The sequence below is a fragment of the Patella vulgata genome, chromosome 1 (genome assembly GCF_932274485.2).
Source record: "Patella vulgata chromosome 1, xgPatVulg1.2, whole genome shotgun sequence".
Taxonomy (NCBI): Eukaryota; Metazoa; Mollusca; class Gastropoda; family Patellidae; genus Patella; species Patella vulgata.
Genome location: NC_065879.2, coordinates 139706 through 261601, shown reverse-complemented (window position 1 = coordinate 261601; position 121896 = coordinate 139706). Strand labels below are relative to the sequence as shown.

General features: G+C 36.5%; 3 protein-coding genes across 13 annotated transcripts; 2 read left to right on the top strand and 1 right to left on the bottom strand.

The window, feature by feature from the left end:
• Positions 1 to 23355: 23355 nt before the first annotated feature.
• LOC126818539 (X-ray radiation resistance-associated protein 1) lies at positions 23356 to 43130 on the bottom strand. Its single transcript, XM_050546381.1, has 15 exons — positions 42972 to 43130; positions 41413 to 41621; positions 39092 to 39236; positions 37916 to 38013; positions 35291 to 35436; positions 34428 to 34658; positions 32748 to 32965; positions 31149 to 31333; positions 29875 to 30026; positions 27780 to 27840; positions 27033 to 27299; positions 26236 to 26383; positions 25802 to 25917; positions 25045 to 25215; positions 23356 to 24357 (listed from the first exon to the last, which is right to left on the bottom strand). The coding sequence occupies exons 1-15, from the start codon at positions 43066 to 43068 to the stop codon at positions 24226 to 24228; spliced, it is 2376 nt and encodes a 791-aa protein (XP_050402338.1). The 5' UTR covers positions 43069 to 43130; the 3' UTR covers positions 23356 to 24225.
• A 244-nt stretch (positions 43131 to 43374) lies between these two features.
• On the top strand, positions 43375 to 54825 carry LOC126819228 (NF-kappa-B-activating protein). 3 transcript variants are annotated; one of them, XM_050548777.2, is made up of 10 exons: positions 43375 to 43512; positions 46975 to 47436; positions 47850 to 47942; positions 48964 to 49047; positions 49503 to 49576; positions 50146 to 50224; positions 51196 to 51317; positions 52797 to 52875; positions 53344 to 53493; positions 54185 to 54825. In XM_050548777.2, exons 2-10 carry the CDS (start codon positions 47048 to 47050, stop codon positions 54351 to 54353), a joined length of 1239 nt encoding a protein of 412 aa, XP_050404734.1. In that variant the 5' UTR covers positions 43375 to 43512; positions 46975 to 47047; the 3' UTR covers positions 54354 to 54825. The 3 variants fall into 3 exon arrangements, with proteins under 3 accessions (XP_050404734.1, XP_050403499.1, XP_050404021.1); XM_050547542.2 differs by having other exon boundaries at positions 50143 to 50224; XM_050548064.2 differs by having other exon boundaries at positions 43401 to 43419; positions 50143 to 50224.
• A 2744-nt stretch (positions 54826 to 57569) lies between these two features.
• LOC126818000 (serine/threonine-protein kinase 25) lies at positions 57570 to 87780 on the top strand. 9 transcript variants are annotated; one of them, XM_050545287.1, is made up of 15 exons: positions 57570 to 57866; positions 63313 to 63546; positions 65907 to 66072; positions 66477 to 66634; positions 67935 to 68120; positions 69272 to 69411; positions 70187 to 70295; positions 70864 to 70998; positions 74428 to 74517; positions 77436 to 77543; positions 78552 to 78620; positions 79464 to 79568; positions 82227 to 82331; positions 82885 to 83105; positions 83721 to 87780. In XM_050545287.1, the coding sequence occupies exons 1-14, from the start codon at positions 57846 to 57848 to the stop codon at positions 83098 to 83100; spliced, it is 1842 nt and encodes a 613-aa protein (XP_050401244.1). In that variant the 5' UTR covers positions 57570 to 57845; the 3' UTR covers positions 83101 to 83105; positions 83721 to 87780. The 9 variants fall into 9 exon arrangements, with proteins under 9 accessions (XP_050401244.1, XP_050401164.1, XP_050401494.1 ...); XM_050545207.1 differs by having other exon boundaries at positions 82885 to 83138; XM_050545537.1 differs by lacking the exon at positions 70864 to 70998 and having other exon boundaries at positions 82885 to 83138.
• The last annotated feature ends 34116 nt before the right edge of the window (positions 87781 to 121896 follow it).

Below are 121896 nucleotides of genomic sequence, written 5' to 3'. Positions count from 1 at the left end.
AAAATAAACAAATATCGAATCAAGTGAATGGATCCGGGGCGCCAGCTGTGAGCGTCAACTGCGCAGTACAGTCCCAGATGCGTTACGGTACAGGCTTCACAGAAATAATGCTGAGATCAGTACTTTAAAAACGAAAGTGATGGATGGCCAGGAGCCCAGGAAACTTGTGAAAGTACAAGCCAAGGAATAAAGTTCTCTCATAGGTGTTTATATATTGCCCAGATCATCTCCTGTCAATTGAGGCGAATTGATCCCCTTCTCTACATTACAAATTGAGCCCCTTTTCCGTTGACTGTATCACTACATTACAATGTGAGGACATGTATGTTTTTCTGAATGTTTTCTTCTCCATTCTGACACAAATTTTTCATGTCCTGCGAGCAAAAAACTTATACTATAATTGTGTGAAACTGATTTGAGGCTTGGCATATATATAAATATTGTGGCATAATTGTCGAGATATATGGAGATATTTATTTATGGTGGGTCACCCTACCATAATTGTCACATTCTATCCATTGTATAAGTTTTTTTTTCGGCCTCAATGGCTTGATGTTTAGTGCATGTACCCCAAGTTGAACCCAGTGTATCATCGGCTATATATCGTTTCATATGTACACAAAGTCTTGTGCATACAGTTCGTGGCAGGCTACACCCGGATGATCAGTGTACATTGTCTTTAACCAGGTCCTCCAAGAGCATTGCCAGAAATTTTTCGATCCAAATGTTCCTGTTGCTATTCGTTCCTGTCCTCACCTTATCTTGTTCCCTTCTTCAAATTTTTTATTAAGGTTTCCGATAGGATCCCTGCATTGGTTCTGTCAACTTCATTACAACTTTGTGACCAAGGCTGGTCTCGATTGAGCCATCGTTGTTCCTCTCGTATAGACTTCGAAAGTAAAAGAGTATCCTGTAGATGGGCATGCCTTCACTCAACGCTTTATTGGTTTCATAGGCATATACTGAATGAAGCCTAGCCTGCCCTTAAATTTCACCATAGCCTCATCCACACTCACTGCCTTACCAGGTACAAAATTATTCAAAACTGTTTTTTCTAAATGGTCCAATAATGGGCGAATCTTGTACAGTTTGTCATAATTTTCATGCCCTCTTTCCAGCTGGGATGAACTGTCATTGACATGAAGATACCTGAGAATGGATTGATATCTGTTTCTGGACATCGTTTTTTTAATAAATTCATTTCCCAGGCTCTCATCTGTACTCCAATAATGGACAATATCTGGCAAGTTGTTCATCCCCATCAAAATACTAACTCCTAAATACGTTTCAATATCTTCCACCTCTACCGGCTTCCATGACGGGTCGGGATTAGTTTGTTGGCAAGACAGGCATATTTGTTCGTTTCATCTTTGATTATATTAAAAAAATTTAGTTCTAAAATAAGTCGAAAAAATAAAAGAGGGTCGGCATCAACATTTAAATTATTTGTAGGCAAAGAATCACCTAAAAATTCGTATGGAACAACTGGGTCAAAATTATCCTCTTTCCAAATCAAGTCTTCGGTCGTATCATAAAATTCTTCATCAGAATATCCATCACTTTCGGAACAAATGTCAACATCGGATTCCGTGTTTCCACGTGGTCCAGTGTTTTCGATGTCTGCCGCAGTAAAGCCATCAAATACTTCATCAGAATTAATGAAATTATCGCTAAAATCCTCATCGGTAATACAGGCAGCCATTACTAGTAAAATATTTTTCGAAGATTGCTGATTTTAAAATCAAAATATCTTGATAAAAGTGAATATAAAGCTTGTTTATGTGACATGCCAATTTATCGCTAATAAACAAAGGAAGTTGATGAAGTCTCGTCTCACCGACTACAAGACCGTGATTTCCAATAAAAGCACTAAATACGAATGTGGTTGGTACTGGGCGATTTAGAGTCGAGGCAGCCAAAATGGTGGGCCGTTTCGGGCGCTCCGGTAATGAGAGGGTTAATATAGGGCATATAACCCCTATCAATGTTGTTACACTACCTGCTCATTCATATCGAATTCCAACTGCCAAGATATCTTTTTTAGGTACTCGGCAATGTGGAAACGGGACATCAGATTCCCGTCTGAACACAATCATTACAAACCTCACCTTCACTAAGTATAGGCAGTAGCCTTCAATTGTACAGTTCATGCATTAACTAAGGTTGTAATAGGTTTATACCAAACGTTGCTTTAACCCGAAAACTTACCCTGCATTACTAAAACAGAAAATGATTTACTACAAAAGATTAACTTACAACTAGACGAGTGAAGGCGGTCGTAGCAAAAAATAGGTTGATAAAAGCAAATTCCGCTGGGGTCATCTTTTCTCTTTTATCCAAGTTGGTGGTGTAATATTTCTTGACCTTCTGGGCAACCTTGGTCTGTAGATCGTCTTAATGTTTGCGGAATTGAAAAAGTTTTCTTTGCCATTTTCGGGCTTGGGCTGGCATCCATTGTTGGTAAAAGGCTGGAGGTCTTGGCCTCGGCAAAAGACATCAGGTCCTCAATACATGGTAAACCATCACAATCTTATCTCCTGATTTCCCTTCATAAGAAGTGAAGATAGTCCTTGAAGAAATGGTTTTGAAAGGCAAATTATGTTGGCATCATTTTTTCTTTTTGTCCAGGTCTCAAGATCTTGGGAGGTTTTGGGGCATAGCCTGCGAATTAGTGAAATAAAAAAATTAAGTGTTAATTTACCTTAACCCTTTGAACCCTGACATCCTGATGCTAACAGTTTCATTCCCCTGGCCCCCTGGCACCAAAACATTTTTTTTTTAGGTACTTCCAGATATTAGCTCATAAATCTGTGACTACTGCCCATAACTGAATGAAATTTGGACTGGAGTTTGGGGATAGGATAAGGTATGCAACTATGATGTTTTTATCAAACTGCAGTAGTTATTGCCAGGTAATTACAGGTGTGTTCGGGGGATTATTCTGATTTTGGATGTAAAGAGATTATAATGGACTAACACATAACTTTTTGATTGAATTTATGTTTTCATTATCCAATGACACACTTTACAACTCTTGTCTGCATAATTTACATGTAATTTGCATTTCAAGGTAAGTACAGGTAAGTGCTCAAAACAACACATTTACTCCCACCCCACCAATTATCAGTTCATAATGAAAAATAAACACTTTTTACACCACAATATTATTTAATCACTTTCATAATGCATGTAAGTGCTCAAAATAACACATTTACTCCCACCCCACCAATTATCAGTTCATAATGAAAAATAAACACTTTTTACACCACAATATTATTTAATCACTTTCATAATGCATGTAATTTGCATTTCAAGGTAAGTACAGGTAATTACAGGTAAGTGCTCAAAACAACATATTTACCCCAATTATGAGTAATTAATGACAAATTACTTTCATAACGTCACTCTAAGGCCAAAATTCTTGCTTCGTGTGGTAATCCTGCCAGCATGTTGACCCTCGTTTGATGCACAGGTAGGCTTTGCATAATCCACAGCAAATGCAGCTTTTGGACCGGTGCACTGAGATGTTTTTGTACGCCACATCAGGGTTTGCCTTTTTGTAGCGGTCATGCTTCTGGTTACAGACAACACAATTATGGCCTGTTGTTGTGTCAGCTGGAAATACTGGGTGATGAAGGCTGACGTTCTGGAGTCGTTGTTGGACATCAACATGTCGTGCTTTCCGTACATGAGAAGAACGAAAAGTTCCTATAAGTGACGAGCAAAGTTCTTCAATGTACTGCCTGAAGCTTTGCTTCCTTTGTCTGTTTGTGACTTGCAGGAACAGTATATATGAGTAAAAAAATGCCCACATAAGGAATTTTATAAACAACCGGTGAGGCCATCTATAATTTGGTCATTTGATAGTTCAGATCACAGCCTCCCATGTACTTGTTATAGTCTTTTGTTAGTTTTGTTAGAAGTGGTATCGATATTTCCTGTTCTGTGCCATCCTTATTTCTCCTCGATGTTCTGTCAATATCCAGAGGATTGTGATAAGTGGAAAGAAAATGTATGGGTTTTCTATCCATCCACACCATAGCCGTTAGGTTACCTCGGCACTGATAATCACTGTCTCCGTGCTGTTTCATTTTCTTTTTCTTTAGATCGTTGGGAAAATGCTTGCGGTTTTTCATAACTGTACCCACTGCATTCGTCTTTTGAACTGTATGCAGGTGGTGAAACAGTGTCACAGAATTATAAAATCTGTCCATCACGAGTGTGTGCCCTTTTCCTTGTGCATCGGCACCGAGTAGGAGGCGTGTCACAACGTTTCCGACAGCTCCAAGCTCTGGGTACTGTATTTCCTCTCTCCTGGTATATATCTCTGCATTACAAATATACCCCAATTCCCCGTCACACAACATAAATGACTTTATCGGCCCCACTTCACTGGCTTATCTTTGATATATTGCTTGATTGAAAGCCTGTTTTTAGAGGGTATCATCCCCTCATCAAGGCTCAGGAATTTATGGGGTTTATAATACAGCCGCGACTTTTGCATAAAATCATTTATAAATCTTGTCCTGTTTATTTATTGTGGCATCATGTTCATCGATGACAGAAGAAAAGTCCATATTGCCAAAAATCGATCTCGACTGATGATGTCAACAAAGCTGGGAGTTTCAATTACAAATTGTTTTCCGTCACTCCTCCAGTAGGACGCATATGACGGCTTTATAACGGAATATTCCATGTAAATTCTCAAACCAATAAAGGCTTTGAATTCGTCTACACTTGTATCGTAATAGTTTTTAGCATAATATCCTTGTTGATTTCTTGGCTAGCACGAAGGTTTGTCTTTTGACACAGGTTGTTCCAAAAGTTATTATCTAAAAATAGATCCAAGAAATCAATGGGTGCTGAGTCAGGGCTGCTATTGTCGGGCATGTTCTGTGGACCTGAATCATGATCATATTGGATGTCCAAATCATTCAAAACAAAAGTTTTAGACCAACCATTAGCCAAATTATCAGCATCACCCCCTGCAGTTGGTCTATTATTACGTCTAATCAGTCTTAAGACCAACTAGAAATCAGCCAGATTTCTTCAAGTTTGAGAATGTGACCTCAAAGATTTGTTGAAGAGAATCCTGTCATCAACCTCTCGAAGACAATAAATTGTAGCCCAATTATTATCTATTCAGATGGTGTATTGTATAAGTGTCATATTACACTGCTTTATATTTAGAATGTAACACTAAAGCTAGATGGGTTTGGAATCAGATTCTATGAAATTTGAATAAAAGAATAAGAAAAACTAATCAAATTAAACACAGAAATAAACAAATTTAATAACAATTTAATAAAATTAAAAAAATTGATTCAAATATTATATAATGTAATAATAAGCTTATTAATTTGATGTAATATCTACAGCAGCTTGTCTAAGCCAGGGTATAAAATATCTTACATTATTTTACTCATTTACTTTGATATTGACCAATTTGATGTTAACCAATTAAATGATTTTGGAACTTTTTCTTGGGGAGATAAATATTCATAAGTAAAACAAGGGTTGTTGAGCACATTACGATTGTATAACTCTTGCCAATTATATATTGATTTCTATAGAAAGGGGCCAATATCGAAATATTAATGGCCTATTGATCCATCGTACAATACTATTTACGAACTTATCAATTATCAGTAAAAGAAAATTTGATCCAAAATTATCTATTTTGGTGCAAAAATATGAACATTTACTGATTATTTACATACAGGGAAAAGGTCACCCCAAAACAATTTACATGTATTTGTTATTTAAAAGAGCTAAATCGCTAATATTTAGGACCTAGAAATTGACACAAATGGTTCGCAACACAAATAATAATGTAATATGAATGTACATAAACTGATTTAGTATTTATTGCGCAGGCTCTCCAGATAGGAATATGACGTAACCGTTTGAGTTACTTGTGGAATATATCTAGCCCAGTCCTTCTAGTCCCTTATTATAAATGGCACTTAAAGGCATTCGTGAACCAATGGTAAAATGTTTATTTTGTCTTACAATCTTATGGAAGCCTATAACTACCATTTATAATTTCTACTTTTCGCCCCTTCAAAACACGAAAGTCGAAAAGTGACCTTGAAAGTAGAGACTACATCAACTTCTGAGGCGAAAAGACAACAGTAGGACAGCAAGCCAAAATCAAAGGTCGCTAATATCGCCATCAATACTAGACTTTATAAACTATTTTGTTAACGCGAATTTATTGTCAATGTCAACAAAACAGTACACCTTTATTAATGTATTATAACAATATTACTTATATTCTCTGTCACCACAGGGGGATCACGTGGCTAAGTGGGTAAGACGCTAGCTCGCTAGCCTGAAGGTCGGGTGTTCGATCCCTGCATTGGCCGAGAAAGTTCATCCAGATTTTCCGGCGTGGTTCTCCCTTGTCAGTGATGCAGGACGGAGGGGCTGACAAGGAAAGCTGTCTAGTCGTTCGGATGGGACGAAAACCCGAGGTCCCGTGTACACATTGGCGTGCACGTAAAAGATCCCTTGGCAGTTGGAATTCGATATAAGAGTAGGCCGTAGTGCCGCTGTCCGAGCAAAATTTCCCTCATAGCACACTGTATGGCGTATGCCCGTCTTCATTAGCCCAGGTTAGGAGCAGAACAGTAGGACGTTAAAACTCCATATATATATAAGCAGGATCTAATTTAGATAAGAAAGATATGATATCATATCCCTAGCCATAAATAAATATTTCTTTCTTATCTATATTATATATATATAACCAGGATATAATTTAGATAAGAAAGATATGATATCATATCCCTAGCCATAAATAAATATTTCCGTGTAAATTTCCACATCAAGAACTCGTAGTATTATTCTTACAATTTCTCGTACAATAGGGGCCACAAGGCAAGAAGTTAGGCCCGATATACGCGAACATCAAACCGAGATCTTTGATACATAAACATATAATATTCAGTTTTTTTCAAAACCGGATACAAATCGTTAAAGGGACCACAGCCTTCGATCCGATTATCACAAAATTCAAACCCAGGGTGTAACGGTGTATATTTAAACGGTTTTTAAAATCAGGTATAAACTGTAATTTTTGGTACACCCGGGGTCCATAATCTAGGAGGTTACGGACCGATATGTGCGAATATGGAAAGAAACAAAAATCCGTGGAATATAGACATATATTTTAAGTAAGGATGTAACGAGTCAAAAAAATTTGAACCGGTTAACTGATGGGCAAAAAACCGACCGTGACCGGTCAACCGATTCAATTTGTGTATAGTTAATTAATTGTCGGTAAGAGTTATTAATTGTCGGTACCGTACAAAACAACATTAAAGTTTACTTTTCACACTGTTTAACTTCATTTTAAATATAAATTATAAGGTCCTAAGTTATAAGAAGAGTTTATTTATTGCAGCTTATTTTCGATTTCATTCAAATTTCACCGAAAGAAACATTGACATGATGTACCGGTAATACAACGGTATGCTACCACGTGGTTGTCACTCGCCCCGATATCACATGATGCCGAACGTTGTGTGACTGGTATGGTGGTCTTCTATAGCACGGGTAGCAAGCAAAGTATTACACATTTTCCACGAGTTTTCACAAATAAAATGTGCGGTTAAACTGATGTAACTAATGTTAGTCAAACTGGTCCATATGTCGGACGTAAGTGAAACATCGACATCTTTAATTTTATTTACAACATCTTTCTTTGTTTCTTCATATATAGATTCGATATGTTTACTTATTGTAGCCCTACATGGCATTTGAAAATCTGGATTCAGGGCAGCCGAATACTCTCGGAACCCCACCCCTTCTACAATACTAACGGGACGTATATCCCTAGCGCACATGAGCGCAAGCTTTTTATTTATATAATTAGTTCTTACTGGTAAGAGTTTTTTACTTGTGAAACAAGATATGCTAGGTTGTGTCGTCGAACTATTTATCTTACCGGCATCCGTAATATTTGTAGTACCGGTACCGATATTTATTGATTTATGATGGATATTTTTCAAATGATTCCGCATGGTTGACGTACCGCTAGAATAGGCCAATAGCGTTCCACATAATGTGCATTTTGTCTTCTTCTTGTTATCGGCTAATTCAAAATATTTCCACACTGGTGAACGGTTTTCGTCTTTTGTAGTAGCCATTATTCCCTTAAATTTATATTTATAAATATTGCTGTATTAAAAGCCTGTTTTGTTTTTATTAAAATACTACGAACGCTACTACAAAATTAATTCTTGTGTTTACCACACGTGACTGAACACGTGACCCCATCGAGCCAATGAAACGACAAAAAGATTATAGCATTTGGCCACGTGCAAGAGAGACGAAAGATACTTTGTTCACGGCATGATTTTTCTACTACGTTTTCGAGCAGTGAATACGGTCGTTTTATAACCGGGAAAGTTTTGTATCAACGTGCAATATGAACAAGCGAGTGTTGGTTAATGCTAGTGTACTACTAGTGGATATACCTGACATTTTATATAGAGCGAGTAACGGTCAAGGGAATATCGAACCGGTCACCTTGTCGAACCGAACCGTAACCGGTCAACCGAGTAACCGTTTACATCCTTAATTTTAAGTTTGATCAAAATCGGTAAAAAAAAATTGTGACTTCTACAGTGTCCACAACCTTGGTATTATATACTTTTATACTATTTGCGAACGAGGAGCGGGCAGTTTCAATCCGATTTTCATGAAATTCAAACTGAACCATCATATGGGTGGAATGGTGATATGTTAGAACAGCTTTTAATATTGGATAAAATGCCAATATCAAAAGGAACCGCGTGTCCACAAATAAATTGTGGGCTGACACGGGCGACTCAATACACGTCCACTTGAAAATATGGGCGTACAAAAATAGCTCAGCATGATAAAACTTGGTTTTTGGAAGACTAAACAACTGATATCAAAGACTTTATATGAAATGAGATTTTTATTTTAGAAATTAAAATGTTAAGTTATTTGATACTCCCACTGGCCAGTTAATAGTTGTCAACGCTTATGTAATTTATATTAGGGCAATGCTACTCAAGACGGACATGTTGTTTAGATCAGCATACCAAGCAATTAAAATCAGTGAACCGGACCAAACCCAAACATCCAAAATTTAGCACTTTTTCCTAGATAGTTCTAGCACTGTAATAGTGTGTTGTCTGCCAGTGTTTGTTTCTATTTCCGTAGACTGATCTTCCCTTTCATCTTCACTGTCACTAGTATTATTATTATTACTATATTCACTTTCTTAGTCACTTTCGGTGTAGTTTTGACCCAGATCTAGCTCATCTTCGTGCGATGAGTGATACACTTCAGCTAACACCTGATCAGCTGTAAACAAACGCTGTCGTTTACTATTTTCACATGACGTCGAAGGTTGCGGTTCATTGCGTTTCATTGTCAAGCTTCGGAAAAAGTGTTTATCAAGTCATGGAGGCCGCCATTGTTAAATTAACATATAAATCACGTGGTAGTAGAATAATACAACCTCACTCGGCAAACCTCGGCAGATTTCGGTACCCTACGTCAAGCTGCCGAGGTTTTCCGTTAACACTGACCTGTATTATCAATAAACAAAATATTCACATTCTCAGTAATCATATATTTACAAAGCTTACCCTAACCCTGATTTCCGACGTGGTTTCCCCTTGTCAGTGATGCAGGACGGAGGGCCCGACAAGGACAGCTGTCTAGTCCTTCGGATGAGACGATAAACCGAGGTCCCGTGTAAACATTGGAATGCACGTAAAAGATCCCTTGGCAGTTGGAATTCGATATAAGAATAGGCGATAGTGCCGCTGCCCGGGCAAAATTTCTTTCCCTCATAGCACACTGTATGGCGTATGCCCGTCTTCATTAGCCCAGGTTGGGAGCAGAACAGTAGGACGTTAAACCCCATTTCATTTCATTTCCCTCACCCTGATGCTGCCCCTGCATGTCCTCCTGCAGTAAAGTGTTGACGTCGGCTAGTAGGCTCTCTTTCTCTCTCCTCCTCATGTTTATTGTGTGCTTTCACCTTTTCACTTAAGTAACTTTCCAATCCCGTTGAATGCCCACTGGCTGCCAGCTGACATACCATATTCGAGGCTGAGATCCGCGATCATGTTATCCTTTTCTCTTATAACGTTCTAGTCCTCTTTTGACTCCGACTGGCTGCCAGCCGGCATACCATATCCCCTCATGGATCGCGTCTGCACATAGATCGAGGACGTCGGATGTCTTTCCTGAAACAAAAACAGAAGAGTTTCGGGAGTAAAACACTTGAACCAAAAGGAAGGCTGAAATGAGAGGGGGGGTTTTACATCCTACTGCTTTGGCTGGGCTAATGTAGTCTATTATGGGGGGGGGGGGACATTGGACATTTTGCCACAACCAACTCTTACGGCTAATTGCAGCTGTCAAATCCAACTCATGCCCAGTTTCAATACAGTTACTGTATGGTGGTTGTCCCTGGGTGTGGCATTTTATAAATCCAGCATGGACATCTGGGTCAAAAGATCCAAACGTCGCTGCCTGCAATAAAGCAGGCAGCCAAGTCCAATATAGGCGACCAGATCGCCATGGGCCTCTTTGTGTGGCCATTCCTGTTTGATGGGCAACACCGTTAGCAAATCCGTGATCTCCAGGTTAATGAGCGAACATCTTACTCACTTAGCCACTGTGAATTAAAATGGGGGTTTAACATCCTACTGTTCTGCTGGGACTGGGCTATTGAAGACGGACATCCGCGAATGATACAGTCCTCTATGGTGGACATTTTTTCCCGGCCACTGTCTACACTTACAGGGAATAATTCAAGTAAACAGGGCACAGTTTTATTGTAAATAAACTGAGCTTTTTAGCTGTAAGGACTCTCGCACTAACCCAATAAATTGTTGTTCCACAAGGGATCACTGACATTTTCATTTCTAATTCAAACATTCCTACAGCCACTTTTTCATACTTTTTGCCATGTTTTATCATAAGATGTCTAATATATTTCTATTCAATCATAATATATTTCTATTCAATCATAATATATTTCTATTCAATCTCATCAAATGCATACTTTTCCTTCTCTGTTCTCTCAGTTTACATACCAATCAAATGGATGTATGTCCAATTTCCTTTAAATCCCTTTATTTTAAAGGATTTTGGTACCGTGGCCCAAGCATCGCTAAGCCACTGTAGGTGGTGAAACGCACCCTTCCTGTATTTCCCAAGTTTTACGGAGCTCGGCCTTGAAACACCAGTTCACACTAATGGTTGTAGAGAGTTTCCTACAGAAATATCGCAAGAAATGTTTTTGTTGTTTTGATATTACTCATGTATCATCGTTAAGATGACTAACATGCTTGTTTGGGTATGATAAAAGCCAGAGGCATGTCGATGTTGTTTTTCTAACCACCTCCACCATAATCTCATTTTCCATCCACCCACGCGATTTACTTCAATCAGCAACTTGGGAAGAAGCTTTAAATCTTCGTTTTTAACCACTATAATTTCTTTAAAATCAGGAAACAAAGCACATTTTGCTTTCTCCTTAAATTCCAGGTAATTGATACAGGTTCTGTGTCTTTCTCCTTATATTCCAGGTAATTCATACAGGTTCTGTGTCTTTCTCCTTATATTCCAAGTAATTCATCAATAAAAAATGTGTTAAAAAGCTTTATTGGGCTTGGGTCCTTTACGACTGAATCAATCAATACATGGATAACCATCACAATCTTATCTCCCTGGTGTTGGCCACCAATCGATACATGGTAAACCATCACAATCTTATCTCCCCTGATCAAAAGATGGAGGCCATGACAAGGCTTTGGTCATATTTCTCGGACCCGCATATTGAATGAAAGTTCGGATCAACTTTTCACTTCCTTCTCTACCGGTCAGAAGCATTGAAGATTCGGCTTCAGGGCTTCACTGTTCGTTGGGAGAATAGAAATTGGTGAGATGAAAAGGGTAGTTTTCTTTTTCTTGTATCGTCTGTAGAGTATGAACGCTCCACACCAGTATCCGGCTGTGCGACTGGTAATGGCTTCAAAGTTGTCTTCGGTTTGAACTCCTTTTTCTCACCCAAGCAGGCCGTGTCCGGGTGGTCCACGGACCACAGTTGAGGCATTTGTGATTATTGTCAATGGGACTGTTGACTTGTAACACTTTCTTTGAGCAGTTTCTTTTCTTTTTTGTTGTTCTTCGCTTTTTGGGCCTCAGTTCATTTTCCACAATCAGGTGGCCAGTCTGTCCAGAGGAAGCAACTCCTGTAGGACCCATAAGCTGTTCTGCCTTGCCTTGTCTTGGCTATGGTTTTCGCTGATTTTCTTGGCTGTCTGTCATTGTTACAGAAAAAAGAGGGTTATTTTAATTTTCCCGTACCTTGCAGTCGATCAATATAGGTAAGTTGTTACATTCTCGAGCAACATCTGGTTATCAATATCTATTTTAAAAATCTTTGTGCAAGGTTGCTTGCTTTTCCTTAGGCTGAGAATATTTCACCAGCCAATGGTAACGCTCCATGCACTCGAGCTGGATGCAATCAATTTCAAACAAATTTTTTTTGTAGTCATTGTATCATTTTCGTCACGTTCCTTTTTACCCAGGCTGTACAATATATAGGAGTTAACTATTGTGGACTCCAAAATATTAAATAGCAATTTCCTCCACCATTTGTAAGATGACCTTTTAAAATTGTAGTAAAGAGATAGTTGATCTCCCATGTACCGATTGTAATCAGTTACACACTTGGGTTTCACCTTGTCAGGCTCACCTGCCCTCTTCGCTGCCACATTCACTTTCTCTGACAAGTTGTGGGCATTAGTTATTATGGTAACTGGTCTTTTGTCTTTCCATTGTAAGACCAGTATGTCGTTCTTTCAAAATGACCGGATGTCCCCTTTTTTCATGGTCTTTGTTTCACCAGACTATGGAAACCAGTGCGGTTGGTGTTCAAAGTTCCAAGCTCAAGCAGTTTCTCAGCTAGGGGTAAACTCCAGTATTAGCGATCAGCAAAGAACCAGTGTCCTTTGTATGCTACCTGGTTCATAAGGTCTTTTACATGCTCTGCTGACTCTGATAGTTCATTATTTCTGTCGGCATGGTCGTCTGGTTTACCAACATATAGGTTGGTCTGGTATTTGTAACTGGTTTCACTATCAGACATTACAGTTTCATCCCCCACTTTGTTGGCTTCATTGGATTGTATTGACGAAAGCCTATGCGTCCTTTGAATAGAACCATTAATTCATCAACACTTATCTTCTCGCCAAGTTCATATAGATCATGAGATCGCTGGTTAAAATGATCCAACCATTGGATTTTATAGCCCTTTGATGGTAAATCAATTCCAGGAGCAAGATAATCTGCCACATGAATATTCCAAAACAGAAGCACAAATTTATCACGAGCCATAACTTGATGAAAAAATGGGATATTTACAGCATATTCTTTAGAGAAATAGTCCCAAATTGATGGCAGTCGTACAATACCCATGCCGATAATAATTCCAAACAGTCGTAGAATATCATCTTTGGTTGGGCAATCCATTTATGCAATCTTGAGTTGGGCTTAAGTTTCCCAGCAGCTTAAAGTCGTGTTATCAGGTGTTGTGTGCATTCATCTGTGTTATGACAAATTCTTTCCAGGGTAGTATCGGCCCAAAATAACTTGAAATAATCAACCGGTTCCCTGTTCAACATTCTTTGTAACTGGAAATATATATAAAAAAAATAACTATTTTACAAAAATAGTGGACACAAAAATAATACTGATGTTATTTTCAAATTATTGTTAATCTATTTTGAAGTATTTTTTGGCTTGAACAAAATTATAGGATAAATATGTGTTTTTGGTATGTGTGTAACAAGCACAAATTGGGGATCATAATAATCTTTATATTTCACAGTATATTTCACAGTTTCTTAGCAGTTAACAGTTCTTATTTATACACATTGTCAAACAATGTACTATTTATAATAAAAATACACCAGCGGCTGCCAGGTAGGATACGCCCACATTTTTGAGAGATGGATAGAGAACAAGCTAAAAAGAAAATGATTTTTCCTGCAATCAAGGGCCATAATTCGCGTAGTTACAATTTGATATGTGCAAATATCGAAAGGAACCAAGATCTTGGGTTACAAACATGCATTTCAAGTTTCATCAAAATCGGATTAAATTTGTGACCTCTACAGGGTCCACAACCTTTAAAAACATTATTTTTACTCTATTCGCTTACAAGCGGCCTTTTTTTCAAACAGTTTGGGTCCAATTTTCACGAAATTTGAACTCAACCTTGATTACGGTGTTCAAACTTTTTTTTAAATCAAATAAAAATTGTGACGCCTGGAGAGAGCACAAGTCTAAAACGCGATTTTTGGTACAATCAAGGGCCATAATTGAGGAAGTTACGATCTGATATGCGCTAATATCGAAAGGAACCAAGATCTTTGGGTTATAAACATTTCAAGTTTCATCAAAATCAGATCAAAATTGTTACCTCTAGCTAAAAACGCGATTTTTCGTACAATCAGGGGCCATAATCCATGAAATTACGGTCCGATACATGCCAATATCGAAAGGATTTTTAGGGCTTTTTACTCACTATGAATTTTAGTTCCGAGCCCTCTTCGAAACTGGCAAATGTTCCTCGATTTCTGTGTCAGAATTTGGTGTAGCTTGAGGATTCTTTGGTTGATCAGGCAGTGGTGTGACAACATCTTGGAATTCTTCGTTCACAAATTGTCTTATTTCATCATACAAATACCACTGCCTTTTAGTATCAAGTCCTTTTGGGATTATCCTATAGCGTCAGGTTGTGGCAAGTCAGTCTTCCTTAAATTTATACAGACACTTTCGGAATTGCAGTACTCTTTCATATTAACACTTGTACCTAATTTTTTGCTGAATTCAAAGTGATGATATTTCTTAATTCCTTTAATTTTTTTGAAATATTGGCCTAAAAATGTTGTCCAATTGTACATTGGCACTATCACGGAACCGTCTTCACGTCCACACAATTGGTCAATGTTGACTCTCTCTGAAGACTGCTCCACAACCTGTACAATGTCATTCAAACAATTCACTTCTGTCTTCCTGTACATTCTTTTAACCAGACCAAAACACCAATCGGGGCTAAATTTGGTGTGGCCAGTTAACAGAAATGACATCTTGATCGACACGTTACGAAAAGTCAAAATACGCCACATTAGATATGCCATCATACAAGAGTTTTTGTTCTGACCAGCACAATTATCCGCATGTAAATGAAAATGTGTTTCCCCTAAGCCAAAATTTATCCAATGTATCTAATCTCGCCTCTAAATCTCTCACTCTTTTGTGGTGATCATCGACAGTGACCATCACGCCCTTTATGCTGGCCATAAAAAAATTCCCGCAGCCCCTCATTGATAGATTATTTCACCAATATCATATTTATGTTGGCGACACCTGAACACTAGTAAATGTAATTACCGGTCAGTGATAGGTCAGCGTATTGTCTAACGTGACCTCTCTCACCCTAATAATGTAATATTCCTCCCATTGCTAACAGTTTGTGAAACAAAAAACAAAAAATATAACCATTACCAAATAGAAATTCATACAATAATTTAAGAAAAAGATAGCAAATATTTTATAAAATAGAAAATATTTTATAAAATAGAAAATGTACATATATAGAAAAAAAAATTAACATAGGATTTTGTCATTTTGTTTTTTAAATGAGATAAATGATAATGAATGATTTGAACACATTTTACCAATCTTAAATAAGATTTTTCAAAAAACCTATAAAATTAACAACGGTTTATCTCTCTATTTCTTAAACAAAACACAAAACAAAACACCACATACGCTTCTAACCTAAGCGCAACCCTTCTTCCTTGAAGGTATACTGATTCTTCTTAATAAGAATACAAAACTCTCGAATTTACGAGGCAAAACTTTCCCGTTACATCGGGGTATAAATACAAAACACACACACAAAAAAAATAACATAGTAGATAAAACCGTGAATACTATGTGAATGTTTGTGAGTTAATATCTTCACCGCAAATACAGCGATGGACGATGAAAAATCTAATCAACTGTCTATTCAAGAATTTCCTAATTAGGAACTTAACTCAATTCCAGCCAAACAATCACAAAATATTTTACTTCTAAATATAAATAGGCAGATAGAGATGGGGGATTTCCCTTTTAGCAGTTACTAGTTTTGTTCAGAATTGAACTCTACAGACTGATTTCTCACTTGGTGAGGTTCTATATATACTGTGGGGAAATCCCGGTGAGATTTCACCGGGGTTTGTTAGTTTTACCGGGGTTTCCAATACCAGGGTTTGGTATTTTACCGGGGTTTCGGAATTTACTAGGTTTTTTAAAATTATTTTTGGCAGGGTTTACCGGAATTTCCCCGCAGTTAAAAATACCGGAGTTTGGTATTGTACCGGGGTTGATAATTTATACCGGGGTTGGAAGGAAAAAATACCAGGATTGGTGTAAGACCTGGGTCTACAAGAATAAACGGGGGGTGGGGGGGGGGGCCTGTCCTGTGGTAGGGAATGGCGGTATGCCCAGAAAAACTGGGTAGAGTAGAGGGCAAGAAGAAACCGCATGCAAAAATAAAAAGGGTGTGTGTATGGGGAGAGACCACAAATGGGGGGTTGGGGGTGGGACTAGGAAAGACAACAAGAAAGTAAGGGTTTATAAAAAGTTTAAATAAAGCCCAAGCCAGATATAAATTGAGAATTAAACAAATCACTGGCGGAAAGTCTGGGGGAGTGGAAGGGGTCCTCTAGAAAGGCGTCCTCTAGGCTTTGTTGGATCGGGATCCGGAAGCGGGAATCTAGGTGCTGGTTGCGATTGTTCCAGATGTCGCTCCTGCTTGTGGTTAAGGTGGTTTGGGGGTGTGAGGAAATCCCAGTGGTTGAAGACTGGGAACGGAGCGCCGTTGATGTCTGTTGAGCTGTTGCTTCGGCTAGGAGTATAAGAAACTCTTTCTGGTGAGAATCCTGTGGCGACGACTGTGGCAGTTGAAAAAGAAGTACTCGGAGGCCCTTGGGCATGCTCCCCGGTGGTTTCTTAAATGGCTGTCTGTAGGGTATCTGTCTTGGTGGGCTGGTTTCCCTCATCATCAAGAAGGTTGCCTTTGCATTTGTGTTTGGTTCGGTATTCCTTCCTACGTAAATCCTTCCCGCAATTGACGCATTGGAAGAAAGTCGGATGATGTCGCTCCCTGGCTTGTCGCAGGACATGGCATCGTTTAGAAAAAACTTTTCCATATTCTTCACAAGCTTCCATTATGGTTGTAAGGAAGCGGTTATTATGACGTGAAGTGGGTCATTGTGACGTAATGTGGGGCAACATATATGTTAAAGAGTATATAAGGAAAAACGGCAGCGGTTGAACTCGGGTGGGTCCATACGCCTGTCTGTGCGTCTCTCTCTGCTCTGTCCCTGTTCGTCTTTGCTCTCCGTCTTCTCCAATCAGAGAGACCCTTCTCGGGTGAGCTCTCAAGCTCCACTGATTTGTCTCAACAACCTCAGCCAATTTATACTAAACTTATATTTGGTATAAGTTAATTAAAGTATGCGTATACATATATTATTGATATTAATATATTAAAATGAAGAACTTCACAATGAATCAGCTGTCATTGATAGATTATTTCCCCAATATCATATTGATGTTGGCGACACCTGAACACTAGTAAATGTAATTACCGGTCAGTGATAGGTCAGCGTATTGTCTAATGTGACCACTCTCACCCTAATAATGTAATATTGGTCAACATGATTGATAAGTCTGTGGTTTTTACAAATAAAACTTTATGGAAATCAGGCATTTGAGTGTGGAACAAACTTAATTCAGAAATTACCTTCCCCCCATGGATCCTTGTTATCCATGATAATGAACTCCTCCTTTCTCATAGCTGCTTTTTGTCCATTGGACACCAGAAATTAGAAACTCCAGGTTCCTGACCAACAAGTCCCTGATTGAAATGGACATTTTTGGGCATAAATATAACCTTTCACGGTCCTTGTTGCTTGTTGTCCAAAAGATATTTTTACGGTGACTTCTTCCTTTTGGCATGGACACATTCCATAACAATAACCTTTTTTTCTCCCATGGAGGCCTGTTGTCTATTACCAGTAGACACCAGAAGATATCTCCCATGACAAGGACATCTTCCTTTCTCCCATGGCTGCTTGTTGTCCATTACCAGTGAATACCAAAGTATATCTTCCCTGACATGCCTCTTCCTTTTGAGAAATCTCCTTCTCTCCCTTATTTGGTGGGATCTATTTTTTTCCCTGCTTGATGTTAGATTTGGTTGAAAGCGAACTGGTTGATTTTTGTTTCTCCATGTTTATTTCGCTATGTTAATAAAAGTTTCATTTTGCCGTATGGAATTGGGCACAATAATGTAAGTTCTTGTAATGATTCTTTTCACTAGGCCGTTGACCGATTGTCAGGTACTTCAGGAAATATTCCTGCGCCAACTGGCACAACAGCTTGGATTGGAAATATTCTGCGTATACCTGGTGGAGGAAGACAAATCAACTGTTCCTCGAGGGTGAGATTTCCAAATTAGAAAAAATAATCAGAAAAATAGCAGTGTTGAATAGATTTAGACTTCAATTTTCTTTGTGGAATGAGACTGCTTCTGAAATGTTACCATTTTAAAAGGTCACTATGATTCATCCATTTCGTCAGGCTGCTGATGGTTAAAACTAAAATCTGACCGTCCTGCTCTCAAGTTGGTTATAATGAAAGTCTGGTCGTCCTGCTCTAAAGTTGGTTATAATGAAAGTCTGGTCGTCCTGTTCTAAAGTTGGTTAAAATAAGTCTGGCCATGCTGCTCTAAAGTTCAGTTTGACCATCTTGATTCCATATTAAAACTTTTTATAAATATCTTCATGACCTTTCCTTTCATCCTCGGGTACAGTAAAAGTTTTGTTGGAGGAGATTTGTGACGTATAATAAACCCATGTTTAGTTATATATATTATTCTGGATAAGATACAGTTGAACTACGTTAATCCTGTGTTTAGAGTTAGGGTTACCATCCCCAGTAGGGTTACAGTTGAACTACGTAAATCCTGTGTTCAGGGATACTATTGCCATCCCCTGTAGGGTTACGGTTAAAGTACATTAAACCTTGTTAAGGGTTAGGTATAAGGTTGATCAGTAGAATCTGCTGTCAAGTTAACATTTGAAATGAAATTGGAGTAAACATTCTGTTTTTCTACCCAATCAGTGCTATGAGGGAAAATTTTGCCTGGACGCCAACACTACTCTTATTTAGAATTAACAGTCAAGTTTTCTTTAACGTCCAGACTAATGTGTACAAAGTCCAATCTGAATGATTAAGCACTTTTTTTGGTCAGGTCCTTCGTCTTGTATCACTGGTCCTTGTCTTAAAATCCAGAGTAACTTTCCACGACTTTCACTATAATTAAAAATATTATTTTTCGTGTCAGCTTCTAAATGTCTATCAAATAGACTATTATGACATTTATGTCAAGGCTTGATGTGTTATTTTTTTTTTTTTTCTAAAATATCAAATTTCTCATGGCTTGATAGAAGTTAGATATACGGCTTGATAGACGTTAGATATACTCATTTAAACATGAAAACAAAAACAAAATATCAATGTTAGAGAATCATTCGGCTTGGATTCAATTGGATGTAAACTAGTTATTTTGTAGTTTACCGTCAAGTCTTGAATGTTATTGTAACTTGTGGATTTATCGAGAGATATTACTATATGTGTGTACTAATCTTTAAGCGATATTTAACAATCACTGGTTTCAAAAAATATCCTCTTATTGTTTATCGTGCTTGATAACGATAAAAGGATATTTGTTGAAACGTTATGTTTTAGAATAAAACCAGTGATTGTTTCCCATAAAACTGTACCTTGTGTTAATGTTCAATTACTAAATACCTATCAAAGACGTAATTTAATGCGACCAGTGAGGGAATTCTGAATTATTTTCATATTTTGTTGTACAATATATGTCATGTGTTTTGATTGCTGCATGGTATGTATATGAATGTAATTAATGAAATGGGCTTTAACGTCCCAACTGGGCTAATGAAGAAGCCAGCCCTTACCTAGAGTATATGCTTTTATGTTATTCAGTAAATTTATAAAAAATATTTTAATGTAATTTCTAATATTTTATTACAAATTGAGTAAATTTATTTACTTTTAAAGAAGTTGATACAATGTGTGAAATGTCAATGATATATTTTAAGTATGAGATGTTTTGAATTATTCCGCTTTAAATAGTGTACTGGTTTTATCTGGGTCAACTTGCTGTTGTATTTTTATATGCCAACATGGAATTGTAGTTGTATATTGTCGTGGCCTCAGTCCATCCATCCGTCCTCCACTATTTCTTGTGAACACTTTACAGACTACATTTGATATCAGATTTTTTTACATTGTATGTATTTGTTTAAATTAGTGAGACGAAAAAACCTATTACATTTCAACAATTTTTGTTAATCATAGCCTGTGTTTCAATTTGTTGCCAAATAAATCTAACGTTATATACTGACCTACAGATATATCTATGATGTACAAATTGTATTGATACGAGTGTGAGAGCCAATGACGAGAATATACCCCCAGCGACATTTTCAACCTGGCTCCCATATTGCAGGCTTAATTCAGACCTGTACAAATATATGGCTGGCGATTATTGGAGATAAAATAAAAAGTTGGCAGTTCTCACTATAATAGTTAAAAGCTAGATAATGTAAATGAAATATGATGAAAATTTCAGTCCAGTTGCTCCACTCTAAACCAAGATATTAGCATTTGAATTTTAGGCCCAACCTTGATCAGTATGATAAAAAAAACCCATAGTCTCGATTATCCATTTTTGGATAAAATCTTCAATGGGCGTAGAGCAGCAATTTGGATTAAATCCATTGAAAATCCAACTCATAAGATGGCATCGAGAGTTGATTATGGTCTGGATAAGTAAATTTATATAACATTTCAAGCCTAAAGAAATACCTTCAATAAGCAGATGTAGCTCTTGTATAATGTATGCTTAAGTATATCTTGTAATGTTTCAATTTTAAATTGGAACTTTTATTGTTTAATGATGTGTCTGGTTTTATTTATGATTAACTGAATTTTTTGTTGATTAAATAATTTATGTTTTATAAAGATTGTGTATGATTAAATAATTTATGAATAAATGTTAATTTAATAAACATATCTGCTTTCAATTTTTATACGCCCACATATTCATGTGGACGTATATTGTCGTTGCCCCTGTCCGTCCACAATTGTTTGTGGACACTCGACAGGTCACACTTCTTATCCGATTTTGACGAAACTTGAAATGGACACTCTACAGGTCACAATTCTTATCCGATTTTGACGAAACTTGAAATATAGGTTTATCTCCAAAAGATCTCAACTGCTTTCGGATTGAAACTTCATGGATTATGGCCCCTGTTTGTACGAAAAATCACATTTTTAGCTTGTGGACCCTATGGAGGTCCGATTTTGTTGAAACTTGAAATGTAAGTTTATAACCCAAAGATCTTGGTTCCTTTCGATATTCGCACATATCGGACCATAACTTACTGAATTATGGCCCCTGATTGTACGGAAAATCACTTTCTTTTTAGCTTGTTCTCTATCCATCTCTCGAATGTGGGCGTATCCTGCCTGGCAGCCGCTGGTTTTTCATGCACATTGTAATTGTCCGCATGTCGTTTAATTGAGCCACGTTGGTTCGCTAACCTTGAGGTTCTCGTGTTCGATCCCTGCACTGGTCGTGAAAATTAATAAAGATTTTCAGGTGTAGTTCCCCTTTGTAAAATGAAGGGCCTGGCAAGGAACGACATATAGTCGTTAGGATGGGACGGAAAGCCAAGGTCCTGTGTACACTGTGACATGCACATAGAAAAAAAACTTTGTCCGTGCACAATTCCCCTTATAGCAAACTGTATGGCATATGTGCCAGTTTTCATGAATCCAGCTGAAGCAGAACAGTAGGACGTTAAACCTTGGTGCAGAGAAATGGGGTTTGACATCCACTCAACACTAAGTAGGCCATTTTTAGACTAACATAGTTCAATTTTTTGCAATAATTCGCTTGCGCGTAGGGGGTCTTTAGCAATGGGAAGAAACCAGAGGACCCAGAGAAAACCCACTAGGTTGGACAGGCAATCCAACTCCTTGTCGCGTACAACGGAAAAATACATGTGCACGTGCTAACCATTCGGCCATCCTAGCCCAGTCAATCAAAAATATGTAGGATGTTAAATTCCCATTCTGCACACGGACAATAGACCTCGACCCTGAACAGCCACCATATTAAATTATTATGTTTTGTAATGTGGTTCTTATCCATTGTACATTTTTCACACACACCAAGTCCAAATAAACATTTGCGATTTTATTAAAGCAGAATAAAAACTTCTCGAAGTATTCTTGAAGTATACTTAGTGTTTCAACTGGAATCGTTGATTAATGTCAGTGAATTAGCTTTGTGTTTGTTCTCAAGCGGAAATAGTTGTAGACAGACAGCCTTACCTAAGTTTATACGGTTAAAACCCATTTCTTATTGTCTGTCAGTTGCCCACAATATGTGTGGGCGCTCTAGAGACTGTTTCATTGTCATTTTTCCAACCTCCTTCATTTTCTCCCACTGCTAAAGACCTCGACGTACAAGCGAATTATTGAAATAAAATGAAACCATGTTAGTCCCGAAATGACTAGGTTGTGTTGAGTGGATATTTATTTGCTCTGTGTACTGGAGGACTGCACTACATACAAACTAAACCCACAACACAAACCAGTCAGATTTATTGCCCTTGTTCATTTGTGATCTTTGGAAGTTGTAATTTTATGACTTATAATGTAATTTACAGTAAGTTCTTCAATCTGTCCATTTTTACCATCAGTCAGTCAAACAGGTAAATAAGGGCTGGAACAACAGGTCTGGTTTATCACAGGTGTTCATACTTCGCACGTATGGCCTGGTAAGGGAAGACCTACGTGTGGTGTGTTTAGTCGTTAATAGAGAAAACAGAGGTTTCGTGTACATATTGGCATGCACATAAAGAAACTCTTGTCTGTTCAAAATTTCAGTTAAACTCCAGATGGTGCAGAACAGAAGTATGTTAACCCTGCCATTTCATTTCACATAGTAATAACACTTCTGTGTATACTGTCACGGATGGGCGTTTAATGCCCTTGGGCCACTCGTATTAACTGACAGGCGTTTAATGCCCTTGGGCCACTCGTATTAACTGAGATGATTTAAAAATAAAACGCAGTTCGGTCTGATTATTTCTGCCATGTTTTAAGGCAAAAAAAAAATATGTTTTGAAATTAGTTGAAATAAATATTTTATGTACAATAAACAAACACATTTATACTTTAAATTAATAATTACAGATAAAATACTCTTATCATAGGGCCTTAAAATACTGAATCAGCAGGCCTTTAAATACTGAGTCAACAGGCCTTAAAATACTGAGTCAACAGTTAATGTTTCAATCGGGGTCATAAAATAATATTTAATCAACAGAACTTCAGACCTTATAGAATGAGTAGTTAATAATTTTCAACATACAAAATCAGCAGTTGAAGGCGTTAACGCACAGAATCCACAGTTGAAGGCATTAACATACAGAATCGGCAGTTGAAGGCGTTAACGCACAGAATCCACAGTTGAAGGCATTAACATACAGAATCGGCAGTTGAAGGTGTTAAATGTAGTAATCATACTCCTGTAACACTCTACAATTGGTGTTTTTACTTGTATTATTAAATTCTTAACATCACCATGGCTTATAAACATCGCCATGGCTTACAAACATCACCATGGCTTATAAACATCAACACCATGGCTTATAAACATCAACACCATGGCTTATAAACACACCTGCATGGCTTATAAACATTGTAAAGATTACAAATAGAAAACATGACAATTTTTACTTTGATTTTTTTACATTATTATGACAGTGTTGAACACAAAATGGGTCATACACTTATGAAAAGTAAAATACATGGGATCTTACAGTGGTAATCAAGTTGAAGACGACTTGCTGGTCTAAGAAATCATCACTGAAGCTTGGTTTATATTTTATAGAGATTTATAAAATAAATCCATCTGATTATAGTAGTTTATGATTTTATACAATAGATTCGTTAACATATCACAGTAAGTAATAATATTTTGGCTCCGGAATACATTTAATGTTGAACTTTAACCCCAGACATTTTACTGCTAGCTCGACTCCTGTTGATTGCATCCTGGACTTCTTTCTTTGCGTCTTTGGCTTCTTTCATGGATGTGACACGAACAGCATTGTAACGATGTTGGATCTGAAGCAGAGTTTGAAAAATAAACCCCAAATTATTAATTAATTCTTAAAGATGCATAATGTAAGATTTAGATAAAGAGCCAACAGGTCTCGCTATAATAAACAAAAAATAAGGAATTTGTAGAAAATTTCAGTAAATTTACTTCATTCTGAGTGAAGTTATTGAGTGAACACCTTGATTACAATACTTGCATGTACTGCTTGAAACCACCTGTTGGTAGATCTCCTTAGAATAAGTCACAAAAAGGGCAGAGGTGACCCTGGCTACGGTCCTACAACATGGAGAGATGAGGTGACCCAAGGAACAGAGAGAGCGGATGTGACCAAAGGAACAGGGAGAGCGGAGGTGACCCATGGAACAGGGAGAACTGAGGTGATGCAAGGAACAGGGAGAGCTATTCTCATATCATCTGTGGTCTAAAGAATAGTAGGTTTTAGCATCAACATAGTAAGTAAATTACCATACCATCAATAATGGAAGTCAAGGAATTAAATAAAATCCACAGAAAAAAGGAAAAAACAAGGCATTGAACTAATAAACACCTATACCAAGTTTGAACATTCTAGCTCAATTAGAAGGAGAGTTATTGGGTACCAAAAAGTGTGACGGACGGACCGACAGACGAACGAACCCATTTTAATAGTCCCCTGCTTTCTTCGAAAGGCGGGGGACAAAAATACAACTAACCTGTGCCAATAATGTCTGAGCTTCAGGAAATTGTTTTCTCAATTTAGTCTTATTTTTCAGGACATATTTCAGACTGGCCTCGTCAACAGTTGATCGATCCCGTAAATTATCTAAAACTTCATCGACTTTCTCTTGGTGTGTTTTACGAGGTCCAGATGGAGGAAGAGGAACCTGAAAATTAATGAAACTCTTTTCATTACAAATTCCTTTTCATTACAAATTGCATACAGGGTTCTGTTACAAGAAAGGGGAAGATCCACTCCAAAACTGTACAACTTCCATAAAAGACAACATTCATGGTAGTGTCCTTTGAGACTTTTTTCACAGGGGGGTGAAACTTTCCCCTAATTACGGGCCCGAGAGAGAGAAAGAGAGGGTTTAAGCATCTCCACACGAACTTAGTCATTTCACGAATAAAATGGTTCAATTCTACTTCAATAATTGGCTTATGCCTTTGAGTCTTTAGCAGCGTGGTGAAACCGAAGACAAAGGACTTGAAAAACCCCACAAGGTTTGACAGACGACCCTACTCCGGGTCTCGTACATGCTGGGAATCAAAATCACCCCACTGGACACATAGACAGACTTTATGATTTCATGAGTTAAACCCCCCAACCACAACAATTATAAGAACTTATCTATCTATATGAATCTCTTGTCTACAAGAGTAACCTGCCAACATGAGTAACCCCTCTCTAAGCATTGCCCGCTGATAAGACGTACTTGTCTATTAGCCTCACCTGACTATAAGACTTACCCTTCTATAAGCTTTAACAGGTTTTTTAACAGCATCAAGTTGTAGTTTACTTGTATCTCTGTATACCAGTTGATGATTCAGTGCATAACGTAAAGCTCGTACATTACTCTGAATATCTGAATAATAAAAATACAGAGTGACCATGTGTTGGAATTTAAACTTAGAGTAGGCTGTATCGTGGCTGTCCGGGAATAATTCCCCTCATAGCACACTACTCTCATCTTCATTACCCCAGTAGGTACAGAAAAGTAGGACGTTTAAATCCATTTAATTTAATTTTATTATGTGGGGCCTGCCCGGGCCTGTCTGGGCCTGTCAACACACAATACCATGTCCTATATTGTTACATGTAGAATAAAAATGGGCACAGGACGCTTGTTACCATAGTGACCAGTACAGTAATGACGTGACGTATAACGCCTCAAGTTACAAACCTTGTGAACTTTCCTCTCCAGCCAATGGGAAATCATCTTCACTCAGCAGATCTTCAAATCCACGATATTTTTCATCTAATTCTTTCTCCGTCTTTTTCATTTCCTCTGGTTTTCTTCTTCCTGATTTATTTTCATCTTGATCATCAACCTAAAAATAAAAATAAAAATAATTAAAGCTACAGAGAGAGAGAGGGTTTTACGTCCACCCGATACAAACTAGGGCATTTCAGGACTAAAATATGCTTCAATTTTATTTCAATAATTCGCTTGCTTGTAAGGGTCTTCTAGCAGTGGGAGGAAACCAGAGAAAATCAACAGAGTTGGACAGGCAACCCTACTCCTTATAACGTACAACCGGGGAATCGAAATCAAACCATTTGACTCAATGACAGACCTTATGATACAATGGCCATCTCCCCGCCCCCTATAATTAAAGCTGTGTAATCTGAGATATAGAATTCCTTGCTAAATATTAGTCTAAAATTGGTTTAATTCCATTCAATTTTGTGTTATTGCAATTAACCTGTGTTATTATTGTAATTTACCTGTAATTTACCTGTGTTACTGTAATTTACATGTGTTATTGTAATGTACATGTGTTATTGTAATTTACATATTATTGTAATTTACATATTATTGTAATTTACCTGTGTTATTGTAATTTACCTGTGTTATTGTAATTTACATGTTATTATTGTAATTTACCTGTGTTATTATTGTAATTTACCTGTGTTATTATTGTAATTTACCTGTGTTATTTGAATTAACTTGAATTTACTTGTGTTATTTGAATTTACCTGTGTCATAAAGAATGTTTCTCCTTCTAATTCATCTTCATCTGCCCATGCCTCACTTCTGGGAGTTATCTCTTCTGTTTGTTGTCTTGGTAACCCACCAGCAGACGCAGCCCGACAACGTCTAGTGTCTATCGGTGGTAGAGGTGATTTAACACCACTGGTTGCAGGACGGTCATCGCTGTTAATGGGAGGCGTTAGTTTGGGAGCTTCCAACATCAATCTCTGTTCTACCGTTGGTCGGGGTATTTTAGGGACTCGTGTTGTTACCTGTAGCCCACATATATGGAAATTATTATTATGACAGGAGTTATATTACAACCATTCTTCTTTAAACCCATCTCTTTACTACAAGGGGACCACAGTGGATTATTGAGTGGTGCTCTTTACTACAAGGGGACCACAGTGGATCAGTGAGTGATGCTCTTTACTACAAGGGGGCCACAGTGGATCAGTGAGTGATGCTCGACTGCTCTTTACTACAAGGGGACCACAGTGGATTATTGAGTGATGCTCGACTGCTCTTTACTACAAGGGGACCACAGTGGATCAGTGAGTGATACTTGACTGCTCTTTACTACAAGGGGACCACAGTGGATTAGTGAGTGATGCTCGACTATGTAGGTCATGGTGTTGACCTAGAAAGTTCCTCAGGTCAAACTTAGTGCCATTGGATAATATAAATACATTTACCGATCCTACATTTTATATTAATATTACCATGGAAACAGAATGATATAAAATACTCACCTTACGTTTTGGTCTATCAGGTATTTCTATATGTTTTTTAATGACAGGTGCCACCCGTTTTCTGTAAAAATCAAAATATCTTGTTTATTTCCTGCAAATCTCAGGTTGTAATTATAGAATTTATTAAACTGATGATGGAAAATTTAAAAACATTTCTTTACTAAATCTTTAAGCTACCAGTTTAATTTCTTTTTGACATGATGGCCACAGTGCCTCAGTGGGTAGAGAGCTGGCCCTCTAACCTGGGCCCCATTCCTAGAAAATTCTTAAGCACGTTCTTGTGCTTAGATTTAAGTAGACTTTGCATTTAAGTAAACTTACCTTATTTTGTGTTCCCAGAAAATTCTTAAGAACGTTCTTGTGCTTAGATTTTAAGTAGACTTCATTGTAAGCACAAGAACGTTATTATGCGTTCCAAGAAAAAACTTAAGCACAACTTCGTTCTTAAACATAGTCAATCTAAGCACAAGTCCCAAGCAAGGTATACGGCTTGCTTACCAACCTTAAGTCTGTTTCCACTTCAAAAAGATGGCTGACTGTGTAGAGTTATTCGACGGCATTTCCGACACGTTTTTATACCAAAGAGACAATTACAAGACAGAGAAAATCCTTCTCCAGAAGAAATTATGAATACTATAGAAAATTTCGCTTCTACCCTGAAACCATTTTATTTATTTGCCAATTAGTAAACAATAGGCTACAAACACACGGGCTACTTAAGATCATGCGCTCTCACAATTATTCAGTTAGTTTGTATGTGTCTGCGTTTTTTTTATCTTGTGGCACATTTTATATGTGTATAGGGAACATGTCAAATGCATCTAAATCAACCATATATGACGTCAATGAAGCAGACGACAAATTTATGACGTAATTCGCATACCAAAGTTGTTTTTGTGACGTTAAAGAGCATCGTAGTCTCAGTTTATGGTAAACTTTACCAGTCACAATGTGCTTAGACTTATACTCGACTTGTGGTTACGTAAGAATGGTCTTGAGAATTTTCTAGGGACGGTATTTTTACAAGTTTCTTACGTAAGAAAAAGTGAAGCATGACTTTGTGCTTACTTTAAGAATTTTCTAGGAACCGGGCCCAGGAGGAGCCGTTGTTGGCCGAGAAGTTTGGATTATCCAGTGCGGTGTACCTCTTGTCATTGATGCATAATGCTAGGCCTGGCATGTTCAGTGCCTAGCAGTTAGTCAGATTGGAAGAAAAACCTGAGGTCCTATATGTTGACTACCAGCTAAAGACTCCTTGATGGTTGGAATTCAATACAAGAGAGAAAAAGAGATTCTAACTCTACTGGACACAAACGTGTTTTCCTGTCACAGATTAACGTCCGTTTTCCTAGACTGTGATTCTCGGAAATCCACGCAGCCTGCAGGCTTGAGTCCAACACTGAAACTATTCAATTGTTTTTCAGATAACTAGTATCATTATGTATAACAATCTTTGTGAAAATAAATCGGAGAGATTTCGATTTGACAGTTTTTAAATATTTTTGAAACAGGTTTCAAAGTTATGCAAGATCATTTTCGACGTTCCAAAGTTCCAAAGTAAAAGTTTGGTGCTAAGACCCCCTTAAGATAAATTTTAAATGTTCCTATTATTAATTAGAACAGGTTTCGCTTTAATTTTTATATTTTACGTTGACATTTTATTGCTTTAAATCTTCCTAGTGCAAAAATGGTAAATTTCACCTTTTGACCTCCAGGGTCACTAAGACTAAAGGTTAATTTAGCAAGTTTACATTTTAATTGAAAGTGTGATTACTTTCGATCATTTTCAGCTTCTTTTCATGATACAAGAATGACTGCACATTCACTTTCAGTGCAAATGAACTTATTTGACCCCGAACATCTCGAAAACGCCCCACTCGGCATCATATTCTATGCAAAATTTTACTCTAGAAAAGTTGGGTCTGCTTTTGTGACCATTTGATGGACCCCCAGACCCTGCGCTGAGCCTCCGATCTATAACAGTAGGTCGTAGCGCCAATCTACGGGCAAAATTTCACTCATAGCACACTATATGGTGAATGCCTGTCTTCATAAGCCCAGTCGTTGCAGAATGTTATTAAAGATATACAATTACCTGACTAGTTTAATACCAAGACGATCGTGTAGAAATCGTTTTATTAATGGAGGATCACCAACATTATCTGTTGTTAGTGGATTATCATGTATAACAAGTTCTGATAACATCGGCCATGCTGCTACAGCTAATAATCCTTCTTCTGTTGCAATCTACATCAATATAATAATACAATAATACTTCACTTCCATTACAGGGGGCTTTTAGCTGTGGTTGGAAACCTGCAGGACCCTATTCTTTATCAAGTACATGCCTGGAACTGAAACCCAGCCACTCGACTGAATGATGTAAGGCCACTCAGTCACCTAACCCCTCTGAAGCCATCCTGGGTATCCCCAGTCACCTAACCCCTCCGAAGCCATCCTCGGTATCCCCAATCACCTAACCCCTCAGAAGCCATCCTCTGTATCCCCAGTTACCTAACCCCTCCAAAGCCATTCGTGTGATCCCCAGTCACCTACCCCCTTCCGAAGCCATCCTCGTTATCCAAAGTCACCTACCCCTGCCGAAGCCATCAGCGATATCCCCGGTTACCTAACCCCTCCGAAGCCTTCCTCGGTATCCCTAGTTACCTAACCCCTTCGAAGCCATCCTCGGTATCCCCAGTCACCGAAGCCATCCGCGGTATCCCCGGTCGCCTACCCCCGCCGAAGCCATCCGCAGTATCCCCAGTCACCTACCCCCTCCGAAGCCATCTGCGGTATCCCCAGTCGTATGATTATGAGACGGTTTAGAAGAAATTTAATGTCAAAGACACATACACACAAAATTATGTCCTAAAATATTTAAACAAAGTTTAAAACAATGCTACAATGATATTAGTTGCAATAAAATGTGAATTACTTTCCTTTGCTTGCTATTTATTGAATTATCTGATTGATCAATAAAAATAGGGCAATTACCAAGGGAGGATAATTTGACTATGTGTCTCCCCATGCATGGATTGGGAATACTGAGGATGCTCCGAAGCTGAAAGTGTGCTATGATGGAAGCATGGTAGTATTACCCAGGCAGTGTGCTATGATTGAAGCATGGAAGCATTGCCCAGACACTGGCATCCTCACCTACTCATCTTTAAATTATTTTTTTAACATGTACGCCACAGACAAGGGGAAATCAGGCTGGCAAATCTCGAAGAACTTTCTCAAACAGACCAAGTAATTCCTGGTTAGTGAATCAGCCCTATAATCAGTGGGCCAGCTCTGTAATCAGTGAGTCAGGTCTGTAATCAGTGGGCAAGTCCTGTAATCAGTGAGCCAGCATATCGAACTCACCTGGTTGTAGGCTAAACTAAGATAACGTAATTCTGGAAAAGGTGTTCTTGAGATGGTGGCATCTGATTGGGGTTTATGGGCCGTAGATCGCGGTGTAGGGCTACCCTTTATATCGGACTCTACATCATGAATTCGTGCAGATAAATCACCCAGTGATGAATTAAAGTCTTCATCCAATAAATCACCTTTAAAATAAATCAATCACAGGCCATATAAAATATTCTGGTTCTCATATTTCATGAATTCAAGCAGATAAATCTCTCTTTATACCCTTAAGTTCATCAGATAAATCTCTCTTTATACCCCGAAGTTTATCAGATAAATCTCCCTTTCTACCCTGAAGTTCATCAGATAAATCTCCCTTTCTACCCTGAAGTTCATCAGATAATTCTCTCTTTATACCCTGAAGTTTATCAGATAAATCTCTCTTTATACCCTGAAGTTCATCAGATAAATCTCCCTTTCTACCCTGAAGTTCATCAGATAAATCTCCCTTTCTACCCTGAAGTTTATCAGATAAATCTCTCTTTCTACCCTGAATGTTTATCTAGAATCTCTTATATAAATAGCTTACTACAAAAAAAAACAATTGTCAAATAAACATACATTATGCAAGAGCTAAATCTGCCAATTGCAGGTCTTTCATTAGGCCTGAAATGTTATCTAAATTATTAGTTAGACATTAATTAACTTATTCAGACCATAATCAACTCTCAATGCCATCGCTAGCCAGAGATATTTTTATAAAAATAATTGATTGTAAAAACAGATGATCAAGACTTTGTTTTTTTATTGTATCGACTTTAGTAATGATGATCGAGGTTAGGCCTAAAATTCAATCTCTAATATCTCAGTTCTGAGTGGAGCAATTTGACCGAAAGTTTTAGCATATACTTTTTATGTTATCTATTTTTTAACTATTATAGTGAGAACTGTCAGTTCCTTATCTAATCTCACATAATGCCCTTTTAATGGGCATAAGAATTTTCATAGCCTTGATTGATCCAGCCCAGATTGTCTTGACAATGTATAATGGTCTGGATAAATGGTTTATGTGATACACTTTGGATCTTAAACCAGGAATGATGGACGTTTAATGCAGTAGCTAAAAGGACAAGTATGTGTGATGATATTGTGTGATGAACATGTAAAGATCTGTACCGGAATCGGTCACAATGATCAATGGCCCAGTGTACTGAAAACTGGAGTGCTGACAGTTATGACTCAATGACTAAGCCTACAATGGGGACTGATAGTCTGGACAACAAAGCATACAAGATGATCATTATTAAAATACAGATGTGACATCATCCTTTCATGTTGCCGTATCATTATTTCAAATAATGGTATGGGCAATGTGCCAAGCGTATATTATTTATACTAGTTAAAATTTTGGACCTGTGTGACGTATTTCATTTCAAAGCACATGCGAGTGTCTGTACTTTAAGTCGTTTAATGGTCTCGAGGTTAAGACATTGCGTAATATATTGAAACAACAACTAACACCACTCATGCTGTTCAATTTATTACACAATGTCTCACTCTCGACCATAAAACCACACTTAATTAAAATTAACGTTCAATATTTAAAGCCCTTACTAGCTTCTTTATTAGTTTCCTTCACTGCCTTGGTTACTTCCTCTAACTGATCTGTTCTATTTTCTATTTTTATTTGTTGATCTGTAGACTCGCCAATCACCTCCCCATCAGATTGTTCCCCGGAGTTGGCTTCCTCGGAATTTATCACATCATTCGTCAGTTCTTCTAATTTGGCTTCTAACGCGGACTGTCGAGATTTCGAACGTCGACTTGAACAACTAAAAGGCATAAACACAGGGCTTCATTTTTTAAAAAGTGTGAGCGTTAAAAAAGACACTCATTGTAAACTTTACGAGAGTGCTTTCAAACACACTGACTGAAATTTTGTGAGAGCTATCTATTCATTTTGCAGCACCTGATACAGATAAAATTTTCTGTTCCAAAGGGTGAGACAAACCAAGGGTTCCATGTCGGCCATATATGCCGGTCGGGACCGAGAGCGTTGGAAAATGACTGAAACTGGATCAGATCCGTAGACTCGCACGCTGGAAAAATAGCATATTTTGTGTTTAATCATAAAATCCCTGGATATGAGGAAACTCTGTACGTGTAGTGATGTAAACTATCGGGTACAATAAAATTAACAATGTTCAGTAGTCCAAAAATGGAAACCACTGCCAATAAAATTATCCTGGTGTATATTGCTCTAATCACATCAAACAGATTAAAAACTTAATATTTCATCAACTTAATTAGCTGTGACGAAATATTGGACAGGCGACCCTACTCCATGTGACCGTCAGTTGACTCAATGACAGACCTTATGATACAGCGCACACGTGCTAACCATTCGGCCATCCAATCCCCTGCCCCCGGCTAGGGAACAAAAACAAATAGCTTGAACAGAAACAGGGGATAAAATTAAATAGCCACTGACAGTGAACCATAATGAAACATCTTTTCTGGACAGAAGTAGTTTTAACTCTTCTCGACTTTTCAGTGAAATGACGTAGAAATGGTCACCACCGTGTGTGGAGAATTTCGTTACTGACATCCTATCGTCACATGATGTAAATAATATTTCAGTGTATTTTATAAATGTATTCATACGCCAAGGTATATTACACTATATTTTTATCAATAATTTTATAAAAACTGTCTCATAGTCAGTCTACTTTTATTATAGATTTACAATTAAATTTGATCAAATGCCAACATTTACACAAGTTAAATTCCTATATCCTGACTGAATGACATGTCTACACCACCCGGGTTAATGTCCTGACTGAATGACATGTCTATTACCCAGGCTAATGTAATGTGTAATGAGAGAGATTTTAACACGACCAGTAATTGATTCCAACTGTCAACAAAACTTTGACATGTCAACATGGCAAGAGAGAGAGAGAGAAATGGGGTTGTACTTCCACTCGACACAAGCTCAGTCATTTCGGGACTAATATATGGTTCTATTAATTCGATAATTCACTTCCGCGTAGGGTCTTTAGCAGTGGGAGGAAACCGGAGGACCCGGCGAAACCCCACGAGGTTGGACAGGCGACCCTACTCCTTGTCACGTACAAACAGGGAATGGAATCACACCAGCTGACCCAATGATAGACCTTATATGATACAGCACACACGTTATCCAATATTTTACACAGGACTTCAGTTTCTATGTGTTAGGACCCTTTGACTGAAATAACAAAATCAATATTTTCTTAATAATGGAGAACTTACCCACTACGCAGTGTTTTATTTTTCCTACTGCTCGATTTCTCGCCATCCTGTGTTTTCATCTGACCTTCAACTGACTTTAATTGGGGTACAAAGAAAATCGCATTCTTCTCCAGGTTTAGATGTTTGAGTTTCTGTAAACCAGCGATGGCAGCAAATATTGTTATATCCGATAATTTATTATCGTCCAGCATTAAAACTTCCAGGTAGGCAAATCGTGGATACTGATTTTTACTAAAGAAAAAGAGAATATTTTTTTTTATTGATAAGATTAACACTATTTCATGTTAAAAATGAAAACAATCCAAAAGATTCAACTTGTTGTACTAATGGGAAACAAGACGAGGGAAAATCTGGTCGATTTGTAAATTCATGTGCAAAGATTGCACGTCTATTAAAAATGCCTCAATTCAGAGACGTCTTATGTAGTAATCACTGTACACAGTGATGTTTTGTGATCACTTTAGAATAATCACTGCAAACTACTGTTTAGTTATGACTGCACACTGTATAGTTAAGACTGTACGCTTTTTAGTTATCACTCAGACTCAAGTGACATTTTTATATACAAGAGTTTTTCTATTTTTTACCTGTTTCTTTACTACTCCTTCATGTGTAAATAATCTTAATTCTAAATCCACCTGTCCATAATACCAGGTAATAAACAACAATAACAACTAATTTTAATACAATATACTTACTGTTTTACAGGTATAAAAGGTAAACACGTAATACAAGATACTTACTGTCCTACAGCTATGAAAGGTAAAACAAGATACTCACCTGTCCTACAGGTATAAAAGGTAAACAGGTAATACAATATACTTACTGTCCTACAGGTATAAAAGGTAATACAAGATACTCACTGTCCTTCAGGTATAAAAGGTAAACAGAAATCGTGTGGTAATCGATTAAAATCGTTCCCAGTTAAATGTAGAACTTTGAGTCTGGGCAGGGTGCCAACTGTTAGAATGTCATCTTGTGATAAATTATTATATGATAAATCTAAAAGCTGAAATACGAACAAAAACACAAATTATACTTCATTTGTCAATTATTTATTTGTTTGTGTTCTTACAAAGGGATTTGTTATGAATTTTGATCTTGTGTGTGACTGGGCTTTGGTTTTAGTTGTATTGTTGATTGACTGGCTGGAAAATTGATGATTTGACAGATTGGTCGGGAATATTGATGAGATGATTGACTGGCTGGGAAATTGATGAGTTGATTGACTGCCCGAAATTGATGAGTTGATTGATTGGTAGGGAAATTGATAAGTCCTGGTTTGTATATTGTTGTATGTCTATTTATATCAGGATATGTCTTGGTGAATATCCTGATGGGTTGAATCCTAGCGGAGCAGGAAGGAGGGTCTAGCTGGGAAGAGGGGCCAGTAGTTCGGATTCCCTGGCAGTGTGAAGTTGAATCATTTTTCATTATTCACCAATAACGAATAACCAGGTTGCTAGCCTTGTTATTTGCGAATAACTAGGTAGTGTATCCCTCGTTATTCACCAATAGCAAATAACCAGGTTGCTTGCCTCATTATTGGCGAATAACGAGGGATACGCTACATGGTTATTCATTATTCAACTTGTTATTCAGGATTCAATTGTGAAGCTAGCTAGTCATGATGGATGCCAAGTTACCCTCAGTAGCACACAGTAAAACGACTTCTAGCTGAAAAACAATCCAAACTGTTATTCAAGCAGTGAATAACAAGGTATTTGTTATTCGTTTTTCTCCACGTTATTCGGAATTCACAATTCTAACTTTTATTCATTCAAGCAGGAAATAATGAGCTGTTTGTTATTAGTTTTTCACCTCGTTATTCAAGATTCACATATGAAGATGTTCAGGGTTCAGGTAACTTTAATTGAGATATTTCAGGATTCAGGTATCTTTAATTTGGATCTTTCAGGATTCAGGTATCTTTAATTGGGATATTTCAGGATTTAATTAAAAAGATAATTAGACAACAATAGAAAGTTTTTCGTCTAGAAGTTGTTTTGCTGTGTTTTATACTACCAAGGGGATACTTGGTATCCATCATTCTAGTGATTGCTAGCTTCATACTTGTATCTTGACTAACAAGTTCAATAACAAATAACAAGGTAGCGTAATGGCCGTTATTCACCAATGAGGAGTCGAGTTATTCGTGAATAACAAAAAACAATTCAACTTTACAGTGCCCCAGTACATATCATTGGTGGTATGTTAAACATCATTTCACAGAATTTGGAATAAGAAGGGCTGGTTGCAGCGCTGCTGTACAGACAAACTTTGTCTTATAGTACACTGCTTGGTGTATGCTCAGCTTTATTAAACATACATTGTCCCAAAAGTATTTATCATGTGGTTATTTCCAATAAAATTTGGTGTATATGGAAAGTACAGACACTCAATCTTACTAGAAAAATACTGGATTACCCGAAAAACACCGATGGGGCAAACACTGGGCAAAAATGTCAAGGTATCACTAACTGGCAACCCGACTGTTGTCTGCCAGCTTATTGTGTGCTAGCTTGACTCAGGAAGCGGTTGTTTTTTGATCAAATGGTTAGGCTGTTTTGGAAACATTGAGAGTGTCAATGTACAAAAGACTCAGCAATTAAACGGCAGAAAAAGTAGTTGACAGAAACTAATTAAGAATTTACTTAGGCCTCAATACGTATGAAAAATGGACAATAAGTAATGAAAAATACATACTGAAAAAGGGACCCTCCCCCAATGAATTGAGCTGACAGACATGGCGTCTAACAACATTTTAATTATAGCTTGCGGTATCTCCCGACGAATACAAAGTTTTGAGAAGGATCTGAAGCAAATGTTTGATAGATTAATTAGTTTAAATATGTTTTTAGTCCAAATATGTCACCAAATCACACAGTTTGTACGCGGGACAGTATCTGCCTATTGTAGATATTTTTTGGGCCTCAAATGTTCTCTAATTCATTTATTCACATGACAAGACAATAATCAACTCTCTATGTCATCATATGTTCACGATTTACAATGGATTGAAATATGATCACGATTTAATAATTTAAATTCAAACTGGATAATCAAGACTTTGTTTATTATCATAATAATCAAGACTATATCGTGAACACATCAAAAATTGATAACTTTGCTCAGAAAAGTTATTCGAATGAAATTTTCAATATATTCATTTTTCATTATCTATTTTTAAAATATTACAGTGAGAACAGCCAGCTCTTTATCTAAATCTTAATAATGTATCTTTAATGGTGTATACTTGTCTTTGTTAACCCGATGGTGCAGACATTAAAACATATTTCTTTTATAGACACGAATACCACTTTAATAATAACTTGTTTCAATGCCTGAAATATACAGGTGAAAATTCTATAGAATATAATTACTGCTTATTACTGATTGATGTTTCAACTACGCTTCTCAGTAATAAACAGTAATTATATTCCACAGTATTGTGACCTTTATATCTAATAATAATTCTAGATACTAACCTCTAGATTAGGGTAGTCATTGTGACCTATTTTTAGGCTTCTCAATCCACATAAAGGTATTTCTAATTCTCGTAGTGAAGGAAAACCACGATAAGCCTCTGGAACAATTTGTAAGAAAAAAAATAAAGATATAAAATTAGACATTTGAAAACATTAGACATTCGTGGATTATTATTAATAATATTTAATAATGATATTCGTATGGTTCAACTACTCAATCCACCGGGGAATACTCGAGGCGCTAGAAAATTTTCGCACTTTGGATTGATTATGATAGGGTTAAATAACCAAGTTTTCACTTGGGATTTAAAAACTGACACAGAATCAATCATATTATCATATATTTTTTGGAAGTGTATTCCACACAACTGATGTACTGTATTGAAAAGTTCTGGATCCAAATGATTTTAAATTATAGGTAGGTACATTAAATAACAAGAAATGAAATGAAATGGAGTTTAACTTCCCACTGTTCTGCTCCTAACCTGGGCTAATGAAGACAGGCACATGTCATACAGTGTGCTATGAGGGAAATTTTGCCCGGTAGCAGCTCTATGGCCTACTCTTATACCGAATTCTAACTGTCCTCAGTTTTTTATCCCATCAGAATGACTAGCCAGCTGCCCTTGTCAGGCCCTCTTTTCTGCACCAGGAGAAACCACGCTGGAAATTCCCGATGAACTTTCTGGGACAATCAGGGATCAAACACGCGATCTCCAGGCTAGCGAGCCAGTATCTTACCCACTTAGCCAACCTCATAACAATTTGCCTTCTGATCAAAAGTTAAACATGATTTTCCGACGTGGTTCCTCTCTTATCAGTGTTGCAGGATGGAGAGCCTTGCAAGGTACAATATAGTTGTTCGGATGGGATGAAAAACTGAGGTCCCGTGTACAAATTGACGTGCATGCAAAAGAACCAGAACAGTTGGACGTTAAATTTTGCCTGGCCTCTTCTTTCAAATTCCAACTGTCATTAGCTCTCTTAAGTGTATGCTAATGTGTACACAGCACCTCAGTTTTTCATCCCATTCGAACGACTATACAGCTGTCCCTCGCCAGGCCCTCCACCTTAGACTACTGACACGGGGGAACCACACACCTGAAAATCCTGATGAAGGTCATATTAGTACTGATGTACTGCTGTTCTGATAAAATAAATCTATATAACACATACCAAAGGGGAGGTAATTTTCAGCTGCGTTAACGTAAGCAACATTATCGAAAGCTGTGAGATCGTCTTCCTCTACTTCAACGAACTCTTTACCAGAAATATTGATAGAACATAAATCACTTGGATCATCCACACAACAATGTTTCATCTAAAAATAAATTTATATTAAAATTAGGGTGCGTTCAGGAGAACCGCAGTACACATAAAACACACAAAACATATAAACATATAAAACACACAAAACACTATAAACATATAAAACACTATAAACATATAAAACACACAAAACACTATAAACATATAAAACACTATAAACATATAAAACACACAAAACACTATAAACATAGAAAACACACAAAACACTATAAACATAAAACACTATAAACACTATAAACATATAAAACACTATAAACATAGAAAACACACAAAACACTATAAACATATAAAACACACAAAACACTATAAACACATAAAACACACAAAACACTATAAACATATAAAACACACAAAACACTATAAACACATAAAACACACAAAACACTATAAACATATAAAACACACAAAACACTATAAACATATAAAACACTATAAACATATAAAACACACAAAACACTATAAACATATAAAACACTATAAACATATAAAACACTATAAACACTATAAACATAGAAAACACACAAAACACTATAAACATAAAACACTATAAACATATAAAACACTATAAACACTATAAACATAGAAAACACACAAAACACTATAAACATATAAAACACACAAAACACTATAAACACATAAAACACACAAAACACACAAAACACTATAAACATATAAAACACACAAAACACTATAAACACACAAAACACTATAAACATATAAAACACACAAAACACTATAAACATATAAAACACACAAAACACTATAAACATAGAAAACAAAGGCCGACAAAACAAGAGAGAGAGAGAGATGTATTAAAATTGCTAGAATTTTTGCTCTTGAAATTAATGGTGGCAGTATATTTCATTAATTAATATCTTTGGCAAGTTATTAGATTCACATATATGTAGAATTGTACTTAAATGAACTTAGTGAATAAGTGACAGGTTGACACATAAAAAAGAGTTACAGAACCAAAACATAGCTGGTTGTATGTGTCAATAAAATACCACAAGATTACACGTGCTTGGAAATTTTCTAATTTCATTATTTGGCTAAAGTAACCAATCATATCAGAATTGCACAGGTTCAAGGCCATGAACAGGCTTTTCTGTGCATGATGTCCATATGTCCTATAAAAGAAATCACGGCAAACTTTTAAGGCAGACTTTCATTAGATTCCGGAGAGTTCACAATCTGAGTTCCAAGAGGGCAGCTTGATTCCAGAAGGGAAAAGATGTAGCAGTTTCTATCCGCAGACTCACCCAATGAGTCTGGCTGAATGAGGTTTGAGAGAATGACTTTATTCTATATATTATACATTGTACCATATGTAATCAGCTACGATGTATAAAATGTAAAAACGAACTGTTGCATTATTCCTGGTAACAGTAAGAAGTAAATACACAATTCACTTGTCTGTAGGGGTCTTTAGTAGTGGGAGGAAGCCAGAGGACCTGGAGAAAACCCACGAGGTTGGACTGGCAACCCTACTCCTTTTCGCGTACAACCGGGGAATCGAAACCACTCAACCCCCCTACAGACAAAACAAAACTAGGGACTAGACAAACTATTGCAAGAAATAAACAAATATATCAAGTGTGTTGATCATCATGTGGTGTTTTTTTAATTCCTTGTATGAAAAGTGAAACTTTAGTCTAAAAGGAATATCTGTCAAAGATTAAAGCATTCGCCATTCTCTGTAGAAATACAAACAGAGATAAAATAGGGTTTAACGTCCTACAGCTCAACTCTTACTGTGCTAATGAAGACAGGCATTCGCCATGAAATGAAATAGGGTTTAACGTCCTATGGTTCAGCTCTGACTGTTCTTAAGAAGACAGGCATTCACCATGCAATGTGCCATAAAATGAAATGAAATGGGGTTTAACGTCCTACGGCTTGGCTCTTACACAATATACACAAACCAGAATAATCTATTTTGGGTAAAATCCTTTTAACCTGATTGATTCCAAGCCAAGAAATTATCAATCGTTGATTTATTTTCTTATTTAAAATGTTGTTAGGCTACGTATTAATATTTAAATGTTGTCAGGCGAGATGTACATAAGTAATTTGAGTAAATTTGGGCTTGGACTGAATATTGTACGAAAAAAAAAAAAGTTTGGGATCTGTGATTTGAATACAAATAGATCAAAAGATCAATTTACCAAGAAAAATCCATTTAAATTTGGCACTTCCTCTTCTTCCCCTTCTTCTACTTCTTCCTCAAATTTACAATCAGTCAAACTTGTTCCTTCCTTTTCACATTTCTTTCTTTCCTCTTTAATCCGAGAATAGGTTCGTGGTTTCGTACATAACACGGCCTTAAATCTACGTCTCTGTTCAGCACGATGTGAAACAGCCCAGGCTCCTCCACCTAAAAGCAGAGAATAACTTACATTGATGTGGCAATAAATCAGTGACAGAGAATGAGAGAGACATGGTTTTTAACATCATCTCAACACAAACTAGGTCATTCTATGACTAACAGTAACATATGGTTTAATTTTATTAAAATAAGTTACATACATGTAGGGGGCTCCTCCAGCAATGTAAAATAAGTTACATACATGTAGGGGGCTCCTCCAGCAATGCGAAGAAACCAGAAGACCCTTAGAAAACCCATTATGAGGTTGGACAGGCGACATTACTCCTTTACATGTAACTAAAAGTTAAAAGCAAGAAATGAAGCCATTTGTCATATGATTTGACACACTGACAGACCTTTAAATCAAATAGACAAGGTTTTATAGTATTCATACCCCACAGTTTATGCACATATTTGGGCCAAGAGAGCAGCGATGGTCTAATTCAAAAGATATAATATAGAGCGGTGCTTGAGCAATGCTCTTTTACGGTAACGCAGGAGCGTAACTAAAACTGTCATCCACAGATCGTTGATTAAAAATAAATTCAGATCGGAACCGGATACACTGGGCAAAAATGGCAATGCGCATGCCAACTTACCAAATGTAGCTCAAACGAGATAATGGTCTCATAGAAATATTTTTATGACACGTTTAATCAATGACCTCACATATTTCTGACGTCAATGAAAATAATTCTCACACGTTTAATACAATTTAGATTTACAAATGTAAATTAAAATCAATTCGGAAAAACAAGATTAATTAAAATAACTTGTATCACTTTAGAAACTTAATTATGAAGGTTTTATATTTAACACCAATCACATCAGCTTCGCTCTACTCAGGAAATGACTGTTACATATTAATATTAAGAAGAAAATATAAATTGTAGGTGTACTTGTTGTAATCCTAATTTAGTAATGGGGGGTCGGATGGCCGAATGGTTAGCACATGCGCGCTGTATCATAAGGCCTATCATTGAGTCAACTGGCGTGGTTTCGAATCCCCGGTTGTACGTGACAAGGAGGAGTAGCCAGTAGGGTGGCCTGTCCTTGGGGTTTATCCACGGTCCTCCGGTTTCCTCCCACTACTAAAGACCCCTACGCTACGCACAAGCGAATTATTGAAATAAAATTAAACCATGTTAGTCCCAAGATGACCTAGTTTGTGGCAAGTGGACGTTAAACCCATTTCTCTCTCTCTTATTAGTAATTATCTTCTACTTTGAAAGCCTTTGTTGGCGTTATTTTTATTATTCGATTTTTTGTCTTTTGGCTTGGAAGTTCTAGATCTAAATCTACTATTTTTACTCTCAACAGTGACATTTGTTTGAAAGATTATTTATTCCATAATATTACCGTCATCATCCCGATGCTGTACACTTCTTACAGGGAAACAATTTGTTGCAAAAATCGAACTTCCTTCAGCATCTAACTTGATGCCAGCAAGCGCCATGTTTAAACATTTCCATAACAACCAGAGCAGGTGCTTTCATATATCAAACGGGAAAGCCTTCCCGGAATGCAATACTGTAAAAGTAAAATCATTATTAATCTTGTTATCAAAATTTGCTATCTTTATGGTTAATGTATTATTACTAGTTATTCATTATTGGTGAGATTATAAAAAACGTTCAATTATTTTGAATTATCTTAAAGTTCGTTTCGGAAAGTTTTCTCTAGTTAATCTTAAATTTTAACGTTTTATATACTTGATCGTCCAGACATTTTTAATAACATTCAAAAATATCTTATTTGACAACCAAGTCTTTAGTCTCGCGGGCGGAAATGCAAAACGAAAGAAAACGTACATATTTTGATATTTTGCTAAACGTGTGGTACGCTGAAGTGTATGATTCGCTTTAGGACCGACTTAGTTAAATCTTTAGCAACCAAGCAGGTATATTTGTTGAATTTTATAAATGTAGAATCAGGACTGTAGGTAGTAATTTAGTCGGAAATAGATGACCTAAATCAAAAAGTACAAATGAAATATAATATAATACTACTATACCTATACTATACATAACATAAACATACATGACATGGTTCTACAGATTTCCCGAATAATAATATCTACCTGGAAGAAGCCCACCAAATATTTTCCAATTGACTTTAATGTTTATTTTTGTTTTTTGGATTTTTTTTTTTTTCTGCAACTGTAGCCACCTGGATCTCTGGATAGAGTGGATTACTATGGTAGAGTGCGCCCGACGCTATCCGTTAGTTCCGTGGAGGGTTCACTAGTAGAGGTGTGGGAGTAGCCAACCAAGCAGCTGGCTCAGAAAGACTAACACCATGTTAATCAGCAACTCTTAATTGTTTTTCCAATACAACAATAAATCTTTTAAGTCCAACACTCATCAGCTCTCGCTCCTAACAGAGTTCTCTATAATCTTCCTAATCGTGCTCTCTAATAACGCTCCTTGTCGGGCTCTCTAAAACACTCCTTATCGGGCTCTCTAAAGCGCTACTTGTCGGGCTCTCGGTATCGCTCCTAGAAGGGCTGTCTGAATCGCTCCCCTTAAGTTGGGGTCAAACTGGAGAAATGGTCTCTCTCTCTTACCTCTACTGTTCACGACTCTATTCCACTCGATTCTGGGCAAAACAAGGTACTATATACCTAAAATTACGTGACGTAACCATGTGGTCTAGGACACACCTACTGGTCCTGCCAATCATAAACACGTGCAACCAATAGACAGCGGGCCAACGACAACGCATGTAAGGACAGAGTTACGAACATACATTTACAATATAAATAAGAATTAAAATATTGGCTACATAATAACAAAATTAAAGTTCTTAAGAGTTACAGTTAAGTTAAGTAATTACTAAATAAGAAAACTAGGTCATCTAAACTGAGGACGCGGATCGGGCTATGAACATGCACTTCAGATCACCACACAACTTTCGTTCAAAATTAAAGTACTGTAGCTAAGTCTCTAACTCAATATCATCCAAAGTCTTAAATGTTGAAAACACAAATTATTTGTCAATTCAAATCAACATTGACGTTATTATCTTACCGGGAAAAGGCAGGCTTCTGATATCCAATATTTAAGACAAAATAAACATTTTACCATTGGTACACGAATCGTGTACCATAGTGCGTTTCATCGTCATTTGTAACAAGTGACCAGAAAGAGCAAGGCTAGACATATTCCGCAACTCATGTTATACGGCGACGCCATAACTTATCTGGAGAGCATGCGCAATAGACTGGAATAACCAGACACTAGAAATTTCTGTTCGTTTGAGACTCATGCCATATTTCGCTGGACCTAACTTATTTGAAGTTAGAGTCAAAACGGAAACAATTGAATGTAAATCAGTTCATATACAATCAGATTACATTATTATATGCATTGCAACCCATTTGCGTCAATTTCTAGGTCCCAAATATTAGCAATTTAGCTCCTTTAATTGGGCTCAATGCTGTCCTCAGAAACGTAACAAGTACAGCGGAAGCTAGTTATCTTGTCCACATTTATGTCGACAATCGTCCACATGCATAATACCAGATTAAACATTACGGTAGGCAAAAAAATATGTAAAAAGATTTGATAATTATCAGGTGATGACAATGCTTCCCTTTATTTTTATGTAAACAAATGGCATCCCTTTTCATCTATGCGTTTGTCCTTGGAGGCTTTTCATACTCTGTATTGTACACAAGAGTTGTCTTGTCATCGTTTCCTCCCAAATTGATTAAAACACAAATCCTATTTCGTTTTGTTTTTTATAGTTCAAAATTTCGTTTTACTTGCATTCACCACACTCTGGAACATACTGCACGCAGCGACCCATCTACGTCATACTTCCCAGAATGTGACACTGCACTGATTATCCGCCATTTAAAACGATCATGTGATCATTTTGGGGCGGGACTTATCGATTTGACACCGCTTTGTTTAGACAACAAAGTAAAAATAACCCACGCACGTGTGTTTTATGTAAACACGGCATGTCGCTGACACTCGCGTAAAAGCGATATATAATATGTGCTATGGGTAATATTGCAATAAACTCTTTACCATTGTAAACTGTCTTTAGAGTTTCAATCTGTTTATCTTTCAAAACAAGGTTAGATACTCCTAAATTTGTTTTCGCAAACAAAACCGCCTCTGTGAAATTATGTTTCATGGGCGCCGCCATATTGAATAATTAGAGGACTATTTTGTGATTCGGCTTTGATTAGTTTGACATCTTTCATACACACAGCGGCTAAATAAACATATTTAATTTCATTCAATATGACAATAGAAGAGAAATAAATACTTTTAAAATTTTCTAAAAGCATACTCAGTGTTTTCGACTAAAATCGTCGATGTAGGAATTTAAATGTCGGTTAATTAGCTAAGGGCCTATTCTCTGCCGGAGCTAGCTGTATATAACCTGCATTCTGGTTGATGTGAGGAATTAGTCAATGAAATTGTTTGTTGTGGAGAGTTCTTGGCATGCTGTGCACAGAACTGTGGGCAGATTTTTGCAGCGAAGACAGAGCAAAAGTTGTATTTCTAAATACCCAATTGAAACATAAACACTGATAGTGATTGGTGAATCAAATATCTGATGACATAGGATCAAAAGTCACTCCCTTAACGTGACCCCCCACTACAGCTGGTCAAATCTTCATGTAGTAAAGGATATCGAAAATATGAAAAAAAACGAAACGAAATATAGATCTGTATTTTAATCAGATTGTGTTTACTCATAAGTGATGCGGGGATCACGTGGCTAACTGGGTAAGACACTGACTCGCTAGCCTGGAGGTCAGGTGTTCGATACCTGCATTGGCCAAGAAAGTCCATCTAGATTTTCCGGCGTGGTTTCCCCTTGTCAGTGATGCAGGACGGAGGGCCTGACCAGGACAGCTGTCTAGTCGTTCGGATGGTACAAAAAACCGAGGTCCCGTGTACAAATTGATGTGCAAGTAAAAGATCCCTTGGCAGTTGGAATTTGATATAAGAGTAGGCCGTAGGGGTGCTGCCCGGGCAAAATTTCCCTCATAGCACACTGTATGGTGTATGCTCGTCTACATTAGCCCAGTTTAGGAGCAAAACAGTAGGACGTTGAACCCCATTTCATTTCATAAGTGAGGCCTGGTACCCCTCCCTCCATGGTGAGACCCGGTAACCCTCCCTCCTTGGTGAGGCCCAGTAACCCTCGTTCCTTGGTAACCCTGGTACCCCTCCCTCCCTCCCAACCAGTTGGAATTCAATTAAAAGCAGATAGATTGGCGTTTCTGCATCACCTCAATTTGCAGAGAAAAAGTGGGATGTTAAACCCCATTTCATTTACCAGTCCTTTGTTTGTAAAATGAAATAAAAACTCTGAATCTGTTTTTATCTTATTGTAGATTTGTTTTAGAAAGATGTGATTTACAGTTGATAAAGAGATGAAGTGAAAAACAATATTTATTAAAGATAGCAATGGGTAGACGTCGCTCTTCTTACAGTTCTTCTAGTGACAGTTCATCTGATGACAGCAGGAAACGTAGTCGATCTTTGTCGCCTAGTAATAAACGTCACAGAAAATATTCACAAAGTCGTTCTAGATCCCCGCCAAGCCATTCTAGATCCCCTCCACGGCAAGCAAAAAACTATAAAAGATCTCGATCACGAACACCGGAATATAAATACTCAAAATCTTCTAAACAATACAGATCAAGATCTCCCAATTACAGAAGATCTAGGTCACCACAGGTCAGAAGATCATGGTCACCAGCATACAGGTCAAGGTCTCCAGCATACAGGCCAAGGTCACCACAATCTAGGTCAAGACCTCCCAATGATAGAGGTCCCCCAAATCAAGTTGGCAGGTATTAAAACCCTTATATTACCTAAACTGAATGTTTATAAAACCTGTGCTTTCGATTACCCATCAACCCGATATTTGTTTTATAAAAAGGCTGAGAATGTTCATTTGGATTTTGTGGCATTGTTCTCCCTTGTTAGTGATGTAGGATGAAGTGTCTGACAAAAGATAACTTTATAATCATTCAGATTGGACAAAAGGCTGAGGTCTTTGATATAAGAATAGGCCATGGAGCAGTTGTCCGGACAAATTGCCCTCATATCACACTGCATAGCGTATGCCCATCTTCATTAGCCCAGTAGGACGGTAAACAACAGTTTATTTCATTTTAATAAAAATATCATCAATAGTAGACAGAGACACTGTTCCATTCAGATATCCTTTATCAATGTATGGTTTCTTCTATTGTATTTACAGAAATCACCATAGTAACAGCTTTCATAGAGAAAATGGCCATCACCATGGTCACCATCATAATCACCATAGAGACAGTCCTGATGTCATGGAAATGTAAGTTGTTTTATTTGAGAATCAATCCATATCATAAATTTCAATTTTCAGACATTTTAACAACACCTGATCTTTAGTGATCCAATATTATTTGTGGTTTAACTACCACAAACATTAGTCGGGACCAAATAACAGCCATTTTGTATAAGGGTATTTGTAATGCAAGGGCTTATGGGAAATGTTTGGCGAAATATAGCCTAGTTGGAACTGACATGCTATAAAACTCCATTTTATTCATTCATTGATTCAGGGGATCACAGTGGCTAAGTGGGTAAGACACTGGCTCGCTAGCCTGGAGGTCGGGTGTTCGATCCCTGCATTGCCCGAGAAAGTTCACCCAGATTTTCCGGCGTGGTTCCCCCATGTCAGTGATGCAGGACTGAGGGCCTGACAAAGACAGCTGTCTAGTCATTTGGATGAGACAAAAACCGAGGTCCTGTGTACACATTGGTGTGCACGTAAAAGATCCCTTGACAGATGGAATTTGATATAAGAGTAGGCCGTAGTGCCGCTGTCCAGGCAAAATTTCCCTCATAGCACACTGTATGGCGTATGCCCGCCTTCATTAGCCCAGGTTAGGAGCAGAACAGTAGGATGTTAAACCCCATTTCATTTCATTTCATTCATTCATCCAAAATGATTTCAAATGTCAGGTGAATGCCATTTTTGATCTAAACCAATCGAAAGACATGCAAGATTCTTTGCATGACCTTTGACACTATATACATATGAGGAACTATTTTGTTCAGACTACAACTCAGAGAAAACTGGGACTGTGATTGATTAAAGGGACTGTGACAGATTAAAGAGACTGTGACAGATTAAAGATTAAAGGGACTGTGACATTAAAGGGCGTTATGGTAGTATGAGATCCAAATAACATCAGTATATTTTAATCACTTCAATCCCTATATTTTAAATGATAATTTTTGAAAATAATGTAATTTATTTGAAGAAGGGAATCTATAAATGAGAAAATATACTGTAACAAAATGGCTATTTTTTTTGTTTTTATTTTCAGGAGAAGAATAGAAAGAGAACGATTAGGTGCTATGGGTGTTTGTGAAGTTTGGGGAGCATCTCCGCCCCATCCCCTCACCGACAGGTTAGTTTTAAATTATAGTTTGATGAGCTATCCCACCCCGCTCACTGACAGGATGGTTTTAAATTACATGTATAGTTTGGGGAGCATCTCCTACCCCATCCCCTTCACTGACCCCCTCACCCCCCAGCCTTTTATTGACAGGTTAGAGTTAAATTATTGTTAAACTGGTGAAAATACCCTAACCCTAACCCTTGCCACATCTGTTCATTCCGAGAGCTTTCTTGTATGATGTATCAGCCTCCTCTAGAATTAAGACTTTCAAAATCCAAGCAAACCTTCAAATCTCGGCTCAAAACATTTCATATCAGAAATCCTTTGTTAAAGAAATAATTAGTGATAATTCAGGATGCAGCAGCAGCACATTAGAGACTTTAGAATTATTGTATTATAAATGTTGATATATAATTATTATTAATTGATATGAACCGTATCTAAATGATGTTTTGACTTTATAGTTCTGAATCAGAAGCTGAAAAGAAACTGGATAACAGTGACTCTGATACAGATTCTGATGACAGTAGTTCAGAAGGTATGTTGTATGATAACCAAGTCTACAGTTCAAAAGTCACCCAAAATATTGAATTATGAAAATAGAAAATAACCTTCAAAGAGCTCAGACGGCAGGAACTAAAAAATGCTAATCCGATATATTGGGCTGAATTTGATTAAAATTCACAAAACGTTGTCGAAACGTTATATAAAACTGCTGAATAACAGAGCTTGTGTTGAAACGTTATATAAAACTGAATGCAAGAATTTTAAAATAAGTGTATGCCCTATCTATAAACACTCAACTTACAGATAATATCCCTAGCAATGGAAGTTCTATTCATACATGCGTCTCTCACAGATAGTATCCCTAGCAACGGAAGTTCTATTGGTACATGCATCTCTGGATAAAACTGTAACAGATGTTAATTATTGAATGTCAACATTACATCCCACTTTATCGTCTTTATATTGTCAGTGTAGAATAGTAGGACGTTATGTTAAACCCCATTTCATTTATTTAGAGGAATATTTACTAGACCTTTCTCATTAAACACCATGAATTTATAGCCATCATATTTTTATATTCTTTTTAAATTTGAACAGAAGAGAAGAAGAAGAAGAAAAAAACTAAGTCTAGTAAATCAAGTAAAAAGAGGAAAAAAGAGAAAAAAAAGAAGAAGAAAAGGTACAAGTCAAATTAACATTGTTGTCGCTTCTGTACGTCCGAATATCTGTGTGTCCGAATGTTCGTTCACATTTTCTTTGTGGACTGGACACTCTACAGGTCACAATTTTTAGCCCATTTTGACGAAACTTAAAATATCGATTTAAATTCCAAAAGACCTTGGTTCCTATTGACGCATGTCTGAATGCAACTTCCATTATGGCCTTCAATGGTACTTCTATTTTTTAGGTTGTTCTCTGTTCATCTCTTGTAAAATATGGGCGTATCTTGTTGCATGGCAACTGCTTCAGCTTGCTAAAGAACATTTTAGTACAAAGTTTATTCAAATCGATCAACTTTAACTTTAAGTTATGGCCGTTTAAAGTTTACATTGATGTCTGTTGCTTTCACACGTTGTCCATCTTTATCTGTCCTAGACAGTTATTAGTTTTGATGTTTAGTGGGTGAGCAGTGGAGGCTCAGTGATTAATGAGATAGACGGTTCAGTTCCAGTGATTAATGAGATAGACGGTTCAGTTCCAGTGATTAATGAGATAGACGGTTCAGTTCCAGTGATTAATGAGATAGACGGTTCAGTTCCAGTGATTAATGAGATAGACGGTTCAGTTCCAGTTTGAGCAGAGAATGTACCTCAGGATTTTCTGGCATCATTCCCCTAGTCAGTGCCGGGTCGTACAAGTTCCCTAGTCAGTCATGCAGCAAGGAACAGTGCCGGGTCGTACAAGTTCCCTAGTCAGTCATGCAGCAAGCGGGCTTGGCAAGGAACAGTGCCGGGTCGTACAAGTTCCCTTGACAGTTGGAAATTGTCCAGGCAAAATTACTTCAAACTTGGTCAATTCCCGTCTTTGTTAGCCCCCTATTTGACGTGATATTTATTAGTGTAACTATCTAGTTTTGATATATATTTATTAGTGTAACTATTTAGTATTGATATATATTTAATTTATCTAGTTTTGATATATTTATTGTAGTAAGAAATTAAAGAAGGAAAAAAAAGCGAAAAAGAAAAAAAAGAAGAAAGACAGTGAATCATCGGATGAAGAATTGGACGAAGAAGAAGAAGAGGAGATGGAAATATGGACAGAAAAAAAAGGTAAGAATTTAGAAAAATATATCTGTGGTCTGTTCATTTTATAAATCTAAGTACAGTGGCATCAGTTGCCCCTAGTATAGTAAAACACCAGGATCAGTTGCCTCTGGTCAGGGTTCTTAATCCATTTTGAAACAAACCCATAAATATAACCAGACTTGAACAAAAATAATTTGTTATGAGGAATATCGATCGTATTCTATTGAATGTAATTAGCACAAATATAACGACAAATAGGTAGTAGTACACCGTTTGGAAAATTTTCCGTTTTTAATTCACGTACCAGCTTGAAATTCATGTCAGTAATATTCCTCAATAAATTACTGTATTCGTTTTTTGGTTTATTTCAATGGATATATGTTATTTCTTCATAACACAATTTGTAGGGTTTTTTTTCTATCACGTAACATGCAAATGTTTTTATTCATTCGTCCATGATAGACACATACGGCACAGTGATCACGTGACAACCATAATTGAAATGGCTTTAAAGTTAAATTCCATACGGCGTATGATAATAAGGGCAATATTTTTTTAAAAAAATAAGCCTCTGTCAGCATGTGTATAAAATAAAAAATCATAACGGTAAACACTATGTAAAACTTAAACTAGCATCGCTGGTTTACTGACCTAATTTCACCTGATATCACCTGTCATCCCGAATTTGGCATTGGAGAATCATAATATTATTAATGACTGTTTCTCGGTGTATTCGGTGTTCTATCCGAGGATTATATAACTAACAACTGGTCAGTGAAACCATTAAATTATGATCTAATTATTAATTTAATATCGACCGGTACACCTGTAATTCATATGGAGTGTTTAAGGCGGACGATAGATGCACAATCCATGCCGAGATCGCCTTCCTTCGTTTGCTGCATGGCTGTTAGTGTTATGAATAATCAGCAAGCTTGTTTTGTTTTTTTACCGGTCGATTATCAAAATTACGGTTACTTCACTTGTGCTAATTACTCGGATTATGAACTACGTACGGCCGATTTTCACTAGGGTATGACTGTTGTTGTAGCCGACAAGCAAGTTGATTAACTTATTAATTAACAAGTAATAATTAACCAGTTGTAATTTAGCGGAGAGTAGATTGATTTATGATACCATAGTGGCTGATTCATTGTTTTACCAATCGGATTGATTGAACTTTAAGCGGCTAAAGCCGACAAAAAACAGCCGATTAAGATCCTTGCCTCAGGTATAACACTACGCCAACACCAGTTTCCCCTCGTATAACAGGACACCAGCATCAGTTTCCCCTGGTATAACAGGACACCAGCATCAGTTTCCCCTGGTATAACAGGACACCAGCATCAGTTGCCTCTGGTATAACAGGACACCAGCATCAGTTGCCTCTGATATAAAAAAGAAGTTTCTGGTTCACTCCCAATGTTTCCAAGAAATTTCCTCTGAATTGTCTGGAGTCGCTTCCCCTTGTCAGTTGTGCATTTCATTTTCTCTATTCTTCAGTAAATGTTGGTGTAGAGGATGATGGTGATGTTGTTGGACCTCAACCTTACACACAATCAGCTCAAGCCAGTAAATTAGAGTAAGTAAATTAATTTATTATTATACCTGTTTAGATTACAACTCAAACTAACTGGTTAGGATACAACTCAACCTGATTAGATTACAACTCAACTTGGTTAGATACAACTCAACTTGGTTAGATTACAACTCAAACTAATAAATTCAGGCTTCCACAAGTTCAGAAGTAGGGGACTCCACAAAACATAACAAACATCATTGTTCCAATACAAGTCTCGTGGGCACCTCAATACATACATCGGTCTCCCCAATACATGTCTTGTGAGGTCCACAATACATACATCGGTCTCCCCAATACAATTCTCGTGGGCTCCACAAAACATAACATCAGTCTCCCCAATACATGTCTTGTGGGCTCTGACAGAATATTGCAAAATTTACCAACAAAATGGCTGATTTTAACCAGTTGGTAAGTTTTTCAATTTTAAAAAATCTAAAAATAATGAAAGTAAAATGTTATCTGTTGTAGTTATGGACATGCGTTGTTACCAGGTGAAGGTGCTGCTATGGCTGCCTATATAGCAGAAGGTAAGAGAATTCCCAGAAGAGGAGAGATTGGTCTAGAGAGTGAGGAAATAGAAAGTTTTGAATCCATGGGTTTCGTGATGAGTGGAAGCAGGTTGGTTTGTAATATTAATATTCTTTGTTTTTGTGTTTCTTATTCACGGGTGTATTAAAAAAATAATCTTGTTCATTTCATTGATATAGTTAGTTGGATATTCTCGAATTGAATTCTCTCAATTGAGTAAAAAGGGAATTATCTCAACAGACTGACATCTGAAGCATATTCATCACGATTGTGACAGGACTGAATTCTGTGTCACATGATTGTAACACTGTCAGTTCAGAACGTTCTGGACCGAGCCTCCCACTTTATTTTAATAAACCTCAATATTCCCCCAGACTATGGCTAAACCAGTTTAATGTTTAGTTCTATGTGGTCAAGTTCAAAAATTAAATATTTGGAACTTAAACCTTTTAACAAGAGCAACTAAGTTATTTTGAAATGACCTCATTTCTGTTGAGTGGACGTTTAACCCTGTTTCTCTCGGGGGCCACGGTGGCTAAGTGGGTACACGTAAAAGATCACTTTGCAGTTGGAATTTGATATAAGAGTAGGCCGTTGTGCTGCCCAGGCAAAATTTCCCTCATAGCACATTGTATGGCGTATGCCCATCTTCATTAACCCAGTATAGAGCAGAACAGTAGGACGTTAAACTCCATTTCATTGCATTGCCTATTTCTCTCGCTTAGGGTCACTTTGATTGAAGAATGATAGTTATTTTAATCCTTTTTTTTATTTTCTACAGACATCGACGAATGGAGGCTGTACGTCTGCGGAAAGAAAACCAGATTTATTCTGCCGATGAGAAACGAGCCTTAGCGAACTTTAATCACGAAGAACGGACAAAACGTGAAACAAAAATCTTATCACAGTTTCGTGAAATGGTGTCGCGGAAAACACAGGGCAAAGAGTAGATATGAACTATTAAATTGGACAAGGCAGCACCAAGTGTTGAAAGTGTTATGTAGTTATGATTAAGCGTTCATAGGAAACTTGAGATATTGACACTAACTGATGATCTCTTAGTATTAATCGATTCTTGACAATAATAAATTGATCAGATTAACCTGTTTAAATAATTCCAGGTGATTCATAGTGAAGAGATATAATTCCTTGTTATCAATGTTAATATACTAACTCCATTGATAATCACTGTGTTAATAGAAATCATTGTGTATGATATTCATAAGAAACACCAGTTGTATTAATTTTTATCAAATTGTAAAATAAACCTTCATTATGTATGGTATGATATACTGATATATGGTATGATATACTGGTATATGGTCTGATATATGGTATGGTATACTGATATATGGTATGATATACTGATATATGGTATGATATACTGATATGTAATAAACTACACTATATCGAATTTCAAAATATCTGGAGTAATAATCTCTCAGGTGACATTTTTCTCACCTGTGGTTTCCCCTTGTCAGTGATGCAGGATGGAGGGCCAACACTGGGATCTCCATCTTAGTGAGCTAGCACCTAACTCCTGTGTCAATACAACTCCCTGAGCTACCACAACTCCCTAACAGGGGTCTTGATAACCGGGTTCGCATCGCAGTTAGCGAATCAATTCTTGCCCGTTGCTAATCAATTTGCCACAAAATAGCTAACTTGATTCGCACAAATGCTTATCATAAATATTGCTTCTTTTATTTCTCACATGGACAATTTTATGTCCCCTTTTTAATTGTAAATAGTTTTGGACAGTTTTTATAAAGTTTTTTTGACATTTCTTCGTCAGTTTAGTCACGATCATCTAGAATCTATTACTGGTAAAAGCAAAGTTTTAGCGCCCCCTATATGCACGGAGTTACATCCCCCTGATTGTTTTTTTTTTTAATTAAAACAGGCGGGTTTTTTTTTGATAAAGTAAATATAATCCATTGATTTTCTTCACAAAATGGGATAGATATTATGGAATATATAACAAAGATAGGCACCAGTATTGATGCGGATACTAAATGACGAATTTATAACGGATATTTGCAGCAGTGAATTTTCAATCGACAACAGCGATCTTCGTAGTTGTAGGCTAAAGTCTGTCAATTTTTTCGATGTATGACCGATGCATCGCAAGTATCGATGTTAGATCCTGATGCATCGACACGTAAAATATTATTTGATTGATATCAGCACTGACGAGTGAATGGCTGTTACGTCAACAAATGACATGGTTGTGAATATTGAATGTTCAAAAAGACGAATCAACCGAGAAATGTCATCAAAATTATTCCGATAGGCCTACTACGTGTCATGAGAGAGGATACACAGCAATGAGCAGACATTAAAATATTTTTAAACAATATTTTTGAAATAGTGGGACTGGATAAACCTTTGCATAATATTGCAAAATTCAACAGATAGATTTTACTTCACAGTTTTCCGAAATTGTAGTCAATGGATATTCACACACTGCTAATCAAAATTGGACATTGCTAATCAATTTGCCTGAATTTATCTAACTTGATTAGCAGTTCTGCTAATCAAGTTCGAAAAGTTATCGAGACCCCTGCTCCCTAACCCACTGTGCCACCGTGACTCCCTAACTCACTGTGCCACTGTGACTCCCTAACCCACTATGTCACTGCGACTCACTGAGCCACCACGACTGCCTGTGCCACTACGAACCCTGACACCAAACAAAAATATGGTATACAATTGCATTCAGGAAAAGTTAAAAAAATAAAATACTTCTAGAATACAGCCTTTTCATTGACTATGAGCCACAAATTTTGTTTGCTGCGAACCAATAAACAGTTAGCATTGTTAAAATATGTTTTTGTAGGCTCCTGACCAATTCAAATCTCAACTTGTTTGTGATATCATAGACAAGTCGTCTTATTTTCATTTGTATTATGCTTAGTGTACGCGCAAGGGTCTTTCCTGTTGGAACGCACCCCCTAGGTTGAGAAGGCACCCCTATCTTTAAGCCACATCTGATCACTCAAGGGATGGAAACCACGACCAGTCAGCAAGAGCTTGACCACTAGAACATCCTAACCTCCTCCACTTGTAAATTTAGTCTTAGCAATGGATCGTCAGGTTTATCTCAAAGTTTACACACAATCTGATTGGTCAAATCAAGTCAAACAAAAAAAACCACCTTATTTATTATGATCAGTTAGAAACCCTAAAGTGAAAGTGCCCCTGTAAAATTTGAACTGAAGTAAATACACAAGTGCTGCTGTGCATATACATAGGGGTTCAATCTTAGTTGGGTAAGGGGGGAGGGGCTGAAGCTATTTGCCCCATAATTCTCTTTGTCACCTGAATTTTCAGAATGAATCAATCAATAATCAAAAAGAGTTTTCCACAAAGATTTCATTGGTTTTTTTATATTTAGTTAATTACACAATTCCACACATAAATTTACGATATGTTGAGCTGCAAAAAACAACTTCATGTTCCCCTCCCCCCCGCTCACGGCTCCTACGCCTTTTCTGCTGTGTCAGTAAGACTCCATTTGCCGTTCATCACCACCTAGCCCTTCAGAAAACACTATCCTAAATGTCATCTATATATATTTCTTAAAAGCACAAATCTGGAGGTACGATCGACGGCCGCGGGTTATTATTATATTTTTTTTATTTACTCTATAATCCATTCATAGAAAAAGGATTTTTCTAAAAATAAAATTGGGTGTCATCGCAATCTTGGGTGGCGACATTTTTCGTTTCACAGCAGGATAAATTCACGTCCTATCATTTCAATCAGCTAAAGGCCTACATTAGTTAGATTTATCACCAGACTTTTAAATTTAAAAATGAAATGCGGAGCATAACCGTCACATATATATTAATAATCTGTCTTAACACCTTATCTATCCATGTCTACCTCATACCTATGCCAATACGTCACCTGGCGGTAAACATCAAAGGAGGGTCACTTAGCCTCCACCTTATAGGGTTCAAAGGTGACATGTCATCATACCATATCTTTGCGCGGGCAAGAAATAAAAGAAATGTATTCCTACAGTTGCTGTTGCAAGTGTACAAAGATGAAATGATACGAAATATGTCAGTTGTGCTTTAAACATTTTACAATGTTTTTGTTCTGCACAAAAAATAAATTTATTATTGGCACTATATTCTTGGCGGAGTGATAAAGCGAGACACACCCTTGATACAACATGGCGGTTCAATATGTAGCGAAACAGTTGGTCTGTCCAAATGGAATTATCAAACTATTTATTTGATTTTATACCAATTGGCAAAATTAATTCTGTAACTTAGGTAGTAACAATTTAATTAACACGTAGGAACCAGCTGTGGAACGGAAATTAAGGGAGAAAACCGGATTTAAAGTAACTTTTGTAACAAGTGTCAAACTGCAGAGTTGTCTCCGAATCCGTGTCGTCTTTTCTAAGTTTTTGGTGTCTACCATAAGAAATGAAAATGGCGGACAGACAGGTATTTATTCTAATATTAATTTAAAACTGCTATCAGGGTATTTAAATGATGGGTTGGTGAGTTCTTTGAAGTCTTTATAGTGGTAGAATTTTCTTCCTGAACGATAGCCAGTCATTATTGTTGTTGATTAGAACATTGAGTCGGTCAGGTGTCACCCAGTTCTAAAAATAGAATTAATACCCAATGTAGGCTTATATTTACTGTGATTTGTTATTTATCAATATATTTGATGTCAATGACAGGGGTTGAAAGGATCATAATAAATTTGGCAATATAGGATTTTAGGTCTTGATTCTTAGAACTAGAAGTAGAATTTTAAAATGACAAGACCTTTCACTTTTTGTCTAGCTCTGAGATCATCATACAACCTATAACTACATGTAGCTGTAGTAAAAAATAAAAATGTTGATTTGACTAAATTGGATTTGTTTAGTGAAGTTGGTCTCTGTATATGTTCCAACCTCGTGGGTTTCTCTCTGTATACGTTTATAATTGCATTTATAATTGCAGGTAAAATCTATGCAATGTGACTGATTCAATTAAAATTCAGTACTCTACATTTTATACTGTGTTTTCAGAAAGCAAACTCGGCCACACGAAAAATCTAGTTAACTGTGGACAAGTTGGCATGTGGACGAGTTAATTGGCACCCTGTTTCCATCTTCAGCCTGGGCACCTGTTATAAATATTGTCTGGCACAAATTAAAGTTATAAACGTCTCTTCCACAACATGACCCCAGGCCTGGATATAGGCCTAACCAGGCATCTGTTTCACACATGTACCGTATACAAAATGTAATCTTGCAAATTATTCAGAATAAAATTTTTCAAAAGTAAACTTGGATTGAATAGACATCCTGTTTCACTTTTCTTATACTGTTGATGGCCTTCACATCATGCTTGGAAGGTGTTGTCAGTGCCAGAGATAAACTTGGGAGGTGTTGTCAGGGCCAGAGGTGAACATGGGAGGTGTTGTCAGAGCCAGAGGTGAACTTGGACGGAATGAGGAAAAGTACATGTATTTTAGTATTGATGTGTAATTTGTCCACCACTGTTTTATAATTTGTCTGTCACTGTATTTGACATGTGACTCACAATATTACATGCACTATTATCATAAATCTTGACAAAACCGACAATTTCACTGGCTAATTCCATGCACTGTTATGTGAAATCTTGACTAAACATACCGAACACAGTTTGTTTTTTTTTTGTCGGATTCCACTGTAGTTAAGACAGATGAAATGATATTTGAACTATAAAAAACTGAAATGAAATAGGATCTGATTAAATCTCTCGTTGTTTGTGATTGTTTTTTTAATGAATATACATGTATACACGTATTTAGAGAGAGTAAAAATCGGGGTTAATGTCCACTTGACACAAACTAGGTCATTTCGAGACTAACCCGTTTCAATTTTATTTCAATAATTTTCCTGGGCGACAGGATCTTTAGTTGTGGGGGAAAACAGGTGGACCTGGTGAAAACCCACCACGGGGTACTCCTTGTCATGTACAAGCGGGGAATCGAAACCATGGATGTCACTTGACTCATTCATTATCAGACCTTATGATCTAATGCGTGGGTGTTAACCATTGAGCCACCCCCCCCCCCCCCCCATATCAATGGTCAAGTCAGTTATCTCCATAATATCTTCCTGCTTGATTCATATTGACTTCAGGATCTGATATAACTTCATATCTAATTTATCATTATATTAACAGTGAATAAATATTTGATATATTTTATTTAATTTCCTCATTCTTGTTGCCTCTTTCAACTCTGTGGTAAATTTTAGATTTAATTCAATAACACAATAATTTCAATTTATATCCTGATCTTTTAGAGTTTGGATCATAAAGTATGAAATAGTAAGTGCAGGTTGACCGCCCTATACATGAAAGAAAGGCGACAAGACAGACCTACGGACAAGACATACTAGTACTACACGGACATGGCAAGATAAATATCAAATCAAGTTAATGGATCCGGGGGCCCAGTCGTAAACGCCCACTGCTTCCCTAAAACTTATCCCAGTGCATTTTATCCCAGTAGGAGCCTTAGTGAATGTTTTGATTGAAATGACTGATTAGTTGGGTGTGTTTCAGATCATAAGGTCTGTTATTGCGATAATAGCATGGTTTTAATTCCACACGGAGTAGGATCGACTGCCTAACCCTAGGTGTTTTATTAAATTAAAACTGTACCATATGTTAGTCCCAAAATGATATGCTATTGTTGAAACATTGCAGTAAAATAAACTCTAGTAATTGTTATCCATAAATAGTGTTACATGTATATTTGATTATTTTCCAATTCCAATTACGCTTTGACTAGTATTCTCTTATTGTTATCAATTTATATACATTTAGGAGGAAGTTTCAACAAATATAGCACAACGTTTCGACAAGTATTCCCTTATTCTTATCAAGCACAAATATCTATTGTGTCTAAAAATCATAAAATGGTCCCAAAATTGATAATTTCATTTGAATGAACTATTTGAATAGAAAAAGTGACATTTAATGTGACTATACATGTACTTGAAATGCCCAAAACTAGATCAATAGATTATATAAATAATATAAATTCCAAGCACTTGTTGTTAGTCCCAGATTGACCTAATTGTGTTGAGTGAACATAAAAACTCAATTTCCTCTTCCTACAGCTCTTGATTAGATGTGATGTTGACATGACTAGCTGTAAATATAGGAAATATAAACTGACGAGATTAACTAAACATATCAGTAATGAGGTTTACATTTGATCATTTTAAATAAAATAAAATAAAGTGCATTATCAGGTCTGATTATTTACACAGTACTTTATGTATGTAAGAAGTTATTCAGTGCGTATACAGTGTATACAGCGTCTAGATAATATGAGGGACAGTCTGTAAGGCGTAGGGTTTTATTGATACAGGGACAATCTGTCTACCTACTGTAAGGCGTAGTGTTTTATTGATACATGTGAGTTAATGTACAATGTAGGGTCCTGTTGATAATGTGTGGGTCTATCTTGATAAGGTGACTCTAACTAATATACGTGTAGGGCCCCTATTAATGTACAGTATCTGTAGGGTTCTATTAATAACTAATGTACAGAACATGTACCTGTGAGTTACAGTCTGTAGGTTGGTATTAATACGACACCACACCTATCTATTTGATAGTAGTTATTGTTTAAACAGCAGGTACGAGTCGTGATTGTATGTAGGAATAAATTCACAGTATAATCAGTAAACCAAACATCCAGGTTAATTTAAACTCTGTTCATGTATATAGTCATAATATTTACATTATCATCTGAATTTTTATACAAGTGTATGACGTCAATGTCCAGTCTTTGTGGATCGTGAATATAGAAGATTTTTTATTATTGAATTGAGGTACATATAAATAAATCAATCGCATTACGTACGTACACAGATTAAACATACATTATACAAGAGCTGAATCTGCCTATTGCAGGTCTTTCTTTAGGCCTGAAATGTTATCTAAATTATTAATTAGACATTAATTAACCTATCCAGACCATAATCAACTCTTAATGCCATCGCTAGCCTTTGATATTTTTTTAAAAATAATTGAACGTAAAAATGGATGATCGAGACTTTGTTTTTTATTGAATCGACTTTAGTAATGATGATCGAGGCTAGGCCAAAAATTCAATCGCTAAAATCTTGGTTCAGAGTGGATCAATTTGACTGGAATTTTCAGCAAATACCCTTTACAATATCTAGTTTTTAACTATTCTAGTGAGAACTGCCAACTATTTATCTTATCTCCCATAATATATCTTTAATATTAGGGTATTATCTTTTATCTGTTACAGTTAAAGCTAGTATTATTTGTTATTACATGTACCGACTGTGGTACATTGTATTTTTAGAATTATTTCAAGATGATGTACGATATAACAACAACTGTAAAAGCTAGGATTAAATTAAAGATGACACGATTTTATTTGTTTCTCAATCTTGGGTTAATCTTGACGACTGGCCAGTTAGTTTGTTCTGTTCCAAGTCCAATATTGACATACAGCCATCTCATCCAACCTCTGGCTACAGTTTAGTAGTTCTGATATATGGACTTAGACGACGGTCATAGTGTCCTCTGATACATAATGACGTCTCATTTTATAGTGTTGATGATCTCAAGTTACGAACAAATTGTGAATTTAATAAGTTTAAAAGTCATTTTTCATTTAAATTTCTCTTAAAATATCTAATTTTTCACGCTTAATTCATGTTAATATCTACTCAAATGAATTAAAATTTAACATTTAATTTATTAAACATACATTATGCAAGCGCTAAATCTGTCTAGTGCAGTTCTTTCTTTAGGCCTGAAATATTATTTAAATTATTAATTAGACATTAATTAACCTATCCAGACCATAATCAACTCTAGATGGCATCGCTAGCCTGCGATCTTAAGTGGATTATGAGCCGATTTACTGCATAACTTTCCTTCTCGATTAAACGATTAAATGGATAATCGAGACTATGCTGTTTATCGTACTGACTTTAGTAATGATGATTTAGGCTAGGCGGAAATTTCAATCGCTTAGTTCTCGGTTCATAGTGGATCAATTTGAATGAAATTTTCAGCAAATTGCCTTTACATTATGTAGTTTATAACTATTATAGTGAGAACTGCCAACTCGTTATCGAATCTCCCATAATGTATCTTTAATAAATGAAAAATAATAACAGTAGATATTCTCCCTGCTTGCTTTCTGATATCACAGGTAGATATTATACAAATGTAGTTCTGCTCTGATTGGGTTAATGAAGACTTTCATACACCATAGTGTAATACCAGGACCGTGGCGCTACTGTTTTGTTTTAATAGTTCAAAATTTTGTTTTACATGTCTTAACTACACTAGGATCTGGAAAAGTTGTTATATTACCCGCATTTTGGTTGAAGAGAGAGATTAGCCAAAGAAACAGTCTGTTACGGCGAGTTCTTGGCCTTTTGATGCATGGAACTGTGGGTAAACCACTAGAAATGTCAATGCTGATTGATTAATCAATGTCTGACGTCATAGGGTCAAAAGCCGCTCATTTGACCCCTGAGGTGACTGCCCACTATAACTTGTCAGATCTTCATGTAGTGTAGGCCATTGAAAGTATAAAAAACCAAAATGAAATATAGATCTGTATTTTAATCACATGGAGATTGCAAGAGATATTTAATATTCATGTTCGTTAAAGTGAATCAAAACATTTTTCTGTAGAAAAGAATGATTGAGTTTCATATCCTATTGTTCTACTCCGACTGATGAAGACAGGAATCCCTTCACTACGTGACACATGTGTTATGTTTTTGGACAGAGCTTTGAACATGCATGGATATTACTGAACATAAATAGACTTTTTGAGACAGAATAACTCTACTCAATGGAGTTAGGATATTCATTATGTTATTTTCAATTTCAGTCGAAAGGTTTGATTGATCCGGAAGAGCGTTTTACGAAGCTCGAGAAGATTGGTAAAGGATCGTTTGGTGAAGTTTATAAAGGAATAGACAATGAATCAAAGGCTGTGGTAGCCATTAAAATAATCGATTTAGAGGAAGCAGAGGATGAGATAGAAGACATACAACAAGAAATCATGGTTCTTTCTCAGTGTGATTCACCTTATGTTACAAAATATTTCGGTTCATATCTCAAGGTATGTCATAAACTATGTTACAATCTCAAAATATTACTGTTCATATCTCAAGCTAGGTTACAAATTATTACATTTCGTATCTCAAGACAAAATATTCCTGTTCAAATCTCAAAGTACATTACAAAGTATTGCAGTTCATATCTCAAAGCATAATTACCAAATATTTGTTAAATCTAGCTATCTACCACTGTCTTCGTATCATTCTCCTCCCCACAGACATAGCATTTTGTAAAATACCACTGTCTAGGCAGCACTCTCCTCTCGCTGTCTAGGCAACACTCTCCTCTCGCTGTCTAGGCAACACCCTCCTCTCGCTGTCTAGGCAACACTCTCCTCTCGCTGTCTAGGTAACACTCTCTTCTCACTGTCTAGGCAACACTCTCCTTTCGCTGTCTAGGTAACACTCTCCTCTCACTGTCTAGGCAACACTCTCCTCTCACTGTCTAGGTATTACACTCCAGTGACCGCCCTAGACTATTAAAACCTTTAGCCAAATTTTTAGCCAAATCAAAATTTTATTAGCCAATTCAGAAAGTTTTAGCCAAATATTTTATATCATTTTTATTCATATGTTTGTTAATTAAAAATGAAAATAAATGTGTGTGTGTTAGTTGTATTTTACGTCCGCTTCCACCGAGGTGATATCGCAGACAAAATAAATGTTTAATATGTACTTATATAGTACACAAGAATATTATTTTATCTCCTTGTCCATGCAAAAGTTCACATTATTGAGAGAATGAATGCAGATAACAAAAAAATGTTTATAGGACGTTGTACACAGTCACATGATTTAATTTACTTCATCGTCATAACAGAAAAGACACAACGATTCTTTTTAAGACACCACTGATCAAATGCTCTGACAAATTTGAAATTTATGCTTTCCGGTCCATCCATTTTTATAAGCACGAGGTCATTGAGGGTTAGCTCGACGGTCTCTGTTAAAGGTCTAATTTTTGTCCACATGTTGATGAAGCCAACGATTACGAAGGACTCGCGTCCGAGATGACACGCTCACTCACGGAAGTAGATTCTGGACTAACAGTTATCGTAGGAAGGAAAAAGGAATCTATCCTTATTTTGGGTTTACTAGTATTAGTTGTCATTAATGTGCGTTTTATTTATTTGCTGCGTAAGTAAAGAAAACTTGTAGTGAAGCGAATGTAAACAACGCAGTGCCACACAAAAGGGGCATAACTGTGTTTTATAGTCTTGAGACTCGATCTTTCTGTCGTTTTAATGCGTAACATTGTAACATTGACTGATTTGCGACTTGTAAGATTGAGACTAGAGTAGTTAATGTACTAAAAATAGACACTCCATCGAGTCGATCGAAAGAAGCGTTTAACACGACGATTTCAAGTTTAAAATTAGCAGATTTGCGAAATAACACTCTCTAAAATTCATTCGCCAAATTTTTCGCCAGTATCATCACTTTATTCGCCAATAGAAATAATTGTCGCCATTGGCGAATGTCTAGGGCGGTCACTGACACTCTCCTCTCGCTGTCTAGGCAACACAATGAAAATTATCAAATAATAATGTACAGATGCATGCTCATAGCGCATACAGTTAATTTAATTTGATCAATCCTGATCAGTTTTTAGTAGCTTTATTCTGTTGACAATAATACCAGTAGGTAGGTACTGCATATCTTTACTGTATATATCTCATACCCAATTTCTCTTTCTCTCTCTAATCAATTAGCATACATGTCTGTAAACCAATAAAATTAAATGTTTTAGAATAATTTTATATTCATGGATTATTTTTCTAAATTGAACCCTTTGATGAATTGTACATGTTTGTATATTAGAATCTTGAGAAGAACTGATTGGTAGAATAGTACATGTACAAGGGTTAGGGTTAGTACAAGAACACGAGAATCTGAGTTGTACATCTATATTAAAAACTTTTGACAAAAAGAGCCAAAATATCTGTAACAAGGCTAAAAAGCTTGTATTATGAATAATAGTGTGATAAAATGTGTCAGATAAAACTGTCAGTTATAACTTATCTTGTTTTGTTATATTGTCATAACATCTATGACAACTAGATGTATTTTTTTACACGGAAAACTGTCACTCAACAGGCCAAATGTCACCAGACTAACTGTCATGATTTCATTGCAGGGCTTTTACTTCAAGTTTTATCTACTCAGGAAAATATTAAGATATCATGTTCACATGTATTTATATATTAAGAGTTTTTTTTAAAAAAGATGAAATTCTTTGACATTAATTTTGTGTCATGTAAATTGACTGATATGGAAATTCTTCCAGCAGTCAATTTTCCTGCCAGTCAGTCAAAACTGGCAATTTAGAACTGTATTAAGAAGCCTTGTTTGTATATTACAGGGATCTAAGTTATGGATTATCATGGAATATTTAGGAGGGGGATCAGCATTAGATCTGATGAAGGCGGGACCTTTTACAGAATCAGACATCGCTATTATTATACGAGAAATATTAAAGGGCCTTGATTATTTACATTCAGAGATGAAATTACACAGAGATATAAAAGGTATGTACACGTCCTTCAAGACGACATTTTATGTGGCAGAGCAAAACTGCACTTCTGTATATTCCAGTATGGTTCCCAGAGTATGTATGTCTCAGTGCACTTCTGTATATTCCAGTATGGTTCCCAGAGTATGTCTCATAAACTGTTTAAGATATCTTTAAGATGAAGAATCCTATTGATATTTAATGATTTCTGATATTTCCTGCCAGGCATAGCGTCCTTGATCATTTTGAAATTTTATGTCCTTGTAATTGTTTGCCTGGATAGCCAGTGGTTAATGTATGATAGCCAGCGATTAATGTCTGATGACCAGTGGTTAATGTATGATAGACTACGATTAATGTATGATAGCCAGTGGTTAATGTATGATAGACTGCGATTAATGTATGATTTGTGTTTTACAGCCGCAAATGTATTACTGTCGGAACAAGGTGATGTGAAGTTAGCAGATTTTGGTGTTGCTGGGCAACTAACTAGTACGACCAATAAACGACAGACGTTTGTTGGTACACCGTTCTGGATGGCACCAGAAGTTATAAAACAATCGGCGTATGATACAAAGGTTTGTATTTCTATTTCACGAGGGGGTTGGGTGGTCAAGTTGTTTTATTTTACCTATGATACAAAGGTTTGTATTTCTATTTCACGGGGGGGTTTGGTGGTCAAGTCGTTTTATTTTACCTACGATACATTGGTTTGTATTTCTATTTCACGAGGGGGTTGGGTGGTCGAGTTGTTTTATTTTACCTACGATACATTGGTTTGTATTTCTATTTAACGAGGGGGTTGGGTGGTCGAGTCGTTTTATTTTACCTACGATACATTGGTTTGTATTGTCATTTCTATCACTTATTACAAATGAAATGGGGTTTAACGTCTACTTTTCTCTACCTTCACCGGTGTTAAAATGGACAGTGTGCATGGTCGTTTGGAGGGTTGTTCAACAGAGCCGCTAACAAGCATAGTGTGTATGGTCGTTCGGAGGGTATGAAAAATTTGGTCCACTTGGGTACACATTGTAATGCAAGGGATGATGTATAGTTGTTAAAATGGGATGGAAAATCGAGGTCATTGGCGTGCACTTAAAGTAGCTAAGTCCGTAACTCAATATCATCCAAAATCTTCGACATTGAAAACACGATTTTTTTTGCAATTTAAATCAGCATTGGTGTTGTGATCTTACCTGGAAAAGATGGGCTTCTAATATCCAATATTTAAGACAAAAAAACCATTTTACCATTGGTACACGAATCGTGTACCATAATGCATTTCAGCGCCATTTGTAACAAGGTGCTCAAAGAATGAGGCTAGACATATTCCACAAATCATGTCAAACAGTGACATCATGTTCTTATTTGGAGAGCATGCACAATAAATAATATCGGTGTTGACTGGAGTAACCAGGCGCTAGAAACTGACTTGCGGTTGAGACTTCTGGCGTATTTCGCCGAACATAACTGATGACAATTCACAGTAAAACGGACACGATTGAATGTAAAACAGTTTATATAAATTCATATTACATTATTATATGTGTTGCGACCCATTTGTGCCAATTTCTAGGTCCAAAATATTAGCGATTTAGCTCCTTTAAATAAAACCCTGGCAGTTGCAAAATTTCCCATAAAGTACACTAAGTCTTTGTGGTACATGCCTGTGCTCAGTCAGAGCACAACAGTAGGACATTAAACCCCATTTCATTTTAAGACAACAGCTGAAATTCCCTAGACCAGAGTGTCGTATGCCCTAATCAATGGGTACAAAATTAGAACAACAGCCATTCAAGGAATACAACTTTCTATTTATTGGAACAACAGCCATCAAAGGAATACAGCTTTAAATTGTTTAATTTCTATTTTTAGGCTGATATATGGAGTCTGGGTATTACAGCTATAGAATTAGCAAAAGGGGAACCCCCGAATTCCGAACTTCATCCAATGCGAGTTCTCTTTCTCATTCCAAAAAACAATCCGCCTCAGTTAATGGGCAATTATTCCAGAGCCTTTAAAGAATTTGTAGATACTTGTTTAAATAAAGATCCTAATAACGTAAGTACTCATTTATTTCAATCTTTTACCTGTTAGGCTTAGAGTATTCCAGTACAGTGCACCCAGGCTCTAGAGCATTCCAGTACAGTGCACCATGGCTCTAGAGCATTCCAGTACATTGCACCTATTTTGTGGAATTTGTTAACCAATCATGTAAAAACAGCTTCATCACTTGAATCATTTAAAAGAAAACCGCATTTGTTCATTATAACTAAAGTGGATCGAGATAATTGTCTAGATAGGGACCATAATGTACATATAGTATGTGTCTGGAGCAGTGATTCTCAACCAGTGTGTCGCGAGATCGTCCTAAGAGTGCCTAGAAATTTTGAACGACACACTAAGAAAATTGACTGATGAAATTCGAAACACTGCAATAACGTATGTTTATAGTATTTGTGGATTGATTGGTGATTTACAAATATCAGCCATTAATCGTACTAATTGTTGAATATAATACATCTCCCTCAATTCCATTCCTTCAATGGCCAAGTAGGACATGAACCCCAGTCGTTGTTGTTTATATTTTAGAGGAGAGCCGAATAACGCTCCCCTTAATCAACAAATTGAAAAAATCGTTCCCCTAAAAAGCTCTCCCAGTTTCAATAAGAAGAGTGAATTAGAAATTAAGGAGAGTGATTAGTTTTATGTATGGTAAATGGTTCTGAAGGATGGGGGGGGAGCATTCCTGGTTACATAAATGAAAATAAACATATCTACTAAATAATAACACTCGTTCAGTCAAACTTTTGCTATCGTCTAAAACTACTTACGGTATTCCAATACAAATACTTATCACATTTCTAGATATATATAGCATGTATAAATTTTGTATAAAAAACATAAACCCCATTCAAAATATAATCACAAACGCTAGAAAATTCCATCAAAATAGAATCTTTCTACCTACATTATTCTCATTGGAAATTTTGAGTGTCATCTCTCATAATGTGTCACTTTAGTTTTCAGTTAAATTAACCAATCATACATAGACCCTATCTATTTTTATTAACATCATCTGTGTATATAGTCTAGTATTTATCGGATATATTGAAAATTCAAACCATGCTTCTTTTGGTGTTGTTATATATCAATCAAATTGTTTTACAGTGATTAAACCATTATATTTCTTGTTGTTTGTTTTATTTCAGCGCCCTGGTGCTAAAGAATTATTACGCCATCGTTTTGTACAGAGAGCCAAAAAGACGTCATACCTTGTTGATTTAATAGATAAATATAAAAACTGGAAAACAGAACGTGGACATGCTAGTGATAGTGATGATTCTGATGAGTAAGTTTCTTGTTACACTTGACTACAGGAATAACATCCAGACATTTGGATAGGATGAACAATCCTGTGTACATGTTGGAAAATGAAAAACGATAAGACTGTAACACAGCTATCTGACAGAATTTCCCTCATAGCACACTGTATGTGGTAATCTTGTCGTCATTCCCCTCATAGCACACTGTATGTGGTAATCTTGTCGTCATTCCCCTCATAGCACACTGTATGGTAATCCTGTCTCCATTAACCCGTTTGGTGCGGACATTAAACTCCAAAAATAATAGTGATGATATTAATGTATTGTCTTGTTCTGTATTGTCTGTTCAAAATTCGTTTGTGGACACTCTACAGGTCACAATTTATATATCAGATTTTGACGAACCTTGAAATATAGGTTTATATCCCACAGATCTCGGTTTGTTTTGATATTGGCATTTATCAAACTGTAACATCCTGGATTATGGCCCCTGATTGTATGAAAAATCGCTTTTTAGCTTGTGCTATGTCCATCTCTTGCACAATGTGGGCGTATCTTGCATGGCAACCGCATGTTGCTAGTGGTAATGTTGTTTTTCCTTGTTGCTATTGACGATAACAGTCTTGTTGCTAGTTGAAATGTTGCTTTCTCTTGTTTATAGTGATGATAATAATGTTGTTTATAGTGATGATAATAATGTTGTTTTGTCTTGTTTATAGTGATGATAATAATGTTGTTTATAGTGATGATAATAATGTTGTTTATAGTGATGATAATAATGTTGTTTTGTCTTGTTTATAGTGATGATAATAGTGAAGAAGAAACGTTACAAGAAGAATGGAATAACACAGTGAGAGAAGCAGGCAATGGTTTACAGAATATTATACTTAATGGTGGTGGTTATCATGAGGTATAGTATATGTTATAATATTCTCCTAACTCTATTAACAACAACAATACTATCATCCATTCTTTATAATCTTCACTTTTCTCTCATTTTCCCAATTCTTGAAGTGTAAATCTATGAAAGTTCACGGCAACTACAGGCCAGCGGGAAGATGGTGACTGTAGGGTGTAGATTATGGTCAGAGAACATCATATGGTCTAAACCATTGTCTATATGATATGGTGGCGGCCATGTCGGTAGAAACATCTGCTATGCTTTCTGCTATTTTTTTCTTTGATGATGAGGAAATGATTTTAATGAAATTTACCAGCGTGTTTTCGTTGCATGTATTTTATGATATTTTCAGTCAAATTTTGTTATGGTTAAATCTTGGAACGTAACAATTCGATTGTTCGGCTAGTTGCGACTGTAGCCCAAAATAAATGCCATTTCAACCCGAGTATGGAAATCAGGCAACCAAAGGTCCTCTGGTGGCAGTTATATGCTATAAAACATTCATTTGCCCTTGTCGTGATTCGTAATTTGGAGCCAAGACACCATACTTCAGATGTTAAATATTATCGTATTTTAGAAACGTATTATCGCCACTGCTCCTCCGCCTCCAATAATTCAAAATCAACAACAGCCATATCATCAACAACCACCACCACCACCACCACCACAACAATATGAACCACCAGCGCCACCTCCTCTAATTGAGGAAGAGGTATCAAAGTTATCTCCCTTCATACATCAGCTGTATAAATTAGTCACTATTTGTCATATCTCATACAAACCATCTTTCTAATCGATATATACATTTTGGTCAGATTATCACTACAGAAATATTATTTACAATTTAGTGTCTGGTTGTTTAATAAATAAGATTAATATTTTATTTATGGAATTTCAATTTCTGGTGACTAATGACTTATTATTACATGTAGGTGGATCATGGTGGTCAGAATTTTATCAAACTTCCACATTATTCCTGAGTACATTTCTGAGTGGGGCTAGCAAATATTTGAAATAAAATTAAACCATATGTTAGTCCCGAAATGACCTAGTTTGTGTTGAGTGGACATTAAACCCAATTTCTCTCTCCCTCTCCAAAAAAGAAAACAAAATTGTCCACATTGTCTAGTTACGAATAATTTAGGATACCAGAAAATGGTTTTAATTAATTTTTTCTGCCTAGCCTCGATCATCATTATTAAAGTCAGTACAATAAACAGCGTAGTCTCGATTATCCATTCAATCATTCAATCGTGAAGGAAAGTTATGCAGTAAATAGGCTCACAATCCACTAAAGATCGCAGGCTAGCGATGCCATCGAGAGTTTATTATGGTCTGGATAAGTTAATTAATGTCTAATTAATAATTTAGATAACATTTCAGGCCTAAAGAAAGACATGCAATAGACAGATTTAGCTCTTGCATAAAGTATGTTTAAAGATATTGATTAATCTGACCAAAATATCTGTAAATTGTATTATAAAGATGGATGTAACGCAAAATGCCTAACAATATATTTGTTGCGTTATTAATTTAATTTAAACCAATCAGCTTTGTTTATTTATTTTTTTCCTACATGCAATGTTGAATTAGTTGCGTTTTATGTTGATCACGCTACACATCTCATTGTAATCACCCATCGTTTATATCACAGCTACTGTAATGTTGCACTGTCATTCAAAATCTTCTTGGTTGGAATTCAAGTGAGGCCGAGTAGAACTGTGGTGGTAAAGAATGTGACGAGAAACGAATGTCAACCTAAATACACATTGTTGTACACCTAAAATAGACATTGTCTGTTTTTCAAGTAGCAGAAATTTTACTTCCTGACTGTATTTAGTCTATTCCTTCCATATCCAAAATAACATTTCTCACATTCAAGCCATTTATTGAAATGGATCTATATCAAGAAAAAGAAATCACAAAAAAACAATTACAAACATACAAGCTCTCAGTCTCCATTACATGTACTTTATCTTTTTATTTCTTGGTAAAAAAAAATAGAATTTAAAAACAGAAAATACGAAACCAAATTGTAAAATATTATGACTAGAACAATACATATATGTACCTTTTAGAGATACTGTGCAGAGTTGTAGGGGAGAAGGGTTGGGGCGATTACAATTGTAGGGGAGACGGGCTGGGCGGAGAAGGGCTAGGCTGGGGGATGAGAATTGGAACCGAGAAGGGCTGGGCTGGGGGATGAGAATTGTAAGAGGGAGGATCTAGGATGAATATTATAATGATTTATTGAATTATTTATATTTTAGTCTTAATATTTTTCCCTACTCTCAATCACCAGTAAGCTTGAATATTGCTTGGCTTTATATTTTTAAATTAGATTCATGTTAATTACTGATAAACTCCAATTATTCAATTATTCAATTATTTATTGCTTTTTCTTAAGTAAACTGTAAGACTTAGATGATAGTTTTAGATGATAGTAGTAGTTTTATGGATAGAATCCTACAGCAATATATAGAGTTGAACATTATAAACTTTATTCTATTTGCTTGCCCTCGTCACTTTTGATAAATCATCAATTTACCGGTAAACATAGGAGATAACTGAGTAATATGCCTTTAATTTATCGGTTGTCACTGATCTAGAAATAGGCCTACAAGAGAAACTTGTTAGCTATGTGAACTACCCAGATGAGAAGTGGTACTTTGACTCTTGACCTTTTCTTGACTTGGATTATGTAACGGTGGACTATAGAACCCCTTACATAGAGTATAGAATACAATCCCATGTTAGTTATAATATATATGATACAGCACATTCTATATATAACAAACATACCTGTGGTTTATTGTATTCTGTGTATCAGGAGATGATAAAGGGGATGATTTGTCATAACGATACAAAAGGGGCTTACCTAATATCAAGTCATCTGTCATATACAGCTGTGCCTCTTAGCCATTGTTGGTTTTTTTCAGTTTTTATTTAGTTTGAGCAGTATTTGTTAATTATGTCATCTGTGATTTCTATTTTTTCACATGTAATTAAAACATCATTATACGTATTATATTATTCAATGTTTCAAAACATATTTCTAGTCAATCTGATAGTGGTGACATAGAATTACTGTTTTAATATTCAAATATTCTAATCCATTATTATCATTCAATTTACTTCAAATTCTCTTTTTAATGCTTGTTAGATACAGTATCTAGAAATTCTGAATATATGTTTATTTTTTAAATATTAGTTGATTTTATTGGATTGAATATTCTTAGATATTTCCTAGTAGAGTCAAAGAAACTGATCGATGGAACCAAAGAAATTGATCAAATTGACATTGAATAACAAATACTCGAAATCTATTTGAATTTAAATTTCTGTGTCAGCCCTATCAATGAGTATTCATTTGGAACCTTGTGTATCAGATGTATGTTAGCTTTCTTTGTTTCATATAAATATCAGCATTATTATTATACTATGTTGACCTACATGTATTATACCATGTTGACCTACATGTATTATACCATGTTGACCTACATGTATTATACTATGTTGACCTACATGTATTATACCATGTTGACCTACATGTATTATACCATGTTGACCTACATGTATTATACCATGTTGACCTACATGTATTATACTATGTTGACCTACATGTATTATACCATGTTGACCTACATGTATTATACCATGTTGACCTACATGTATTATACCATGTTGACCTACATGTTATTATGCACAATTTACAGAGGTATATCACTTTCAAGTGAAAATGTTGCAATTCCAGAAATATTTGTGTTTTTCGCGTATACCATATAGTTAATGTTGAACACAATACTGTTTTTGTTGCTATACTTGTTTTGTTTTGTTTTGTTTTATGCTTCAGCAGATAAAAATTAATATTTTTTTATCAGCAAATGTTTTTCAGCTTGTCATTTTGATAAACATGATGAAATAATAAATAATTGAAAGCTTAAAGAAGAGAAAGAACTCGATTATTTATGTCTATTTAAGGAATAGTTCAAATGATCACATTTTCTATATCGTTAATTAAAAACCTATATTTCAAGTTCTGAATGTAATAGATTTGATGAAAATTTTATCAAATTGCTGTGATCTTCATGATTTATTATATAATTAACATTTAAATTTAATTGACGATAATTATTTCCAGAAATCCAGAAACCGAAATTTTTTCTCTTCTGAACCTTCTCCGCCACAACACCCTGTTAATAATCATACCACTAATCCTTATCCAGGTTTTGTAAGTTGATCAACAAATTTATTTAATTTAGTTTTTAAAACATATTCATATATAGAATTAGTTAACTTATATTTCGGGGCCTAATTATCCTCTCTGATTAAAGGAGCTTTCCCAGAAATATCTTAGTGAAAACTGATTAACCCGCAATAGATTTAGTGAATAACGGAGCTTGTCACTCGTAAACTTATATATAGACCAGACTTATGTGTGTGGCGTGAGTACACATAATTACTCGGCAGAACAAATTGTACGTATGACGTGAGTACACGTAATTAATTACTCGGCAAAACAAATTGGGTGATTGGTTGAAGGTCTGGGATAGTTCCTTTATGTATTATCAAAGTCTCCCCATCAAGTTACTTTTTTTTAGTTTATAAATTATGGTATATGGTTACCTTGGTTACTGGGTATAGCAACAATCTTGATATATAATAGTTGTAATGTTAACATGTGTCTAATATAGAAGAAGGGAACTGGTTAATTATTTACAATCTTCATATTATTATATAAATAAAAACAATGCTTATCTCCCTTGGTAGGATTGAGACCACTGTTTGAATCATACAGTTGTAACATTACAAATTAAAAACTTTTAAATTAATTCTATTTATTGTGTTTTTAAGGATAAGTGCTTTGAAATTCTAATTTTATTCTGTGTAAATTCTAGGGTTATTCCGTGTAAATTCTAGGTTTATTCTGTGTGAATTCCAAGTTTATTCTGTGTAAATTGACTGACAATTACCTGTAGTCAAGGTATCTGTAGTCAAGGTATCTGTAGTCAAGGTATCTGGATAAGCATTGTTATTATGAAGATGTTTTTATATATGAAGATATATATTGTAATGCATGTTATAGGATACAGTTAGTTATATATATATATATATAATTGTTATCAATATATTCTTCTGTAAGGCTGACCTAGTCAGTGATATTTATCTTTGAATATACAGGCCTGAAAATAAGTCACATGCAACTGATTCAAACTTACATCTTATATTAAAAATTTCTAAAATTTTAATTTTCATCACTGACATTTATTTTAGAAGTATCAGACAGCTGACAATTTTTCAAGTGTATCACTGCCTAAATTCAGGTGTATCACTACGTTAATTCAGGTGTATCACTACGTTAATTCAGGTGTATCACTACGTAAATTCGTTATTTGCAGACATAATTTTTATAATATATTATTTTGAAGATATTTGGTTATGCCCTTTTGTTTGAGCCATACAGTTTGGAAATTAAAATTCTCTGCATGCTGCTAATTTATAAATTTGACTAGCTGACTGTATTTCTTACGAAAAATTAGTTGCCTCTTCCAGACATGACCAAGAAGGTGGCTCATGTGTTATACCGCTTGTACACTAATCACAAGGTCCTAGGTTCGATACAAAATTACCTTTGGATTCTCCCATCTTGTTTTCGCCTTGTCAGCAGTGCAGCACAGAAGGCCTGGCAAGGAGTAGGATTCTAGTTTCACCCTTGTCACTGGTGCAGCACAGAAGGCCTGGCAAGGAGTAGGATTCTAGTTTCACCCTTGTCAGCAGTGCAGCACGGAGGGCCTGGCATTAGTGGTGCAGCACGGAGGGCCTGGCATCAGTAGTGCAGCACGAAGGAGTAGGTTTCTGGTTTCAACCTTGTCAGTGGTGCAGCTGGGAGGGCCTGGCAAGGAGTAGGTTTCTAGTTGTTTACAGGCCCACTTGTGTACTCATTGCCATGCATGTAAAATTAACATTGACTGTTTGAATCCAATCACTAGAAGTTAGAAACACTCATTGGCCCGGTTGATGTGGGAGAAGTAAATTTAGACAAACTTTGATTGCCAAAACTTGTGGTTCAAACAAACTGTAGGCATTTGTTAGAATCTTGTAACTTGTAATGGTGAATGGTATTTATTATTTCATTGTAATGATTTATACACTAGGTTTAAAATACCCTCAATACTTGGTTTAAAATGCCACCTACTGTACACTAGGTGTAAAATGCCCTCTATACCAGATCTGAAATGCCCTCTATACAATGTGTAAAATGCCCTCTATGCAAGGTGTAAAATGCCCTCTATGCAAGGTGTAAAATGCCCACTAACAATGTGTAAAATGCCCTCTATACAATGTGTAAAATGCCCACTATACAAGATCTGAAATGCCCACTATACAATGTGTAAAATGCTTAAATAGAACAACACTTTTCCAAAATATGAACCCATGACCGTTTGTGTTTCCTATCCATCTAATCTAAAATAATCCTGCCATGCAACTCTCTCAGGCATCAAATCCTGTCATCCAACTCTCTCAGATATGAAATGATTGAAGGCTAGTAAAATAGTGTTAACCATTGCATGATTTAATAATAAGAAGATTTCTTAGTTGCATGATCTTCAGTTCTAATATTGGTCACATTATCACAGAATTACCTATGCACCTGTATCTTTGAAATACCAGTATTATATTTTTATTTTACAGATATTTTAAATACCAGTATTATATTTATATTTCACAGATATTTTAAAATGTATTGTTAACAATATTTATTATGATGATAGAAATCCATCTTCTTTTGGCCATGGTGCTTTGACTTCTTGTTGCCTCGACTCTGGGTGCCTTGACTTCTTGTTGCCTCGACTCTGGGTGCGCTGGGATGCCGTGACTTCTTGTTGACAGAATGATAGCAAAAACATTCTTTTGTTCCCAATGATTTCTGTAAGGCATTTAGGTTTCTCCGAAAAGAATGAATTGAAAACTGTACTCTACGAATACTAGGCATTTTCTAAATTAAAAATTTGTTTGTCATCGAACAAATTGATTTAGTACCCCACCAGAACTGTGAGACATAATTTATGTTTATTTATTTCATTGTTTTTGTTTTTTGCATGTGCATTGCATGAAGCATGCATTGATTGTTTTATATTTATACTACAGCATGTAAATCAACATCCAGCTCCCGTTAAACCCCAACCACAAGGTGTTTATCATGGTAGAAGTGGCTCCGCACCTGAACAGTTTGATCCACGGAATGACATGCCACCTGTAAGTTGCTTCCCTTTACCTCCCTTTAGAATCAGGTTCTCTTTGACTATAGTACAAGCCCATTGGCCCTTGTCAATCAGGCTCTCTTTGACTATAGCACAAGCCCATTGGCTCTTGTCAAGGGTACCTTTAGAATCAGGCTTTCTTTGACTATAGTACAAGCCCATTGGCTCTTGTCAAGCGTACCTTTAGACTCAGGCTTTCTTTGACTATAGTACAAGCCCATTGGCTCTTGTCAAGCGTACCTTTAGAATCAGGCTCTCTTTGACTATAGCACAAGCCCATTGGCTCTTGTCAAGCGTACCTTTAGAATCAGGCTTTCTTTGACTATAGTACAAGCCCATTGGCCCTTGTCAATCTGGCTCTCTTTGACTATAGTACAAGCCCATTGGCTCTTGTCAAGCGTTTTCGTTGAATTTTAATCAGAAATTTTAAATAACAAAGATACTGCGATTACCACATCACATAACAGCTGAAATCATGTGTGTAATTGTATTTAAAAAAAAAAATTTGAATTCAAAGGAATATTCACTTGGACGTATTTGTCCAGAGTCAGATAAGTGACTACTATCAATTTAATTAATTCAAATGGTTTCTGCAGTATAACGGAAACTGTTAGACCTTTAGAAAATACATTTACCATATTCCATAAAATTAAATTCTCTTTTGTTTTTCATGCCTCAAAGAGAACTTGTTTTTAAATATTGCTGTGGAATGTTTTAGTTCGGCTTTTTACCTGAAATAACTGTTTGTTCTACTTCTCCTTTGCTTAATTCTATTTTTATCATTTGCAATATTATAAAATGAATAAACTTTCTGAACAAGAAGAAAGGAAAATATACCAAAAAAAAAACCTTTTCTCATTAAAATGAGAAATTTCAAATGTCTGGTTGCACAGTAATTCAGGATACTCATGAATAATGTCTTGACAACATCATCTCGTTTGACAACTCTAACCAATAGAATTAAAGATCCAATGACTTATCTCCCCTGAATTTCGTATTTTAGCCTAAACATCTTCGCAGTCATTCAGATTTAGCTCCGCCAATGAAACAACCTGAACCACCAAGTTCACGTGTAAGTTGAAATTCAACCTATATTTATCTCAAATATATTCTCCTATTTACCATAAATATCCCATTTCAATCATAATAAATCGATCAATCAACTTGTTTAAAATCCTCTATTTTCCTTTTAAATTTTTCTGTGTATGGCACTGCTCAGGTAGAATGTAGTACCGGTAGTTATATCTTGTAGCGTTTCAGCTCGTCACCCATCTCAGGTAGATTGTAGTATCGGTAGTTATATCTTGTCTTGTAGCGTTTCAGCTCGTCACCCATCTCGGGTAGAATGTAGTACCGGTAGTTATATCTTGTCTTGTAGCGTTTCAGCTCGTCACCCATCTCAGGTAGAATGTAGTACCGGTAGTTAAATCTTGTAGCGTTTCAGCTCGTCACCCATCTCATGTCTTTTTTATGTATAGCACCTGTTTGTTGTTTGTTGAACATTTGCACAAAGGTCAAGGTCATGCAAAATGCATCCTATTTCTGAAACTTTTTATGGGCGAGACACCATAGGATGACATCATTTCTCATTTATTTCTCAACTTTTAAAATGTAGTTTGAAAAATTTAAAAAAAAAAAAATGAAACTGACAATTTAATAATAAAGTTCACTTGATTGAAATTTTATAAAAAAAAACCTAACAATATTTAATATTATTTTATGTTTATTCAAAACTGTTTTGATGTAAAATTGCAGCATGTGAATCATCCTGTTTTTATTCCCAACCTTTGGCTGTCATTCTAAATGAAAATTTCAAAGTTTTGTGAAGTGATGCCACACTACTCTTTCAATGGTTTTTATTTTTTCTTTGCATGGGTTGTTGTTTTCTCTTAATTTTTCATTTTTTTGATATCAGCCTTACATTTCTCGACCTAAATCGCAGCCTGATCTTCAGAATCCGCGCAGCAGTTATAACGAGCATCACTATCAATCACATCCAGGTTTTATCACCACTAGTAGCGTAAGTTGCCATGGTTACTGACCCACGCTAATATATAAGGGTCTGAGCGCTATTATAATTCTAATATATTGGGTATCTATATCTGTTCTAACACATTGGGTCTGGCTTTCATATTTATCTGGTGTATAACACAACTTGGGTATCATTTAGTTGTGATGTTTTAGCAGGATTTTCTGTATATTTAATATTTAGTCTATTAATTAATTACTCAACATCGCTAGTGAAGTAAACAGTTATAAACCCAACACCCAGTTTAAACTATGCAACAGTAGGAGGAACCCAATAATTTTTTGGTGATCCTCAAAGAATTTGAAGAATTTGCCAATAATGACTTTGAAAGTAAACGTTCAATACAGAAACGGCTGCTAAAACAACACAATCATAAAGTTATATAAATATATATATATATATATATATATATATATATATATCTATATGGGAAATTATAAACATGTATACTTCTATTTTTATTTATTTACATTTAAAAACACCCACAAAAAGTGAATGATCAAGTAGCATTTTGAATCATTTTCATATAAAAATGATTAGCATTAAATTAGACGAGTCTGGTGTATTGACGGGTTGTATTTTTGGGGTGTGTGTATATTTTTTTAAGGTTTTAAAATGTGAGGGATTTTTTTCGTCATTGTGTCAATAATAATCATCTTATATCCAATCATCACCTGTATTATCACCTGTATCCATTGATCTGTTAATCTATATAATATCATCACCTGTATCCTTCAGTCTTGCGCAAGTTTTACAGGTCTCCACACTGCTGTTTGACGTCTGATGGCATTAATTGTTCAGTGGGTCATAAGGAAGAATTAATTGAAATTTGGAGATGTTAAAATTAAAAATATTTCAATCAGAAACATTTTTGAACACCTTTTCGAACTCAATATAAATCTAGCAAGTTTATTACTTGAGACAAGTTTCACTTTAGAACTAAACATTATAATGTGCAAATTGTGTTAATAATAACGGCTCAATTACTAATATATTTTCTGGCGTGGTTTCCTTTTGTCAGTGGTGCAGAACGGATGTCTAGTGAGGGATGGAAAACCGAGGACCCATGACAGTTGAAATTCAATATAAGAGTAGGCCATAGCGCCACTGTCAGGGCAAAATTTCCCTCATAGCACACTGTATGGCATATACCCATCTTCATTAGCCCAGTAGGAACAGTATGCCACAACACATTAGGAGTGAGCAGACGGATGAAGTCATTGCATGTTCATGCATTATATTTTTAAAATAATGTTTCAATTGCGCCTTATTTTGCAAGTAAATTGAGAAATCTTGATATCTGGACCTTCATACTGTGTAGATGACGAATGTAATATATACATTGTACATGTACCTGTTGAGTGTCAACCAATCAAAGTGGTTGGTGCCATCTTATTATACTATATTCTATGTGGTTGGTGCCATCTTATTATACTATATTATATGTGGTTGGTGCCATCTTATTATACTATATTATATGTGGTTGGTGCCATCTTATTATACTATATTCTATGTGGTTGGTGCCATCTTATTATACTATATTATATGTGGTTGGTGCCATCTTATTATACTATATTATATGTGGTTGGTGCCATCTTATTATACTATATTCTATGTGGTTGGTGCCATCTTATTATACTATATTATATGTGGTTGGTGCCATCTTATTATACTATATTATATGTGGTGATTGGTTAACTACTCTTGACTTAACGAAATTTAAACACTTCAGTTTTCTGCATTTACATCCTGCTTTTTAGTGTAAAAACACAGAATTCCATGAAAGTTTGGTCACATTTTAATATACTTTATTCCACTTACTGAGGGGGGGGAGGGTTGCTCGTTTACAGCAGATCTGGGGTTTATTAGGATTATTTGGTGTGGTTTCAATTTGTCAGTGGTATATAATACCATGTTACAGCTGACTATAATATACAATACTATGTTACAGCTGACTACAATATGTTACAGCTAACTAACTACAATATATAATACCATGTTACAGCTAACTACAATATTTAATACTATGTTACAGCTGACTACAATATATAATACTATGTCTAGCTACAATATATAATACTATGTTACAGCTGACTACAATATATAATACTATGTTACAGCTAACTACACTATATAATACTATGTTACAGCTAACTACACTATATAATACTATGTTACAACTAACTATAATATATAATACCATGTTACAGCTGACCACTATATATAATACCATGTTACAGACAGCTAACTACAATATATAATACTATGTTACAGCTAACTACAATATATAGCTTACTACATCTTTAGGTGTAATAAACACAGTTGGACATTCAAAACATACACCATCAGTGGAGTTGAAGGCATTGCCAATATTTTTAGAGGAAAGGGAATATTTTATTGTGTATTTATTCACTTTTATAACAGTTGGACGCAGTGGTATATTAAACCTTTTATAACAGTAGGACCTAGTATATATATATATGTGTGTGTATTCTATATAGAACCAATATAGATGTAGAAAGGATGAAGTTTTGTGTAAATCAACCTGTCGATAATATCATGTAATAAACAACAACAATAATAATCTTGGAGTGTTATAATGTTCAGATTGATTGCCGTTGATTAAATTGGTTGTATGATATATTTCAGCATGACAAACGACAAGCACCAGCCCCACCTCGACCAGAACATAACGGAGAACGTCCAATGGTATCAGCCAGTCTTTCTACTGCTATTTTACCTATTTTATCACAGGTAAGTGTTTAGATAGATAAATTGTGCAACACCAGATAAGGGTGACCAGGCCACATGTTTCTCTCTCTTGGGTTGGCCAAGAATGGTCCCCTGGATTTTTTGGTATGGTCCCCCCCCCCTGCTGTTAATGGTGCAGGATGGGGAGAGCCTTGCAAAAAACAGCATCGAGTCATTTGTATAGGACCAAAAAAAAAAACGAGAACCCATTTACACATTGAAGTGCCCCCAAAAGAATCCATGATAGTTTCAATTTGAGTAGTCTGTAGTGCTGCTGTCTGAGCAAAAGTTTTCTCACAGCACACTGCATGGTGTATGCTTGTCTCACAGCACACTACATGGTGTATGCCTGTCTCACAGCACACTACATGGTGTATGCCTGTCTCACAGCACACTGCATGGTGTATGCCTGTCTCACAGCACACTACATGGTGTATGCCTGTCTCACAGCACACTACATGGTGTATGCCTGTCTCACAGCACACTACATGGGGTATGCTTGTTGTCATTTGCCCAATCGATTATGATTTATAAAGTTACGATTTATATTTTTCAGTTAAAGGTTGATTATAGGGAGGATTACAGTAGACTTGGACGTCCAGTGCAAAAAACAGAGGCAATTGATGAGTTACGGAATGCTTTTGATTTAGCTGAGAAGTCTTGTCCTGGTCTAGCAGATGATCTTGTATCTGGGATATTAGCACGATTAACAGAAGAAAGCGACATGAGGGAGGGTGAAGTACGAAGGGCGATAGACAGAACAAAACGATGATCCAGGTATTGATTACAGTCTTGGTGGATGGCCGAATGGTTAGTGTGTGCACGTTGTATCATAAGATCTGTTATTGAGTCAACTTGCGTGGCTTCTATTCCCCGGTTGTACGTGACGAGGAGGAAGGTCACCTGTCCAAACTTGTGGGTTTTCTCCGGGTCCTCCTGGGGGGGGGGGGGGTTGAATGGTTAGCACATGCGCTCTGCTCTGTATTATACGGTCTGTCAATGAGTCAACTGGCGGGGTTTCGATTCCCCAGTTGTACGTGACAAGGAGTAGGGTTACCTGTCCAACCTCGTGGGTTTTCTCCGGGTCCTCCGGTTTCCTCCCACTGCTAAAGACCCTTACGCGCAAGCGAATTATTGAAATAAAATTGAAACCATGTGTTAGTCCTGAAATGACCTAGTTTGTGTTGAGTAGGCATTAAACCCCATTTCTCTCTCTCACATTCTTATTTGGGTGGTTTGGTGACAGAATGGATTAACAAATCATAAGGTCTGTCATTGAGTCAACTGTCAAATACTTGTGCCTGTTGCCTTTAACAATAAGTTAGTCCCGAAATCACCTAGTTTGTGTTTATTGGACGGATGTTAAACCCTATTTCTATCTCTTGCTTTCAGATGAAGTTTGAAGTAGATGTTTGTTTGTCTTAGATTACGACAGGAAGACGATGAACCTGATGTAAATCAACCAATCAGCACCAAGAATCATCTCATTTCATCAGATAACACGAGGATAACGACATCTCATGGATAATTAATATAGATAAATATATCTTTAATTTTTCTACACAATTAAATCAACAAGGGGGATAATTTCACCCTTTTCAATCATCATCATCCATTCATCCAATTATAGTCATCGTTAATTATCACTATAGCAACCTGGATATTCCAAATATAGACATTTTCTTTCCGATGCGTGGGATAACTTAATTTACTCAACTAACGTAACTGTGTGTTTGATTGACTAATATAAAACGCTGTTTATTGCATTTCATAGATTTGTCTTCACATATTTTATAGGGTTCAATTAATCCAGATTTCTTGATAGCATTTATTGTCTATTTATGGGTGGTGGGTCACAGATTGACTATGACAACAGAAAAATATTATAAACTATGAAGAAACCTTTTTCAGAAAGGTGGTAGATATAGTTCAATCCTTCCCCCTTAGCTCTATAGACACTCAGCTTGAGTCGTGGGTTGACATCAACCAGGTGGCGTTGGTTGTACTACTACCACTTCCTACGGTCAATCAAATCGATGTTTATTTTAATATCTCTTCTGCTGTAGTTTAATCAGAGAAACTTTTCAAATTATTTGTTTTATAATTTATTGAAATTTGGTTTTGTTATAAAATAAATATGGGTGATTTAATTCAGTATTATTGTTATTTCGTATCTCAGAATATAATGAAAAAAATCTAGACTTCATGTTTGCTATCTTAAAAAAACTCTGTTATTAAAAACTTGTTTGGATTAAAGGGGCTATTTTACGATTTCATAAGACACTGTAAAAACCAAAGTGTGTTTAAGTCTGCAAATCAAACATCTTTACCTTGTCTGGAAGTTACAAATAAAAATATATAGACAAGATTATCCAGCCTGATATATTGCTAAATGAAAATCAAAAAATATCTTGATACTGATCATCCCCAAACAAATCATAGAATGATTAAAATTAAATGAAAAATTTACAAAGGGGAGGTAATTCATGTCTATACTGATTATATCATTCAACGAAAATCACAAAATCAATGGAAATAATTAAACAAAGGGAAGATAATTCATATTTAGATCAAAACAATGAAGCATAAAAACTGCATTTGATAAATTATTAATATTGGAATAATACAATGAGTATTTAGATGGATCTGATTCTGACTAGGAAATAAGTTAAATTATTACCATGGTTATTTTGTATAAATTGTGTATTTATTGATTATTGAAGAATACGACTGATGATTTAAAACATATCACTTGGTTCACACAGTTTATAAATTAACATCTGAACATGTTGCTATCTCTGTATTACTACAAGTTGGATGAATCATTGGCAGTATGAATGATATCATAAATCAGACTCTGATTGACAGTCTAGATCAATGGATGGGGCATTAGGCAGGCAATGCATGATCACAGACAAGGTGCACTAGGCAGGCAATGCATGATCGCAGGTGCACTTGCAAGAAGTCATCTGATTTGTAGCAAAAGAAACCCAACATGAGAAGTTTTCTTATAAACTAATTTGTAAATATTTAACATTTATATTAAGACATAGTTGTACATAATATATATAAATAAATAAATAAATAATATATCTTTATAAAGAAAATAAACCAACCACAATCTGACGATAAATGTACCTATGAATAATAAAAACAACCGAACACAGTTTTCTAGGAGTTAGGAGCCATCTTCACCTGCTTAGCTTCGTGTTAACTAAATGTTATTAATTACGTATTTCATGACCCCACAGGGTGACCTTACTCACCCTGTTAGCCTGGGTTATGATTTCAAGAATTGTGTTAATCAGTTATTTGACATGAAGATAAAATTAATATGACATTAAACAATCATTACATTTCATTTATTAGGCTGCATTTTTTTTTTTTTATTAGAAATTTGTGTTCGGTGGTGAATTTTGCATATAAGAGATTGTAATGCTAAATTCATTGTCATGGTATTCTTGTAGCTATGGTAACTTCGTTGTCATGGTATCTTCGTGATGAGGGTATCTTTATGGTATCTTCATAGCAATGGTATCTTTGTTGTCATGGTATCTTCATACTAGAGTGATGGTATCTTTATAACTATGGTATCTTTGTTGTCATGGTTACCTTTGTAGCACGGGATCATTGACCCGTGATACATTTTGTATTTAAAGATGCTGATTTTACGGGGAAACAATTTTGTGATAGGGTTAGGGTTGGGTAAAAAATCAAAAATTATATGTGAAATATATAGTTGAGATTCTTGCCGTTGAAAGAGGAATTGGTACCCATCCTATAAATAACTCTCATTATTAAAAAAATGTCCATGGAAATAGTTGCTTCCCTTTAATACACAAAATCTAGGGGACACTCGAATGTCAGTTCGAAACGTTCCAAATTGACAGAATTTCAATCGTATGACGTGGAATTCAGTTCTGATAGTCCAGATGACGGAGGTAGTGTGAGGTTGTTTCGGCTGTCGTGGTTGGTTGAGATATTTTCTCACGCAGTCTGCAAATGCGTTCTAGCTCAAAATCCCCATTTTCACTCGATTGTCACTGTTCAGTTCCAGAACGTTTAATCAGGCATCCCCTAGTTGTCTCCTGTATTGATACCCCCGTATAATTTATTAAGCTTACATATTTTTATACTGTTATAAAAACTGGGGCCGGTTTCACAAACACTTAAATAGATTTTGACTAAAATCGTCCCTAAAATAGTTTTGTGAAACACCACGATTTTAAGTTAAGATCAAATTTTAACTTAAAATGTTAGGATGATATTTTAGTTTGATGATTTTATGAAGATTTAATTTTTTGTGAAACGGGGCTCTGGACTGGAATATTCATTACTGCTTGATTTCATTCAAGTCTTGTTTACGATTATCGTAGGTTTACGATTATCAAAGGTTTTGGAGCAGAAATTATCATCCAAATCCACATGATATAGAAATTAAAAGACATTGTATTTTTTCTTGTGTATGTATATAATTTGGGTGGAATATATTATTATTATGATTATTATGTAACTAATGAAATTTGAATAGTCGTTATTATATTATATATTATATTATTACTGACAAATAACCATATAAGATGTACATTTTCATCCAATCACAGTCTCAGAAGTTATGTTTCTCCTTAGATATATTACTATGGTAACAGTAGTAACATGTTTTCTCTCTTCAGATATCCGCCCCATTCTTTTATCTTTCTAATTTTAGAGTTAAACATACATTATACAAGAGCTAAATCTGCCTATTGCAGGTCTTTCTTTAGGCCTGAAATGTTATCTTAATTATTAATTAGACATTAATTAACTTATCCAGACCATAATTAACGCTCGATGTCAATGCTAGCCTGCGATATTTATTGGATTAGGATCCGATTTGCTGCTCAATTTTCATTCATGATTTAAATCATGAAATGGATAATCAAGACTATGTTTTTTATGGTACCAACTTTAGTAATGATGATCAAGGCTAGGCCGAAAATTCAATCGCTAAAATCTCGGTTCAGAGTGAATCAATTTGAAATTTTCAGCAAATTGCCTTTACATTATCTAGTTTTTAACTATTATAGTGAGAACTGACAGCTTTTTATCTAATCTCCCATAATGTATCTTTAATTTATGACATTAATTGTCAAAACATTTCCAGACAGGAAAATTCTGATACATTTAATTCTAAAATGTTCCTGTTTTCTTAATCCAGCAGCCTCGTTATGCTGGCATTTATCTGAAGATGGAATATACATGTACATACAACTGTATTTTATATATACATATATATATATATTAAAAGATGACAAAGTAGGAGTCTTGATGACTATTACAAAGGGTGATAACCCTGGAAGTCTTGATGACTATTACAAAGGGTGATAATCCTGACATATTAAAAATTTCACAACATACCACATTTATAAGAATAAAATATATTGATTCATATAAAATAAAAATAAAACATGCAGTATTTCTTTGTTTTCTTTATTTAAATCTCGGTAAATTTATATCAAATGTTCTATAGTTTTACATCAAATATACAATGGCCATACAAAACAGGGGCCACGGTGGATCCGGTTGTTTTGCAGAACGGAGGGACAGACAAGAACAGCTGTCTAGTTGTTCGGATGGAGCAGAAAACTGATCCCTTGGCAATTGGAGTTGATGTAAGAGTAGTCCATAGTGCCGCTGCCCGGGCAAAATTCCCTCATAGCATGGCGTGTGCCCGTCTTCAATAGCCCAGTAGGAGCGGAACAGTAGGACGTTAAGCCCCAGTCATTTCATTTCTCATACAAAATACAAACGATCACAGATAAATAAATTATGAATGCTACCAAAGGCCGACATGTTTTATATTCAGCTATGATATATGAAAATAAAGTGTATAAGTTAAAAATAGACACGTCCATAATGTTATTTACCACACACGATCCACCATTATAACCTCGTCCTTCTCCTACGTAACCTCGTCCTTCTCCTATATAACCTCGTCCTTCTCCTATGTAACCTCGTCCTTATCCTATGTAACCTCGTCCGTCTCTTATGTAACCTCGTCCTTCTCCTATGTAACCTCGTCCTTCTCCTATGTAACCTCGTCCTTCTCCTATGTAACCTCGTCCTTCTCCAATGTAACCTTGTCAGTCTCCTATTTAACCTCGTCCTTCTCAATAAACTATAACACATACTTATGGAAGAACAATTACTGATTTATTTGGGCGACGTTTCGAAGAGTATTCTCTCAACGTTTTCAAGCAAGTACAGTAACAAATGTGTAGAGCAATTATATATAGACAAGCAATAACAACAATTCAGAAACCATGCATGGCAACAACAAGATCAAAGGATTAAAAAACAACATGATCAAAGGCAATATACATATGACGGATTATAGGGGTAAATAATTTTAATTGGACAACCAATCATGACAAATGAGAAACCATACATGATGTGATTGGCTAGGTGAGGGTACATCAAGGGAATAATAAAGGACTGATAATAGGGGTAAACATACCATTAAACCAAACAAAAGGGAAGCCATACATGTTACGAAAACATCAGAGGAGTAGTGAGCTACATAGGGATTAAATGGTTAAGCCTTATTTAAGTGAATTACAAAATATTAGTATTAAAATGCACGCAACATAGCACACCTAATGATAGTCCAACATTCTTCCTTCCGACAGACTCACACATACATTTATTCCTAGGATAAGTACAAGAGACACTTAACTGTTTACAAAGGATAATTACATAAATGACCATAAATAAGTGGTAAATGTAAATATTGGAAAGCCACACCACAGTCCTATCCACAGGCTTCTAAGTAATTATGTCCTGCACACTCCTTCCCATTAGACACACACACTTATTAAAATTAGTTCTACAAATGGATAACGAGAATAAACAAGTAATACGCATGATACGCGAACTAAGTAACTTAAGCACGTATGGAAGTCTAGGCATGTACACATTAGTTAAGAATTAGTTCATCATAGGCTCTTGGGAGGAATATTCCTGTGTCGCGATTGAGGTCTGGTTTGGATCTCCTGATGTGTATTGCTTCCATGATTTCCGCGTCTTTTCGTTGTGTTGGTTGAGGGCTAGGGTCTTAGAGGACTGGATTTTGTGGCCTGGATTGGACTGGAGGTGCTGGGCAACTGCTGATTCTGCTGTGGGGGACCTTGAGTTATGCTGGGCGAGTCTTTTAGGTAGGGGTTGTCGGGTTTCACCAATGTATGTCATATCACACGAGCACACAACTTCATAGACACATCCTTTAGGTGGCAGTGGAATGGTGGGTTGCAGTTTACCATTCGCTTTCAGGTGGTCTTTAAGCGTGCGTCCTTTGGAAAAAATGACTTGGATGCCTGTCGTTGCGAGTAGCCTTTGGATGTGGTACGATAACGTTCCTTGAAACGGGATGGTTATCCGTATGGGTGGTTTATCTGGCTTGGGCTGTTCAGCAACGGTTTTCTTTTTTGTTTCTTTTATGGTATTCTTGACTAACTGGGGCGGATATCCGTTCAAATTGGAGAGTATGCTTTCTATATGGGTGAGTTCACTGGGGAGGGAGTTGTTGTCACATATATTGATGGCTCGACGGGCTAGGGTAGTTATGGTTGACTTTTTGACACTATGTGGGTGGTTCGAATCATAATGGATATACTGGTCGGTATGGGTAGGTTTTCTGTATACACTAGTGGTGAGTCCTGTGTCTGTTTTCGTAACTAGGACGTCTAAGAAGGGTAACCTTGTCCTTCTCCTATGTAACCTCGTCCTTCTCCTACGTAACCTTGTCCTTCTCCTATGTAACCTCGTCCTTCTCCTATGTAACCTCGTCCTTCTCCTACGTAACCTCGTCCTTCTCCTATGTAACCTCGTCCTTCTCCTATGTAACCTTGTCCTTCTCCTATGTAACCTTGTCCTTCTCCTATATAACCTCGTCCTTCTCCTATGTAACCTCGTCCTTCTCCTATGTAACCTCGTCCTTCTATGTAACCATGTCCTTCTCCTATGTAACCTCGTCCTTCTCCCATGTAACCTCGTCCTTCTCCTATGTAACCTCGTCCTTCTCCTATGTAACCTCGTCCTTCTCCTATGTAACCTTGTCCTTATCCTACGTAACCTCGTCCTTCTCCTATGTAACCTCGTCCTTCTCCTATGTACCGTCCTTCTTCTATGTAACCTCGTCCTTCTCCTATGTAACCTTGTCCTTCTCCTATGTAACCACACCTTTTCCACATCAACCCCGCTTTCTCCACTCTTACCCCCCCCCCCCCCAAGCTGCTTTCAGACTAGCCCTACCAGTCTAATATACCTCTTACCAACACCTTGATCCCCCCCCCCCTCCCATTGAGTGAGAGAGAGCTATGATACAGCTTAGAGCGAAAATACATGATGCAGGAATTTGGAGACTTGGCCAACTGTAAATACAGGCTTGGCTAGCTAATGATGGGTAAATCCAGGCTTGGCTAACTATTAGTAGGCCTATAATAGTGAAGCAGAAGGTGGTGTTTTTACTTCTGGAGCCGAGGATATCCAGGGCTGGACGGTAGCCGAAGGAGAAGGAGGCTTAGAGGACACATATGAAATTGTTTGTTCCGGAGGAGCAGGCGGTACTGGGTGTGTATTTGCCATCACTTCGTCGTAGCTCGGTGGGGGGTTGGACTGATTGATATCTCGCGCTTCATATGGTAAAATGTCTCGAGGCGTGGCAGGTCGCTGTTCGTCCGGTTCTAATCCATATCGAATTCGGTCCTCCAAATTTTCTGGATCTGCTATGCTTATGGTTGGAAGTTGGACATTGACCTCTCTACAATCTGCAGTATCCGCCACACAGCAACCAGTCTGGCAGCAACAGCTAAAGAGTCTCTGGATCCGCTCCCAACAACAAAGTACATGTGTATGACTATTATAAAACAGAATACCAGTACAAATGCACCTATAGTCACACCAGTTATTCCTCCTGCACTCAGTCCTTCTGTTAAGTTGGGAAAAACAAAAACATATTAGGTCAAATAATCGTTGCAAATTTCCCATGAAGTCGCTTGATTTGCTTAAAACAGACAAAAACAACTCCTTATAAGTCTAATGCTCACCTGTCCATCATCCAGAATCACCTGGTGATATCTTGAGTTAAATAATGATTTCTTGGAGTCTGATTGGAATTGTATATAAATCTGTTTGCCGGAACTCTCATAGCTAACTTCATCATAGCATGTACTACCCAATAATTTTGAGTTATTGTCTGGCCCTGTAATAAAATACAGAACCGATTAAATCGTCGCTTCACTATACGAGCCGTATAAACTGAGATACGGTATGGATGGCGGGGTCTCATGCCTCCCAATAATTTACAATAGATACAGTGTTTACAGGGCTGTGTAATATATAGCAATATATTACGATACTAATTGACCAAAAGATATTGCAATTTACATGTATTGGAATATTGAAATGCTTATGATATTGAATATTTAGTCTCGAAAAGACCTAGTTTGTGTCGAGTGGATGTTAGATTTCAATACAATATTTAAGGTCATAAAACGACAATACCTATTGATTTTCAACGATTTTCGATAGTTACTGATAGAGTTATGGCCCTTAATCATGTTGAAAAATCTTTTGGTTTGGTCCCCCTAGAGGCTTAAGTTATCAACAGATTGACTTGTAGACGGTGTTAATGGTCACGTGACAACAGGGTCTATTGACTCCTGTAACTTTAACTGCTAAATTCATGATATTTAATGTTCTGTAAACTAAGCGTTAGCATGTAGTAGATGCTAACGATTTCTGATAACAGTTTGATGGACAGTTACTCTTAGTCAGTTTCTAGTGTGCAGTAAATATTTTCATTACCGACAAAAGAAAAATATGCGACATCATGGGACGACTTAGCTGCTGTAGACGTGTGTTTCGTTGCCTGGCAATCTGTCTTTCTATACATGCCCAAGCGCGCCACAACACTGGCTATTTACACAAGTAGATTTATGTGATTACAGTGAGGAGGGGGGGGGGGAGGTAACAAAACTAGGTTATTTCGGGACTAATCAATTTAATTACAATAATTGACTTGCGCGTTCAGGTCTTTAGCAGTGGGAGGAAACAGCGGGACCAGGAGAAAACCCACGAGGTTGAACAGACGACCCTACTCATTGTCACGTACAAGCGGTAATAGAAACCATGCCAGTTGACCCATGATGGACCTTTTTATTTAACTCGTAGGCTTTAAACCTGCGATCATATAGGTGCTTTACCAAATAAATCTAAACTGTTACATATTTAGCCATGAAATGCAATTCTACATGAGGTCAAAACATTCGGATGCACTCCGATAATGTTGGGCTTTTAAAAAAAACATCTTTGAGAATTTGGATTACAAAATAGCCTTGTCCGATTGCGGAATACAAATGGACACGCCTTATAATTACTGATTCGTATATAATCTATATAAATGATAATGTTTATCTTTGTTGTAAAGTCGTCCATCATGTGATATATAAAGATTATATTTTAATATACCACAGTAAAGTCAACATAGATTATATACAGATCTTTACATTGTATATAAATGAAAATATTGTGACAAAGTGATTTATATTTCTCACCAAATTGAACGTATCATTCAGGTACATAGAACTTAATGAACTCTGCTAGTTTTAACAATATGTGATTTTTGACTTTCACCTCTATATTAACTTCTGTTAAGCACGAGCTTATTAAACATCTAATTGATTCAGTATGTTCTTTACAAACTACGTGTGGTCTTTGCACACGCTCCGCTTTACTTCAAAGCATTGGTCAGTAGGCATGCCGTGACGAGATAAAAGAGACAATTGCATGTATGAACATGTGTGCAAGGGTATATATTGAGGACTTCACTGACAGTTAGGAGAGGGGAGCCGGGAGGAGAAGAAAGGGTTGGACGAGTGTATGGACTCACCCGAGTTCAGCCACTGCCTTGGCAGAGGGGCGGAATGGTTGATTCAAGATTGTTAGATGTGTTCCTGTCGTAGACTAGTTCTTGTATAGTTTTAGGACCTGTATTGCTGTTGTAATTATGTAGATGTTTGATATTCTGTTCCCGTTGTAATTAAACCATATATTTACGAAACCGATCTTCTGTTATACACTAATAGTGTTACAATATACGACACTAATACATCAAAGTCATCAGTTTATATACATAATGTGTATTAGTTAGTTAAAAGTGTTAGTAATCAGTCATTCAAGATACTTATTGACTGTGGAATCTGCCCTTTACTAGCCCGATTCTTACTTAATAATTATGTCTCGCAAAATGTTAGAGTAAAATGGTCGAATTGCACATTTATTGATGTGTCAAATGGAGTTAAACCAGGTGGAGTTGTCTCCCCTGTATTGTTCACTGTATACTTAGACAAGTTAGTTAGAAAATTGTGTGACAGTAAACTGGGTTGCCATATTGGACATGTCTATGTGGGTGCCCTTGCTTACGCTGACGACATCACCCTCGTCACTCCGTCAAGACAATCTCTTTTGTCACTACTAGATATATGTGCCAGGTTCTCAGAGGAATATAATGTTCAATTTAAGCCTGACAAATGTAAACTGCTCTTGTTAAGTCATGATAAGCAGAACGATGGCAATTTTAAAGATATTTATTTTTAACGGTAAATGTATTAATGCTGTACATTCTGAACCGCATCTAGGCAACTCTCTACTTTGTGATAGTAAAGAACATACAATCCAGAAGGGAATAGATAGTTTTATTGCTAAATTCAATGTTACCTTTAATGAATTGAAGTTTGCATTATAAGACACAAAATATCAGCTTTTTAAAACTTATTGTATGCCTTTATAAGGTAGTGTATTGTGGGACTTAGAGCACAAGTCTATTAACAACTTTTACTGTACCTGGCGTAAATGTATTCGTCGACTACTCAAATTGCCTTATCGCACTCATAATAAACTACTACCTCAGCTGCACTCAAGATTTGTGAAATTCTTTAAAACATCAGTTAACAACAAGAACCTTTGCATCAGGACTTGTAGTAAACATGTTTTTTATGGAAGTGGTTCTAATTATTTGTAATAATATAAATTATAACTGTTTTAAATACAGTATTTCGAGATTTAACTTTTTAAAGTGCAAAAACACAATTTGTTCTAATATTGACAATGACATTGTGAATCTTCAAAAGTCAGCAACTGTGAGAGATATGATATATCAGATATATTTTTTAGAATCATACAACAAAGATATAAACCGTGAACATACACGTGAAATAATTCACCACCTATGTACTGACTGAATCTTTACATTATTGCCACTGTATAATATTGTTTTATATCTTTTGTAATTTATGTATGTATTTATAATTTAACTGTACCTGAGTACGAATAAAATATATTATTATTATTATTATTAAGTAGGTGTTTTGTCAGTAAGGTGTTAAAACTTTGACTATTGAATGATATACAACACTATTGGTTAGGGTTGTGTATTCAATAGTTGTCATAATATGTATATTACTCATAGTATAATGAGTTACTCGGGTGGTATTTTATTACTCATAGTATAATGAGTTACTCGGGTGGTAATTAATCTGTTTAACATGTGACTTCAGGTCCACTTATCTTGTATATCTCACTCTTCGGGTAGACACGCTTCGATCAACATCTTATTGTAAGACTTACGTGATTCGTTAATAAACATTAAACTTATATGAGTTGTTAATGAGTTTCACAAGTATGAAGAAGCATAACAATAGTGATGGCTGTTATAAATTGTCACTTTTTTTACAGCTAGTTACACACTTGCTAATTAATGACAACTGTATAATTTCTAACCACTTCCTATACATACTTAACATTAGTTTAGAATACTGACCATACTGATTTAATGACAAAAATTGTACAAAAATTGTCATTACTAAAAGGCCTAGCTTCATTAGTCAACGGTATCAGCTTACACGTGTGTGTCGCCAGTTCTGGATTTGTTGGGCAAACTGTAGACGTTCACGTCGATGGCAAGGGGTGAGGATCGGTCATCGGTAAGGTCTACGGCAATGGCTGTTCTCTCAGGTGAGATGTCGGCGCACAGTATCGGTACTGATGGGTCTTCCGTGTGTTCCCACTGTCTAACGTGCTGTCTCAGATGCCTGTGTGGAGGGATTCTGCACGTGCTGTCGCACAACATGGCGGTCTTGCCTTGTGGTAACCCTTGGTCAACCAGTTCTAGGGCGATCCTCCGTGGTGTTGGTCGCCCGAAAGCGTTGCTGAAGCCTGTAGATGGTCCGAACATTAACCTGGCAGTGTGGCCAGCGTCGATTCTTACAAGCGCCTGGTTCCTCAGCTGTCGTGAGTCGTGGCATGCTGCTGACGTTGTAGTGTGAATGATTCAACCAGGTACGGGGGTGCATTTTATAGGGCTAGTCCCGGTGAACAGCACGTGCAGCATGAGTTACATGAAAACAATGGAGAACACATTACCATCTCAGAAGTCAGGTTGCGTTTTTGAGAACATTTCCTGGGTTCAATTTTGTGTTTGGGAAGGAGCCTAATTGTTCAGGTAAAGTTGGAGATGTGGTCACAAATATACAATAAAAACATTTGGCAAGTTTTATGCAATGCGTCTATACAGTGTAACATACCAACCTGGCGTTTCTTTTGCTGCTTAGTATATATATTTTGTTCTTATATATATCCTGGAAATTATTACACGGTTTGCACTTTTTTTGAATAATTAAATAAACAAGAGGCCCAAGGACTCGAGTGATAATATGAATTCCTACATTTTGTAAGAACATGTATGGCCGTGGAAAAAATGTTAAAATATGCCGTGCGCCCATGGGCCGCAGCAACTTCATTTTAATAAATCCATATAAGCTCAAATCTGGCAATATATTCTAAATTTACCTGAAATCCATAATAAGGATTTTCGAATAAGATGCCTAGCTTTGCCTTTTTCTAGTCAAGTAACTTCGTCAGTTATTTATTTTTATATCTAATTTTAATACCGTTTTTTAGGATTTCGAATTTTGCCTAATGGTTTGGGTTGTTCGTACTTGGATTTAATGCAGTCACTGTCCATTGTATTTGTTTTATCGGTAATCTTTGTAATGTATTTTTTTATCGTTCGCTTTATTGTCCTGTATTGTTTATAGTTAATCTAGTCTACTTCCGTCTCTTGTCTCACTGCGCATGCGTGGTGCGCTCTATTTAAGAAGCGACTGGACTGTCAGGGATTCATATGAAGGATTTCAAGGTGAGAAGTCGCGTGTTACCGGATCATTTCTTGGGCCGTGTGCTTCAAGTTACCTTGACCATAACCTGGGCTTCTGCTCATACGTTGGTCGATATTTGTACGCCCTAGTGTTAACCTGTGTGTTCTATTGGAATACATCTGGTGACCGCGAACGTGTCTCGTGGGTCAAGCCATCCCTGATAACATTCACTGATGGGTACCATGTGTCATGTAATATGGGGCCATTATGGGGAGCCCATATGGGGCATCAACATTTTTGCACCCAACATTCATTTGGGATCCATATGGGCTCAACCATATGGGTACTAAATGGGGTTTGTGTGGGGTCTATATGAGTAAGTCATTTAAGATAATATGAGTGTTATATGGGGCTTGCATGGGACCTATACAGCCATGTTAAGAAATATAATATGGGAACTATATGGGACTCACGTGGGGTGCAATTTGGGGCTTGCATGGGACCTATATGGCCATGTTAAGAAATGAAATGAAATGGAGTTTAACGTCCAACTGTTCTGCTCCTATACTGGGCTAATTAAGACGGGCATACGCCATACAGTGTGCTATGAGGGAAATTTTGCCCGGGCAGACATGTAATATGGGTACTATATGGGATTCGTGTGGGATGCAAATAAATGTAATATGGGCAGAACATGGGACTTATATAGGATCTTTGTGGATATGCCATGATATGTAATATGGGCCTTCTATGGAAATCATATGGGCCTCTCATTTAAATGATAATTAAAGCACAAAGCAATTTGAACAGAGTTTCTTTAGACTACAGACTATAGTTGAACTAAGACTAATATAAGTATCTTCTGATGTATGATCACTTTCTATTACATGCTAGGTAACACTATTTTAATTAATATCAAGTGTGCTACCCTGCTCTATGTAGAGCATGGTAAAAAACCAAGTACCAAATAAGTCTAATAAAATAACAAAACTATTTATTTGGTTTCATGTTTTATTATTATGCTTTCTCAATTTGGACGGTTGAAATTCCTTGAATTTGTCAGGAAAAGACTAACTGTGGCTTTGTTTTCCTTGTTTGTGGTATTTAAAAACATTGGATTTCTTCTGACTGGCTCTGTAATTCAAAAGGAAAGCACATTAGGTCTGTTGATGTGCAACCTGACAAAGCAACACAACTCTTCCCATATTAGCCTATCTCCCCTTAGACCACAAAACACATACGATTCAGATCTAAATTGCACCTGAAATATGCAGAGGGTTCAAAAAGATTTAGAAGATATTTGGTGAGAGGTTGTAAAAACATTAAAATAAACCCCATCGTACCAGAACTATTATTTTCATCATGGATATGTATTTATTTCCAACAATGATGTATCATCAATATTACTTACTAACAACAATGGTAGCTGTAGCATGTGCCCCAAATTCACGCTTGCCTTTTTATCCTGTCCAGTTGTAAAGTCGTTGTACATAAGTGACAATGGGATTCTTCATGATGTTGTTAACGATGGAAACCTAATAGTCCAAGTCGGTTTATCTTAAACAGAACGAAAAAACGAAAAAATACGTAAGTGCACTATATATTACCTGCAAAATATCTGCATATCTATATAGTGTAAAGTTATCGAACGGAACTATTTCTTCCATAAATTCACAGTTATTTTAATGGGAGTTGTTAGGTCTTAAAACATGCAAAAAAGAAAAAAACCGGACACCAGACAAATGCATATATCTGTCAGTGTTGTTCTAACATACCTATAGCAACAAATTTCACACTTTGTAACTCTTTGTTTTGAGGGGGGGGGGGGCATATTAATGTATGTGACTGTCGTTTATTTGTCTGTCTGTTCAAGGTTGGTAGCTACATCAAGGCTGTCACCGAGGCTGAATATTTTGTGTTTAGGGGTAGCTCTGACCGGGGACTAACATAGGCCTGGTGGCACCAAACTACCGCGTTCGCTTTCGGAGTTTTACCAAATTCAGTTATAATGTCATTTGTATTTCGTTGTACAGCTGATAAAACTTTTCGACATTTTGTCCAGCGAGAGCAAGAAACATATTTTGCCATGACACACAATAATACAGTTGTAACCGGTAGCCGTAGCTATCTTAATTATTTGTATTTCGTTTTCCGGAAAAGCGCTCCGTAGTTCTATATTTAGACTATGGGTGTAAGTTTTGGTACCTATCGCTACTCTAGTAAAATCTATGGTTTTCTCGGCACAGTCATCGCCTGTTTAATATTTTGATATTTTTATATTGTGTAAGAGTATATATTTCTAATTGAGCATGCTGCCTATGTTTTTATTATTGTTAATTGTGTCTGCCGACTGTATTTTCAAGCAAGAACTTTACTATGTATTTATATGTATTTTCACTTAGTTTGTTATAATATTTAGTGGGCAGATTTTGTAAGTAAACATTTTTGATGGGGACTTATATGTATCTGGTAGATAAATTATCTAGCTATCCGTGCCTATCCTTAGTTTTGTGGTGCCTACTTTGTGTCAAAAGTTCTGCATATTTTTTGGATAGTACCCGTGTCTGGATTTTAGATTCCATGCCGACTTGTCCAAGGGAGATAATATTAGCTTCTTGTATATCAAGAATTTATTAATTAGTAGGCATGTTTAATTTAAGTCTTATTTAGTATATTTTATCCTTTCAAATTATTATTTATGCATGTTGTAAGCCATGTGTCATGTTGGTTTAGTTGAGGCATGGGTTCTTTTATTTATTTTGTGTCTGTTAGTTTAGGATTTCACCCCACCTTTTATTACTAGGTGGATGAATAAGTAGAGTCTCATTGCCTCCATGCATTAGCCTATTGTCTTCTAGACTGGATATTAACATCCTGGCTCAAGAAGTGTTTTAAGAAAGTGTAAATAACGAAGTGTTTTATTTAGCCTTTTGCCTTCTAGACTGGATAGTAATATCCTGGCTCAAGGAAGTGTTTTGACAGCGTTTGAACACAGTGTTCTTTATGTCTGGTAGTAGAAAGTGTTTTTAGAAGTGTTCTGTAAGTAATTATTAATATTACATAGCTAGAGACGACCACAAATCGTCCCGAAGCCACGTAATTTCGGATACCCGAATTTGACCTTGCTATCCCCAACCGAAAATTATATGTATCATATATGTTTCTAATTTTTATTAAAACCTTTATAAGTTCCTGTTGTTTTAGTGTCGATTAATTTATTAGACTAACAGTGTGCGGGTAACACAGTATTTGTGTTATAAGATGAAAATATAAATAGTCACCTTTCTTGAAAGGACATCTTTCTTGTTCCAGAGTTTACCAATATTTTCAAAATATCTGAAAAAAAAAGAAAAATCCATCCTCATACTATTGCAAAACTTTTATATAAGTACGTTGATGCAATGTACATACATGTATATATATAGGTATATTTCCACACAAAATGATTAAGTCGGTTAAGTAACATATATAGGCCTTTATAGGTCAAAACAAAAATTTTCAAAATATAGAAACTTTAAAAACTTTCATTTAATTTTATTTTTTCGAAAAGTAGTGTGATACTCCAAAAACCATTAAGCATATTATAGTATAGGAAGGATGAGACAAATTTACCTTTGATTAAATTTTGTGAACTCATTGCAGAGATGTGTTGTTATATAGTGATAAGTCTAGTTACATAAGTAGTTAATTGTGGTCTGAATCTTAGTTAAGCTTGAAAGAGTTACCTCCCTTTAACTGTCTTTGCCTTTGATTTATAAAAAGAATTATTGATGTTTCTACTTTGTATGAGTGATCTGCCCTTGGGAGAAGAGAATAAACATGTGGATCATTGAATGGTGTTTTCTTTATTGAGAGTTAAAGATTGAGAAATAGTGACACCCCCAGTGGGATTAAACCCACATAACATGGTGGAGACGCCAGATCTTTCCCTGAAGTAACTTTATAGTCATTGAATTTGAGTGGATGCCATGACTTTTCTTCGATTGAATTGGATTTTATTTTTATTTTGTGCCAGCCAAACTCGCCTGGTTTGAGTCAAACCCAGCTTTAACTTTTCAGGCTGCTTACATTGTGTGAAAAGACAATTATTGTGCCTATTTGTGGTTGCAGTTTGACTTTGTTCAAGAACATTTTTATCATTTTCATTGTGAAATTTTGGTGAGGTATCCTAGTTCGTTTGTAGTATTCCACTTCATTGAATTATTAGCCTAGATCTAGACATGAACACTGCCAAGAATCAGTTACACCTAATTTAGCCTGTCATGCCTTTTATAAACATTAAAGCAAAGATGCAGTAATATGAATGATGACGAATGAAAATGATTACAAACTTTTGTGTAGATGAGCTCAGATCAGATCTTATTTACAAGCTGAACAATTTCAACTTCCAGTTTTTAAAATCATTGAATGTGTGCTGTGTCCAGTGACATTTGATTCATTTTCAACTCGCTAGCGATTCCTGTTACATGTGCTGTTTCGAAAGGAGTGCAGTGACATTTTCATCCATTTTAGCTTTTATAACAACATTAATTTGATATTCTGTGTTTTATAAAACTATTAATTTAATTTACAGAACTGTTTAGTAATATTTAGTCAATTTGTCCAAAACTATATTGTCAACTCCTTGATATGTAATATTTGTTTTCTTGTAGGAATCAATTGCATGTTACTAATCAAAATTTCTTTTCAGGTTTAAGTTTTATGATTTAAGTGTAGGCCTATTCTTTTATTATCTGCAATGGAGAAAATGATTGATCGGTTCGATGGGTCTGTTATTGATAGGGATACTGCAAGAGCCCACATTCTTAGCTTTGAGGATTACCTCAACCATCAAGATATTGCTGTTGACGATGAAGAATTTGCGCACATATCACAACTGTTTAAGCAATCGCTCAAGGGCAAGGCTCGTCTTTGGATAGAGGACATTGAATTTGATTCTTACGCTAGTTTGAAAGACCAGTTCATTGACAAGTATTCCTCAACTAAAACTAAACTTGGATTGTATAGCCAATATTCCAATATTCAATATGATTGTTCATTGTCACCTAGTGACAATTTAGATAAAATCAAGAAATTAGCCAATCAGTTAGGTTATAATTTGTCACAAGTTAGGGATAAATTTATATCTATTTTACCAACCAACTGTAAACAGACTGTTATTATGGCAAGTTCAGATGACACAACTGCACAAGCACTTGCGTTTCAAGCTCAACGCTATTTTGATGTGGGTAGTAATTCATCACCAATTACAGCTGTTAAAGAGGTTTCCTTTAATTTGTCTGAGAATTTGTCCAGTTTACGATTGCAATCCCAGAATTCCCATAGTCCCCAAAGGAGAACCCCAGCACATTCTGATTCCAGCAGAGACACATCTCATTCACCTTTCCGGGTTCAACGACCTAAAAGTCCCTCAAATTCTAGGCTGCGCAATTCACAGTCACCCTTTAGAGATAACAGTCCAATACGTCAGTCGAGGCGTGTTATATTTTGCGATTATTGCCTCAATCCGGGTCACACATGGAGATCCTGTTTTGCTCGGCAAGATGATCTTATGAGTAGGCGTAGACATTTGTCACACTCTTTCAACCCTACTAGTTATCAGTCACCTTATACGTCAGATTTTCAGTCACAGCCTTCTGCTGTTGACAGACAGGGTTTTCGACAACCTGGTGGATCATCTAGGCCACAACGCTCAGATCAACCCACACATAGTTCTCGCAAGGATTTTTGAATAGGGGAATATTTGATAATAATGCTCCACAAATATTCCCCCAACTCAATCATCTAGCCAAACATGTTTCAAAGGACATTAACTCGGATGTCATTCTTCAGTTAAGTCCCTTTAATTACTGTAAGGGTAGTTTATCAGATAGAAAATCTGTGCTTATTTTATTTGATAGTGGTGCTTCTAAATCACTTATTTCACAATCCGTTGTTAATTCTTCTCCTTATTTGTCAAGTTTACCTGTACATAAGTTAGAAAAATGTTTGGAATTTCGTATGGGTAATGGTCAAATGTTAAGTTGTTCAACTTTCATGTTTATACAAGTCTTTATTCAAGGTTATTCGTTTCGTTTAAAGGTTTATGTTGCCCCACATTTAGTGGGCATTGATCTTATTTTTGGTCAGGATACCTTATCAGAGTTACAAGGTTCCTTACATTTTGAGGATAATGTATTTCGGTGTAAGCCTAAAAGAGTCAACTTTTCCCCAACACACAATGTGTACATTAAGCCAGGTCATACACGCTATGTCGCCTTATATGGTCATGTCCCAGGTCTTTATAGGAATCGTGAGGTCCTTCTTCAGAAGAGATCAGATAACACATGTTCATCGTTTATACTCGCTACTTTACAGCGTAACAGAGCTGTTGTTCCCATATCAAACCCTGGTAGTAAAACTCTTCACCTTAGGCAATCTCATCCTTTGTTCTATTTCAACACAGGTACTGTTTTTGTGTGTGATTCCTCAGATTTTGTTCAACGTGCAGAACAATATTCCCACCTTAAGAAGGATGATCCTTTATTGCAGTTATCAGAAGATGAGATTTTACAACAGCAAATTAACTTGTATGATAATTGTATTTTGTCACCTAATGAGAAGAAAGATTTTCATAGACAACTATCCCAAAGCAGAGAAGCATTCAGTCTTTATGGTGAGATTGGCCATTGTTCTAACATTGAAGTTGACATTAATGTTAATGACCCTCGTCCATTTTATATTCGCCCATATCATACCACTGAATCAGATAAAGAGGTTATCGATGCTGAACTTGATAAATTAGTAAAATTGGGTATTATCGCCGAGGGTCACCAATCGTACACCTCTCCTGTTTTAATTCTCCCTAAAAAGGGAACTACAGATAAACGTGTTGTAGTTGACTTTCGTCACTTAAATAAGCGCATTAAGAGGTATAACCATCCATTCCCTTTATTATCATCTACCTTGCAAAGAATTGGTCATGCTAAACCCACAGTTATCAGCTGCCTTGACCTTAAGTCTGCTTTCTTTTCTATGCCCCTTTCACAAAATGCTCAACAATACACGGGTATATCGTCCTATCACGGAGGTCGCCACTTTTACTTCAAGCGCTTAACACAAGGCTTAAGTGTATCCCCTGCTATTTTTCAAGCCGAAATTGATAGGATTCTCTCTCAAGTACCTGACAGCCGTCATTACTGTATTGCTCATCACGACGATATCATTGTATTTAGTCACACAGTAGTCACTTACAGGCTGTCTTTCAAGCACTTATTGATAATGGACTGAAGATTTCTCCTCGTAAATGTTCGTTCTTCAGAAATCAAGTTGTGTACATGGGTCATTTAATTAAGATTAATAACGAAGGACTTGTTACCCTCCAACCATTGGCAAATCGTTGCCAGGCAATTCAACATCTTGTTCGTCCTAAGTCTAGTAAAGAAGTTCGTAGGTTTATAGGAGCCGTTAACTATGTCTCAAACTTTCTGCCAAGGCTACAAGAAGTTATGCAGCCCCTTCATCAGATTTCTTCCAAGAGATCTAAATTTTCATGGACCGAAGAACATGAAAAGGCTTTTCAAGATGTAAAATATCTTCTTACTAACCCACCTGTTTTGTACCTCCCGACTGCAAATGGTCCCTTGAGTCTCTATAGCGATACATCTCGATCAGCTACTGGATCGTACATTACACAAATCATAAATGGCAAGGAGCGCATATTGGGTTATTATTCTAAGAAGTTACCTCCGGCATGTAAGAATTACAGTGTTACCGAGTTGGAAATGTTTGGTCTTCTCATAAACATCACAAATTTCCAGTACTTACTCAGAGGAGTTGAGTTTACTGCTTATGTTGACCACTCTGCAATAGTTCAACTTCTGTACTCCAAGAAAGAGCCTTGTTCTCAACGTCTCACTAAGTTAATTGTCAAACTATCCCAATATTCATTCAAAATCTTCTATAAAAAGGGAACTGAATTAGTCTTAGCAGATTTCTTATCAAGGAGTTCAACTGATACAGACGATGAAATTGATCAAGTTGTGCCCACTGCTTTTACCCTTTCTGAGCTCGCATTTCCTGTTACTCGGTCAGCAAGTCGCCCGGTTACACGGCAATATGCAAAACAGAAGCAAATCGCCATTCCCGAACTCTTCCCCAAACCTTCCACACGCACTACTACCGTTAGTCAACCAACTTCTAGTACTTCAACTGAAATCCCTTCTTCCATTGTGTCTTCCAATAATATCTCTTCACAGTCAAGGAATTCTAGAACTCACCAGTCAAAATCTCAACAGAACTCTTCCATTCCCCTTCCCTATATACGCCAACCAAGCCAGAATGCTGTCCCACCTAAACCACCACCAGTTCTCGCCGACACACAAGTATCTTCCTCTAATGATTCTATACCTGAATCTCGTCTGGTCGATAAATCAGTAGACATTGATATAGATGGTGATACTCCCATTGATCTCTGTATTCCTCCCAAACCCCTCATCCACAATTGTGAACGGCTGGTCACTAATCATTTCCCAAGACAAGCTGAATTGGATAAGTTGTACAATGTTATTAAGCGTAAAATCATCAGAGACTATAATTTGACATTAGATCAAAATAAGCTTCGGCTTGAACAAGCGTCTTCTCCCCAATTTAAGCCTATCTATGATTATTTGTCTCACAATATATTGCCCAGTGATCGCAAACCTGCGAAACGTCTCAAACTCCAAGCAGAAGAGTACATTTTAGCAGAGCATATTTTATTTCGTCTTCTCCTACCCAAGGATGATCGCTTTACTCTTCAACTTGTCATTCCTGAGTCAATGTGCACAAATTTGATACATCAGTATCATGATAGCCAGTTGTGTAATCATCAGGGAATAGTTCGGACTTATTTGACTATGCGAAAGCTCTTCTACTTTCCCAACATGTTTCAGAGGATCGCACAGTACATTAATACATGTTCTACTTGCCAGAAATTCAAACCCAAGACAGATAAAACCAGAACATTTCATCCTAGGATACCTGAAGAATACAATGTTTTTGACAAACTTAGTATTGATTTCAAAAGCATGCCTGCATCCATCTCTGGTTTTAAGCATCTTCTAGTTATATGTGATGAGATTACTCGCTTCATCATTTGCGTCCCAACTAAGTCAGTTGACGCCGAAACAGTGTGTGAAGCTTTAATCCAGAAAGTAGTCTGTCTCTTTGGTTCCCCCATCTGTCATAGTAACAGATGCAGCTGCAAGTTTCATCGGAAAATTGGTTACCTCTCTTTGTACAACACTTGGTATTAGTCAAAAAGTAATTAGTGTTGCAAATCATGGTAGTCTTCTGGCAGAACGCCACATTAGATCAATCTCTGATTTTCTCAAGGTTAACTTAAATCAGTATGGAACTGATTGGGTCAGATATGTGTCTCCCTGTTGCTATGCTTACAATTCTTTTGTTTCACCACAGTTAGGTGACTTTTGCCCTTACGAGTTGGTATTTGGTAAGAAGCCCAAAAACCTTACCCATCTTCGTTGGCAATTCGATGGAGTTTGTCGTTCATATTTCGAGTATGTTTCCCATTTAAAGGACAAGTTTGATCATATTTCTAAGACTATGCTTGAATTACAAAGATGTCAACAGGAATCTCAGAATATCAGTATTGCACACACCCTCAGTAAGAATCCTATTTACGGATTGGGCCAGTTAGTTTATGTACTCAAACCGTCATCATCAAGCCTTACTTCAAATTCACGTAAAATCAAAGCTGATTGGTGTGGTCCTTTGGTTGTGCATCAAATTCTTGATCGAACCCATTACGTTCTCTCTACGTTGGATGGTAAGGTCCTACAGGACGTCTATTCGATTAATCGGTTAAAACCATGTTTTGTTAGGTCTCCTAATTTTGCGACAAAAATTACCCACATTGATCAACTTCAGAAAGAGTTAGGTAATATTCCTAACAATGACAATCTTAATGTTTTAACTGAAACTAATCAATGTTTCATTACGGATGAATGTGATGTTATCTTACCTATATTTGATGAGAGTGATATTGTTTCTAATAGGTCTACAAATCCTATTAATATTTGTCATTATCTCCCAAATAGTACAAATAATCATAATATTGCTTATGTAGATAAGTTATCACACTATCAGTTATCAGAACAATGTAAGATGTTACAGGAAATGTCTAATGTGTCTTCTATGGAACTGCATAAAGCTAGGTTCAAATGTGGTTCATTGCAAGTTTTGATAACTACCTCTAATGTCAAGAAAGGTCAAACTTCTTCCTGGATACCAGTTAACTCATCTCCTGTTTTGTTTAATGTAGCCAATGGACTTATCAATGATAATAAACTACAAGTAACTGGTAGCCTAAGGAAATATCAAACCTTGTTATAATAATTATTGTTTTACATTCATTTGAGGATTATAACATAAGTGTTATTCTAACATCTCTGAATCGTGTTTATTCATAGACCCACCTGTATCGCATATTTTAGAGCAATCTTTTCTTGGTAATATATACTACATGCTTTTGGAGGTTTTGGAGCATTTGAATAAACCTATTCTGATTTGTTTACTCATTTTTTTTATGATGTCTTTGATTTGTTCAAAGTTTCATGCCTTGTAATATATGTTACACATTAGTATTTTTAAGCACTTATACAAACATAGATGATATGTATTGTCAAACTAGTTTTTCCAAAAACTGTGTTTTTGACTTAGGAGGGAGGGATGTTATATAGTGATAAGTCTAGTTACATAAGTAGTTAATTGTGGTCTGAATCTTAGTTAAGCTTGAAAGAGTTACCTCCCTTTAACTGTCTTTGCCTTTGATTTATAAAAAGAATTATTGATGTTTCTACTTTGTATGAGTGATCTGCCCTTGGGAGAAGAGAATAAACATGTGGATCATTGAATGGTGTTTTCTTTATTGAGAGTTAAAGATTGAGAAATAGTGACACCCCCAGTGGGATTAAACCCACATAACAGTGTACCACTTTTGCCAGTTTCTTGTTAGTACTTACTAACTTCTAGCTGCTGTAGACATACTTCTGCAGAATCTAAAATTAAACCAATGAGCAACAGACTTCAAGAGATAAATTGGTTGTTAAGGATGACTCGCTGACAGGTATTCACGGTTGACTTGATGAACTCTGCTCACCACTGTATGGTCAGATATTATATAATTTGAGTACAGAATCTGCTATAGTCTAACAAACTAGATACCTACCAGTCAGGCTGTATTCATAATAAACTTTAGTAAAAACCGGTCCTGATTTCTTTGACTGTTTTTTTAAAAAGAATTTAGTATTAGCGATTCTTTTGCTTTAAAGCTCTAGAAAGACTTTTTCATAAAATGAAAATATGTATCACAATTTCATTCATAAACAAACTCTATTTTTTATTCATGGTAAACTTACTATAGTCTGTGATAAGGAGAATTCTGCTGTAATCTGTTTAATCTCTGCAAAGTACATATTATATTAGTGAATCACTTAATTCTATAGTAAGCTATCTAATATTAATAAAAGATCTCCAAATTGTTTGGATTTTAATTTTAAATCATCTACGTATGATGTACCTATATTTATATTACGCTTTAGCTTTGCAAGTATGGCTTCATAATATGATATACTTTTTGAAAACTAATTTAATCTTAAGTTATATTTTTCTGGTTTGTTATTATCTTGGCCTCTCATGCAACGCGCTTGGCGTCGGCTGGGGGTAGGTCGCATGTATGGATTGGGGACTGTCCCTTCCCGTTTTTGCTCTGAGCAAACCTTTTATAGGTTTAGATTTGTGTCAACTTTAGGCCTCTATTGGATTGTAGTGAAGTGTCTTACTCATTTTATATTCCGTCCCAGTGTTTTTACCAGTGGATTATTTATATATGTTTATATGCTAAAGGATTACCGGGATCCTGATTGCTCCATTGTTGATATTATTCTATTTTTATCCCGCGCCGAACGAAGTTAGGGAGGGATATTGAAATGGGGTTCGTCCATCTGTCCGTCCGTCCGATTTCCTTTCCGGAGCATATCTCATAAACCGTTCAAGATATCTTTCTGAAACTTTGCACACATATCAACCTATTACAGTAGTTGTGCCTTTTGCTATTTAGGAATTTCTGGGATTTATATTTTTTTGTGTTGCCATGGAAACAAAAATGACTTAGTTTTTGGTGTACAATTTTGTTTCCGGAGCATATCTCATAAACCGTTCAAGATATCTTTCTAAATCTTTGCACACACATCAACCCATTACAGTAGTTGTGCCTTTTTGAAACAAATTTGACTTAGTTTTTGGTGTACAATTTTGTTTCCAGAGCATATCTCATAAATCGTTCAAGATATCTTCATGGCACTTATTTTGAATTTCTCAGATTTGATAATTTTATGTGTTTCCATGGAAATACATTTGACTGTTCAAGATACCTTTAAAATAATTTTACCCATTATTTTATTTTCTGAAATCCAGCCTTCCGTCCTGATTTTGTTTCTGGAGCATATTTTATTATCTGTTCAAGAAATCTTTTTGAAACTTTGTACAAACATTAACCTATTATAGTATTTTATTTTCTGATGTATAAGTTTATTGTTTAACATACATCAGCTGATTGAGGTAGGCAAAGGTTGTTGTGTAAACCTTACAGGGAGTAGCGACCCTGCCTTGCCGAGCTACTGTGATCAGAGTATGAAATTCTGTGAATTGATATTCCATGTGTCGGAATATGAGATTTGTCTAAAGCTCCAGTTCCCTCCACTTGCAAAATATCTCTATTTTCTATGTAGTCATGTCTAATTTTTAAAACCAGAGCTTAATGTCATAAATTATCTCAAATCTTCGAGTAAATAGTAATCAGTCATTTGTTTTCAGAAATAGAGAGCAATATCTACTAAACAGGGCCACAATATTAGGACCAGTGACACTGTTTGCGAAATCTGATACATTTTTATATTGATTACCAATAGCATAAACAAGTTATTTTTCCTTATTTCTCCCAAACAAGTGCAAGGGCGCGGGATGTTGATGACTAGTCATCTTGTTGTTATTACTTGATGCCTTTATATTTTAATATATAAAGTGTCACCTGGGATAATCTTGTGTTGTTGTGTTATTGAAACTACAAGAGATTTTGGTGATCTTTAAACGTCAAGACATTGACATAAATTCGGGGTCTCGGGTCTGGCAGTATATGAGTATAGTCACTTTTGAGCTGACACTTGCCCCCGTTTTCTCCGAAGAGTAGCTGTGGTCCGAGGGTAGACCGAAAAACCCCATCCCTTGGATTCCCGTCCAGCACTGAGCACACCCGCCCTTTCCATTGCATTATGGATTTGGCGGTGGAGTGGCCGAATCGGACGCCACACTATGAGGGAAATTTTGCCCTCCGTCCTGCATCACTGACAAGGGGGACCCACGCCAGAAAATCTGGATGAACTTTCTCGGCCAATGCAGGGATCGAACACCCACCTGACCACTCGATACTATCTATGAGGGTGTCTATATTAGAGAAAATTTACCACCATACCAACAGCCCTACTTTCAGTACTCCCTTTCGCAGAAGCCGAGAGGAATATTGGATACGTACATTAGGTACTGCCACCCCTTACGGGTGCAATGACAATGTAGCTAGTATTGGAAATTTGTCTAGCCCTGCGTGTAGCAATGTTAATGTCATGACATTATTCCCAAAGTGTCTTCGTCGAAAACGCAGTCATGGACATCGTCTCTACACACCACCCATGCTCAGCACGATTTCACTTGATGCCCTTTTGGAAATTATCCAAGAACCACTAGGGCCACACCATATACGTACTAAATTATATTCGATTCCACTTACTATTTTGAAATTACTTAAATCTGAATGTTTGGATTCTAATTGCACTGATCCTGCATCCACTGAATACAGGGTTGTATCCATTGTTCTTGACATTGTCCACCGTCGTTTGGACATTGCGACTGAGCCTGATGTGTCTAACACCACCAACAGTTCATTTCTAAAACTGAAATTTGCTAACAAAGGCATTGATGCTATCGGGTTAAGCCAAATATTACACCATAAGAAAGTCACAGCACACATCCCTCCTTACTTCAAAACTGTTACTGTTCCTAGGATTTCTTATACGTATACTAAACCCATTGCATCCAAAATATTTAATTACAGAAACACATTATCTAACATCAGTGCAAAAGAATTATATGATAACCCGCTACCCTGTTCTTGCTCTACGTCGTCCTTCATTTACCAACCAGCTGGACATGTAGTCACTGGTGATTTAAACACAGTCCAGAATAATAAGTCTAAAGGACCCAAATACCGGGAACCGCAACCATTTTCATGGGATCAAAATTTCAAACTTATTATGGATGCCGTAGCGGACTACGCCAGATCATGGGCCAAGAGGGAAGATGTTATCTCTGATACTCTCTCCGATTGGACAAAGTCTATCAGTCGTTTACTTAAACGAAGAATTTATATGCAACGTTTGTTAGTTGATACTAGGCCTAAATCTATTTTCAATGATGTTAGCATTGTTGAAAATCTCAACGCCTTACATGACAAGTATGTCATTGTACCGGCTGACAAAGCGTCCAATAACTTAGTGTTTATATGTAAACGATATTATTATGACTGCCTGTTCAAAGAACTTAATTTCGGGAAATCAATCGACAGTGCTACGTATAAACGCTCTACGCTTAGTAAGGATGAAATTATATCCAATCACAGATCTGTACTCACTTCATTTGGTACTCCATGTGGAGATACCTAATCAGATCTGCCCTTGTTATATTGGATACCTAAACTACATAAAAATCCCAACAAGCAACGTTTTATAGCAGGTTCATCCCGTTGTTCCACAAAACCACTTTCAAAAGTATTGACATCTATACTAACGGCAGTGAAAGAGGGTATTCAAAAATACTGTGACAAAATATACTCTCGTAGTGGTTTTAATCAAATGTGGATATTAAAAAATTCCAAAGAATTACTTGATGGTTTACAATCTAGATCACTTGCTTCAATCTCATCTATACAAACGTTTGACTTCTCTACTTTGTACACTAAAATTCCCCATAGTAAATTAAAAGCCCGGTTAAAAGACATTATTCACAGTGTCTTTTCATCTAAATCGGGAAATGTTAGATATCAATATTTAGTTGTTAATTACAACTCCACATATTTTGTTAAGAACCATAGTGATTCCAAAAATAAATTCACCGCCAACAAGATAATTCAGATGTTGGATTTTTTAATTGATAATATCTTTGTTGAATTTGGAGGGGAAATTTATCAGCAAGTGGTCGGTATCCCCATGGGCACCAACTGTGCACCTTTGCTTGCTGATTTGTTTCTCTATTCCTACGAAGCCGATTACATACAGGCACTCGTAAAATCAAATAAACGATTAGTCAGACATTTTAATTTCACTTATCGATATATCGATGATGTTCTATCACTGAATAATCCAAAATTTAGTGATTATGTAGAATTCATATATCCCGATGAGCTCGAAATTAAAAACACTACTGACAGTGAAAATTACGCTTCCTACTTGGATCTGCGTCTTGATTTTGACAATTGCCATAAACTTAGTGTTTAAATTGTACGATAAACGTGATGACTTTGACTTTCCGATTGTTAACTTTCCATTTATTAGAAGAACATTCCAATATCACCAGCTTATGGAGTGTTTGTGTCTCAACTAATTCGTTACGCGAGAGTTTGTTCATTTTATTCTGATTTTTTAAGTAGATCGAGGCATTTGTCATCTAAGCTTCAACTACAGGGATACTTGCGAACTAAACTTTTTAAAACCTTTAAAAAGTTTTATGGGTGTCATATTGACTTGATTGGTAAATATAACATGTCTCTCTCGGCTATTATTCTAGATATATTTAATTGACGCGTATACAATCTCCCTGATTATGTCTGTCTACTACATCGTTAACACTGTTCATCACGTGCATTTTGCATACCGATAGTACATTGGCCAATCACGCTATTTTACCGAGAATTCGCCTAATAGTTTGGATGCAGCTATGGCGGGTGTGGCGCCAGGCAGGGTAAGCTTACTCTTCCGGACACCTGTTACCACTGTTTGTCGTGTATTTTGTACACGGTGAACAGTCCATATGCTGATTACACTATTTTGCCTTATTACACTATTTTGCCTATACCGTTTTTTTAGGACCCCCCCCCCCCTCCCAGTGATGTTGAAATTATTGGGTCAATAAATAATCATATTGTGTGGGATGTTATGTATGGAAGACTAAACAGCTCTTTATTCAGTGTTGTTAGTTCTTAATTCTTATTTCTTCATTTGTTGTCCTATTTCGACATTTGTACACTAAAATTAACATTTGTATCTTAAAATCAATATAACATGCACATGATGTCACTATAGTCACGTTCATCGACTCATTTTTATACGCCCACATTTTCATGTTGACGTACATTGTCGTCGCTCCCGTCCGGACGTACGTCCGTCCACAATTGTTTGTGAACAGTCTACAGGTCACACTTTTTATCCGATTTCAATGACACTTGAAATATAGGTTTATCACTCTAAGATCTCGGTCTTTTCGATATTGGCATGTATCGGACTATAACTTCATGGATTATGGCCCATGATTGTACGAGGTCACAATTTTTATCCGATTTTGTTGAAACTTGAAATGTATGATTATAACCCACAGATCTCGGTTCCTTTCGATATTCGCGCATATCGGACCATAACATCCTGAATTATGACCCCTGATTAACGAAAAACTCGCGTTTTTAGCTTGTGGTCGCTCTAGAGGTCACAATTATTATCCGATTTAAAAACAACGTTCGAATATATCACCATTACACGGTAATGTTGGTTGAGTTCAAATTTCATGAAAATTGAGCCAAAACTTCCGGACAAAATGGCCGCCCCTCGTGGACCCTCTAGAGGTCCCAATTTTGATCCGATTTAGATGAAACTTGAAGTACATGTTTATAACCCAAAGATATCGGTTCCTTTCGATATTCGTGCATATAGGATCGTAACTTCCTGAATTATGTCCCTTTGATTGAACAAAAAAATCCCCTTTTTATCTTATGGTTCCTGAAGAGGTCACAATTTTTATCCGCTTTATAAAAAAACGTGTAAATATATCACCATTACACACTAAGATATTGGTTCCTTTTGATAATCGCGGATACCAGAACTTAACTTCCTGGATTATGTGCCCTGATTGTTCGAAAAATCGCATTTTTAGTTTGCGGATTCTATAGAGGTCACAATTTTCTTCATGGTGGGATAACAAAGGAAGAAATCATCAAGATATACAACAGTGTTTTCATAGCCTTGGCGCATCATCATCCGGCGAACGGCCTGTGTTAGTCGATGGAATAATCCGGGTGCGAGTTTAGAACCGAATGATAGCTTTGTGTCAACAAGGTGCCTCCATACACCGTTAAAATTCCACCTTAAACCCGTTACAGTTTGACTATGTTTACTAATTGGTACAGATCGATAGGCCGATTTCAGATCTACCTTGGCCATGAAGTAACCCCTCTTTACAAGCCTAGATAGCGGCATCATCCACTGTCTGATAACAATGTTTATCTATATCACTTACATAGTCGTTTTTATGCCGATGGGTCTTGTAATTAGGGGTTTACAAGAAACTGGTAAATAATTCCTATTAATAATTTCGTTTGTGATTTCTTTGGTGGCCTTATCGATGTAGTATTCATCACCCAAGCAGACAGATTTATGATAATGACTTTCAGAAACATTTAGGACTCGATTTTGAATCAATTCTATCAAATCCATTTGAAATGTCATTTAAAAAATAACCCAGGTCTTTGTCATTTTTTAAAAGGTAATCCCAAGCCGAATAAAAAGTAAACCCAAGCTGAATAGTTATCTAATAGAGAGTAATGAGACCACCCCACCCCCACCCCACCCCCTCTCCGCGCCCTGTAGGGTATGGGATATGTTTATTCCATATTAGGGCTGTGGTCAATCTATGACGAAAGCAATTGGGGTGTAAGCCGTATAAAAGAGGATGCGGGATGAGAACTCGACAGAACTCATGCCGCCTGTTCAAGCAGCCATCACAAGTCGTGTACTTGCTGTAATAATTATCTTGGTTTTGCGCATGTCTAAAATTATTGTTGACCGCTTTCGCATTGAAGTCAGAATTTCGACAAGTTTATTTTGATGAAAAGCTAAGGTTATGAATATCTAAGAGCCTAAAATGTTAATTTATCAATCTTCCAAAGATTGAATTATGTCCATTATAATTGTATATTTAATAATGTAGATCAGTACATTTTATACATTCATGCCATGTGGTTACAGTCTCGATTACCCGATCCCTTGTATGCTAAAGACTTACCGTGTTGAATTGGGTTGATGCTATATCGCACCTAGTAAAAACACAAAAAGGGGTGGAGCTACCAATAGCTAAATGACCAGACATTCTAACGTATTTGTAGGCGGGAATTAAAAAGCCTAACCACGCCTTGACATGATCGGTGAAGGTCGCTTTCTGGATATTATTCAGAGCAGAGAAATATGGCGACGGAACTGCCAGCTATGGCGACGGACCTGCCAACAAAAATGTTTAATTCCTTAGAGGAAACAGAACGACAATTCCTGCTCTGCTGAATAATCTATAGAAAATTCTGCTGCGATAGCTATTCTGACAAAAACATTAGTCTGGTGTAGTGGCTATTCTGCCGAATATTTCTACTGTGATGGATAATCTCACGAAATTCCTGATATATAATGGATATTCTAACGAAAAATGGTGCTGTTGGAACGGGCGCGTCGAATTACCCAATAACACCCAATAACGGCCCAATAACACCCAATAACTCCAAAATAACAATCAATAACTACAATATGTTGACTTTGGAAACACAAAATAACAATTTAGTTGAATTTAAGAAGCATCGCTGCTTTGTGTCCAAATCGGAGTTTCACGCTCACTCGCCTGAAGGGAGATAACTCGTATATGTGATTTTTGTTGACAAGAAATTAATAACACCCAATAACTGATCAATAACACCCAATAACTGATCAATACCACCAAATTGTTGACTTTGGAAATACAAAATAACAATTTAGTTGAATTTAAAAGCCTCGCAACGTTGAGCCCAAATCAGAGTTTTCGCTCACTCGCCTGATGGGAGATAACTCGTGTATGTGATTTTAGAATGGATATTCTAAAGAAAAATGGTGCTGTTGGAACCAATCTATAGAAAATCCTACTGTGAGATTAAGCTGAAAAGCCATTCTGGTGTAATGGGTATTGTTAAGAAAATTCTGGTGTAATTTTTTTTTTGCTGTGGTGGATAATCTAACGACAATTCCTGCTCTGCTGAATAATCTAATCACAATTCCAATAGCTGGGACCATTCTATAGAAAATTCTGCTGCGATAGCTATTCTGACAAAAAAATTAGTCTGGTGTAGTGGCTATTCTGCCGAATATTTCTACTGTGATGGACAATGTCACGAAATTCCTGATATAATGGATATTCTAAAGAAAAATGGTGCTGTTGGAACCAATCTATAGAAAATCCTACTGTGAGAACCAAGCTGAAAAGCCATTCTGGTGTAATGGCTATTGTTAAGAAAATTCTGGTGTAATGGATATTGTGAGGAAAATTCTGGTGTAATGGCTATTGTGATGATTTTTTTTTTTTTTTGCTGTGGTGGATAACCTAACGACAATTCCTGCTCTGCTGAATAATCTAATCACAATTCCAATTGCTAGGACCATTCTGTAGAAAATTCTGCTGCGATAGCTATTCTGACAAAAAAAATTAGTCTGGTGTGATTTTTTTTTTTTTTTTTTTTTGCTATGGTGGATAATCTAACGACAATTCCTGCTCTGCTCAATAATATAATCACAATTCCAATTGCTGGGACCATTCTATAGAAAATTCTGCTGCGATAGCTATTCTGACAAAAAAATTAGTCTGGTGTAGTGGCTATTCTGACGAAAAATTCTGATGCGCCGAACATTCATAGCCTACAAAGGGCTTAAGATAAACTACTTTTCAAGGCCAACCCTGTTTATTTGTCTCTTATCGCCGGGACTCTTTTAGTTTTTAACTGCCTGTTTTATGAAATAATAGTGTACATCTTTATATTCTTTTAAAAAAAACAACTTAACACGTTTATTTAAACAGGATTTAACTGACACAGTATGCGACTGATAATTATGTCCATAATTTTGCTTGTTGGTTTGTTTTTTTTTTTGTTTTTTTTATATATATGGTTACATTGCCAGTTTGTAAAGTGCCCCTGAACACGGTATATGAAAGGGTCCACTATAAATATGCTGTAATAGTAATAAATATGCTGTAAAAGTAATAAATAATAGTAATAAATATGCTGTTATATTAATAAATATGCTGTAATAGTAATAATATGCTGTGATAGTAATCTATAGAAAATATTACTGTTAGGACCAACCTTTAGAACATCCTGCTGTGAGGGCCAATCTGAACTAATATAAATCAGTGCAGAAAAATCCCGCTGGAGATTAATTTGAGCAAAATCCCTGCCGTGAGGGATAACCTAAAAAAAATCCTGTTGTTGGGACCAATGAAGAAATTCCTGCTGTGACACGAATCTAAATACAAAATCGTGTCTTGGGGTCAATCGAAATTTTAAAAAAAATCCTGCTGCTGTGAGAGCCAATCTACGATATAAATACGGTGTTTGTGTGTGTGTGTGTGTGTGTGGGGGGGGGTGTATAGAATATTTATTTCTTTCGTCACTTTTTTGTGTATATTGGGGGCGGGATGAATGGCGTTATGGGTGTCGGATTGTCAAAGTTAGCGATATAAATAAGGCTATATTAGTTTATTTTTCTACTTTAAACTCCTGGCCTTGAATAGCAGGTAAACGGGTTTTACCATTTATGGAGTAGCCAATGTGGTCTGCCCCCAGTTGTTCAAATTATTTCCCTTGATATTTCGAAGGTGAAGGCTGACAGCTGTCAATCATTCTGGTCTAGTGGCCATGATGCCTGTCACTTTGTATTGGGCACGAAAGGGTGTTAACCGTTGAATTGTATGGACTAAGACTAGTAATTATTTCCCTTTATTTCATGATGGACGAATGTAGTGCGAGTTATAAATAGACAATTTTTCCCTTAATTTTTTTCTCCCCTCTTCCTGCATTTTTGGGTTGACTTTTTGGTCTAGAATTGGAGAAAAGGGATCAAATTTGCAATTTCATAGCAGTTTTGGGTAATACTGATGATATTACAGCGGAGGGATAGGGGGTGTAAAGTGTCTTTCTGCAGAGCAGTCATTGTGTCGGAAGTGAGATTTTCACCCCAGTCAACTTCAAATCCGTGTAGCAAAAAATCTAAATGGTCAACCCCCTACAAAATTATGATGAGGAGATTGCCAAATGTTGTCCCCATTGTGCCTATAAAGATTGGAACCAACGGAATGTTGAGAAAAAAGCTACAGCCTGTGATGTTACAGCCATTTAACATTGAAGTCAATGGGCAAATAATTGCTAGTCTGAGTCCTGATGAGATAAAGAAACATGGCCGACTCGGGATGTTGATATTTTTTCAAAGGCTTATTTCCTGAAATTTTGAATGGAAAGTGTCAGAAATGGTAAGAATACTGCTTTTTTATTGCCCAGCAGTAAGTTTTTTGATTATTTGGTATCAAAATAGCCATGATTGGGGGTATCCGTTGGCCGAGTGTGAATTTTGGGTTGTAAATGTGTAACATTTTGTTCACAATGATATCAAAACATGGTTAGGTCTAAATATTAAGGCCAACTCAACTGCAGATTTGGTCTAAAGTCACGAGATGTAAACAGGGCTGACCCTAACCCTAACCCAAGACCCAGTCCTTACCCTAACCCTAACCCACAATCTTTTCAAAAAGCATGTAGCCTAGAGGCCTAAGCCAAGACCTAGTCCTGACCCTAGCCCTAACCCACAATTGTGTCAAAAAATCATGTGCCCTAACCCTATTTACATGTTGTGACCTTGAACCAAGTCTGCAGTTGGCCTTAATATTTAGACCTAACATGTTTTTGACAGCATACAATGAAATGTTAACATGTACACTCCAAAATTCACACCTGTGTGACTTTTGACTAAACCTGCAGTTGGCCTTAATATTTAGACCAAACCTGGAAACATGGTGTCTACCTTTGAGATTGGCTTAGACTTATGTGACACTCAAGGTTTACTTATTTACTGACTGTTAACTGGTTTCTTGTTGGGGGGGGGGGGCACTGAAGGGATGTTCGCTAGAAATAAAGAGGCATATTATTTCTATTTCCAGTTGAAACCACGAGGAGGTCTCCCTTCTTATTCAACCACATATTTTTTTTTTTTATTATTATTATTTTCTTACTTTTTTTTTATTGCATATTTATTTCCATCTTTCTTTCATTTCAGGTGTCAGGTTACTGTGCAAGAGTGGTATGATTGACCTCAACACAAGTATTAAGGCAAAAGGTGGGTATATGACAATGGCTTGCATATGTCTGTCTTGCTTATTTACTATAGCTGTGATCCTGTAAAGTGTCATCTGCTGTTGATGGCTGGTCTAAATGGCCCTTTTTGTAGCCGGATTCAACTGCACAGTAATTCTTGTACTCGCGGAATTCATAAAGCTTTCGTCCACGCAGCAGAAGTGCTTGTCTTTGCACTTCGGGTCTGGATTGGTATTCTCTGTGGTACAGACTTTCTCTTTCTATTTGCCGCAGGGAATATCTTGTCTTTGGAGAAAGAGGGGCCCCAAGGAGTTTAGCTTTCTGCTCAGTGGCACTCTTTATTCCATCATTGCTTCTCAATATTGTTGAGGAAAGTCTACCCATCGCATTTCTTCCGTAATTTACATTCTTTGGAAGTGAAACACTCAACGAGCGGTTGATTGCTTCACATTTCTGTGTATTTGTTTGGAATTTGGTTTTTTCTAAAGCTGCTTCACTTATTCGGATTTTTAAAATTTCACTTAGAATTGATTTGTCATTTTCATTCATTTTCAGGGAATCAACTTTATTTGAGGCCAGATACATGGAACGGTTCCACCAGTTATTTGTTATCCCACCCCGGCACACAACAGAATGAAGGCGGCACTTTGAGCAGTCGCCATCGTAACACATGATAGTGGACTCTAGGACTTTTGGTAGGCGTTTTCTCATCTCCTCAGTATTACCACAGTGATTTTCAAACAATGTAGTCATGATTAGACTGCATCTAGCTTTTACATCTTGGCTCAGTATTTTCTTGATCTTGCCCTTATCCAGTCTGGTTTTACCAGGAAACATCTCCTCGCTGAATTTTGCATTATAGCAGTGCCTAAATTGAGTGGCAGCCAGGTGTGAAGGGTCAGCTAGTCGCTCCACACTCCACATCGGATGCAAAATTTTTAAACTATCTTCAATTCCAGCAGCTGATCGTCCATCTCCATCTGTTGTTGCATATTTGATGAGGACGTTTTGGAGAGCTAGTTCTGTGCCAATGCTTTTCCCCATGTCATACTCAGATAATGGTGCGTGAACTGGTAAATTTGCAGTACAGCCTTCATGTCCCCCAGGGCAGTTGACAGTAAAACCTTTTCCCTTAAGCCAGGCACCTTGCCAGCACAGTTTATTTTGCATCACAGCACTCAGGATATATTTGTGCTTTGTGTTTGTCTCGCATGCAATTCCAATGGCTTGCGAGGCTGCTTGCCCTGGCTTTTTACTGTGGCCTATGGTTATGCTGTTGTAACGCCCATCCACTGCAACATTTATTATATTTGGGTTTACTGACCCTCCCTTCTGATTAAAAGATTTGACTGCTTCTATTTTTTCCCTCATGTTAATAGTGTTCAACCTTGTCATTTTAGCACTAACTTGGTTAGAAAGAGTCTGCATGCCACTGCGAGAGGGCGGTGGAATATCCAAATCTGTCAACAGCAGCCGAGCTCTGGTGTTTCCAACCGGCATATCTAACAGTCCAGATTGTAGGGTCAGATTAATAGCGGCTGCCTTTCTTCCTGGTTTGCCAGTTGGAATCTCTTTATACAACTTGTAGACAGGTGAGATAAATGTACATTTTGTACACTTTACAGAGTACATCCAACCCGCTCCCCACTTCTGCTCACTAACAGGCTGGAAATTTGGTACTGCACAGGCCTTTCTTCTCCCCTGGGCATGTAACCGAATGACAGAATTCCACATTTCAATCATTTTCTGGATGTCTATAATCCTGTTTCCCTGGATAGTATTCGCCTCAGAATTCTCAGTCTCATCCAAATTTAACATTTCAGGTCTACATCTCAAAACCCGATGACTTCCCGGACTGGCATTAGTAGAAAGATGATGCATATGAATTTCATCCCTGATCTCTGTGACACCTGTGGAAGTTGAGGGCAAATCATAATCAGTTTGGGTTCCAGCCGAGGACCCCTGTAAACGTTGCTGTTTAGTGTTGACTTCATGTCCGAGCTTGAAAAAGACAGCCTTGCGTTTATTATGGCCTCTCATATTGGAAGATAACATAAATGGCTTGTATGTTGACTGTTGTGCATATCTCTGGGTCAGGAAAGTTGTAGGTACCATCAACATTGTAAATCATTTGACAGACCAGAATGGAGAGTGAGAACTATGATTGGTCAGCCATGTATCAGATTCCATACTAGGGGGTGGGGATCATAAAACTGTTGTAGGGTTACATAATCAGATTATCTGAACTTAATTGTCCTATGTAAATACAGCTATGTAGGAGACATTTTAAAATTTATAGGCACTGCATGTTTCAACATCTTAGATTTGACCACAATTTGGCTCTTGAAACTGCGTTAAGAGAGAAAAACTAAGATCTTTTCGACGAAAATGTTAAAAAAATCTAATATTACATGATAATTACTGTTTTAAAGGATTTTCTTGTTTGATTTATATTGAATTTTTGTTATCTTTTTACAGAATGCATTTATGTTCAAAAATAAAAATGTTCTGTTTAATTCAAAATTCATGTGCTTTTAAATTTCTGTCTGAAATTCCGCAGTTTTCTGATGTATTGTAGTGTTTGCAGAATGCTGCACAGCTCATCTGAAAATGCATAGATTTTCATAATCTTTGGCCAGGGAATTGCATATATGTTTGTTTATTAGATAACAACAGATTTGTTTAAACTGCAGAAACATGTGAGGTATATAGGACTAAGACTAGTAATTATTTCCCTTTATTTCATGATGGACGAATGTAGTGCGAGTTATAAATAGACAATTTTTCCCTTAATTTTTTTCTCCCCTCTTCCTGCATTTTTGGGTTGACTTTTTGGTCTAGAATTGGAGAAAAGGGATCAAATTTGCAATTTCATAGCAGTTTTGGGTAATACTGATGATATTACAGCGGAGGGATAGGGGGTGTAAAG

What these genes read in the sequence shown, in the direction of transcription:
- LOC126818539 (XM_050546381.1), bottom strand. Translation starts at nt 43,068, where the DNA reads ATGGCGCTTGCTGGCATCAAGTTAGATGCTGAAGGAAGTTCGATTTTT. An exon ending in TTAGTTTAGCCTACAACCAG is followed by an intron (nt 30,027 to 31,148) that starts GTGAGTTCGATA and finishes ATATTGATGTAG; the next exon opens with ATTGCAACAGAAGAAGGATT. An exon ending in CTGATAGACCAAAACGTAAG is followed by an intron (nt 27,300 to 27,779) that starts GTGAGTATTTTA and finishes TGTGGGCTACAG; the next exon opens with GTAACAACACGAGTCCCTAA.
- LOC126818000 (XM_050545287.1), top strand. Translation starts at nt 57,846, where the DNA reads ATGAAAATGGCGGACAGACAG. An exon ending in ATTTCGGTTCATATCTCAAG is followed by an intron (nt 63,547 to 65,906) that starts GTATGTCATAAA and finishes TGTATATTACAG; the next exon opens with GGATCTAAGTTATGGATTAT. An exon ending in ATTACACAGAGATATAAAAG is followed by an intron (nt 66,073 to 66,476) that starts GTATGTACACGT and finishes TGTGTTTTACAG; the next exon opens with CCGCAAATGTATTACTGTCG.
- LOC126819228 (XM_050547542.2), top strand. Translation starts at nt 47,048, where the DNA reads ATGGGTAGACGTCGCTCTTCTTACAGTTCTTCTAGTGACAGTTCATCT. An exon ending in CCCCCAAATCAAGTTGGCAG is followed by an intron (nt 47,437 to 47,849) that starts GTATTAAAACCC and finishes TTGTATTTACAG; the next exon opens with AAATCACCATAGTAACAGCT. An exon ending in AAAAAAAAGAAGAAGAAAAG is followed by an intron (nt 50,225 to 51,195) that starts GTACAAGTCAAA and finishes TATTTATTGTAG; the next exon opens with TAAGAAATTAAAGAAGGAAA.